The 144,179-nt window shown below is 43.0% G+C and overlaps 1 protein-coding gene across 1 annotated transcript; it reads left to right on the top strand.

The window, feature by feature from the left end:
- The first annotated feature begins 28,294 nt into the window (after positions 1-28,294).
- Positions 28,295-95,359, top strand: LOC122806214 (mitochondrial glutamate carrier 1-like). The gene is made up of 10 exons (XM_044076442.1): positions 28,295-28,643; positions 36,980-37,125; positions 38,131-38,256; positions 39,495-39,550; positions 52,590-52,680; positions 55,551-55,669; positions 63,933-64,122; positions 70,426-70,580; positions 86,040-86,115; positions 93,967-95,359. The coding sequence occupies exons 2-10, from the start codon at positions 37,106-37,108 to the stop codon at positions 94,121-94,123; spliced, it is 990 nt and encodes a 329-aa protein (XP_043932377.1). The 5' UTR covers positions 28,295-28,643; positions 36,980-37,105; the 3' UTR covers positions 94,124-95,359.
- The last annotated feature ends 48,820 nt before the right edge of the window (positions 95,360-144,179 follow it).

The following is a 144,179-nucleotide window of genomic DNA, read 5'->3' on the forward strand; positions in this document are numbered from 1 at the left end:
GTAAAACAATGTATATGTCAGCTTTTGTTTAATATTTGCACTAACCATTCCTATATGTTGAGTCATAAACTTCCCTTAGGTAATGTACATTTTGTTATATCTCACACTATGGGTTACACAGTAGTGTCTCCTTAGAAAGGAATGTTGGGCAGGTTTTTCTTGAATGGAAGTATGACCTTTGTGCATCTTACTGATCCACCCATAATGAACTCCTTTGTGTGCAACACATGGTTCTTATGGGTCATACTATTTACAATGAATAATGTCTGCTGTGCTCACATGGTACTTATGGGTCATGCTACTTAAATGAGTAATGTCCGTTGCACTTAGCGATGATATTATAACCATGTTCCTAGTAACTGCATTCTTTGCAGGATGTGCTTTTATTGCTCAGGTTATTTGGAAGTGGTCTTGCTAATGGTTCCTCTGTGCTAATATTTTTTGTGTTGAGTTGCATGTATGTATAGACATTCTGAGTTACTATCATGCAGCTTTCTCAAATGCTCAGGAAGCACTCTCTAACGGCTCCTCACTTTGGCTTTGTCAGTGAGCCTTGCTCTGCCTTAAACCTTCATTACTCCAAATGGCAGGTTCAGTTCAGGGATCACTTTTGCTGTCCAGTATGTAGCAGCGGTCCACTGACAGACTAATTGCTCAGTGCAACATTTGGACAGGTCATTTAGGGGAAGCTTCTAAATGATGTGTTACAGAGATAAATATCAATAAAACTACCTTGATGTTTTGTTGAAAACTCTGCTTCTATCAATCAGCAGGCTCAGTTTACTGCATCTAGGACAGATATACATTAATAATAAGTAATAAAATAAAAAAATTAAAAATGTGGGAGCGTAGTTCATGAAACAGAAAAAAAGGTTAAAAGGACCCTTCCCTAGCCACCCATTGTGATGAACAGACCAATAAATAATAACCAGTTCATTCCAGTCCTTTTAAGAGGATGACCATACATAGTCTAGCACAGCAAAAGCTGGTCAGTTTTCACTCTCCAGCCCTGCCTTCAGATTACAGTCTCATTTATTTTGTTTGTTTTATTGCAGGTATACACATAACCAAGTAATAAAAATAAAGCTGCACTTTTCTTTAACTATGCAATAGCCTACTTTTTATATTGTATCACAGCCCTTAAGGCAAAATAACATACCCAACACACTAGTAATAGGTGACTCTATAGTCGGGCACACTGATGTCCCACTCACCAGGCTGAACAAGGAGAAGGTTACTGTTAGCTGCCTGTCGGGTGCCAGGGTCATCCACATAACACAAGCACTCAGGTCACTCCAGGACAAGTACAAATACGACTCTGTCATTGTCCATGTTGGTGTGAATGACCTGAGCGGTACCTCCCTGGACTACATGAAAAGAGATATGGAAGAGCTCTCTGATCACGTAGCCCAGGCCGGTTTGTCCCTGACCCTGAGTAGCATCCTGCCCTTACCAAGAATGATACCATGGTATAAAGAAAAAATTAGCAATTTCGGCAATTGGCTAAGTTTCTGGTGTCATTCAAAGGGGATCCAGTGTCTGTCCACCTGGGATGACATGCTCGACAAGCCACGCTGCTTCACTAGAGATGACTTGCACCTGTCACCCTTAGGCTTTCGATTACTGGCCAAGGCTCTTGCCAACCCCACAGTGCCTTTTTAGGCAAGGCTCAAAAGACAAACCCACCGCCGTAAATAGCACAAGTAACAAAAAAATTGAGGGTAATGCTACTCAATGCCAGAAGTCTAAACCTCAAAATGCATGCACTCGAGGCACTCCTCAGTATGGAGAAAATCGATATATGTGCAGTAACAGAAACCTGGTTTAAGGCTCCGGAGAGCCCCCCAGCACTACCAGGCTACAACTCATACCATACATTTCGGCCACAGAACCTCGACCAAAATACAAAAGGCAGGGATGTATCCATATTCATCAAGGATACCCACACCTCCAGGTTAGTGGCACAGCACAATGCTTCAGAGATCATCCACGTGCAATTAACAATGAGCAAAACTGCAATTCAAATTGTAGCTTGCTACAGGTCACCCACCATGTCCCAGGACCCCCATTCTGCGTTTCTGGAAACACTGGGAAAAACAAAGGTCCTACCAAACACCCTAATATTGGGTGATTTCAATTACCCAAATATTAACTGGGAGAATTACTCAAGTACTAACTCCCTTGCCCAACATTTCCTAGAATTTATAAACTCAAACGCTCTGGATCAACTGGTCAACACTCCCACCAGAGGTGACAACATATTGGACCTAGTCATCACCAACATTGGTGACCGGTGCTCCACACTGGAGGTCAACCCCTTGCTGGTTAGATCTGACCATAAACAAATCACTCTGGATATCCACTTTCTGCCCCCACCCCCGATCAAGGAAACCACCATGAAAAACTTTTCAAAAGCAAACTTCACGTTACTTAAGACCGAAGTGGAAAGTATCAAAGTCCCCATGCTAAAGGATAACGCTGTCCAAGCTGCAAAATCCTTTACTAATGCATTCTACGGGCACCTACAAGAATGCATGGATCGTGCTATCCCAAGCAAAACCAAGACTCACTCCTTCAAGAAAAGGAAACCAGTCTGGTGGACCCCTGCCATAAACAAGCTTTACAACAGAAGGAGGAAACTAGTACAGAAAATAGTAAAATCCCAAGAAGGGAAGACATCCCTGATCAGTATCAGCAAAAAACTACGATCCCTCATAAAATCATCCAAGACTAGCTTTGAAAGAAAAATTGCCAAGGACTCCAAAGATAAGCACAAGGCATTCTTTAGCTATGTGAAGAATCTAAATGGCAATGCTCAGATCTGCTCGGAGTTAGTGCAGAATGGCACAAAATACACTGAACCGACCAATAGTGCCAACATCCTGGCAGACAGGTTCAGTGCAATCTTCACCCCCTCTCACCCCCAAAAGGGCCCATAACCATACCAGAAGAATGTAGAGCCCCTGACATCACAGACACTCAGGTTAAAACAGCCCTCTCCAAAGCCAAAAACACAGCATCAATGGGACCGGACAGAGTCCCAGGCTGCGTCCTACATGAGCTCAAAGATGAACTAACCCATCACCTAAACACACTGTTCAAACTCAGCCTCTCCACAGGCTACGTACCCATGGAGTGACGCACAGCAATGGTTATTCCACTCCACAAAGGTGGAGCCACAACAGACCCCAGGAACTATTGCGCTATAAGCCTGACTAGCTTGGTCTGCAAGGCTATGGAGCACATCATCATGGAACTCATTAACAGAGACATTGGGAACCTCCAAACACTGGATCCTACCCAGTTCGGCTTTGTTAAGGGCAGATCATGCCTCCAAAACCTGGTGGAGTTCTTTGAGACAGTTACCAAGGCTATAGACGAGGGAAAGGTGGTACACACAGCCTACCTAGATCTCGCAAAGGCCTTCAACACCATTCCCCATTCTAGTGTTATAGACAAGCTCACCAGCCTGAACATAAACCCCATGTCACAAGATGGGTTGCCAACTGGTTCATGGACAGAAACCACATAGTAAGAGTTGTGGGAGCTAGGTCCGACTTTAAACTAATTACAAGTGCATTCCGCAGGGCTCAGTCCTAGGACCCCTCCTGTTCGGCATATACTTCTCAGAGGTACAGGCAAGCACAGGAGGATTATGGCTGACCAAGTTCACAGACGACTGCAAACTAGGGACTATAACTGACTCTCCGGCTGACACAGACATCCTCCAAAAGAGTCTCACTGAAATGGATACCTGGTGTCAAAATCATGGCCTCAAGCTAAATGCCAAAAAGTGCATAGTCATCCCCTTTGGAAAAAACAAAGTACCCACAAACTACCACATAGGTGGTAGTCCCCAAAATACGGAAGATGTAATAAGGGATCTGGGGACCCAAGTAGATAGTAATCTCTCCTTTGATAATCACATTGCCAAGGTGGTTAGAAAATCCTTCTATGTGGCCCACCTAATCACAAAAGGGTTCGCTTCCAGATCAAAAGAGGTCATTGTGCTCCTCTACTCATCAGACCCATCATAGAGTACAATGCCCCATTTGGGATGTACCTTACAAGATACCTGCAACAGCTGGAAAGACCACAGAAGTACCTCACCAAGAGGACCACTGGCCCCAAACAGATGCCCTATGCAGCTCGACTGAAGAAACTCCAGCTGTACTCAGTTGCATACCGCCTACTCAGAGGTGATCTCTGCCTAACATACAAGGCCATGTCCAACCCAGAATTGATGGACATGCTCCACCTAAAGAAAACCATATCCCCTCGAGCCACATGTTCTAGGGATCTAAACCTCACCACAAGAATAATTAGGATGTGCTGGAGGGATAGATTCCTGTCCCAGAGACTTCCTATGCTTTGGAACAAGATTCCAATCTACATTAGGTAGAGCTCCTCACTAACACTCTTCAAGAGAAACCTTGACGAGTGGATGGGAAATAGAAAGTTTACCCCAGGGATCACTTCAGTGGCTCTGCTGGACAGAGGCACAGGGAACTAATCTAAGGGGGTGGCGAAAGCCAACACATTCTGGCTAGGCTTATAAATGCCTTTGGGCAGATAGCCTAGTACCTACCTATGAACCCATGAACCTATTATATCAGCATTTAAAGGGTGACTCTGGTTAATTTACATATTGCACCTACATCAGAACATGGAGCTGAAACCACTGAATGGAATGAGATGATCGAATTGGATTATTTAGGGTACACCAAGTTTAAAGCTTGCATCTCTCAAATTTGCATTAAGTTATTTGTTTTAATTTATCATTTATTACAGTTTAACTGGGTTAATCCAAATAGTCAAAGCCTATTTATGGAGAGGACCTGCATCAATAAAACAAACAAGATGAAGGAGATGTCATACATAGTACAGGCACTCTTACCAACACATTTTGAAACAAGCAATCCGTAGAAAATGAGTCGGATGCTTAGCACAATCTGTACTACCAATTGGTATTACACATGGAATCTGTAGGGCTGCAAAGTGGTACATCAGTTAGCATTGCTGCTGCATAATGCTTTGTCCTCCAGTTTGGTTCCCGGTTATGGGGTGTTGTCAAAAGATTTTTAATACTCTTAACATATACTGGAAGAATCACGCAGCAAAAAAGGTAGGCCAAAAAAGAGTTTATTTAACATGCATGGAGATCTGCCACAAAAAGTTCTGTTGCTAGCAGTCTAATTTCTACACACTTTACATGGGTTTTTATACCCTCTTTCGTGCATACTCAGCAGCTGGTTACTAGACAAGGAATTTCAGTCAAGGCTATAAATTCACTCAGTGGAGCCTTAGATGGTAAAAAGTCAGACACAAGATAAGTTGGTGCCTACATCAAGGTAACATCTATGCACTCCTCCTTGGTCAGAGGTCAGTCCCAAGATAGGCCTGTGCCTGGACCAAAGTAGCATCTGTGCATTCCTTTCTGGTCAGCAAATTCCTTACACGAAAAACAACTCATTTTAGCTTATTTCTTTGCACGCAATGCAGTTTCACATTTTAACCCTTCCTATACAGGATACAAAGATGTTGAACACAAAGATTCTTACTACATTTCCTCACAACACTTTGTATCCCCAGTAATACATTTTATTCATACAGGTTTTAACACAGTTCATTTCCTGTATATTCAAAATAATAAGCTTTAGTTGCATTGGCAGACAATACACTCAATATTATCATTCGGATGCAAGGAATGCAGCAACAACCCAACAGTAGGAATATAATGGCACCAATACATACAGCAATTAAGACATTCATAAATACTGTTCCTCAATTCCCAAACCAATTTTGGAAAAAGTCAGTCAATGGATTCTGTCCTGGTTTTGTAAGTTCAGAAACTTGCTGTAGGATCTCCAGATGACTGTTAATGTCATATCAGTTGTCTGTAATGAACGGACAACACTTGCAAGTACCTCCTTTCGCTAGGGTGAATTCGCGCCATACGATTCTGCAACACTACAGTCCTTATTGCAGTTAACTCATCCGTCACCAATCCTAGCACAGAAAAGTTGCATTGCTCAGAGTTTCTAACAGTTTTGACAGTTTTCTGAGCTCCCAAATAGATTTTACTGTCCCATAAGCTGGAAGAATACCAGCCCAAGAAATGACATCATCGCCCAAGTCCATGTGTGGCAGTCCCTTGCTGCTACTGTGGGCCAGATCGTGATGATAGATTCAGGATGCATCAATGTTACCTCACGGGATTAACAGGTTTATTCACAGCACGTACATTTATTTTACCTTGGGGAAGAGTAAATGAATGTCTTATAGCTGGTGCCAAATAACCCAAAAAACAAACTGCCTGACCAATTCCTTGGTAACCATTTGTATGCTTTTTACCACAGACAAAATAACAGTCATTCACTTTAAGAGTGATATTTACTGGAATAGAATGATTTCCTTTGTCTTGTATCCCTTTAAACAAAGGATCATACACAGATAACATTTTTTTCAACAAAACTTGTGACATTAATAAGCCCTGTACTATTAATAAGCACTCTTATAGGCTTGAAACTTGTTGCACAGTGCCCATCTAATGTACAGTTATGAATTATGGTTACATTACATTGACTCCATCCAACCTTAATTTTTCCAGATCTCTGGAAACATACAGTTCCATTCTGACGACCCATGAGGGGTAGTGCTATTTTGTCCTTTAAGGCTACGTTTGAAGTTTCAAACAGTAAATTAGTCCATGTATCATTTGCCCCCAAAGGGACTGTACCTAACATCAGGCCACCATGTACAGTAGGGATAGCTGTGCATATCCAACAATTTGAAACATTAAAAGACAAAGCATATGCATATTTAATAGCTTGCGTATTAAAGGGTGGATGCCAAGCTGTATTTTCATCTCTCTTCACTTGGCTAGTTTCGTTTGAAAATAAAAGCGGCCAAAACAGAAAAGTAACAATCACACTTATTAACAACAAAATTAGTTTGGAATGCTTTTGTGGGAAAGACTAAATCCTTCCGGTATTTGCATTGCTACAATAGTCAGATATTCATACAAAACAAGATTACTACTAATTAGTGTTCCTCAGTTTCCTGGTTCCACTTTCAGGATCCTGTTGTTCTTCTGATCTGAAAAATAATAATTCGTTAAAGAAGTGTTAGTTTTTGTCAGCATTTTCCTCATGTAATCTGCTCTCTCTTCACCCCAGGCAAAGACCTTGCCACTGCGGGCGTAATAAAATGCGCATTGACAGGAGTGCCAGAGGTAAGCAGTTTATCCAAGACTGATGTGTCTCGCCATGAGTTTATGTAACTTGCCTTTGAGAATGCCAGTATAGCGTTCAACCAACCCTGCTGACTGTGGGTGGTAGGCTCAATGATATTTTAACTTGATCTGAAAGCGGCCAGCTTTTGAATAACTTGGTTCACGAAATGTGTGCCATTATCAGAATAGATGCATGTAGGTAGCCCAAAATGAGAGATAATGTTATTTGTAAGAGCCTTGGCTACTGACAGTGCATCTGAGTGTGCTACGGAAAAGCTTCTACCCATTTTGTAAAAGCATCAATAATGACTAACACAAATCGCTTTTGTTGAACAGGAGTTAGTTCAATAAAATCCATACAGATTGTGTGAACTGGATACGGAGGCAGCGGAAAAGCTGCTGGGGTGATCCGCACCCCACCACCATGGTATCGTGCACAAAGCAGGCACGACAAACAAAATCGTTTAGCATATGCTATAAAGCCCTTGGTCCAGAAAATTTGCTGGGTCATTTGAACCATAGCAGCAGGGCCCAGATGAGATGGGCCATGCGTCACTAATGAGGCATACCTAAAAAGGTTTGTTGGCAAGACATACTTATCATTTGGACCTACAAAAACTCCTTGCTTCTGAATAGCCCCATATTTAACCCATCGCTGTTTTTCCTGAACTGTACTAAGTTCCTGCATTACTTGCAAAGTTTGTAGATCAAATTTATCTGTAGGATGAAGTTCCTTCTGTGTGGTCTCGAGTGCAAAAGTAGAGGTTAAGGCTACACTTTTGCAGTTTTGTCAGCTAGTGCATTTCCAAGTGATACTGGATCCTTGGCATTTGTGTGTGCTTACAGATGGCCAATCCGTGGCAGTTGGACAGCTTGTAAGAGGTTAAGAATTAAATCCTTGTGGGTTATTTCCTTTCCTGAGGCAGTAACCATTCCCCTATTTTTCCATTGCTGTGCAAAGACATGGACCGTGGAAAAAGCATACTGACTATCTGTGTAGATAGTAACTGCCTTATCCTTGGAAATGGTACATGCTCTGGTCAAAGCAATCAATTCAGCCGCTTGCGGACAGATTCCTGGGGAGAGGTTTTGCCTCTAGTACCTTAGTCTCAGTTGTGACTGCATAACCCACTTGTGTAATACCTGCCTCATTCTTACGTGCTGACCCATCTACGAACAGGGTCCAATCTGAATTTGCCAAAGGCTGATCCTTAAGGTCTGGTCTTGGCAAGACATTAGAGTGTATTAAGTCTAAACATACGTGAGGGGCACCGTCATCAGCTGTAGGTAACAGCGTGGCTGGATTAAGAGTGGTGCATCGCTCAATGGTCATGTGTGGTTGTGATAGTAATGTTGTCATGCAGGACAAGTGTCTGCTAGGAGAGAGAAAGGTAACTTTATCCTGTAGAAGTATTACGCGACAGAGTGCGGTACCCATAAAGTAAGGTCATGAAACAAAACTAGGGTTGCAGGCGCCTGCACGCCAGTGCAGCTGCGACTACTGCTTGTACACAGTGTGGCAATGATCGTGCCACTGTGTCCAGTTTACTGGAATAAAAAGCTAATGGCCTCAACTTATCCCCATAAATTTGTAAAAGAACCGATGTCATAAAACCCTGCTTACAATCTACTGTCTGAACAAAGGTTTTGTATAGTCAGGGAAGCTAAGTGTTGCAGATCCTGCTATCAGTTGCTTTACCCTAGTAAATGCCTGTATTGCCTTATCTGTCCATTTCAGCGCGTCATGTGCTGCCATGGGAAGTGCAAAAATAAGTTCTGAAAGTGGACTCACTTCCTCTGCATAATTGGGAATCCAACTACGACAAAAGTTAGTTATTCCTAAAAGTGACATCATTTCTTTTTTTGTACTGGGCATCGGTGCCTGTAAAATAGCTTCTTTTCTACAGCTATCCAGTTGTCTACCAGCATTTGAAATGGTATAGCCTAGATATCGTACTTCAGCTTTACAAAATTGTAATTTAGATTTGTTTACCTTATGTCCCTCTTAGGCCAAGAAATGCAATAACCGAATAGTTTCGGACTCACAGACAGCCTCCGTGGGTGCAGCCAGTAAGATGTCGTCCACGTATAACAGTAGATGACAGCCATGCTCGGTTGAAACTGTGCCAGGTTTGTTGACATTTCTTGCGAAAAAATTGTAGGGCTTTCACAATATCCCTGCGGCAGCCTTGTGTAGGTGTACCGCTTGCTCATGAGCGTAAGCGAACCAAAACCTACTAGTTTCCTGTAGAGGGATGGAAAAAATGTGTTACTGATATCAATGACAGAAAAATACTTATCTGTGGGAAGGATATCATTTAACAAAACAGATGGATCTGGGACCATAGGAGCCCTTGGTACCACAGCAGCATTCACAGCCTGCAGATCCTGTACCATTCTCCAGGTCCCATCCGGTTTCCTTACTGGGAACAAGGGTGTGTTACACGGTGAATCTGTGCATGGAATTAAAACCCCAGCTTGTAATAGAGCCGTGATCACTGGTAGAATGCCTTCTTCTGCCTTTTTACTTAGCGGATACTGACGCTTGTGAGGTCTAAAGTCGGATTTTGGAGTTATTTTAACCTGTCCTGCTGTTCTTATTAGCCCAATGTCATGTTGCCAGGGACCATAAGGAGTCTGGCACTGATTGTAACTTTAATTCTTCCTGCGGGTTAGGAGATATAGTCAGAATGGCCCTCCCGGTGGCGTTAGCCTGTCTTGTGGAGGTGAAGGCCAAATTAGTTAGCTCATTTACTACATTTTGTGGTCCAGTTTCGACAAGATCATTACTGTACCAGTAGTGTAAATCACCCTGCCCCACCTGCAACATAACATCTTGAATTTCTACGCTTGGCTAGAATCCCTGATGCAGTCGGCACAGCTGCTATGCCAAACACGTGCATTAAATCTCTTCCTAATAAGTTTACAGGGCAAATTTTAGAGACAATGACTGAAACCTGATAGTTTGGTTAGTTTCAGGGTCCGTGAACCATAAGGGTTTAGATAGTGGTTCTTTATAAATGCGGCCATTGGCTGCCTTGACTAATACATAGTCATCAGAAGTTACATCAGATGGCACTGCAGAGGTTTTAGCAGGGTCCTGGAGGCCCTGAATCACACAAAATTCTACATCCTTCCCTACCACTTGAAGTGTGATAATCGCTTGTGCCTCTAGCTGCATAGTTACAGCCAGCTGTTAAATTAATAACCTGATATTAGCCTTCGTCTGAAAAATCAGTCACTTCATTCTCCCATCCTGCACATTCCTTTTACCTTCTTTATTCACATTCTCAAAATCATTCTCATTTTGTATTACTGACTCTTGCCAGTCGACCTCAGCATCTGGGTCCGGTTCGTCCGTGCTGCCATTATATAGTCATGCTAAACTATGATTTGGAGCAGCAGTGGATTTCCGGGATTCAGGCAATCTCTTGAAATGCCCTTCTTACTGCATTTAAAACATTCCCCTCTTTTGTCTGCCTTCGTAATCTTCAAAATGTCCTACATTCCTTCTCCCTCTGCCTCTACCCTGTCCCCTTCCTCTACCTCTGTTGGGCGACTTACATTAACATAAGTGTTTTATCCGCTCACCATAAAGGTTTGAGCCTGTTTTCTTTTCTTTTTCTCAAGATATTTATCTGCATGTAAAGGGATACGAGTGTGTGGACAGGGTATGTACCTTAGCTTCTTTTGTTTTACTCTGATTTGTCTATACTATGGTTACGTAGCTCCAGAGTCTCCTCTGCTTGTTTTTTTGTAAAACTATGGAGGGTATTTTTCCCTGCTTCTCTGCCTCCTGTAAGACTATGAAGGACACCTTTTCTTGATTTTCTGCTTCTTTCTTTTTGATACTGGGGTGGACTAACCCTGTCTTTAGTGACATCAGAATACAAGGGTAGGGCCGTTGGTTTCGACAGACAATAGATGTTTCGTCATCTTCTTTGTGGACAAAAATGCACCTTTGCACTCGAGCCACTACTTCCCTTATTTGAAAATTGTTCCCTATGTCTCTTATTAGCTTCTTCTAACCATTTCTGTGCTTGAGGAAATCCTACCTTTTTTTGTTTCTTAACCTTACTTCCTGTGTCCCTGCGCACGTCTCTCACTAGATTTTGACATTCTGATTTATTCAAGGTACCACTAAACCCATAGTCTTTCTTCCATTTTTTATATATTTCAAGTTGTTTGGATGTAATTTAAACATATATTCCACATCCACAGTCCATTTATTTAAGCTGCGCTTCCTAACACAAGTGCTTCCTATTCCCATTTTCCTTATTTAAAGAAAAACTGTTTCCCATTTTCTTATTTAAAGAAAAACTGTTTCCTTTCCTGAGATCTCTACCGGTCTTTTGTAAAATTTAAACAAAAGAAATTCCTTTATGACTAGTCCCTTAAAAACTTTTACAAAAACAAAAAGCTTACCTTACTGCGGATCTTCCGCCCTCGTTAAATCACCGTCCACGGATCGAATCTAAGAGTGACTGGCCTCTACTTACGACTTTTTGTCGGAGGTCTTTCCATTCAAGGGAGCCGAGATTCGTTCTCCCCTTCCTGTACAGGTTTTCAGTCCCTCTTATGCGATTATTTACCGTGAAGAGGTGGCAGAAATGTCAAAAGATTTTAATACTCTTAACATATACTGGAAGAATCACGCAGCAAAAAGGTAGGCCAAAAAGAGTTTATTTAACATGCATGGAGATCTGCCACAAAAGTTCTGTTGCTAGCAGTCTAATTTCTACACACTTTACATGGGTTTTATACCCTCTTTCGTGCATACTCAGCAGCTGGTTACTAGACAAGGAATTTCAGTCAAGGCTATAAATTCACTCAGTGGAGCCTTAGATGGTAAAAAGTCAGACACAAGATAAGTTGGTGCCTACATCAAGGTAACATCTATGCACTCCTCCTTGGTCAGAGGTCAGTCCCAAGATAGGCCTGTGCCTGGACCAAAGTAGCATCTGTGCATTCCTTTCTGGTCAGCAAATTCCTTACACGAAAAACAACTCATTTTAGCTTATTTCTTTGCACGCAATGCAGTTTCACATTTTAACCCTTCCTATACAGGATACAAAGATGTTGAACACAAAGATTCTTACTACAGGTGTCTTCCTTGCTGAGTGCATGTATTTCATGTGTCTGCATGGGTTTTCACTGGGCATTCCAGTTTCTTCCCACATCTGCTGCTGGTGAACTGGTGATTGTCCAAACCAGTTGTAGGTGTGCATGCAGAGAGTGTGTGTGTGTTGTGTGTGTGTGTGTGTTTGTTTGTGTGTGTGTGTGTGTGTGTGTGTGTGTGTGTGTGTGTGTGTGTGTGTGTGTGTGTGTGTGTGTGTGTGTGTGTGTGTACACGCTTGCATTTGTTCATTCATGTGGATCTTGTAATGAAATGGCAGCCCATGCAGGATTCGGTCTCTTCCTTATTCTCAGTGAGTACCTTTGCAGTACTGAATACCAAGATAGGCTCTGGACCCCTCCAACCCTGAACAGAATAAAGCAGGTATCAGAAAATGGATGAATGAAATACATAAAGCATAATGTCAGCCATTGTATATCAGAGAGAAGATGAAGGTATTAGTTTAAATATTGATATGATTAATTTTGGTGCTTTAGTTAATCCCTTATGATAAAATTAAGATTATTAAGTGATACAACAGTTTAAACACTTTAGACCAGATTTGAAGTACTTAGCAAATGGAGAAAGAGTGCTAGATGGAGTCTCTGCAGCTGTTCATAAGGAAGATGATCCCTAGGCATCATTTATTAGTTTTAATTTGTGTCCACACCTTGGTTCTAATAGAAAATGGACAGTCAATCCATGTAGTTAGGTGGACTCTGGCATTTTTTTTAATGTGGTGTGACCTTAGAAGTGGTTAGATTAGGACCGTTTGCCTACATGTAAAACAGTGTTAGAAACTGTTCACTCAAAAAAAAAACAGGTTTATTTGTCTGGGTTACATGTAAAAGACATTCATGGATATAAACCTTATTCTGATTTGAGTAAATTTTATAGGTTCAAAATAGTTCGTTATAAGACCATCCATATTCCTTATGAAGGATGCTTGAAATGATAGTGTTTTTAAAAATGTCTGCCAGCAATGAAAGAAAATGGACATATAAAACGTGAGACAAGACCAAACTCCTTCTAAAGAGTATCTCATTAGCGAAGTGCCCATCTTTTGGAACCTGGAGGTATTCAGAAATGATCACCTTTGCATGAGGTGCTACTTAACACAATTTCTTTTAATAAACTTTCCTAGCTTCGTGGAATGTTGCTAGATATGTATCGAAACAATTTTTCTGGCCGTATTAGCCTCATTCTGTGAAACAAGAAGTAGTGCATTGCATAGTTATAATGATTGCTGGCTACTCCTTCATGCCTAATCCTTTATTTCTGTATCTCTTTTCTACAAGTATGTAGCCTCTGACGAAGCCTTGTTAATATTATTATTACCCTTTTTTGACATTATAAATGTGAGGGAGGAAAAAAAGAAAGCAGATCATTTCTGAATACCTCTAGGTTTCAAACGATGGGCATAAAACAGGTCTTTGAAAAAAAGCAAAATGATGTTTTAAAGGTCTGCAGTACTAGGAGACATGTTCTAAGAAAATGGGGCTTTAATAACAGTTCTACAAAAAAGTATGATTTTAAAATAGTTCAGCTTAGAGTAGGAATTGAATTTCTCTTCCATATTATTTATTACCAGAGCGATGCTCACTGAAACAAAATCATAATTCTTGATGCGATTCTGTCTCTGAGCTTTCTTTTCTTTTCTTTCTCTGGGGCCATAACATAGGGATTTTGTTACAGCAGTCTCTTTGTAAACAGAACAGGAATGTGACCTCAGGCAAAAATTGATGCAAAACAATGGACCACATTCACATCAGCTACATATCAAGTGCTAGGAACAGTTCTGAATCTTTAAAAAAATGACTTGGTTATTCAGCAAACAGAATTATGATTTACAGAAAAGTTCAGTTGGAAAAAGCTGAAGACAACAAATGAATGAATAAATAAATAAATAAATAAATAAATAAATAAATAAAAGGAAGCATTTTTAAGTGACCCAGTTTCAAGATGCATTTAATTGCATAGGCATAGAAAATAAATTTAATTTATTTAATCATAGTCTAACTTGGACCGTGAAACCAAATTATAAAGATTCAGAAAGAAATCATGTAAATATTTTGTTTTAAATTATGCTAGTACAAGTATTGGATGTTTATTATGTAACTTAGTTTCTTGGGCTGGGCACATTCCATATGATCATCTTACACTAGGAAATGACAAAGAATACAACTTCTGCATGTGTCCATATTTCATAATGTGTAAAGAGTCATTGGAGGAGCTAGCTACATTAAGGCCTCTATAAGGTAGAGAAAGGTGCAAAATTTTGCAGCACTGGCAAAGGGGAGGCATTTGGTCTATAACAATGGGCCATGGTAAGAAAAATGCAGAATAAAACCAATGCATGCATTAATACACTCAAGCTATGTATTACTGTGAATTGAATAGCCACTCTGTGCATCATACATTACTTTACCCACACAGGCTAAAGGAGTGGACAGGTCATGGCCATCATCATTTGCACAGGTATGCTGGGGCAAAGGGACAGCAATGGTACCATAGGTGTAAACAGTAAGGGAGGTGGATGTGGTAGCCACGCATGCAGTAACATGTTGGGGAGAGTCAGAGATCACATTGTGCAGCGACAAGGGCAGAGCTTCCATGTAATGACCATTTGCTAGGTGTACGATTTGGTCTGCAGTGTTGGTGCAGATGTGTCTTTTCATAAGGAATGGAAGAGAGTTTTAAACGTATGCATGGAAATCCCCTGTGACACTCTATGCAATGAAGCAATAGACAGAAAGTATCCATGACCCCAAGGATAGCCATAGCTAACCACTGCACACAGTAGGCCAGTAGGGGTAAAGATGCTGTGGAACTGCAGGACCCAGAGCACCTGGTTCAATGGGGCTTTCCTGCAGTGGAGCTGGATGAGCAACAGTCATGTCTGTGTTAGTGCTTATGGGGGGCAGTCATGGCAAGGGGTGTCCAGAAGACTGTGAACCATTGGCATAAGCCTGACCTGTGACCATACACTGCGCATCCAGACCCTTGCAGGGCCATGGCAAGCATTTGCCGGAACCCTCATGGATAACAGTTGGGCCATTGCTGCTCTCATGTTCCATGTCCCTATATAACATGCTACTCTACATGTGATGCAGGCTGTCCCATAGTCTCGGCAGCAGTTGCACTTCTTCATGCAGGCCATACAATGTGCTCACAATCTCTACCATGCTGTGCATAGCAGCTGTCTCTGCCTAGATTACTGACCTGTACACCTGCTTATTGATGCCAAATATGACACTCAGGTCAGGCAATGACTTAAAGACATGGCGGCAATGGCCACCGACACACAACTCTCCCCTATGGTGGGTACATGTACCTCAGAAGCAGTTTGCCTTACAGATGATGGACATCTGTCCCAGTGACTCCTGAGTAGCTTGAATGGGGGTAACATGAAGATGTTCATCAATAAACACAGGTGATGTTTGAGGTTCAGCCTGCTCATTCACCATCATCTCACATGCGGGGATGTGTGCATGTGATGTTAGAGGCTCAGCCTGCTCATTTGCCATCATCTCACATGCAGGGGATGTGTGCGTGTGATGTTGGAGGTTCAGTCTGCTCATAGGTTCATAGGTAGGTACTAGGCTATCAGTCCGAGGGCCAAAGCAAGCCTAGCCAACAGTGTATTGGCTTTCACCACCCATGTATTGTTAAATTCCTGCCCCTCTAACGGGCAGTGCCCCAGACATGATCCCAGGGGTGAACTTCCTATCACCCATCCACTTATCAAGGTTTCTCTTGAATAGTGCTAATGACGAGCTCTGCTTGACGTGGATGGGAATTTTGTTCCAGAGCATGGGAAGTCTCTGAGACACGAATCTATCCCTCCAGAATATCCTATTTATTGTTGTGGTGAGGTTCAGGTCCCTAGAGCGTGTAGCTTGGTGAGATTGGGATTTCTTCAAGTGGAGCATGCCCAACAATTCCGGGTTTGACATAGCTTTGTATGTCAGAAAGAGGTCTCCCCAGAATAAGTGATATGCAACCGAGTAGAGTTTGACTTTCTTGAGATGGTCAGCATAGGGCAATTGTTTGAGGCCAGCGAGCCTCTTGGTGATGTACTTTTGGGGCCTCTCAAGTTGTTGTAGGTGTCTTGTGAGGTACATCCCAAACAGGGCATTGTATTCAATGAGGGGTCTGATAAGTGATGTGTAGAGGGGAACAATGACTTTCTTATTTCTAGATGCGAACCCTTTTGTGATTAAGTGGGCCACATAGAAAGATTTTCTGACCACTGTGGCAATGTGGTTATCAAAGGAGAGGTTACTATCCACTTGGGTCCCAAGGTCTCTTATCACACTTTCTGTGTTAAGTGTACTTACCCCTGTTTGGTAATTCATGGGTACTGTATTTTTGCCAAAGGGGATAACAATGCACTTTTTGGCATTTAGTATGAGGCCATGATTTTGACACCAGGTGTCAGTCTTGGTGAGGCCCTTTTGCAGGATGTCTACGTCAGCAGGGGAATTGATAATGGCACCCAGTTTGCAGTCATCTGTGAACCTGGTTAGCCATAAACCCTTGGTGTTCTCTTGCACTTCAGAGACGTATATACCAAACAGGAGGGGTCCCAAGACTGAACCCTGGGGTACTCCACTTGTCACTGGTTTTGAGTCGGATCTGGAGTCAGCAACTCTTACAGTGTGGCTTCTGTCCATGAGCCAGTTGGTCGCCCATCCCGTGACATAAGGGTTTATGTTAAGGTTGGTGAGTTTATCAATGATTCCTGAATGTGGAATAGTGTCAAAGGCTTTAGCAAGGTACAGGTAGGCTGAGTGGACCACCATGCCCTCATCTATGGCCTTAGTAACTGTTTCAAAGAAGTCTACCAGGTTTAGGAGACATGACTTGCCTTTTACAAATCCGAATTGGGTAGCATCCAGAGTTTGAAGGTTACCTATATCTTTGCTTATGAGTTCCATGATGATACATTCCATGGCCTTGTAGACCAGGCTTGTCAGGCTAATAGGTCTATAGTTCCTGGGGTCTGTGGTAGTTCCTCCTTTGTGGAGTGGGATAACCATTGCTGTGCACCATTCTGTGGGCACATAGCCTCTGGTGAGGCTGTGGTTGAACATGGATTTTAGGTGGGGGGGGGCTAGTTCATTTTGGAGTTCATGTAAGACGTAGCCTGGGATGTTGTCCGGTCCCATGGATGCTGTGTTTTTGGCTTTAGAGAGTGGCATTTTTACCTGTGTATTTGTGATTGCCGGGTATACCATCTGGTATAGTTATAGGACCTTTGGGGGGTGAGGAGGTGTAAAGTTTGCACTGAACCTATCTGCCAATATGTTGGCAATATCAGTTGGCTCTGTATATTTTGTGCCATTCTATTGTAGCTTGGTAGAGATCTTGGTGTTGCCATGGATATTCCTGACATAGTTAAAGAATGCCTTGTGGATGTCTTTGGAATTCGTTGTAATTTTTCTTTCAAAATTAGCTTTGGAGGATTTTATGAGAGATCTTAGTTTCTTACTGAGGCTCATCAGTGAGTTCCTCCATACCTAGGTTTTTACACTCTTTTGCAAGTTTCTTCCTTCTGTTGTAAAGTTTGTTAATGGCAGGGGACCACCAGATCGGCTTCCTTTTTTTGGAGGATAGTGTCTTGATTTTATTGGGGATAGCATGATCCGTTCACTCATGCAGGTACTTGTAGAGTGCATTTGTGTAGGATTCAGCAGTTGTGACTGTATTGACTATGTTATCTATCTGCAGAGATGTTGCAAAGTTAGTTACCTCATTTTTGAGAAGCGTGAAGTTTGCTTTGGAAAAGGTTTTTACGATAGTTTCCTTATGTGGGGGTGTGGTCGGGATGTGGATATCTAGGGTGATTAGTTTATGGTCTGATCTGACTAGTGAGGAGTTGATCTCAGGCGTTGAGCACCGGTCACCCATGTTGGTGATTACCAAGTCCAAGAATATTGTTGCTCCTGGTGGGATCGTTGGCAAATTGATCCGGAGCATTAGAGATTATTAACTCCAGGAATCATTGAGCAAGGGGGTTAGTACAGTAGTAGTTTTCCCAGTTTATGTTGGGGTAGTTGAAATCACCCATTATTATGGTATTTGGTTGGACCCTCATTTTTTCCAGTGTCCCCAGGAATGAGGAGTGAACGTCCTGGGTCATGGTGGGGGATCTATAACAAGCTACAATTTGGAATGCATTTTTGCCCTGAGTTAATTGCACTTGGATGATTTCAGAGGCATCATATTTTACAACTAGCCTGGAGGTGTGGATGTCCTTGATGAATATGGACAAACCTCCCCCCTTCGTGTTTTGCTCCGGGTTTTATGGCCAAAATGTGTGGTGTGAATTATAGCCTGGTAGTGCTGGGGTGCTCTTGGGAGCCTTGAACTAGGTATCAGTCACTGCACAGATATGATGTTCTCCATTTTGAGGAGTGCCTCAAGTGAGTGCATTTTGAGGTTTAGACTGCTAGCATTGAGTAACATTGCCCTCTGTTTTTTGTTTCCTGTAGTTCTTATAGCGGTGAGTTTGTTTTTTGAGCCTTGCCTAAAAAAGGCACTATAGGGGCGGCAAGAGCCTTGGCCAATACTCTGAATCCCAGGGGTGACAGGTGCAGGCCATCTCTGGCGAAGCATCGTGGTCTGTCAAGCATGTCATCTCAAGTAGACAGATACTGGATTCCCTTTGAATGACACCAGAAGCTTAGCCAATTGTTAAAGTTGATCATCTTTATCCTTGTACTGTGGTATCATTTTTGGTGAAGGCAGGATGCTACTCAGGGCTAGGGTCATACCTGCCTGGGCTACAAGATCGGAGAGCTCTTCCATGTCTTTTTTCATGTAGTCCAGGGAGGTATGTCTCAGGTCATTTACACCGACTTGGACTATGACAGAGTCATATTTGTACTTGCCTTGTAGTGTTCTGAGTGCATGCGTTATGTGGCAGATTCTGGCACCCGACAAGCAGCTGACAGTAACCTTCTCTTTGTCTAGCCTGGTGAGTGGGAAGTCAGTGTGCCTGACTATAGAGTCACCTATCACTAGTGTGTTGGGTATGTTGTTTTGCCTTATGGGCTGTGGTTGTGTGGCATGCCGAGTTTGTGGGCTGTGTTGTTTGGAGTATGTTGGTGGGAGAAGGTTGCTTGTTTGTCTGCTTTGGAGGTCTCTGTTGCCTAGGAAGATTTAGATTTTTAATCAGAGCCTCCGTATATGTCTTGGTGTTTTTATGTGTGGGTTTTGGAGGTGTTGGTTTAGTTGGTCTGTGTGTAGTGAGTGGGGTGTTGTGAGTTGTTAACTTCTCCTCGTGACTGTCTGTTCCAGTCTTGGTTGGAGAGAGCTTTGCCTCTAGATTCGCTGTATAAGTGCATCTCTCACAAGATGATTCACCATCATCTCACATGCAGGGATGTGTGCATGTGATGTTGGAGGTTCAGCCTGTTCATTTGCCATCATCTCACATGCGGGGATGTGTGCATGTGATGTTGGAGGTTCAGCCTCCTCATTTGCCATCACCTCACGTGTAGAGGATGTGTGTGTATTATGTTGGAGGTTCAGCCTGCTCATTAGCCATTAACTCACATGCAGAGGATGTGTGTGTGTGATGTTGGAGGTTCAGCCTGCTCAGTCACCATCATCTCACATGCAGGGGATGTGCACATGCCATCCAATGTTAGCACTACCAACAGTGCCACTGTGTCATCAGTCTATGCAATGTACATGTTACCATCATTGTCAGCACAAGTGATCTACTGACATTAGACATGTACTGACTTGTGCTGGACACTTGGGATTCCATTTATTCACATAGCATATGGGAACATACATACCTTGTGGTACAGACTGTCACAGTTGTAAACATGATGTACCAGGAAAACAGATATGAACACTTGTTCTGCTGAATAACCCTTTCACATGTGTGTCTCAGTGTACAACAGTAGTGGAACATGATAGAATACTCAGGTAGTTGAAAGCAGACCAGCTCTAACATCAAAGCCACCGCCAAGTAGGAGGGTTCTCCCACCTGTACTAGATAGGGTTTCCAGGAACTCTTCCAGCTCTGTCAGACTTTTCTGTGCTGGTGGACCACCTCCTGTGGTGGATCTGTCTCTGGCAATATCCTGAGCCTTGATCATGGCATTCAGTATCATACTGATGACTCTGCAACACACCTGTATTACTGTCTTAATATGTCTTAGCACAGGAATGATACCACACTGCACCCTGCCATACTGCTCTTCAGAAAGCCTTCCAAACACTTTAAAGATCAGAAGCCACCAGGTGAGATAGAAGGAAGGTTTCTTTATTCCATATCACAACGCACGTTCTGGTACCTCGGCAATTCGCCTTCATGGAACAATTATCATCAGGCTGTATCTTCCTTTTAAATGCTTCTCAATTAATCAATTAATTCATTAAGCTTTTGATTATAATTCCTAACATTAAATACAAATATCAAATGTGCATTCCAAATGTTAAACACACACATTTTTTCATATAAATAATTGCTTATTACTACTGAAACCATAAATTAATACTACAAGTAGCAAAATACCAAATGCATTAAATATGTCATATATATATTGCCTATTTTAAATGGACAATCAAATCTTTTTACAACATTAAATACATAAATGTTCAAAATTTCATTATGCAAGCCCACTCTCTAAATTCATTCCCCCTGGGGTGTAAAGTGTGGTAACCCAGAATCATTTTGTGTTCTAATCTACAAAGTGCACTCTTGAAGTTATCTGCATATATATGGGGTCTAGCCAATACACTAAATAGAAAGCCATCCACCTTCCCATTGTGTACATTAATAAAATGAGAGGCCACTGGACTCTTCATATTCCCCCTTCTTATATCCCCTAAATGTTCCAAGATGCGCACTTTGACCTTTCTCGTAATTTGCCCAATATACCATAACGGTGTACTGTAATTACATCCCAAAATATACACTATTCCTACTGACTGACAATTAAATTTTTCAAATGCAAAATATCTTTTGCCATTAATTTTTAGTCCGTGCTTCTGATCTTTAAAGTGTTTGGACTGTTCTTTTTTTCTGTGGCGGTACGTGTTTTTTTCTACTTCAGAAAGCCTTGCCTACTTTATCCTTGTGAAGGAGATGTATGCCTTATGAATGTAGGACCTGCAATAGCACCTCTGTCTCCTGTGAGGTGAACTTTTTTAGCTGTTGCTGTTCTTCTATCATCCCATGACAAGATATGCAAACCTGTAGGCTAAATATGTGGATCAGTAGGGTGTGTGTGTATATATGTGTGACTGTTCTTGGTAGAACCCCTGTGTCTCAGCACTGTCCCTTGCCTTCTAATGGCAGCCATATATCCGTCTGCTAATATGTTGTCACTATTCATGCCCTGTACCATAATGACAGCAGCTGCAGCAATGAGCATATTACCACTGCCTGCCTTCTTGCAGCTCTTTGCAGACAGCATGTGGTGTGACTTATGTACAGGAGGCATAATTTCCCCTGTAGCATTATTGCAGTCTGTGTGTGTATATGCTGCAGTGTTACACCTCCCTCAAGTGCTGGACAGTACCCTGTGCTCTGTTCCCTGTCAGGATGAGGTCTCTTCCACTCCTTCACAGTAGGACAGTCCACTGTCCTGTCCCTGTGCTCTGCTCCCTGTCAAGGTAATTCCCCCTACAGCAGGACAATGACTCTGTCGTGCCCTTGTTTTACTTTACTCCACATGCTCTACTATTCAATATCTGTTCATGTTGCTTCCATATGTCCATGTATACACCATGAAGTCCTGAGGTCTAGTATCAATTGTTTTGTTTGCTGTCAATATGCCTATATGGCAGTATAAACTGTTATCCACCGCAGTCCTATTCCTATCTTGATCATCATATTGTGGACTCCAACTATATGGTGACCCACCTTTTATCATGCCCAAATAGGCCCTGTATCACACTGAATATGCTAATTAGATGATTTAGCATAATTATCTCTGAATCAGTGCCACAGCATAATTCACTATCTGCCACAGACAGTGCTACCCTTTGCCCACCCTCCGTTTGCATCTCTCCTCTGTTGCCCCTGTTTTGTATCCATAGCTCCCTTCTCTTTGCCCTCATCTTATGTTTGTCTGCACCAGCTACATTCCCTGCTCCCTCCTTCTTTCCACACATGCTCTTTAATATCATGCCCCCTACTCCTCTTAGAAAATAGAAAATGGGCATTTGTCCTGAAAATACTATACCCTTCTTTTCTGCCTTCATCCTTCTTCTCTTTAGGTTACACTTGTGTTTATTACTCCTGCATCATTTCTGGCTTTCCTGTCTCCTCATTTTCTTCCCATTTTTATGATGAACTGAATTGGCACTTTGCTGTGCTGGCCATCCCTGGCAGCTAAGAGATGCTTTGTTGCCTGCATAGTTTTTGGTATGTCATCTCATTGTGCCTTTCATATCAGTCACATAGCCATGTGTAATGCAGCCACTTTAGATGTGTGATTGCTGACATCACCAAGGCTGCAATATTTTACTATATAGCTCCTTCCCATGCATGCTGAACTTGATAATCAGCTAATCAACATTGCCTGCATCACACTAAAACATCTATGGCATTTAATGCAGCATTGCAGTATTACAGATCTTTCTGAATACCCCCAGTGATTCTGTGGTGTCAAAACAAGATTAAATTCACCGAGTAAGTAACTTTTCGTGCCCCTCCCAGGCTGCCTGAAATTTCTGTACATTACTAAACTTCATCAGGATTTCTATTTAGTTATTTTCTTATTCAGTTTCCTTTTTTTTATTTGTAACTGGGGTAAAGTGTTCAACATGTTTAACCATTTCGAGACAGCATGGGATTACAGACACGGGGAAACAGAGTATGCACAGAAGTATTTACAACACTGGAAATGTTAACATAAATTGTAAAACAGTGTTATAAAGGACAAAGCATATAAAATGTTAAGCTTATGAAGTCAAGAGAAAGAACTATATTATACTTATTATATTAGCTTGCAATCCCACAAAAAACCCTTTCTGTATTAGATTAGGAAGTGTTATTTATATGAACACTGTAAGGACATGGATCTGAGTGGCTTTTCCTTAAGATGGCATCTGCAAGTGGTGACATGTTGGAGGTGCATTTCAAGGTCTTTCCTAATGGAGGTATAAGAGGAGTTGTCTTTGAGAGATCTTGGGAGGGATTTCCACAGTCTGGGGGCAGATGTGGAAAAGCTATGATCTTTGATCAGCAGAAAATTTTGTGGTGTTTGCAGAAATGGAGTGTTTGAGAATTTGGACCAGAGGCTGTATTTGCATTGTCAGATTATGAGTCCACTTATAAAATAGTTGAAGAGATTATGTTTAATTATCCTACATACCTCTCAACTTACAGATTTTCACAGAATGTCCAGATTTTTGCCTCATATTTTTGGTCCATTTTTCATACAATTGTGGTTTTCTGGCAAATTAGTGGCAAATCATTAAAGACTGAAGTTAGAAAATAACGACAGACATTTCAGTTTAAGACTTAATACCATTCAGAAAATTCATGCTAATGCAAAACCTATTATTCTATCAACTAAGCTTGTAAGATCATTATTGTCCCTGTTTTTAGGCCTTTGTCCCACTCTTATTAATGGCTTTGTCCAGATTCCTTGCTCTAAGAGGTTGAGAGGTATGTTATCCTATAAAAGGTAGATATGTTTCTGCTTTTGTCTCTGAGAAAGGGTAATGAATATTTTTTAAGAAACAACTGCAATTATGGAGGCTCATATTCCATATGTGTTATGAGTATCCCATCTCCAACTGCTCTTTTCCTTCTGTTGCTAAGAAATGTGACACAATTCTCAGATCACTAGCTTGCTTGTCTTTGTTCTAGACATTTCAGTGTGGTAGTAGAAATGTAATCTTTGCCCAAACCAGATTCTAAGCCAGAGGAATATTGTTGTAATCATAACTGAGAGGGACTGGATAATACATATAACAGCTGCTTGGAATTATTGTTAGTTTTTAGTTGGCTAAATAGCATGGCTTTAGATTCGGTGTGTGTGTGTGTGTGGGGGGGGTAATAGGAGTTGGTGCTGAGAGCCAAGTTTTAAGGTTGTGCATTTATTTTTCTAGCTGTGATCTCATTATATCAGAAAAGTGGTCAGATGTATAAATGACCATGCCATCTGCCTAGAGTAGTATTGGTAGATAGTGTAGGATTGAGCAGATATTATTGGCTAATATAGTGAAAAACAAAAACTACAGGATGGAACTTCTGAAGAATCTCTTTTGAAATGGGAGCCAGGTGTGACAGGGAAGATCTAATTTTAACTTGAAAGTGACTCCTTGGAAAAAAATGGCTAATCATCTTGAGAGTTTTCTGGTAGTTCCTGTAGCTGAGGGGCGAGGGCATAGATTTAGAACATTATGCTTTAGTAGGGCAAAGGCTTTGGTAAGGTCACCAAACAACTCCCCATTTAGATTCCCTTAATCTATATTCAGTATAATTTCATTTGTGAGAGTCTACATTTCAGCTGTGATACTGCTTCCTTCCTTCCTAAAATCCATGTCGGTGGCAAGTGAGAAGATTGTATTGTTTTACGTGACAGAAGAGTTGACTGGTTATTAGTTTAACTAGAATTATTCCTAAGGGAGGAGGGATTGACATTGGACTAAATTAAGAGGCTGTGTTAGGGGAGGGCACTTTTGGAAGATGTTTAACGATTGCAAATTTCCAAATTGTTGGCATGATATTTTTGTAATGGCTAGGCTGAATGCATGGTGGAGAGAGCTGAGTAGATGTTCTTTCAATGAGAAATAAAATAAGGGTGGAGGCTGTCTGTGCCTCTGGGGCCATCATCATCCAAGAGTTCTAGTGTCTGTACAATTTCTTTCTTATGTAAACGTTTCTTGAAAGAAGAATGTAGGTACGTATTCTGATGGGAATGGAGTTTTGAATAGGGATAGTTTAACTGGGTAGAGTCACCTGAGAAGGCAGGACTGTGTTACTTTGGGAGACTGGCAAATTCATTCAAGATAACGTCATGAGATAACTTAAAGTTTTAAGACAAGATGAGGTTAGGGGAGGGAGTATTGCATTTGCATTGCTGTGTTATTATAAGATTTATCTGTTTCCAAAACTGTTTTGAGTTTGATTTTAAAGTGATTGTTTGGTACTTACAGAAATGCTTTATGTGGTCTTGCAGCATTTTATTTATTTATTAATTTTTGCAACATTTTTGCAACAGACTGAATCTGTGTAGTTACTGGAGGTAACCTGGTTAATTTCCAGTGGGACCACCAGGCTTCATTTCTTATCTTTAGGAGCACTTTTAGTTTTGTAGTGGTTTAACAGTTTACTGACAAAGGGGAGCTATTTATTTCAGATGATAATATAGAACACTGGTTTGAGTGTAATTTGCAGCTATGAATACAAACATAGTTACATTCAGTTCAGTATTCTCCATTATTGATGATTTTGTTTACAGGGGTAGTACACTGAACACAGCAGACCATTTGCAGTTTCATTCAGATAAAGTTTCTGTATTGTGTTTTGTTATTTGCATTTCTGTCCACTGTTCTCCATTATAGCCTGATTATCATTATTTGGTGGTGGTAACCAACGGCGTTTTCTTATAAAATCTGATTTTTGAAGGAACGGATTAAATGTTTAACCCAGAACTGGCAACATTTGAGAGGTGTGCCCCAATTTCTGTGTTCATAGACTGGTATATTGTAGATTAAATAGATTGCTTGAGACAATTTTCAATCACAGTGTGCAGTCATAATCTGGGCACATTAGAAATTTTTTTTTTTTCATTTATTGCGTATGATGTATTACAAACCACATCTTTCTGAGGAATGATCATATAGGCCCTCTCGCAAGTCTTCAACAAACACCATTAACACACACACACACACACACACACACACACACACACACACACACACTTGTACATTCTTAAGTTGCATCCTCTAAGGAGGGATGACATTATTTTTGGCGATAATGGAGAACACTTGACTGAGAAATTGTGTCTGAGATTGTAATTAAAAATGTCATAGCAGTGCATGAGTACAACTACACTTCTGCCATAACACTTCAACCGTCACACAGAGGCACAATCTCAGTCCAGTGTTCTCCATTACCGCCATCTTTCAAGCATTGAAGGAGGGATGCTAATAAGCTGGCTGCTGTTTCACTGTGTGGAGCAGTGCAGAACTGGGGCCCAGTCTGTGGCTTCCAGTTCACTTTCTTTGTTTAGATTTGGATTTTAGTGGTGAGTAGTCTGAAGTTTGTGTTTTTTAACAGGAAAGTTGATGAGAAAGTGGTCGCTGAGAGGTTGAATATGATGTGGGTATGTTAATTATTAGAAAAGCTGGAATAGTATTACCACCTGTCTCTCTTTATGCAGCACAGTCCCTATATAAGCAATTGTAACCCGAGGAAAAAAACTGCAAATGTCTTGATATTTTTTTTCAAAACAGGTTTATTGTTTTAACATAAAAAATGTCTTGATATTTAAGGACATAAATATTCCTAAAACTCCTCTAACAGTTGCATAACACAATTATTTTGCATCTGTCCTGAGATTCCTCTGACAGTCACATAAAACAGTTTACAATTGAAACAGCGCCACTTCTATAAGGGTGAGCTTTTGTTTTGACAGCAAACTGAAGTCCAGTCATTTGCACTGGCTGCGAACAGGGTATGTCTTTTAGAATTGCAATTACATCATTTTGTGTGTTTTAGTTTTTCATAAATAATGCCTCACTCTGGGTATCTGAAAAGATGGCAACCCTAGTCTATAAGTATGATGACAGTCTGTGAGTATAATGGTGTTTATTATTTGTTTTAGTTAACTAAAACTAAATTTGTGTACAAGGTAATCTGTAGTAAAAAAAAGTTTTTTTTCTGATTTACCCGGGAAAAATGGATATCATGAGCCAGTTTAGGTCGTGGTTACAGTAACATTTGAGTAATTGGTAATGGACTGATATTTGACAAGTTGTTTTATGTACTGCAGTAGTGGTGCTGTGGTAGCGTTGTCGTCTCATGACAAGACGTTGCCCCGTTCGACTGTCAGCTAGAGCGTCTATTGTGCGGAGGAATATGTGAATGGGGTGTGCCTTCATTGAAGGTTGTGCGTCAGGGCTGGTAACCCGGTACGTAAAAATCCACTACCAATCATTAGCGGACCGGAGTTTCGCTGTGGCGACCCCTAACCGGGAAACGCCGAAAGACGCAGACAAGTTGTTTTATACAATGTTAGCTGATCATTTGACTCTTAAAAAAATGTGTAATACTGCTCCTCATTGAAAGGATATGACACACATTCACAGCTCAATTTTTATGAACATCAAATACCACTGCAAAATGATACTGAATCAATTTTTCAAGTATGAAACAAATTCTTATTAACCATGTTGTGAGCTGCATAATTAAAACTGTTGCATATTTTCCCATGTATTCTTCCACAAGTGAGAGGTAGTGTTAACACACTGTGGTTAGGCTAAGAAGCATGTCCAGGGATATGCGTCTGAATTCTTACAAACTGGAAGGACTTTGGAAAGTTTAACGCTCCTCTTTAAACCACACAATACTCACTTCTCTAATTTTTACAACGGTCATTTATACTAACATAACATTTTCTGAATGACATTTAATCTTGACCCTGAAACACCTACTAATATAAGGTGGCACCCAGTTAATAATTTTTTTTTCTTAAATTAGAAGCAAATACGATTCCTTAAAACGATACAATAGTGTAAGCTCCCGGTTACAAACAACTCCACTTGGAGCGTAAGAGAGTCGAACTTAGCCTTGTGCCAAACGAGTGTAATGGAAAATTTTGATCACGCTCTGTATCCGTGGTTTTGCAGAAAGCTCCGCCCAGGTTCTAAAGACAGGAGGGTCCACGTTCTCTTAGATTAGGTCTTCTGTGAAATGAGGATGTGAACGCCTGTAGAGTTAAGGGGGGTGACTTCTGTATCGCAACTTGAAATAGCAATAATAAAACATTATAAAGTCACAATAGTACATAACAGTATGCAGTGTTTCACAATAGAAAGCCAAATGTAACTTAAATTCAAAACTGCTAAAAATGTACATACAAGTTATTCAAAACGTACACTGTGCAACACATCGAGAAGAAGATCAAAGTAGGGAAATCTGCACCAATAGCACGACTACTATTGTGCTACTCCCTTTTTGTAACTCCGCCTACTGTAAATAATAAAGACGAACCTTCCAGAGCTTGTGGTATTCGGACTTTCCTGCGTTGTAAGCAGTTGTCAATTTTGTCTTGTCTGTGACAAGGTAGTGAAGCCTTTGACTTTAAGGTATGTAGTATGGATTTTGATTGCAGATGAGTTATGTATTAAATTGATTTTACTTTTTATCACGCGATCTTGTATTATTTTTATGCTATTTTTGCACTCGATATTTGCATGCGATGTTATATTTGAAGATTATTATGTAGTAAGTATTCGTGCACTATAGAGCTAAGTAGAGTGTTGGGTTTGTATTTGTCCTTATGAGAAACTTGATGTGTATTTTTATACGGTATATTTTTTATCTGCCCCCTCCACGGTCGAGGATTAAAGAGGGCGGGCAAGTCTAGTCATTAATACTGTAATCTGGTAATGAGAACAGATTCAGTTATTAAGTTTTGGTAATGGTCCATATTTTTTTAGATGTAAAGCGCTTTTGTTTATTTTTTCATGGGTAAGTGATGTCTTGGCTTTCTGGGAATTATAATGCAGCGCCTAACGGAAGTAGATATACAACATTGATGACTTCCAGTAACTGTGACTTCTAACGGATGCCACGTACACACGCTTTGGTTATTGACAGCGCGCACTACTGTATGTAGAGTATAATCTCTCGATCTCTTGGTGCGAGAAGTCTGGACAAAGGCCCCCTAAAAGGGTACATTTTAAATATTGCTTTTACAAACTTAGTCGATAGAATAACAGGTTTTGCATGTGCAAGAATTTTTTTTTGAAGGGTATAAAGTCTGAAACTCCCAACGTCTCATTATTTTCTAACTTCAATCTTTGATTTGCTAGCAAATCACTGTTTTATGAAAAACGGCCTAAAAATATGAGGCAGAAATGTGGACAGTCTGCAAAAATCTGTACAGTTGAAAAGTAATTTATTTGCAAGGTGACAGCACCGGAGTAAATGTTATGTAGAGAGGATCGAATTGCCATAACGGCCTTTGCTTAATTGCCCAGGCCGCTGCCAAGTATACCCTTTCACGAAACGCCTGGATTCTGATTCATTCACTTTTTCTTATGTTCAAAGACCTTAATTGTCTGTCACGGAAACCACGCCCCAAAAATGCGTTATGAGTATTGACCTCGATCGTCCGTTACCAAGACTACGCTCTAATTTGCAGGAACAAGTTAATGTATGTTTTTGAGCTGGTCTCAGCTATTTTTGGAGGAGGGGGTTGGAATATTTATGTATATCCCAAAAAGAAAAAAGAGGCCACACAATAGAGACAAGTGTTTTATAAATATCATTCTTAATACATCTCAAGTGTACTTCTTTTACGAGGAATGTGCCTCCTTTGGAGTCTTTACAAAAAGGTCATGTTCTCGCAACATTGAAAGGGTCCGTCACACATCCATTGTTGGGGAAAATGTTCCCTGATTTTCATGGTAAATAGAAATTAATAATTTATTTAAGAGTTTTTTAAAAGTACATTCAATGTATTTTAACCGTCATATGACCTTCGTAGTTGAATTTGTTAGTAAGCGGCTGTTGGTGTGTGTTTCATATTTTGAAGGCTAGTGTTTCCCATTTTGGAGATGGGAAATTGAGAAGTACGATTCACTGTAGATCGACAGGTTTTCCGGCGATGTTGTAGTTAAGGGCCTCACCAGTTCGATTCGCGCAGAAGTGGGCGTGTCGCAAATTGAGTGACAACCCGATCTACATATTTCATTTGCTCGTACATATGAAAATATGAAATGTACACAAACGACCATTTCTTCCCTGCCCCTCATAAAAATATGATGTTGTTGCGTCTTTTGGCTTTTCCTGGTTAGGGATCGGCACAGTGGAACTCTGGTCCGCTTATGATTGGCAGCAGATTTTTACGTGCCGAGTTGCCAGCCCTGACGCACAGCCTTCAACGAAGGTACGCCCATTCACGCATGTCTCCACACAGAAGACGCTCTAGCTGAGAATCAACAGGGCATCGTCTTACTGTGAGGCGATTGTGGGGAAATGGGTGACCATACTTTAGGCTTGCCACCTTTTAGTTGCCCAGACTGGGACATTTTTGTGGTAAAACGAGATTTTGCAGGACAAACCATACCCACAACCACCAAAAAGAACAAACCATACCCACAACCACCAAAAAGAACCTAACTTACTGTTTTGCCAACATAAAAACTGTATTAAAATGGCATCTGCTATTGTTTTATTCCTGTTCGAATAATAAGTGAATATTCATAGTGATGCAAACTAAAGCCGCGGTGGTAGTGTTGCGGTAGCGTTGTCGCCTCATAGTAAGTTGCTGTCCGGTTCGATTCTCAGCTAGAGCGTCTTCTGCGTGGAGACATGCGTGAATGGGCGTACCTTCTTTGAAGGTTGTGCGTCACACAACAACATTCATAGTGATGCAAACTGAAAAAATTTCCAAGACAAGGAAGATGCTCCTCACCTGCAGCAAATGTACATATAATCCCAAAAAACAGAACTGAAAGAGGCAGCCAAAACACGATATATGTACAAAAAATATATATATTATGTCGTCATGTATTTATTTCTTATTAGTTCATATATTTCTTATTAGTTCATATAAAAATTTCTTCATATTTTTGATAAAAGTTATAAGTATTTATTAGTACTGTATGTTTATATATATATATATATATATATATATATATATATATATATATATATACAGTTTCTATCAGATATGGTTGTATATACACAAAGTATGTATTGTTGATGGAGAGATATATAGTCCTATACTCAGTAGTTTATACTCTAAGTAAGGATAAATAAATAGTTACATGCCATTTTTTATGACGCTACCCATAAAAAGATGTTATAAGTCATGACAAAGATATCCAATATTTTTTACATGTATATATAGTTCGTAGTACATATGGTTTTATATTCATCAATACACATGATCATCAGATTTTTATATATGTTTTTTGTTTTTATATATAATATAATATAATATATATATATATATATATATATATATATATATATATATATATATATATATATATATATATATATAATGTGTATAAATGAGAGATTATTATATTTGCTAAAATGCTTTAAAAATGTTTTTAATGAATTATCTATAAGGTTTTTGATGAATTATATTTTTATTCATGAGCCGAATAGCGATTGGCTTGACAATGAAATGTTAAAGCTTTTAAATGGTACCAATTAAGTCAGCAGTTAACCGTCTGATGAAGCATTCTCTTTGAATGTGAAAGCGCTTACTGAATTTTTAGTCTTTGGCCTTGTTTTGAATGTTTGTTCATTAAATAGTCTGCTTCTTATTGTCGTGTTTTGGCTGCCTCTTTCAGTTCTGTTTTTTGGGATTCGTAGTGATGTCTTCACTGGCTTCATGAATATTCACCTGGTATTCGGCATGTTAGCTGAAGGGGACACTACAGCTCAGTAAATACTAATGGTAAAGATATGTGATAGATGTACTGTTTTCCAAAATGCCTAGTAGGAACCCTCAGCAGCCCCCAAAAGGCTGTTCTGTGCAGACATGGGTGGGGTTTAGTGATTGACAGGTAAAGGGGCGTGTTATATGGAAAACATGCACGATTGATAGCCATGTAGATTTAAGCATGACATCATGCATACTTGGACTGTTGATCATGCATACAGTAAATTGAATTTATGCGTCCTTTAAGATTATCAATTCATTTTTTGTAATGAAACTTGATAGTTGCCACTGGAGACACGGCTACGATAAGGCTTGTTCGAGTAAGGAATGCTGCAGAAATAGCACTATAACTGCAAGTATGGTGCCCCTCTGGACCCCCCCCCCCAATAAAATACCCCAACTCCGAGATCACACTACAGTTAGGAAAAGGGTAGACTAAGAATAGACTATGAATATTCGGGTCTGTATCAAATAAACGAATGCTTGAAATAAGTGTTCGAAGGTTGACTTTAACGGTGCCCTAGACCTGAATATTCATGCCACCATTGGTATGAATCAGTGGAGTCTAGTGACTTCAAATCAAAGGGGGGCTGCAGGAGACAGCTGAATGTGTGGAGCCAACTAGAAAAGGGTGGGGCTATCTTACAGTGGGATCAACCCCAACCATGCTTCTAAGATTAAAAGGCGATATTGTAGTTGAGGGCCTCGCAAAACCCACCCTGTGATATGTCATTCATGAATATGCATTCCCTCCTAATGTACAACCGAAGAAAAAGTGTGCTTCGTTGTAATAGGACAGTAAACTGAAGTAAATTACCGGTTTGCATGAACGACATTTGAACAGAAAACACTTTCTCGACCTTAGGGTATTTCAGTTTCTTGGAGGACTGCCAACTGCTAAATTATGGATTTGATCCAGCGTAATAGCTTCTTCTTATTTAAGTGTTTCCGTTGTCACAGTGCTTTTAATAGTCAAAACAGTCCCCAAAATCTCATATTGACACTTTAAATGGTTATGTGCTGTCAGTACAGCACGCGATTGTATGGAAGTGTAACTGCTTCTTTCTTTTACTCGGTTGTGGGGTTAGTCTTCAAGTCTTAAGTATTACAGGATGTTGCAGCATGACTGAACTTTGATATGCACATACTAAGTTTAATCAACCTAAAATGTTAAGAAATGTAGAATTTATTGCCAGTTGCCGAAAACCCCAAGTAATATGCAGACTGGGTTGTCACTCGACACGCCCACTTCTGCGCAAAACGATGTGGTGAGGCCCTCAACTACAATATCGCCAATTAAAATAATAGATTTTATTTTTTAGTTTTTGCTGCACAGAGACAGCTTGTATGCTTACCCCCAATACGTATTAGTCTTGCGAAGCCAAATGACAGAGCCACTTCTGCGCGAAACGAAGTGGTGAGGCCCTCAACTACAATATCGCCAATTTAAAGTAATAGATTTTTTTTTTTTTTTTTTTTTAGTTTTTGCTGCACAGAGACTGTATGCTTACCCCCAATACATATTAGTCTTGCAAAGCCAAATGACAGAGCCAATCATTTCATTCTTACACTGACATAGCCCCCTTCCCAGTTTGAAAACTATGCACCTCTTAAGAGGGGGTAACCTGTCCTGCTGGATATAGTGTGTACACTACATAACCAAGGGCGACAAAAACATTATATCTTTACAAAATCCTCATAACTTTACAGCATCCTTGCATTAATAGAATGCAACATGCACTTTAAAGTGTATCACTGTTACAGCAGTGTATTACTTTGTGCGAGGAGAAAAGGGAGCCCCTTTCCTACCTCCAGTTGTAGAAAACGTTAAGCATGTATACTAAAGTGCTGCAGTGTTTTTCTGTTAGAACTGAACTGTAAATCCTCCGGAGGTTTTAACAGCCATGTCAAACAAGGTGCACTGCTCTGCTGCTGTCACTCACATAGTCACTGTCCGATCGAACTAACTTCGTCCAAACCAAAGTACCGCTGATGACTAGTTCTTGCTCTCTTCCCATGCTTTGCATGCTGGGGAAAAATAAGAGCAAGAGAGAAACCATCAGTAGCCATCCACTTCGCGTACGTGACTGCATACGTGGCAGTCCGATCCCCTTCCACTTTAGTGCGGTTGCACCGCATAGACTGGGCATCTGTATACTGATGCCTTCTCTTCTTAATCTGGGCTGCTTTTTGTCTTAAGCCAGAACTCAAGCATGCACAGTTTGAATTCCGGGACTTAACAGCGAGTAAGTCCAACTTGCAGCTAAGCAGCCAGTTTAGTATAATTATTAGTTAGTAAATAATTTTTAAAATGTTGTTCTTTCTTTTCACAGCTGGGGGACTTCACCGATTCCTGAATGGTGGGCGGGGTTTAGGCAGGACTTGCTTCCACGCATCCTATGAGGTACTATATTAAAACAAAGCCTCAAGGATTCAGTGAGTGCTGCTGGGTTTACAGCTAACTGTAATTGTATGTTCTTCTCAACTTCAAGAATACATGGGAAGAAGTAAAATAGTTCCACAACTTATTGGCAAGCTCTGTTGTATGGGGGGCACATGCTATGCAAAATAGTGTGCTTTCTTGTGGGGCGTATGCACACTCCTGCATTTTTTTCTTTAACTGTGAAATGTCAGGACCATTAGAGCGAGTCCCAAAATGCGAAGACTGGCTGAAAGATCACACATTTGCATAAACAAAGTATAAGATGCCATTTCTCGTTGTTTTGAGGTATGTCCATCTCGGAGTTGGTATAGAGGTGTGTACAAATTTGAGAGTGGGGGGGGGTGCTTGCTACCCCGCATAAAGAAGCTTAAGTAGAAAAGTGCTCCAAACACTGGTGACCAAATTTTGCGTAAGTACTCTTTGGAGTGTTTGGTGATTTTGAGGTTTAAATGTGACTGCCTGTATTGCTCAGTTACCTATGTGCGTACACAATATCTGTACAAATATCATACATAAAATGTATGCACACAAAGGGAAGGCTGTGTGCCTGAATGTAGATCTCTTGGAAAGATGGCACCTGTGTGAAAAATCCATGTGTCATTCCTGGAATGGTCTGCTACAAGATAGTAGTTGAGAGGTGTATTTCACTCTTACTGAGTATTTCTTTTTCCCCAGGTGTGTTGGCTGCTGTGGAGTGTATGTGTGTGCATTATATAACATGTAATCTTGTGAATTTGTGTATTGTTGACTGGTAAAAGAGAGCTCTGTACCCTTTGAACGGACAATTTGTCAAATCCTGCTGTAGATAACTCCTGTATAGTTTAATTCAGGGAATCTTTGTTCACAGTTCTGTGACTGTGGAGGTCTCGCATCCCCGATGAAAGCTGAGTGTATATATCGTTTTCATAAACTTGTGTAGAATTGTATGTGGAAGATTTTGTTTACTGTATGCTGTGTAAATGTCATTAGTGTGTTCGTAGACATTACTTGTCTGTGATGGAAGAAACTGTGTTAGGTATGTTGGGGAATTATAAGAAGGTGTGTGTGTGTGCAACATAGCCATGCAATTCTGTACATACATTTGAATAAGTAAATGTGCGGGTATAGGTTAATTTTTAGCACAACTACTTTCGGATGTCTGAATGTAGAAAAAGCGGTTGCTGTAGTGTGAAATACAATCTGTAAGTGTTAGTGGGCTAGACTATTCTGCAGGATTGGTAAATTAAACATTAAAGACCTGTCCGAAAAAGACTTGGTAGCATATTGCTTTGTTGTATTCTAATATTCTGTTTTATCTTTTAACTTGGTTAGTTCCACTAGGCTAGTAGCCTCTTTTGGGGAGACCCAAGGTGTATTTGTACTACTAAGGGAGATTTGGCCAGGGCAGCGAGGAACTTCCCCTGCTCTTTTCGATAGTTGCTGTGGGGAGACCCAAGGTGTATTTGTACTACTAAGGGAGATTTGGCCAGGGCATCGAGGAACTTCCCCTGCTCTTTTCGATAGGTGCTGTGGGGTTTTGTACAGCCACCTGAGTTACCACTAACTCAGGCAGATAGATGGAGCCTGTATGCAGTGGCAGCACTTTGGACAGTGGATATGGGGTCAGTTTGTAGAACTGCTTTGGTCACAGATAAAAGTTGCTTATCAAAGCCTGCACCCTGTTTGTGTTCACTGTTTTGTTTTTTGCTTGAAGGCAGATTCTCCCCTGCACCCCCTGTGTGGGTGGATCACACCTTTTTGTTTGTATATACTTAGGATAGGGTTTACTCTTCCCCATCTGAAACTGTGAATCCAAAGTGCTGTGCACCCTCATTTAATAAAATAGCCTTGTCATCCTTGAATTTGGGACTGCAATTATGAAGTTGTTGAGTTGTTAGGATCTCTCTTCATAGACTTAAGACTTAAATTTTAACATGGTAATCTGGAATAAGCAGGGACTTTTTTTGTAAGGTAGGTAGTGCAGTTAGGTTTCCGATGTGAATTAAGTCTGCATGTTTCAGAATTATTACTGAACTGAATGTTTCCTGGTAGTCTGTTTCTGGAAATGCTTTGTAAAGAGATCATAGGAAATTACTAGGCTAATGGCCCTTACAAGCCTAGCCAAATTCAACCAGTGTTCCCAAGGGTGTCTGGTTCAAGCAGACACTAAATCAGCACCTATTTCCCCTGCCCGAAAGAGACGCAGGTGGAACCCCCGGTTACATAATGTAGACCAAAATATATATAATTTCTACATACATATGCACAAAAGCTGACATTTTAGGAAATGCAATAACCAGTGTAAGCCAGAAATCATTTTTATTGTACTACTGCTGTAGGAAATGCACGTATTTTGAAAAGTATGACCTTTATTTCCAGAATAGTTAATGCACGTACAACAGAGCAGACAAGAGTTGGTCACTACACCCAAGGCAGAGTGGGAGTGTGAGACAAACTAGCGACTGAATGAATGACCTATAAAAAAGTTCTTACAGGAGATGGCTTTTTCATTTTGCATTCTATCTGAGTGTGACCGTTATCTTTATATTCTTTGAAAAATTTGTCTAATAACTTTAACTTTTTTAATTTTGCAGATATCGGCTGGAGTTTTTCACGTTGAAGAGTTATTCCGGCTTATTCCATCCACTTGTTAACTCGAGACCAGAGTATTCTAAGACTGCTTTCTCTTCCTGTTCAGTACTTCATTTCATCTGCAAACAATGGCCGAGAAACAGATTAGGTATGTTTTAGTGCACTGCTTTTTTCGTCCAGATAGAAGTCAGAAATTTGTTTGAGAATTGTGTTTATTTACAGTGTTGGCGTTCTCTGTCAGGAAGCGTAAGTGGTTTCACGTTAATGTAGTGAAGTATCACATTTCTTATCAGTGTATAATGAAAGTGTAGGTACTGTAGTATGTAGAAACCAGTGTACTAGCCAGCATTGCTGAATTTGAGTTGACTGTCTTTAAATGTTGTAAAGAGTTAGAAGGGTGCTTTTTTATTCAAATTTCTGGTTGGTCGTTCCCAATTTTACAGTGGTGTATGTTTAGTGTAGTGGAGAACTACAGATAAGATGTTTTATGTAAGGTGAAGTATAATTTCACTGAGGGAAAACGAAAGGCTGGCTAACCTCAGTTCAGTTGGTATGATCTTGGAAAGATTAATTACTGACAAATTTAGCGTACAAATTTCTAGTGATAATACCGAGTAGATTGGAGATGGTATGCTATACTGTACTTGTAAGAAGGGGTATCAGGGTTGATCAGGTCTTAACATTTCTGGGGAAAGTGTGTTGCAGGTTATGAATAATGATTACAAAAAGAAACTTTACATACAGGTACTAATGGCAAGTGAGTTAAGTCATCGAAATGAGGTCTAGGTTGGCCCTGTCCATCCATGGGAACAAATGGACTGATAGTCAAAGGCAAATACTTCCATGACAACAGTGAGAGCTCTGACTAGCTCAGTCTCCTCCCGTCTCTCATGCATTGTTGTGAAGCAACTTGCTGCCATTAAGTGCTTCAGTGATTCTCCACTAGCTCTAAGCTTTATTCAGTCATTTTGATCAGATAAATACCCTTTTTTCTTTCAATAACTTCAAATATTCTATTGGTGTTACGTTGTGCATTTTATTTTTGTTAGAATGATTAAATGTTATGCCAAAGTTAAAAGGCAGTTTTAGTTCATTACACAAGTTGTTTGTAGTTTATTACTCTTGAATTTAAATGTGTTCTAATCTTTTTCAGTCTGCCTTCAAAGCTCATCAATGGAGGAGTTGCAGGCATCATTGGAGTAACCTGTGTTTTCCCCATAGACTTAGCCAAGACTCGGTTACAGAACCAAAGGACCGGACAACAGGTTTACAAAAACATGTACGTATTTGTTCTGTAGAAGTAAATGTATTGGTAGACAAACTGGCTACCTTGTGTGGTATGTTATTTACTGCTCCTTCCTTTGGTACCATTGTGTGTTTCATCTCCTCATTTGGCACCAGTAGTCTTGGCAGCAACCCCATCAGAGCTGAAATCTACTAACCATAATGTCGTGTTAGTGGGTTTAATCTTGCTGTTTATAAGAGACCTTTGGACTGACCACATCATTTGTGTTGGGCTTGGTATCAGTCTGGGGTTTCTGTACCACTGTTTTGGCTTCAACATTTTTGTGGCAAATGGTGGTGTGGCAGCTTCAATATACAAATAGTATAGGCCCCTTTTTTTTATAATGGAGATTTTTGGAACATTCCGGTTGTTTTATTCCACTTCACCGTGTGGGATCTTAATTGGGATCTTGTATGCTTATTCTCAACTATTCTCCACTCACCAGCACACCGAACTGAGAAGCCAAGGTAGCTTTTTGGCTCCTGGAGAGGTATTTGGCTCCACCCTGTAGCACCTCCAGCTGAGAGACTTTGGCCTGAAATTCTTGTCCCAGCAGGACACAGTACAAAAAAGCCAATGTAGATCTTCACTATCTGGTGAAAGATTACTCTTCTGACCATTAAAGTGAAACTACTTCCAACTTTCTGACCATTAAAGTGAAACTACTTCCAACTGTCCCGAGAGAGAGTGCACACAAAGGGTGGTGCTGGTAGAGCTGTGATGTTGATAGTTTAGGTTTTGGTCCAACCAGATCCCAGAAGAAAATTAAGAATTGGTAGAAGAACCCACTAGAGGTTATTTGGGGGAAATTTCTGTTTTAGTAATGGCAGAGAAAATTAAAAGGTTTACAAAAAGTACTGACGCTGACTTAGGAATGTAATTAAAGAAATTTTACATTGAGTATTCTTTTTCTGTCTTCTGCCCTCCTCTTGAATTATAACTGCTTTGGATTCTGTCCAGGTATTGGCCCAAGAAGCACTCTGCAGTTGGCGTGGATTACACACCATTTCCTTTGAAGTGTGTATTTGCTTTGGTGCATTTTCTCTTAAGTTGTGCATGGTTAATTAGTGCACCCACATCTTGTAATGAATATGTATTTGTAGTACTGTTGGGTGTAAAGTTGTTTATCTTTAGCTTCAAAAGTCTCCATAGCTTGTTTGGTGTATACATACTTAAAACAGTTGATAGGAGTACTAAGCTGTATTCTTGATTTAAATGTATACATTTTACAGGCTGGATTGTTTGATCAAGACCCTGCGTTCTGAGGGATATTTTGGAATGTACAGAGGTAAGCTCTTGAATGTAATGCTTTGCTGCAAATGCATGCACGTTAGTGATTACTTGTGCTCAGTTGCTACTTTTGTTCTGAAATTTCAACTTTGCAGTATAGTTGGCTGTCAAGATAGCAGCAGTAATGCTTCAGTTTTAAGTGAGAATGTTGTCTGACTTGTAATATTTAGGTCGGGCTGCTTATTTTTAGGTCAGGAAGAAATGTGATAGTTTGGTGGGAGGTCTGCTAATTGTGTGGCTGCTTTCTCCATTTTGCAAGATCTGAAGCTGGTATGTAAGCATTTGTTTGCTTTCAGGCATTATTATTTATTTTTTTTTTTTTATTTTCCTCCAGAATTCAAATGCCTAAAACGATTGACATTCAACTTTGAACATCTAGTTTGTTAAAGGCAAATTGCAACAAATTGAATGAAAATTAAGAGTCTGCAAAAAAATAAATACATTAAAATACAAAATTGGCTGTTGAAGCAGTATGTTGCCTCTCTGTTGGCTTTCGGCTGTCCTCCCCCATGTTTGTCCTAATGAATAGGAGGAAGCTGTCCAATCTCCTGAGGTGAGACTGACAGGGAGACCATCCTCCCTTCCTTCAGCCACTTGCATTCTTACTGCTTGCATTTGTGATTCTTTTGTTTTAATGCCAGAGTTGCATTAAGGCCCACCAGTGTTCTTTGTTTGGATCATAGAGCCATCTTAATGGGACACTGCCTGTACCTCCTGTGGCTGGAGTGCATCCCTAACACTGTGCCTTCAACTCAGCAAGGTGTAAAGCTGTCTTTGAGGGCCCTTTCAGTTAGTGCTGAAGTGGAGGGCTAAGGCCCTGCCTTCCCATCTTGAATGCTCAATGTATCCAGACTGCGATGATATCTGAAATGGGCAAGTTGTGGACCACCAAGTGGTAGTATTGTAAAACTTGACTGCCTGCCGCTCGTATTGGGGGAGAGAGGTAATTTAATACAATTAGTCTGTCTTGTCGTTTTTTAGTTAAATCAGATTGGGTCTCCCAGTGCTGTGCATTGCTTTCACTATACTAGTGCTACACAGAATTTAGTGACAGACGCCTATGGAATAGCATACTGTGGTTCTGCTGCTTAATTCCTTCCACAACAAATTTGAAGCCAACTCACTATTTCTTATGCAAAGCTTCTTGAAGGTTTCCCCACAACCCTTGTGCAAGGATTTTTTTTTTTTTTATGCAGTTCCTTAAGTAATAACCAGTCTTGAGATTGCAAAACCCTTCAAGGTAAATTAAGTTTGCATATTGCCATTCATCTTGTGTAAATAAGATTTTTTGAAAGTGCCTCCTTGGTACAGATGAACACCCAAAGAGAGCTGATTGGGTCCCCTTTGCCGCTTAGCTCAGACCTGTATTTCATATACGGTGCCTTTAGGCTGCTTGCATGTGAATATTTTGTTTTGGAATATCTGCTTTGAATGTAACAGAGCTGTGCTGTCTGTCTGGACTTACTGTAATGGATTTCACCACACTGTTTGTTATTGGAATTTCATCTTTCCTCATGTGCCACCTTTAAAATTTTCGAGCGTTGCCATTTTGTAAGCATACACGTTGTTCAGGGGGTTAAGAGCGCATTACAGAAGCTTAGCTGAGTCCTTAAGTCGTGACATACCTGTTGGAGCCTCTGCTGATAAGAGCAGGCAGAAGTAGTGCACCTGAGACTGAGATATGAAATAGGTTCATTCAAGTCTGGGAGTGGTCCACTACTGCTGCGACCTAAAGGGGAATATCTGTCTGTTGGTAGGTTTGTTTTCCAGATATGGTTGAAACTCCAGAATTCACCTGTTAAGACACTAGACGATTGCTTGCAAAGGGCACAGTTTTTCTGCGTTATGCTTCCTCCTTCGGAAGTGCTGAGGAAGAGGAGGCTTTTGCCCATCCCTCCCACCACTTAATCTTTTGTCACTGAAGATTTTGAAAGAAAACTAACCTTCATCTCTCCCCATGGTGGTGGTGTCTGACTCTTGGCAGGCTTTGACCTTATTCAGACTGAGCCTTGGGTGCTCCAATGCAGTGGAAGAACTTCAGAAATTTGCCCAAGGTTGTGATTTCTGTGGTAGTGACAGTCCTTGTCCAACACCATAGATTTTGGTGGCTCCTGAGGTTCCTGTAAGCCTTTGTGAGACTGCCCTGTAAAATGAAGGGGGCTGTGTGACCTTTGCAATCCTAGCTGAAAAGGCAGTCTTGTCTCCTGTTTTTAGCCACACAGGTTTGTTGCTTTGTCTTTCATTATCTGCAGAAGTTCATCTTCAGTCTAGGTGTTCCTGTGGAGGACTCCTGATCCGATACCCTGTCTTGTATGTTGAGGGAGATTCCTCCTTGAACCCGTGCCTTGCATTCTTGAGATGCATTTTGTTGGATGTAACCTGATTCTCCTTAAGTCATTATTTCCGATTATATTTCATAGAGCTCAGAATACAGTAACATGGTTTGCCTCAACCTGGATGTTCATTGCTAGTTTTGGTCTCTGCAGGGTGCATGAGTGCATGAAAGCTAGTTGACACTTTGCATCATTTTCCTGCCACTAAAAAGGTCCGCTCATTCTAAGAGCGAGCTGAAAAGGCACTGCAGTAAACAAATTGGCTGCTTGTGGTATTTGTGTCAGGGGTGTCTTTGCTGTGAATATGTGTATTTAACGCCTCCCGAAAATAGATGCTTTCCTTCCAGGGACATAATAGGTCAAACCTGTGTAGACAACCTTTGGGTTAGCTTTTTATATCAAACTCCTTTTTACATGTTTTGTTGTGCTGCTTTGGATTCTACCCACCTAGCTGACATGGTTGAGTGCCCTTATGTTGTTTACATTTGTATAGAAAACATGTTTTCATGTTTAAGTTTAATTCTAAATCCTGTTGAGGAAATATTCTTTATATGAAAATTTACTGAAGCAATTAAGTCGTAATCCATATTTGATTACAACGTGAGACATTTTTATTGAGGTGGTGTTCTCATGATGACTTTTTCTCCAGTCAGCAAGAATCTCATCAAGTAAAGCCAGCCTGCTGGTGAAAGGTAAGGTGACCACTTGTACTGTTTGTAAGCCAGGTTAGTTTATTATTACTGCAGTTATGGGGTTAACTGAGGAGCTCAGATTAATTCAACTCTTAAAAGTGGTAGGAGTTCCCCAACAGTTAGTCTTCGAGCAGGGGTTGTGCAGGATGGCTTTGTACATTGAACACTTGGGGGGGGTCCATCCTCACCCATAGGATATTGGTCCACTGTATACAACTAGATCACATTCGTTGCAGGACATGGCACCTGGACCTCCCTAGTTTAGTGGCAGCATTAGACCAGAAGATGGACAAGGATGCAAGCTGTTTGGGTGGGGGCCATCTGTTTCTGACAAAAATGATTTGTTTGTGTTTGTTCACTATTCTGCATCTCTAGTAGTAGCATACATAAAATCCATAAGTTGAATTCTCAAACCATTTAAATAAGATTCCGCTTTTAAGTAGAACTTTAAAAGTAGAATGTGTAATGCCATTGGCTGCTTCCATACACCCCTCCAAGTTCTAAATAGACTGATTATACTAATTCCAAATTCAGTATATTTTATAGTGATATAATAGGATCTTTGATCATAAACAAAAATGACTTGTGTTGAGAACACTTAGTGTTAGTGTTGTTTCATTGTAGAACATAGAGCTTTAGCTGCTGTGATATACTGATACAGAAAATGTATGGAATGCAAAGTGTTTCAGCTTTGAAAGCTGTTAAACTGTGATTGTGTCTGTACACTTGGAAGTTCTGCCCTTCAGCATTAATTTATTGCTTTGGATATTTTTACAATTTTTACCACAGTGTGCTCTAAATTTAATTTCGTCAGAATTCATCATTTTTGGATTCAGTTTTATGTCTGTACTGCTGAAGGGGCAGTATTTTTAAAGCTTGTCAGAGGAATTATTGTGGTTCTAGCCACATTCTTAACGCATATGTTTGAAGCGAAAAGGTTAATGCCAGGCTTGCTTGCTCTGCTTTTTTATGAGCAGAAACCCACTCCTTATTGGCTGACACCAAGGTTTACTTTTTTAGGCTACAGTAATTGACCTGAATGTGTGGGTAGGTTGTGGCCTAGTTCTTGATCCTTTTAGCTTTGAGAAGTTGCAAACTCTTTCAAGTGTATTATGTTACATTCAAACTCTGGTTTGATATTGGCATATTGTGGGGAAGTGGTGGTTTAGGTTCGTGTTTTGAAAAGGTGTTACCAGGAGCTCATATTAGAAAAGTTTTGATTTAATAGTGCATAATGTACTTGACAAAACACTTTTATGGTATTTCTGGGTATTTCAGTGTGTTCATATTCCAGTGCCAGATCTCTTTCAACTGGTAGTGATTTTTTTTTTCTTTGTAACCACACACACTCACGTGTGTGTGTGTGTGTGTGTGTGTGTGTGTGTGTGTGTGTGTGTGTGTGTGTGTGTGTGTGTGTGTGAGACATTTGGAAGGGAATGATAATGACACTTGACATTTTACAAAGGTTTTCTGATCAGCTTTAAAACACTTAAAACATTGATATAAAAAATTTTAGTTAGATTTGGCCCAGAACAGTTTACTTCTAAGGGAAGATCCTGCCTAATGAATTTGGTTGACTTCAAATGGGTTACACAAGCTGGTGATTGTGGCCATGCTCTTCACAGGGTACATTATGACCTGGCCAAGGCATTTGTCACCACACCACATGCTGGTATTGCAAGTAAGCTTAATATTTATGTGGTAAGATTGATAGCAAACTAGCTAAAATGCAGAATCTCTATGGTGCGAGTTGCTGGTGTCTCATCAGAAAGTATGAAGGCAGCCAGTTATGCCCCCTGGGGCTGTGTGTTGATACCCCTTCTTTTCAACATATACTTTTTTAGTCTCCTGGCTAGAAACCAAGACTACTGGCTAGCTAGGTTTGCAGTTAATGTTAAGTCTCCTGTTACCTCATCTTTCAGTCTCCTGTTACCTCATCCTTCAGCAAAAGCATAAAAACATTTGGTAGATAACCCCCTCCTATAAGCATACAGCACAGACGGTGCCCCTCTTCAAATAAAAGTCGTTGTTTGGTACGTTGGATCATGGATTGATGAATCCTCTTTTTCATTAGTCACATAACAGTAATCGGAAAATCTTTTTGCTTGATGCATATGATTGCTAAGGGAATATTCTCAAGATCTAGAGGTTATTCTCTTTCATCCAAAGTGTTCAGTACTCCCTTTGGAATGTACCTTACTGCATCAAACAACTAGAAGGCCTTGGGGCGGTCTTGAGGTTCCTATCCAAGGAGATTATGAACCTAAAGCTACTGAAAGGGACTGGAAGCACTGCCCCTTTTATAGACTCTTCAGGGGAAAACTACACCTTACTTTAATATGCCATTAGAGACCCATTTTTCTTTTTATTTCTTGCATCTCCGCATGTCTCTTCATTCCACAAATAGCAGAGCCAAGAACCTGAATCTTCTCCAGCAAATAACTAAAATGAGATGGAGAGACCTTTTATCCAGCAGTGCCTCCCGCGCTTCAGGAACCGACTGCTTGGTAAGATTAAGCAGTGATATCCCCATCATCCTTCAGATGGGACAAATGGACCTAGGTAATTGGATGGTCACCTACAAATTCACCCAGCCTTAACTGGCCCACCTGCCCTCGAGAAAGAGTTTATGGTCTAAGGGGTAGGTGCTGCCAATCATACGTGGTAACAAGACTCGATTGCCTTGAAATTCCATGAATCCTCAAAGAAAGTAATTTTTCTGCAGATTAATATTTTACAATTAATAACTGAACATGTTCAGATAAGTGCTGCAGAGTATGAAGACTGTGCCCCTTATTTATATGGGGTACATATGTTATATGGGGCACATTATTTATTTATTTATTTATTTATTTATTTATATATATATATATATATATATATATATATATATATATATATATATATATATATATATATATAAAATTATAATTTGTTTATCCATCTACAGGGGGTGGGGGTGTGTGTGTGTGTGTGTGTGTGTGCGTGTGTGTAACACGCACATGCAATGCCTAGCTAAACAAAACTGAATGAAGGAAATGCACATTTTGGTTGTTGTCTGATTAAACAGGTTGTCTTCTCGTGTGGGGGGGGGGGTGTCATCTACATGGTCAAAGCTACACCCTTGCGTTAAACAGGGAGAAATTGTGCTCTTGGAGATTTCTCAGATGAATGCTAACAGTGAAACTATGAGTGGGTCAAAAAAGGGGTAACCACGTTCAGTGGATGTTCTGTATACCTGGTGTTAACTGCAGGCAATTTTTATGACTGTTTACAGCATCTGTTTTTAAAATTACAGTGCAATGTCAGGTTTTTCTAGTACAAGTAGGTAGCTTAGAAAGTATTGGTGAGGTTGAAAGCAATCTCACCTGTCCGGTGCAGAATTTTCTGACATGAATAATTCCATTTCTAAACAGTTGCATTTTTAAAACAGTAAAGCAGCAATACTGGTTTCTTTTACTGAAGTTTTACAGTCAGCATTATTTGTTAGAAGAACTTAATTGACTGTTTTACATCTTGAAATCAATGCTACAGTGCTAAAAAAAATCAGTCCGACTAGTTGTCTTCATTGTATCTAAATCGGGTATGATACTGGGATGTACATAGTTACTATGACAGCAAATTGGTAGAAGAGGTGAAAATTCAGTTGCTTTTGAATTTTCTTTTTTTCCAAATTCATAGAAAATGTTACAATTGCCTCATGTAGACAACCCTCTCCTCCTACTACAAAACACTAACATATGCGAGCGATGCAGTTATGCAGCCATACTGGAAGCTAAGCTGCCTCTACCCGGGATTGGAACAGACAGTCAAGAGGAGAAGGTTAACACTTGCACCACACCTCCAGCCGCACATAGACCTACTAAAACAGCACCGACAAAAAATGCACATAAAAACACAAAATCATACTCTGAGGCTCTAAATAAAAACCTGCAAAAGCATCAGAGGGGGTGTATCCATATTTATCGAGGATACCCACACCTCCAGGTTAGTGGTGCAGCAGACCACCTCTGAGATCATCCATGTGCAACTAACATCGGGCAAATCTGCAATGCAAATTGTGGCCTGCTACAGATCACCCTCCATGACCCAGGACCACCACTCCACCTTTCTGGCGACATGAAGGTCCTACTGAACACCCTGATATTAGGCGATTTTAAATTACCCTACCATTCACTGGGATACTAGTGCAAATTCCCAGGCCCAGTGCTTCCTGGAATTCCACTCAAACGTCCTGGATCAGCTGGTAAACTTCCCTATCTGAGGTGAAAACCTATTGGACCTGGTCATCACCAACATGGGTGACAGGTGTTCCACACCGGAGGTCAACCCGTCACTGGTTAGATCAGACCATAAACTAATCACTCTGGATGTCTACACCCCACCACCATCCCCAACTAAGGAAACCACAGTAAAAAACTTTTCTAAAGCAAACTTCACCTTACTTAAGATAGAGGTGTTAAGTTTCACAGCCCCCATGCTAAAGGATAACACTGCCCAAGATGCAGAAACTTGGATCGTGCCATCCCTATGTTAAGAATTTTGTGGCAACTCGCAAATATGCACTGAGCTAGTGCAAAATAGCACAAAATATACTAAATCTACTGATATTGCCAACATCCTGGCAGATAGATTTGGTACAAACTCACCCCCCCTCTCACCTCCAAACGGGCCCACAACAGTAGCGGAAAAGTGTAGTGTCCCAAAAAATCACAGATGCACAGGTGAAAACGGCCCTTTCAAAAGCCAAAAAAACAGCGTCCGTGGGAACAGATGGTGTCCCAGGCTGCGTCCTGCACAAACTACAGAACCAACTAACCCCCCCACCTAAACATGCTGTTAAACCACAGCCTCTCCACAGGCTACGTGCCCATAGAATGGCACACAGCAACGGTTATTCCCCTCCACAAAGGAGGGGCCACAACTGACCCTGGTAACTATCGCCCCATAAGCCTGACTAGCCTGGTCTGCAAGGCTGTGGAGCACATCTTCATGGAACTTATTAACAACGACATTGGGAACCTCCAAACACTTGACCCGACCCAGTTAGGCTTTGTGAAGGGCAGATCATGCCTACTAAACCTGGTTGACAGTCACCAAGGCCATAGACGAGGGAAAGGGGAGAAAGGTGGTTCACACAGCCTGCCTTGACCTCGCCACGACTTTCGACATCATTCCCCACTCGGGTATTGAAGAAAAACTCACCAGCCGAACATAAGCCGCTACGTCACGAGATGGGTTGGCTTACAGACAGAACTCCCATGGTAAGAATAGTGGGCTCCAGGTCCAGCTCTAAACCAGTCACAAGTGGTGTCCCGCAAGGCTCTGTCCTGGGACCCCTACTGTTCAGCATATACTTCTCAGAAGTACAAGCACACAGGAGAACTATGGCTAACCAAGTTCGCCGATGACTGCAAACTGGGAGCCATAATTGACTCTCTGGCTGACACGGACATCCTCCAAAAGGCTTTACTGAGACTGACACCTGGTGTCAGTCATGGCCTCAAGCTAAATGCCAAAATGCCAAAAATGCATAGTCATCCCGTTTGGGAAAAACAAAACACCCATGAATTACCACATAGGTGGCAGCCCCCTTAATACAGAAGAGGTAATAAGAGATCTGGGGACCCAGGTAGATAGTAATCTCTCCTTTGACAATCATATTGCCAAAGTAGTTGGGAACTCCTCCTATGTGGCCCATCTAATTACTAAAGGGTTTGCATCTAGAAATAAAGAGGTTATAGTGCCCCTGTACTCGACATTCATTAGACCCATCCTAGAGTAAAATGCTCCATTTGAGATGTACCTCACAAGACACTTCCAAGAGGATTACTGGTCTCAAACATATGTCCTATGCAGCCCGACTGAAAGTGGCATATCGCTTACTCAGAGGTGATCTCTGTCTGCCTGGCTTACAAAGCCATGTCCAACTCAGAATTGATGGATTTGTCCAAGTCACTGCGAGCCACGCGCTCTAGTGAGCTAAACCTCGCCACAACAATAAATAGAACATGCTGGAGGGATAGATTCCTGTCACACAGACTCCCCATGCTTTAGAACAAAATTCCAAATTACATCAGGCAGAGTCCCTCACTAATACTCTTCAAGAGAAACCTATGGGTAACAGAAAATACACCCCTGGGGGTCACTTCATTGGCTCTGCTTGACAGAGGGATCAGTTAATTAATCAATGGGGCGGCGAAAGCTGACACACTCTGGCTAGGCTTATAAATGCCATCGGGCAGATAGCCTAGTACCTAATATGTTACATTCAGGAATTTTATGCCACAAAAAGATAGTTTGTATAAGTAGTAGTCCCATTTCCCACCATTGGGGGGGTCTGTCTGTTTTCTCTATCTCTCAATGTGTTGGAATGATTTGGGGGACATGCATCAGACTAAAATGCATTATTTCTGTTAGAGTATTTTTAGGAAGTCGAAACTCCTGTATGCAGTACATAAAACTGATTATCTTTTTTTGTAGTACATAACTTAATTTAGCTAGTATTTAATTGATTCACTAGTATTTAATTGATTCCATTTTGTAGCTTTTTCATTATAGAAAACATTTGTAACATTTCAGTAAGTATTGTACCTGGAAATCAAGAGCATATGAAACTTTTCAAAATCCCTTTGTAGCCAACAGTGCTAAAAAGGAGAGTCTCATTTTTGGTTTTGAGCTTATTTTTATGTAACAGGAAAAAAACTTTAATCCTATGGAAGGTTCATAACTTTTCACGTGGGCACATGGGGAAACCCCACAAAACTTGTTTTATATGGCTGACGAGCTTCTACTAATGAAAATGTAGTAGCCAAATGTACAGATTTCCAGCATTGACAAGTTTTACTAGTATTGCTGCTTTAACTAGCTGTTAGCATTTAGTCACTCAGACTCCTAACTTAATTGTCTTAGTGTCTAAAAAGGTGAGGTATAACAAGTGTATGACTTGCATATTTTAAAATTTTAAGTCTTGATTTATATGTAACTGTTAGAGCACTTGTTGAGTTTTCCAGTTTAAAAAAAAATGTAGAATGTTGTTTGCTGCATCTGTGTTTTTCATATTGCAGACATTGGTCGCCGTGGATTTTGAGGGCTAGCCGATCTGGCGAAGCCACGTTGGATCAAATCATAAAATGGTTTTTAAAGTACTGCTTACCATTGTAATCAGGCTTAATTTTATGTTTTCCCTTTTTTGTAGAACCTGCTTTATTACACTTTCATCTTTAAAGTAAAGGGTCATATCATTTCTTTCTCCCTGTCACAGACTTCTGTATTCATATCTGCTCTTTCTGCTAACCATCTGTGTGTTTGTCTCTGTGCACGATATCGAAATCAAAAGCTGTGCATCAAACAACTGTAATTTTCCACCTTTTCTTAAATTTTAGGTTAAATGTTTTTAGGTGTCCTAATAAGATAGACAAAAGTATTTTATTTCAGAACAGTTTAGAAAATAGTTGCAACTTTAAATTCTGTTGATGCTAACCATGCGAATGCATAAAAATTGCTTGTTGCTGCTTTGTTTGTTATTTTGCTTTGAATTTACTTAGAACATATGAAGAAGGCAACCTTATTTAGCTATAGTCCTTTAGAATAAAGTATACGAAATTGTAAATAAGGAGTTTTCTGATCACCAGCTGTGTTCTTATAACATGTGATCTGATTTGGTTCTTACATACATACTTAATGCATGCAGTTTCATTTAAAAAAAAAAAAAAGGTAAAGCCTCAATGGAATAATTTTTTTTTCATACTCCTTAACATTTTTCTTGGTGATCTCTTGTTAAAGTTTGATACCTGCAACCTCTGTGTGGTTGTCAAATCCAGTTTGGATACATATACCTGCCAAAAAGAGCTAACTAAACTTAAGTGCTTAGAAAAAGGGCTCAAATGAAGTGCCAGGAAATGTAGTAGCATCATCCCCCTTCATGAAGCAGAAGTGCTGTCTGCATTGCACTGTATTGAAAACCTGCCATTACCATACTAATTGATGATCTGCAGTCTGGAAAGGGGGTTGATGGCCTGTGGTTATCATACTTGGTAACAGTGGTTATGAAATGTACTTTTTGCCACAAATTGCCAAAGTCCTCTCTTCCAAAACCAAATAAGTTCTTGATATCCTTTCTGCTATAGCTTGACCTGTTCTAGATTTAATTGCATCTATCTAGCCAGGAATGTTTAAAAAAAAAATTCCTAACATTATCTCTGGTCTCAAAACCTCAGCTGCTAGGAGAAACTGGATCCCTTGTTCATGTGGTCACTGTCGTGGCTTCTGAATGATTTAGGCTTGGGATTTCTATTTGGGCTTCTGAAACAATTTGAAACTGGATCTCTTGTTCATGTGGTCACTGTCGTGGCTTCTGAATGATTTAGGCTTGGGATTTCTATAATTTGGGCTTCTGAAACAAATTTATATCCCATTTTTGTTCTATCGAAGTACTTCAAAATTGTTTGCTAATGTGTGCAGCCTTAAAAAAAAAAAAAAAAAAAAAAAAAGGCCATGAGCCCTTTAGACATGTTTTGAGTAGTGACTCCAGAGTAGTGTCTGGAGAAGCTGGACTAGTACAATTCCAAATCGCAGAGCATGGCACCAGCAGACAGTGTTCAGGCTTGCCAATGTGTAATGTAAGGATAAGGTTAATGGTTTAAGATCCAATAACACACAAAACTAATGCTAAAATGGTGAGAGAAAGTATGTAAACATTCTGGCAGGTTGCCCAGAGCTGGTATTTGTTCTTGCTGCTGATAATAGTCCGCTACAGTGATCTTTTCTGGACAAAAAAGATGCTAACATTTCAGAACAGCACCATCATAAATGCAGTGTGTGTCGGGCAAATTCAGCATTGTCCACTGTATGCTAGTTGTTGCATTTTCTTTCTTTTTCTCCTTCCCCCTTTCTGTAACTAATTCCTGTTTTCTCACTTTTCTCATTTTGAGCGAGTAACATGCATGGCTTTACAAGGCTCTCCTTGTCATTTAATTCCATTTTTTTTCTTTTACAATCTCTTCTACTTACTTTTTAGTGTATTGGTTATATGTACTTTTCTTATTGTACATGCTGCGTTATGTTATATACAGACTATAAAATAATTTTTTGCATGTCAAGTGTTCTCTTAGTTTTGGGAATTTTCCCCACTTAAAATTTGTTAAATGGATATATTTTTTTTCTTGCGGAGTCTTAAATTCTGTTAATTTCTTCTTTAAGCTGATAATGTAAATGTGGTTTTCCTTGTCCCTACTGGGAAGGTTAAAAATTGAGAACACTGTTTGAAATAAAATGTTAAAACTGCAGCCCTTTGGTATAATATGCTGTTTGATTTAAAGGAGTACAGTATAACACTACATGGCATAGCTGTTAAGGCAGAAGTGTTTTAAACATTTCTAGTACTTTTCAATATTTCAGCAGTGCAGGAATCTCAGTAAAAGTTTTTTTTTTTTTTATTACCCTTATTAGTAGTGACATTAATAGGGTGGCCGCGGTGGTGCAGCGGTTAGCGTTGCCGCCTCACAGCAAGAGGTTCTCTGGTTCAATTCTTGGCTTGGGTGCCTTATGTGCGAAGTCTGCATGTCCTCTGGTCGCGTGGGTGTCCTCCGGGTGCTCCGGTTTCCTCCCACATCCCAGAGACATACTGTAGGTGGATTGGATACTCTAAATTGGCCCCACGCATGAGTGCGTGAATTTGTGTGCCTTCTGTGGAAGGTTGGGCGCCGGGCTGGCAACTCGACACTGTAAATCTCCACTGCCAATCATGAAGCGGACAGGTGATCTGCTGTGGCGACCCCTAACTGGGAAAAGCTGAAAAAAGATGATTAGCAGTGACATTAATACTGGCATTTTGATTTGTAACTGTAGTCCTAGACCAAAAACTTCTTGAAATAGTTTATTCAGTATATTATACTTAAGGGATGCTGCTTACATATAAAAAATAAATTAGAAAACACAAATTTGTTTTGCGTTCTGTTTGGTTTAAATCTGATTAAAACTGCATTTGTAACCATTTTACTTTTACTTCCAGGTGCTGCTGTTAACCTGACCCTTGTAACCCCAGAAAAAGCAATTAAACTTGCTGCAAATGACTTTTTCAGGCATCATTTTTCGAAGAGTGGGTAAGCTGTACCTTTTTTCTTTTTTTTTTTTTTTCTTTTTCTCCCTTTTCCTTATCTGTATTATTGGAAGAGCCTGTTATTATATGTAACGGTATCGTAAGTTGTCTGCTTTGTGAATTATATGCTTGACCCATAAAACTACTGTCAGCATGTCTTGTTTGCCTTTCAGTCAGGCACCTTTCTCCACGTGCGCGCGCACACACAACACCACACAAGTTTTATCATGATAGAGCACCACCTTTGATTGGGATCACCCAGGTATTGACTGCAGCCCACCCCCATGTCTCGGAGGAGGGTTGTGTGTTCTTACCCCACCAAAGAGCCCCTTGTCGATGCTGTCTCTTCTGAAGCCTTGATGGGGAACTTTGCTAAAACCTGATTTTTATATCTGCAGTATGCGGGGCATAGACCATTCCTAAAGATGGGGAAACCTTTGACCATCTTGGAAATGATGTAAGCTGGTACGAGTCAGCAGGATTGTATTGGGAAGTGTCTGGGAAGCTGTGTATGGGATTTTACGTTGGAACATCAGATGGGATCTTTGATTCTTAAAGAGGAGAGGTTAGACACAGTTCTTTTGCTTTATAAACCCAAGAGGAAGGGTTAGGAAGGGGTGGGGTGAGGGGTAGTACAAGAGTGAAGGAGTAATAATTACTAAAAGTATAGGGCATAGTTTAATACATTTAATGACAATGGTAGGTGGTGCATCATAGGGTTAGTTATTGGCAATCTGTATGCATAAGTGGGCAAAATGGACTCTGGCTGCTCCTTCGGGTACTACGTTTTATAGTATGGGGAAAAGTCCAAGGGGCAGAACAAGAGTTAAAGAGCTTAATGTGATGACTGAGCTGGTTCCCTATTAGAAGACCGAAGACTCATTCTTTTGAATGCGTCTTGGTCGAACTCAAAAGCCTGAAACGGCAAAATATCGAAGCGGCTTTTAAGCGCATTCTTTCCCTGGGAAGGAATTTGCTTGGTTACTTTGCAGTTTGTGACACTAGTGCAGTCTCGGAGTAGGTATATAAATAGGGGGGTGGGGGTGCGAAGCCCTCCACTTAATGTAATTTTTTTTTCCCTAGGAAAAAAATTGCTGTTCTAACAGTAATTTTTCGCTTATATAGGGGCGATTAATAACCATTCGCTTAAGCGTTCAGTGATCTAATATAGACCCAACCTGAGCCAAGGGAAGAATGAACAATAGGAAGCAATGGCATTGTTCAAATGAAAATGATTTTATGTGGCGCAGAGAGGGAGGGGGTAGGTTTCTGGAAGGATATGCAAAAAGTAGTAAACCTTCACTAATGGCTTTATGAAGGGAGGCAGTAATGTCTGTGGAGCTGTGCACTGGAGGGCATCTTCCTGAGAAGCCGCAAACACTTATTTGGAGATCTTAGAAATAATGACTCGTTTGTTTGGTCATTTGTTATCTGGGCTGATGAAATGGTCCAGGGGCTTTTTTCTGCCAGGAAACTGGGCTAAAAGTAATTACCAGGGCTTCCCATAGAGAAATTTAATTTAATTTTCTGCTCTATACATGTTATGTGATCTTTGCATGTATCATTTTTGTAGCTCAGTTTGTCAGGCTTTGTTACATGCTCCTGGAGTTTTGGTGGTTAACAGAGGCAGGTTTTGTATATCCCTAATATGTTTGAAGACCAGCCTTCAATTTGAGGGTATTGCCATTGTTGACTGCAGTATGCGGGCATTATTCAAAGTGAGTTTGAAGGCTAAAGGGTAGTGTCTAGTTAAATGGGAGGACATTTTTGTGCATTGGAGCAATGACTTGCATTCATGACTCTTGAGACAACAGTGTCTTTATCCTTAATTATGATAGCAATGTGGAAAAATGTAGAACTGCAACTGGAAACGTTTCCTAACTTTGGCATTGGTACATGCAATCCTTTCCTTTCTTGACACAAATGTGAGCAAGTTTGAAATTCTGTAACAGGCTCATAAAATTTAGGAGAAGGTGTAGCCATACCCCCCTAAACATTTGCAATGCTTTTGCTAATGAAGTGTGGTTCTTTTGTGAGTCAGTTATACTGATGGTCTTCCTCATTTAATTCTTGAGTACCAAAATAACTACTTTTACAGCATAATCAGTTGAGTCTTTGTAAAGGTTTTTCTCTTTCCTTTACCCGATCGTCCAAAATTTGATACTTGGGGATGGGGCGCTTTTTTATTCTCTGCATGTAAAATAGGCATTTGGTGAAAAGGAAGATTTTTTTTTTTTTTTTTTTTGCATTTTAGAAATTGTCATCATAGTGAACAAAAAAAAAAATCTGATTCATGACACCTGTTCTATTATTTCCATATTTTAATATTCAAACGCTAACAGGTAAGTTAAGTGCTGAGAATGTGTAGTAGTCCTTATGTGTTTAATTTAAAATATGATCGGCTTGCAGATAAATGCATGAAACAAGCCGTTAACAGCAGACCAAAATTGTTGCTGACATTTCTGAGCATTGTGTACTATTTTGGATATTAATGGTCATTTATTTAAAATGACTGTCTGGTTTTACAAAGGAACTATCTGTAATGTTAGAATTTTTGATAAAATGACCAAATACTTGGTTCGTTCATAAGATAACAGTTTGAGCTAAGGAAATTGTCCATACGTTTGTGTTTAAATGGTGTATTTATTTCAACTTGAGTTTTACAATGTGAATAGGATTTACAGTTCAGGAAGTGTTCTCATCTGTTCCTGTATCATAGAGCCTCAAAGTAGTGGATGCACAAGGAATTTCTCCTACAGATGCAGTGGAGAACAAGTTAATAGTGGAAAAACACTCTTGTGTCCTGACCTTTTTTTGCCTAGGCATGTACACGTATTAAGTGATTTACCATTTTATTATGTTTCTTTCTTTTAGGAAGGGCCTGACTGTAATCAAAGAAATGCTCTCTGGTTGTGCTGCTGGGACGTGCCAGGTCATTATTACTACACCAATGGAGATGTTGAAAATCCAATTACAAGATGCAGGCAGACTTGGTAACCAGCTTTACCTGTAAATATATTTATTGGTGTTGTCTGTGATGTGATGAGCCGTTAATGCAGGAGGGTCTTCACATTTACTTTAACAAAGAAGGCCCTGATTCACCATTCCACACCATTACAGCATGTTTGCAGGGAAAGAATGCAGTGTAGAGAATGCATCAGCCACTTGCATCATTGACCGCTTTGGCTGTAGTTTTTGGCTTCTGTACACTTCCAAACCCACACTCTTCGAGAATCTATTCCCCTGTATCAACTCCCCAGATTAACTTGTAAGTCAGAAGCGGGTTGTTGTTGATGTGGGTTCTAAAGAGTCCACTATCAGTGATTCCTTAGTTCTGAGAGATTTCTCCTGTGTGTGTGTGTGCCTGTGTGTGTGTGCCTGTATGTCATTTAATGACTTGCATTTTAAAATATTGTCATCCAGTGTTAAGCATGACAATCTAATGAACTGACCTTTTTACCACATTATATTTAGTTGTAAATATTTCCACTTGTGTAGTGGATGTAAGAATTAAGACACATCAATTTTGGAAGCATATTCTTTACTTCTAAAATCTTTGTAGATACGATTATCCAAAAAAATAATACCTTGTGTGAAACTTAAAAATTGTGTAGTATTCTCCAAACAGAGAAATTCCCTTAATTTGGAAATGTCCCCTTCCGTAATACAAATGTATCATCTAAAAGCACTTGTTTGTCTGAATGTTCTCTTAGATTCAGCCATCCAATCACGTTCCATTTCACTAAGCCATATTTGCAAATGTAGGTGCTATAGCTGCTCCAATGGCCATACTTAATTTCTGTTTGAAAGTACTCTCCTTCAAAAATAGTAATCAATTCCATGAATTTATATAACCTATTTCCTTTGCTGAGACAAACTGTGTCCAAAAGAATGTCTAAATCTTGTGGAGTTATTGTGAAAAGGTTTTTGATATTAGTTGTTACTAAATAACCCATAAAAAAAAAAAAGTAGAATCCACAAGTATTTTATTGTAAGCGCTTTCGTGCACTACAAATGAGTGCACTTCCTTAGATGGCAAACCTTATTTATAGTGTTAATAAACACCAATTTACAAATTTAATTAATTAGTTTAAATTATTAAAGCTACCCTTACATTTAAAAACACATAGCATAATTAAATGCACTCGTGAAAAAACAAATATAAAAACCTTATTGTATTAAACCATGTAACAGGCTTTCAAAATAGTTTTTCGTTATTGGTATATATTAATTTTGTTTAACACAACATTTAAAAGTAAAATATAAAAAATATTTTTTTATAAAGAGACATTGTTTAACATTAGTAATATATACCAATAACGAAAAACTATTTTGAAAGTCTGGTACATGGTTTAATACAATAATTGTTTTTTTCACGAGTGCATTTAATTATGCTATGTGTTTTTAAATGTAAGGGTAGCTGTAATAATTAATTGATTAAATTTGTAAATTGGTGTTTGTTAACACTGTAAGGTTTGCCATTGTGTGTAAATTTGTCTGAGGAAGTGCACTCATTTGTAGTGCACAAAAGCGTACAATGAAATATTTGTGGATTCTATTTTCTTTTTCGTTTTATCAGTTTTGTTTTGTGCATTTTTTTCAAGGTTTATGACTGAAAGTAGTGGTAATCCACAGTCTCAAACTTTAAGTCCCAAAAACCACTCCGGTAGTGGTTCTATTGTTTCTACTTCAGAGGCGAATGCCATTGGTACCCTTACAGCTTTGGTCCAGCAGCTATTGCAAAAAGTAGATGACCTGACGAGGAGAATGTCTGATCAGGGAATGCATCCATCTGTTAGACCAAGACCAGGCGTAATTTTTAATTCTGGTCATAATATTCCACAAACTTCTTGTTTATCTACACCAATTCCAGTCCAGTGAGCTGAAGAGAGTCTGCAAACACACCGACGGATGGTAGTTGTGTTAACAATAATCCTGCCGTAGCAGGCAATGGGTTCAACAACAATTTGAATCATGCAGGTGAGACTCCTACGTTAAACGATTTCATTAAAGTACCCAGTATGTTCCACGTATGAGACTCTGGTAACCTTTCTCAATACCATGGACATCAAGAGCAGACTAATGACATTGTTTTTCAAATTTAAAGAATTTGATCCTAAACTCTTGAAATACAAAAAGCTACAAATTGAAATTTTGTATTTCAGAGAGTGTATTAGGCTCCAAATAATACCTAAAGGTTTGCGACAATGGAAATATCCATCTGTGGTTATTAAAAATTCCATTTACAACTTATCCAATTGTTCGACAAACAAGGTTTGGAATTTTTAGAAATGCTTGTCAATAACTATGATAAACAAATGCTTGATCTTAAACAACAACTAGAAATACTTGACAATGCAAAGAGAATAGATTCTGATCTCAGTCGCTACGAGCATGATTATAAAAGAATTTTTTCAAGTATTGATTAGTTATTGTCCAAAGTCATGGATACTAAAACCCGTAAAATTAACAGGGACAAGCTCGCATATGAACAGCATCGAGCTTATCCTGATCCACCGCTCATGCAGAATTCTGATTCTATTGGTTCCTTTGTTACCTTTGAGACTAACAACATGGGTTTGTCCCATTTGGATGACACCATTCGCCTCGAGCAGATAATGCTGCTAGTGTCGAGCAGATAATGCTGCTAGTGGTGTGGAAGTCTGTCGAAGTGAGGATTAAAAACCAAAACCAACAATAGACAGTACAAACACATTATTCCAATAAGAGGAATAATAATCAGGATTTTCACAGGGGCAATTTCAAGACTACATCGAATGCAGGCAATTTCAATCGAGGCCAACGTCAACACCGCAAAAAGAACAACCGTCGCAGGAGGTAACCATAGTAGACCAACAAGGACATTTTAACAGTTCTTAGTAGCTAATGTGTACAATTTTAGTTCCACGGTAATTCCATAAGATATGGTTGAATTTTTGACCAAAAGTTTCAGTTTTGTGCCAAACACTAAGCCTAATTTAGCTTGGTCGTTGTGTGATCTAAAAGTTTTTGTTCACAAAATTAATTTAATCAAAATAGTGTTTTAACAAATGAGTATGTGGCAAGCATTTTTAACTCTCTGTTACAAAATTAGCACTATTTGAAAGAATGTCAGAAATTCATTTCAGGGCTTTAATAGCTGATTACTATCGCAATTTGGGCATACAAAATAATAACCTTTCAATAGAGGAAAGGGAATTCATTAAATATGTCAAAGATACCCGTGTCATGCAACCAGATAAAGGTGGTGGAGCTGTGTTTTATGGTGGAGCTGTGTTTTATGGATGAAGTAGTATGAGAACAGGATGTATAAGATGCTTTTGACTACTAATTATGTTAAGGTGTCATTAAATTAACTTAATCAAGCATATCAGCGTATTAAAACATTTTTAAGTAAATTTATTCATTGATGCATCTATTTCCATTCATACCTATCATTTATTTAACAATGCAAGCTCCTTTAACACCCATCATGGGGTTCCTAAACTTCATAAGAGTATTCATGACCCTCTCTTGCGTCCTATTATAGACGGTCGCAAATCTATTACCTATGCTTGTGCTAAATGGGTAGATCTTAGGCTTAAAGAAGCATTGAAATCAGAAGCTCAAATTTGTCGTGACTCCTGGCATGTTTTACAGCATCTCAATAAAATACCCTTTGATTCATCTTTCCTTACAGTGGATATAAGGGACCTTTACACTGTAATTCCGCAGGATGTGGGTATCGAATGGGTAAGGGGTTTTTTGCTTTTGAAACAATTCCCAGGTAAAGACATTGACCTGATTGTATCCCTTAGTATTAAGTAATAACGTTTTTATGTTTAAGGGTGAATTCTCTTTACAAAAATCAGGTGTTGCCATGGGCTCTATTAAGTAATAACGTTTTTATGTTTAAGGGTGAATTCTCTTTACAAAAATCAGGTGTTGCCATGGGCTCTCCATACGGAGGTAGCTTTGCCAACTCAGTCATGGCCTTCTGGGAATGTACTTATTTATTTTCCCATTTCCTTTTCAAAAACATGGCCGTCTGGTACACTCGTTACCAGGACGACATGTTTTTTATTATGAAAGGTAATATTGATGATGCTCAAAACTTAGTGGAAACCATGGCTACTTTCACGCCTTTTTTGGAATTTACATTCCAATTTCATGAGGATAGAATTAATTTTTTGGATATCCTTTTAAGTAAGGATGTGCCTAATAATAGATTTAGGACAACTATATATAGGAAACCTCTTTATAGTAATTCTTTTTTACATTTTACAAGCAATCATCCGTTTTTTTTCAAAAAAGAGGCGTTGTAAAGGGCCAGTTGGTTAGAGCGTCTATGATGTCCTCTAATGATGACTTTGTACAGAATGTAACCGTTTGTGAAACATGTTTATTAATTGTAGCTGCCCTTTATTAACACCTTGATTAAAGAAATTGGGTCCAAGAGAGGAGTTCAATATCTAGTTAATGATAAATATACTTGTGAAAGTCAAGGGGTTGTTTATCTAGCCACCTGCAAATTATGCCCAGCATTTTATCTGGGCAAAACAGAACGTCAACTTAAACAACGCATTTATGAACATATATAGGATCTCTAGAGGCATCCAAACTAATGCATTAGCAAGGCATATAGGTGAATTTAGCACACATAGTTTTGAATTTATAGTAGTGCAGAGTGTTTCAAGGAACCCAAGAGGAGGACCATGGCACCTCAAATTAGAAGAGCAGGAGCTTTTGTGGCAGTTACAATCTAATGCACATGTTTATCCTGGACTCGACAATGCCTGTTCCATAAAATGTTTACTTAGAGAGCTTTAGAACGTTAAACAATGTCTCTCTCTAAAAATATAAAAAAAATTATATTTTACTTTTAAATGTTATGTACAATAAGGTATTTATATTTGTTTTTTTTCACGAGTGCATTTAATTATGCTATGTGTTTGTAAGGGTAGCTTTAATAATTTAATTGATTAATTAAATTTGTAAATTGGTGTTAATTAACACTAAGGTTTGCCATCTAAGGAAGTGCACTCCTTTGTAGTGCACGGAAGCGCTTACAGTAAAATACTTGTGGATTCTACTATTTTCTTTTTCTTTTTTTTATCGGTCTGTTTTGTGCATTTTTACTAAATTAATCCACACATTATTGTAGGGTCCCAACAAATGCCAAGAATCCCTTAAGAACTGTGGAAACTTATCTTGATATTCCATTTGTTATCCACATATGTTTCTGTATAAGTTCTGACTTCCCTCCCCTCCCAGAAGTAATTGGTTTTGGGGCGGGGTGTCTCCAAGACCCCCGTCTATCATTCATGTAACAGAAATGTTTGGCATAATTTGTTTTGGAACTGTTGTCGTATGTGGCTTTTGTTGCGTATTGATAAATGGGTCATTTATTATATGTCTTCCTGTATGCTATTTGACACCTTTGGATACTATTTTGTATTTGTCCTCTTGCAACATACTAAGCATTTTTGAAGTGTAGGCTCTAGAATCCATAATTACACCCCCCCCCCCCCATATTCTGATTTCATTATTATTATATCCATATATTCCAAAGGTAATTATGGGGTATAGAGGTGGGTTGTACATACTTGTGTCTGTACAAGTGGGGGGGCACGGTATACCTATTGAAACAACTAACCATGCAAAGTTCAGCTTCCTAATAACTATTTATTTTAAAACATTACTGGCCCAAAGGGTGACCATTAGTAAACTAGTAAAAACCTGGTTCTGTATGTGTGCCCATAAAACAGTGTTACTGTAATTGTAATTTAAAGTTCTGTTCGTTCTCCTTTTCGTATGTTACAATTTTGTCAATACGAAAATTGCCCACCACAGTTACCAGTGACTTAATAATCGGACACGTCCGTCCTTGTTACCACTGATTCCACATCCGTCCTTGCACTATCCTTCTGCGAGTCTTTTCTGCTGATCTGTCTCCACCCCTATTCTGTAGTATCCTGTCTAATATTGACTTGGACAGTTGCCCTTCTGGGATAAACCTTCTCTGTGTCATAGGCTTCAACATTAAGAGAGTATCAAGGAGTTCTTTGTTTTTGTTTGTCACGTTGCTGAATACAAATCTTCTTGGTTGCCTCGTTTTGTTGACACACTCTGTCTTGCTGCTGACAAACTAGTCGTTCCCTTATGAAGTGGGCAAGCAGTCTACTTTGCATATTGTTCCCAGTCTCTCTCTAGTTTCTCGACCTTCCACATCTTAATGAAATAAACATGATCTTCAAATTTATTAAAAACTGTATTGTAGTCCAGTTTGTTAGATATAAAAACAGTTCCTCTGATATCTTGTTCATATTTTCCAACTCTTGCCATAATTTTTAGGATCTCCAAATATACCCACCTAGTTCTACTGAACAATGTATTTGTCTCCTCACATGGGGATTGTTGCCATCATTCGTAACAATGGTAGAAGTAGGTAGACATGTTGTAGATGCTGAATCATGTGTGTGTATACTTGGTTACATAAAAAAAAAAAAAGCTGTTAGAAATATACTTTTGTGAGCAACAAGGACATTATTAGACCTTATATGTTGGTATGTTAAATTAAGAACTATAGTTTTGTTTAAACATAATACAATCAGATAGGGTTTATAACATGCAAAACTGAGTTGAGATTAAAATTACATTTTTAGCATTTACTAGGGTACATTTAACCTCTGTAGTTCAGTACTTTGGTGTGGACATTGCAGTGAATGTTTCTCTCTCACTTTTTTTTTTTAAATTATACACATACCAGAAGAGAGACTGCAGGTATGTGCAGAAAATGGTTGCACGTGATTTAAGTTATGAATGTTTTTATAGGAGTTGCAAGGAAACTGAACCACTGGTCCATTTCCACCTTACCCCTGTTTTAATGGAGAGCCAGGCCTGTTGTCCAAATCTTTGTTTTTTAAGACGGCCAGTGTGCGTAACACTGCTTAATTTGTAGATGGAGTTTGTGCCAGAGAACAGGTAGTTGCTGCGTTACAGATTCATCCCTTTTTCTAGTCTTTGTCTGAGTAGATTTAGATCTCTAGTTGTAGTCTTTGCTTTGCTTTACATTTATTAGTAGTCTAATGACTTGGATCAAAGTCATTGTCTGTAAAATACATTGTTTCCATTTCTAGTGTCTCTTAGTGTAATTTTATTTTTGCCACTGTATCTTTCCATCCGTGGATGTAATCACTTTCTCTCTGTCCCTCTCAGCCTTATTTCAGTATGTGGTGGTTGAGGCCATTATCCAGACTGCACAGAAGAATCAACTGTGTGTGTTCATGTGCCCATCTCCATTTTATAACAGTTTTCTTTGAACCCCTTCAAACTTTTGGCTCCCACCACAATTTAACCAGAGTTGAAGCTACAAGTTAATTGTTCTGTAGTAAATGGTATGTAGCATGCAATTTTCATTTGTCAAGTCTTTTTTTATTTTCTGAACCAAGTGGCTCCTCTGACTCTTCCAGTTAGCCTCTTTGACCCTACTTAAGGATGTCTGCATGGGGACCCTACTTAAGGGTGTCTGCATGGGGCAAACTGTAGGGTGTCTGCATGGGGCAAACTTATCAATCTCCCACTTCATTCCTAGATGGCACCAGATCTCTGGCTGGGTGGGATCTTGCAACTCTCATTCCCCACATACGAGTTCACTGACTATCCCTATCAGGGTGAAAATTGGGCACATCCCCCTCCTGAGGCTCAGAGCCTAATTGCCATTTCCATGGAGTTAGCTTACCAGACACCTCTTTAAGAGGTAAGGGTAGGAGCAGAATAGTCAGGAGGACAAACCTAGCCTCTGTAAAAGTTCTGTCGATCAGCCTTATAATTTTAGCAATTAATAGATAAAAACAAAAGCGCCCTGCACACCAACCATAAAGAATGTTGCTCACTTACCCCATATGTACCAGTTTGGGCCAGAAAGCATGACGCAGTGCTTGTTTTACGTAGACCGTGATATCTAGGTTTTTTCATTGGTGATTCTCTGCAGGAATGCTTCTTACTGTTCTGTGTGTGTACCTCTGAATTTCTAATGCAGGGGACTTGACTGCTGCAGTTCAGCCCTTCTTCAGCCCTTCCTCCATAATGTACTGTGATGTGTTTCTGCATATAGTCTCAGTTGTGGTGGGTGACCTGGCATCCAGTACTTTTTTCCTGTCCTGACTTTGTGCTTTTATATTCTACTACTTTTTCTGGATTTATTGTAAGCAAATTAGCCTCTATGCGACAGGAGTACAATAATTTCTAATGGTTACTTGTTTCTTTCTGTTGCAGCTGCACAAAGGATTATCGCAACAGTCCCTTCAGCCAAACATGCAACTGCCAGCCCAGTTTTAACAAGAGCATATAATGTAACACCTGTACCTGTTATGAGGAAAATATCTGCCACACAGATAGCTGCAGAGCTCTTCCGTGCACATGGTATTAGTGGGCTCTACAAAGGATTAGGAGCTACTTTGTTAAGGTAAGGAATAGTCTCTTGATAATCCTTCCCTGCCATTTTTTTTCCTTTTGCTGCCATCTGGAGAGTTTTAATCTGGCTGAGTGTACACCTGTGTGGAAATTGTATGAAAGCAGTAAAGCTTGAGAGGATGCACATAGTATATTTTCTCCACGGACATATTAATCACAAGTTTAAAGGATGAGTGCATTCTACTGCATTTATAAAATTTGTGTATGTAAATAAAGAAAGGATGCATTTATTTGTTGGTGCTTCTATCTCAGTGTATTTTCACTAAAGTAATCCGTTGCTTCTGAGTTACAAACATAAATTTCTGGGTGGGCTGTAGAAGAACGTTGTACTGAGGATTAGTGCAGCATTGGTTTTGTAACTTCTATGTATTGCTTAAACTTGTGTTTTGATGCTTTATTATTGTGTTCGTCAAAACAGCATTACACTTTAGCCTAGCTGAAGTAAATTAGAGCAAAAATAACATCTGTCACTGCGAGCCACACGCTCTAGTGAACTAAACTTCGCCACAACAATAAATGGAACATGCTGGACTATGACTTAAAACAAGCCTTCCTCACTGAGTAACTGATGGCATATTCTCGCTCAGCAGTTTTTTTTGCCACATTTGTTCACTCAGTGTGTATACTAATGCATTTGCACACACCATGGTTGAGCACGAATGAACTTGGCCATTGCACTGTATCAGTGAGTTCATTTCTTTGTAAGCCTTCATGTGTTCTCACAGCTGACTGCATGTTGATGGTTTGTCTAGCTCCCAGTATTCATAAAACATTAACATTTACTTCAGACCTACAGAAGATAGTTGTTGAAGTTGACTAGTGCAGGGATTGGTGGGGTGTGTGTTTAGTGGGGAGGTTTGTGCAGTCTCCAGGCCAGTAGAGGAGCAGCTTAAGATCTTAGAAGTTGGCTTTCTAGGCTTTTGTCAGCTCCAGCCCCGACACATGAGAGAGAGGCTTTTACTCGAGTCAACAAAATTAAAGGAAAAGACAATCATCCAGTTTTACAACAGTACCACAGCTGGAGCAACAAGTTAAAAAAAATAAAAATCTGATTCCAAGGCTTATAAATCAGGAAATCACTCCTCTGAAGTAGGAGATTCATTTGTCTGCAACCTGTGGGTTATGGATCCGATATCGGATCCGAACCGGCATGGTTTACCAGCTATGGATCCAAGCTCTCAGCTCCTCCCCTCACCCATAATGCCCTGCTCTCCCCTCATGACCTCAGATCTCGTTTGCCGCGCTGGTGACCAGATTTGTGTTCCCAAGCTCTTCAGCTAAGTGCAGTTTTTTCAGTATTTAAAGTGCTAAATTTTGTTTTTTTGTGTGAAAGTTGTGTTTTTCACCGGGACCTGAGGAGGAGGAGACCCGATCTCCGTCGAGGCTATCGAGGAGGCACTCGGCCTACCTCGGTAGCCTCGTCGAGATCAACTTATAGCCTGTCAGACGCTGATCTGGATCGGATGATGAGAAGGTTCATCCAGGCCCAGATGCAGATGGGAGTGCTCTTGCCCCCCCCCCCCCTCTGGGGGGGAGCTCGACCCCTTTTTTCAAGCCAGTTGCTCCTTCTCCGACCCGCTACCCGGGTTCGGAGCAGTTGGAGCAGAGCAGCTTCGGAGCCGGGGGTGGGTCGGCTCCGATAGTACTTGGTGTACTTCGGATCCGACCTCTCGGAGCCTGGATCCGAGCTTCGGATCCGGGGGGGGTCAGTGCTCCTTCGGCGCCGTCTGTCGGAGCGCACTGCCCTTTCGGATCCGAGCGCTTCGGCTCCGATCCACTCCTCGGATCAGAGGGGGAGCCGATTGTCGGATCCTTTGGTCGAGGTTGGCTCCCCTTCGGCTTTTGATGTAGTGGAGAGGGCCCTGTTTAAGATCTCCGGACCCCCGGCACTTGCTTCGGCTCCGTCCCGCGCTCCCTCTGCACTGGGTCAGGCTTCCACCATCCGGCCCTTGGGACAGCCCGCTCCTTTGCCCCAAGCTGTTCCCCTGGAACAGGTTACTGTTTGCGAGGAGTCCTCTGACAGCCCCCCGGAGGATGTTCTCCGCAAACATGTGCAAAATGAGGCACATTGACTCCCCCGAGTCTCTCACAGAAGACACTGATTTGGAGGAAGGGGAAAGGCTCCCCACGGTCACCCCCCGAGGATGTCTCATTTGGAGACATCATGGAAGTGTTCCGCATAAGGGGGGGTGGTCTGCCCCCAAGTCTTCCTCGGACGAGTCCGTGTTCTTGGAGGCATTTGAAGTGGGCCCGTCTACCTCTTGGGTGTCCCCTCCTGCCGACCCCCTGGTGGACTTCATTACCACCAGGGCGTGGAAGGAACCGGACACCGTGGAGCCAATCCCTAAAAGGCCCGACCGTATTCTCAGTCCCCCGGCTGACCGTGCCCATTGGAGTAAGGGGCCTCCGGTAGATGCCATGTTGATGGGCGGCCACCAAGAGGGAACTTGCTCAGGAGAGTCCCTCAGTCCATCCCCCGACAAGGAGTCTCGGATGATGGACCGCTTGGGGAAGCGGATGTTTAGTTCAGCGACCTTCTCAGTGAGGGCGCTGAACTATTTGGCACACGTGATTAGGATGCAGCGCGATCTTATTAAAGAATACGCTGCATCCCCCCCAGAGTCCATGTCGGAGGAGGACAAAGTGCTGCACTCCACCCACATGGCCACTCTCAGGTCCATCACCAATACCTCTATGCGGCTACTGTCCCATGCTACGGAAGGTGCCGCTAGAGCAGCAGGGGCAGGCCTAGTTACTAGACGTCAGGCCTGGCTCCGTCATTGCGATTTCTCAGAGCCCTTCAAGGCGTCATTTGCGAACGCCCCCTTCGATGGTTTTGCCCTCTTTGGCAAAACTGTTCGCGACACTTTGACCCAGAGCGAGAAGGACGGGAAGACGCTGTCTGCCGTCGGAATCTGCTTCTCTGCTCCCCAGAGGCCCTATTCTAGGAACCAAAAGGGACAGAAGAAGATGTGGTTCCGAAAGTCGCAGCAATCTCGGTCTGCGTCCTTCCGTGGCAGAGGAGGACAGGGAGGGCGCCGCCCTAGGGGCAGAGGGGCTCCCACGGCCTGCGCAGCAGCCCTGAGGGGTTGCCCGGCTGCTCCACTCTGGAGGCAGTCGGGGAACGTTTTTCGGAGCACCTAGCGGCATGGGAGTCAATAACATCAGACCGCTGGGTCCTCCAGATCATATCCAGAAGATACCGTATACCCTTTCTTCATTTGCCAAAATTGAAGTCCCTCCCCGACGTTCCACTCGGTCAGTGGGAGGCCACTTTGGCAGAGATTGGCCATCTGCTAAAGAAAAGAGCCATCCAGCCCGTCCCCCCAGACCAGATCGGATCAGGGTTCTACTCCAGGTTCTTTTTAGTGCCAAAAAAGACGGGGGATCTAAGACCAATTTTAGACCTTTCACTCTTGAACCTGGCAGTTTCCAAGGAGAAGTTCCGAATGGTCACATTGCAGTCTATTCTCCCCCTTCTGGGAGAAAATCACTGGATGTGCTCCATAGACCTCAAGGATGCGTACTACCACATACTAATGGACAGGCGCTCCAGGAGGTTTCTCCGCTTCCGGCTGGGAGCCAGTCACTACCAATTCCGGGTCCTTCCCTTTGGTCTCACCACAGCCCCCAGGGTGTTCACCAAAGTATTAGCAGTGGTAGCGGCCCACCTGAGGCTTCAGGTCTTGGTAGCGGCCCACCTGAGGCTTCAGGTCTTTCCCTACCTGGACGACTGGCTTCTCACCGCCCCAACAAGGCATCTACTACTATTGGCGCGAGACTCCTTTCTCCAGCTTGCTCCCCGTCTGGGCATCACAATAAACACAAAAAAATCCAACCTAGCACCCACGCAGTTCATAGATTTTATAGGTGCCAGGTTAGACACAAGGAGATTAAAAGCCTTCCTCACTGCGGACAGAGTTCAAAATCTGCAATTCCAGGTGCGGGCCATTCTCCACTCAAGCTCAGTTCCAGCGGAGTTGGTCCTAAGGGCCCTAGGGTCCATGGCGGCAGCAATAGCGCTTCTTCCTCTCGCCAGGTTCAATATGCGCATCCTTCAATGGACACTCCTAGTTCAGTGGTCGTATCTTGCTCTTCCTATGCATCATCCCATTGCGATCAGCAAGGCTTGCAAGCGGTCCCTCCTGTGGTGGCTACACTCTCCAGATCTCCATGGAGGCCGCCCGTTTTGTGCTTCTCCCCCTCTCGCCACGGTGACCACGGACGCCTCACGCCTCGGGTGGGGGGGGCATTTTGTAGGCCGGACGGTACAGGGCACGTGGAACGAGACCTTACTGCATATCAACGTTCTAGAGATGAGAGCAGTGCTCTTAGCGTTGCTAGCACTTCAGGCCTTTCTTCCCTTGGGAACAATTGCGATTCAATCGGACAACATGTCGGTTGTCTGGTATATCAACAAGCAAGGAGGAACCAGGTCTTACCCTCTTTGTCGAGAAGCCATGAGAGTGTGGGAATCTCCAACCGCTTTCTCATAGCAACGCATATTCCGGGTCGGTCCAACATCCTGGCGGACAAACTCAGTCGCACCATTCTCACCCCTTACGAGTGGTCTCTCAATACTCGGGTAGCGGAACACATCTTCGCACGGTGGGGAACTCCTTGTTGCGATCTTTTTGCCTCTCCCTCAAACACCAAGTGCGACAGTTTTTTCGCTCTGATACCTCCTCCCGGAGGTTCCCCAAGAGATGCTCTGGTGCATGCTTGGCCACCCGGTCTTCTTTATGCTTATCCCCCCTTGCCTCTGATGCTCCAAGTTCTTCAGAAAGCCTCTCGGTTGGGGTGCAGAATGATTCTCATTGCTCCATTTTGGCCTCGACAGATCTGGTTCCCCTTCATAAGGTCTCACTCAGTGAATCCTCCTTGGATTCTAGATCCCATTCCGGATCTGATATCTCATCCATCCCACTTATCTCCTCCGAACCTGGACAACCTGAAGCTGACCGCTTGGCTGCAACAGTTCCACTCTTGATCAGGACTCCCGGTATTTCGTCCCCTGTTAAGGCCATCCTGGTGGCAGCTCATAAGCCATCCACTAGGAAAGTCTACCGCAGCAAGTGGAAACGGTTCTCTTTGTGGGCGGAGCGGCAAGGCCTAAACCCCTTCACAGTTCCTCTCCCTTTGGTGCTTGATTTTTTAACCACTCTTTTTAATGATGGTGCCAGCAGTTCCACAGTCAAAAGTACAACTTGCGGCAATTTCTCATTATCACATTAGTCATGACTCCAATCCACTGATGTCGGCCAAGTTATTTAAGATTTTCCTTAAAGGTACTTTTCTTCTCAGGCCCCCGGTAAAGCAAGCGGTTCCTCCTTGGGACCTTTCCTTAGTTCTCCAGGCCTTGACCACCCCCCCCCCTTCGAACCGGCGGCTACGGTAGATTTGAAATTCTTATCTTTCAAGACCGCCTTCTTAGTAGCCATTACTTCGGCTACAGTGTGTGTATGTGGTTTCACTTCATAATACTGAAATATCACAACACTGAAAATGAGAAATCTTCATAATATGGAAGCTCAAAATCCTGAAAATAGATACGATACATATACTGACTGTAAGCAACAAAAACCTAATTACATTCCTTCAAATTTAAGCAGGGGGCAAGCACCCCTGCACCCCCCCATGGTGGGCTGTGCCCCCACACCCCCCGCTACTTAAATATATCCACTCCAAGATTGCACTTGGTGTAGTGAAGTGCAATCTTGAAGTTGATATATAATCTTGAAGTTGATATATTAAGTAGCAGGGGTTGTGGGGGGTGCTTATACATGTGGAAAGTAATGTGATTTATCTTGTTTAAACTCACTATATGTATGCTGTGTGTTTTCAGGATTTTGGTTTCAGTGTTCTGAATTTCAGTATTATGATATTTCAGTATTATGAAGTGAAACTGTGTGTGTGTATATACACACACCAAATATCTTAAGCCCTACAACAATGATCTGTTTGAACATGTACAGTTACATTAAGTTTGCTTGGACAACTGCACTTTCCCTATTATCTGCGCGAGACATTTTGTATTCGTAGGTGCTTATTGTGTGTGTGTGTGTGTGTGTGTGTGTGTGTGTGTGTGTGTGTGTGTGTGTGTGTGTGTGTGTGTATACACACCAAGCCCTACAACAATGATCTGTTTGAACATGTACAGTTACAGTAAGTTTGCGTAGACATCTGCACTTTCCTTAACTATTATCTGTGTGAGACATTTTGTATTAGTAGGTGCTTGTTTTAAATAGTAGTGGTTTATTTGCCTTGTTTACCTGACATTATGTTTGTTTTGTAGGGATGTGCCTTTCTCCGTTATCTACTTCCCATTATTTGCGAATCTTAACAAACTTGGGCAAAGATCTGCTAGTGAGAAGGCTCCATTTTACGTCTCCTTTTTAGCAGGATGTGTAGCGGGCTGCACAGCAGCAGTGGCAGTAAATCCTTGTGATGGTATGTTTACACATCTTGTAGCTAGACAGCATAAATGAAGGTAACTGTGTAGTAAGAACAGAATGAAAAAGATTATTCTACAGTTGTACGATGTTGCAGGCATATTAACATTTTATTTTATTTTTTTTTTTTTTAGCTTTTGAAATGTTAAAGGTATTTGGGCCTTTTCCCATAAAGAAAGGTCTTCAGTGCAGTTATTGCATGCTTAGCAAGTGTCAATACAAATATGGGGACCATGTTGCACACTGCTTCTTTAATGTACTTTACATTTGTTGCCAACTAATGGTACAGTTTTTTAATTATGCATTAGTTATTTTTATTGTATATTGAATAAAACACTGCTTGACATAGAATAGTGTACAAAGACACAACTAGCTGTGTGAATCATTACTAGGAGAGTGCTTGCTTTATAGCCTCTAGTTGCCCACATGCCGAAGTATTTCCATAATTGCATAGTTTGCTCAGCAGTTTGGTCCCGTTTTTAGTCAAACTGTTGAAGTACCTGCATTTCCTTGCTGTTTTTGAAAGTTTTCTGTAATGGTAGTTCCCAAGTATTTCTGTGATTGTAGAACCTGGAAAAAAAAAGCCTCTATATTGATTCGGGGGGGGGGGCTGCATCTTGAAGGAAAAGCCCAGTTTTAATGTGGGGATGCGCTTACATGGCCGATCTAATGACAGTGTTGAAATCTGTGTACTGTTTTGTGCATTGAGCAGTAGTACACAAATATTCTCTTCATATTGATAAAACTTTAGGGACTCAGGGAGGAATGCTGACTGTAGTTCTGTAATAAGAAGTTATTATGTTTTCTTGGGCAATAATAGCTTCTCTGCAACCCATAAATCTGAAGTAGGGACTTCATTTGTCAGCAACCTTTTGGGTCTTGGATCCAACTTCGGATTCAAGCCGGCAACTTATTTTACAGCTTGTGGATCTGCACTCCTAGCTCCTCCCCTTACCCGTAATCCCCTGCCAACCCCATCTATTTTGCCGCTCTTAAGACAGCAGGATTTTAGAGCTCCTGGCGACTTACCAGATAAGTCTTCAAAACTTGTCAAATTAGAAATCTTTTTTGGTTTAATTAAACAGTGTGCGTGGTTTAGGATCCCTTTTTGTTCATTTCATTAATTTTTAGTGTAATTCCTCCCCTTGCTAGTTCGTGTGTGTGTGTGTTTTTGGGGCCTGGTGTGTTTGTGTAGTTTACTTTATTTTTCTAATGTCGGAGGCCCCAAAACCCATGTTTTTCCAAGTGCACCGAGTGTGGCCATAAGCTTTCACCGGCGGATGGCCACACTCTGTGTGTTCGGTGCCTTGGGGTTGAACACCTGTCCTCCGGGTGTTCCATTTGTGCAGCGTTCAACCCCAGGGCACTGAAAGAGCGGAGGTCGAAGCTGATCCTGGCGGGACTTTTGCCCCCGAATTCGGCTTCGGCCTCCGGTACTCCCGTGGCTCCTCCTCAGCGGTAGCCACTCCTGCCCCCCTTCCCCCAGCCGGGACTCTAACTCCCACTAAGACGCCAGAGGAAAGGAAGGCCAGGAGGGAGAAAAGGAGGGAGAAGCACCACAAGCGGCGGGCCGAGGCCTCCGCTTCGGCCCTCCCAGCTAAGCGGGCTTCTCCCTCCACGGCTTCCAGGTCCCCTCCTCCTCGGATCCGATCCCCTTGCTTTTCCCTGGGACCCGAGGAGGAGGAGACCCGATCTCCGTCGAGGTCATCGAGGTGGCATTCCCGGCCCACCTCGGTGGCCTCGTCGAGATCTACTTAGTCTTTCTAATGCAGACTTGGACCGGATGATGAGAAGGTTCATCCAGGCCCAGCTGCAGATGGAAATGCTCTTGCCCCCCCCCCCCCCTTTCGGGTGGAGCTCGACACTTTTTTTTTTTTTGCCCTGATAGCTCCTTCTCGGAGTGCTCCGAGCTGGGCAGCGTTGGAGCCAGGGGTGGGTCGGTGCTGACAGTACTGCGTACTTAGGATCCGACCCTGCCCTCGAGTCTGTCGGGTCCTTTGGATCTGGCCTCTTGGAGCTGTGGGCCGAGCTTCAGATCAGAGGGATTCAGTGTGCCTTCGGCTCCGTCCAGGTCTGAGCACACGGGTCCTTCGGATCCGATGGCCTCTGCGCCGGTTCCGATCCCTTCATCGGATCTGAGTGGGAGTCTGCTTTCGGACCCCAGGAAGAGTGGCTCCCCCTCTGCCTTCGATGCAGTGGAGAGGGCTCTGTTGAGAGCATCCGGACCCCCGGTCCTTGCATCGGCTCCACCCTGCACTCCCTCTCTGCTGGGTCAGGCTTCCATCACCCGGCCATAGGGACAGCCTGCTTTGATGTCCTAGGTTGTTCCACTGGAACAGGATATTGCTGGTGAGACCTCCTCGGACAGTCCCTCCCGAGGAAGCGCCTCACAAGCATAAGTGTAAGAGGAGACGCGTGGACTCTCCCCGAGTCCTTAATGGAGGACACGGACTTGGATGAAGGGGATGGCTCCCCAAGGTCCCCCCCCCCCCCCCGAGGATGTCTCCTTTGGAGACATCATGGAAATGCTCAGGATCGGGGGGGGGGGTCTGCCCCCATGGCTTCCTCCAAGTCCACGTTCCTGGAGGCATTCGAAGCAGGCCCGTCTACCTCTTGGGTGTCCCCTCCGGCCGACCCTCTGGTGGACTTTATCAACACCAGGGCGTGGAAGAAGCCGGACACTGGAGCCAGTCCCCAAACGCCGGATATAATTCTGAGTCCCCATGCAGACCGGTCCTATTGGAGCAAGGGACCCCTGTAGATGCCATGTTGATGGCAGCCACTAAGAGGGAATTAGCTCAGGAGAGCCCCTCGGTCCATCCACCGAGCAAGGAGTCCCGCTCGATGGATCGCCTCGGGAAGCGGGTATTTAGTTCAGCGACCTTCTCAGTAAGGTCCCTGAACTACATGGCACATCATCAGGATGTAGCGAGATCTTATCAAAGAATATGCTGCTTCTCCCCCAGAGTCCATGTCAGCGGAGGACAAGCAGTTGTACTCCACTCGTATGGCCACTCTTAAGATCCATTTCAAATATCTTTATGCGGCTTTTGTCCCACGCCACAGAGGGAGCCGCTAGAGCCAGCAGAGCGGGTCTTAGTCATAAGAAGTCAGGCTTGGCTCCGACATTGTGACTTTGCGGAGCCCTTTAAGGCGTCCTTAGCGAATACCCCCTTTGATGGTTCTGCCTTGTTTGGCAAGACCATTCGCGAGACTTGTCCAGAGCGAAAAGGACGGGAAGACGTTGTCTGCCGTCGGAGTCTGCTTCTCTGCTCCCCAGAGGTCCTTCTCTAAGAACCAAAAGAGACAGAAGAAGATGTGGTTCCGGAAATCGCAACATTCCCAGCCTGCTCCGGACAACTGGTCCTTCCGTGGCAGAGGAGGACAGGGAGGACGCCGCCCTAGAGGCAGAGGGGCCCCGAAAAATTTTGGGTCCAGAGAAACCTTCTCTGATCGGCCCACGCAGCAGCCCTAAGGGGTTGCCCGACTGCTCCACTCTGGAGGCAGTCGAGGGGCGCTTCTCGAAGCACCTGGTGGCTTGGGAGTCCATTACGTCAGATCGCTGGGTGCTTCGTATCATATCCAGAGGTTACAAAATTCCACTACACCATGTCCCCAGACTCAAAAACCTCCCCGATGTACCCCCCGATCAGTGGGAGGTGGCAGCTGCAGAAATTCAGCAGCTGCTAGAAAAAAGAGCCATCCAGCCCGTCTCCCCAGATCAGCTCGGATTAGGGTTCTACTCCAGGTTCTTTCTGGTGCCAAAAAAGACTGGGGACTTGAGACCGATTCTCGACCTTTCACTCTTGAACCTGTCCGTAACCAAAGAAAAATTCCGGATGGTCACCCATCTATCCATTCTCCCCCTCCTTGCGGGAGAGCGACTGGATGTGCTCAATAGACCTCAAGGATGCGTACTACCACATTTTAATGGACAGACTATCCAGGAGGTTTCTCCGCTTCCGGCTGGGAGCCTGTCACTATCAGTTCAGGGGTCCTTCCCTTTGGTCTCACCACAGCCCCCAGAGTGTTTACCAAAGTGTTAGCGGCCCACCTGAGACTCTTCCCGTACCTGGACGACTGGCTCCTGTCCGCCCCAACAAGGCATCTACTCTGTGCAGCCAGAAGTTACTTTCTCCGGCTAGCTCCCCAACTAGGCATTACGGTCAACATGGACAAATCCTCTCTTGCTCCGACGCAAGTGATAGAGTTCATAGGGGCCAAACTAAATACGAGAAGTCTGCGAGCATTCCTCACTTCGGAGCGACTTCAAAAGCTGAGGCTTCATGTGCGGGCCATCCTCCAATCAAAAGCCCCACCGGCGGAATTGGTTCTGAGGGCGCTAGGCTCCATGGCGGCAGCAATAACTCTTCCATGCGCTCGTCTGAATATGAGGGTGCTACAGTGGACCCTTTTAGTCCAATGGTCCTTTCAGTTTCTTCCCCTCAGTCACCCTATCTCACTCAGCAGGGCTTGCAGGAGGGCCCTCTTATGGTGGCTCCATTCCCTGGACCTCCATACAGGACGACCCTTCTGCACGCCGCCTCCCCTCGCCACGGTGACCACGGATGCCTCTTGCCTTGGACCGTTCTGCCTGAGCAATGCCCCCCCACCCAAGGCATGTGGAACGACAGATCTCCTTGCATATCAATGTTCTGGAGATGTGGGCGGTGCTGTTGGCATTCAGAACCTTCTCCCCGTAGGAACTGTTGCGATACAGACGGACAACGTGTCAGTTGTCTGGTACATCAACAAACAGGGGGGAACCAGGTCCTACTCTGTCGAGAGGCCATGAGGGTGTGGGAATGGGCGATCTCCACCAACCGCTTCCTTATCGCAACGCACATTCCGAGACTGTCCAACATTCTGGCGGACAAGCTCAGCTGCACTATTCTTTCCCCTTATGAGTGGTCTCTCAATTCTCAGGTAGCGAAGTGGATTTTTGCCGAATGGGGGCAACCCTGCTGCGATCTATTTACCACTCCCTCAAATACAAAATGCTCCAGCTTCTTCGCTCTGACCCCCCCCCCCCTTGGAAACCCCGAGAGATGCTCTAGTGCATGCTTGGCCTCCCGGTCTACTTTATGCCTATCCTCCTCTACCCCTGATGCTGAAACTTATACAGAAAGCCTCTCAGTTGGGGAGCAGAGTGATCCTCATTGCCCCATTCTAGCCTCGTCAAACTTGGTTCCCTTACCTGTGGTCTCCTCTGGTGAATCCTCCCTGGATTCTGGATCCCATTCCGGATCTAATATCCCATCTCTTAGATCTACCGACCCCGAATCTGGACAACCTGAAGCTGACCGCTTGGCTGCTCCAGTTCCACTCTTAGTCAGGACTCCCGGCATCTCTTCACCAGTTAAAGCCATCTTGGTGGCAGCACATAAACCTTCCACTAGTAAATGGAAGCGTTTTTCCATCTGGGCGGAAGCGTTTTTCCATCTGGGCGGAACACCATAACGTAGATCCCTTCACGGCTTCATTACCATCCGTATTGGATTTCCTCACTGGACTTTTTCAACGGGGGGCTAGCTGTTCTACGGTCAAGGTTCAATTGGCAGCCATTTCTCATTACCATGTCAGGCATGAGACAGGTCCTTTGACTGCGAAATTATGTAAAACCTTCCTCAAGGGTACTTTCTTGCTCAGGCCTCCCGTCAAGGAAGCTGTACCTCCTTGGGATCTATCACTAGTCCTACAAGCCTTGACTGCCCCTCCCTTTGAACCAGCTGCCTCGGCCGAACTTAAATATCTTTCCTGGAAAACGGCGTTCCTTGTCGCCATCACTTCAGCTAAAAGAGTTTCCGAACTTCAGGCTCTTTGTGCGAAACCTCCCTACTTGATTTTTCATCCGGATAGAGTGTACCTCCGGACAAATCCCTCCTTTCTTCCTAAGGTGGCCTCAGAAACCAATATCAATCAGTCCATTAACCTGCCAGTTTTCTTCCCTAAGTACCAGAATAAAGGAGAATACAAGCTGCATTCCTTAGACGTGCACAGACAACTGTGCTTCTACATTCATAGGACTGCTGGTCACAGACAATCCGATCAGTTGTTCATTTCCTTTGCCAAATTCAATTTGGGTAAAGCTATTTCTAAGGTCACCTTATCACGATGGATTTCAGTGTATTCTTCTGGCCTATGAAACTTCTGGAAGGCCCGCACCTCAGGGAGTACGGGCGCATTCTACTCACTCCATATCTACTTCTGCCACCTTTAAATCTAGAGTATCTTTAGATGATATTTGCTCTGCAGCCACTTGGGCCTCATCTCATACCTTTATCAACCATTAGAGGGAGAGCATAAGCTGGACGTTATTTCCAGAGGGAGAGCATCCTTTGGCTCCGCAGTGCTCCGGAACATCCTTCCATGATGGCCGCCCAAGATTCAGGTAGCTGGGGACTCTGTCCCAAAGGTAGATATGTACTCACCATAACGTTCCGTCGGAGTAGGTGACTTCATTTGTCTGCAACCACCCCCCCCCCTTCCCCCTGGCCTTCAGAAGTTAATTCTTGAATGTCCTTTCTTGGTCCCTTTCGGGATGCTTTTGGTCTGAATTTTGGTATAAGGGCAAACTTGATCTGAGGTCAGTCGGGGATTATGGGTAAGGGGAGGAGCTAGGACCTCGGATCCATAAGCTGTAAAATAAGTTGCCGGCTCGGATCCGAAGTTGGATCCAAGACCCAAAGGTTGCAGACAAATGAAGTCACCTACTCAGATGGAATGTTGTGGTGAGTACATAACTTCTTCTTATTGTGAATTCTGGGGGGGGCGATGAATGTCAACAGCTGCTGTTCTGGTTTTTAATTTTTAGGGCAAGCACCTCTGCACTCCCTCATTCCCTGTACGTGGTTGTTTTACCTCAGAAAAATGAGTACTGTGATTTCTTAGTATGTTTGTCCTCTTTTGCTTATCTAGTCTAACTATTCAGGAACCTGCTCTTGTGTATCATGAGTCTGTATTTCAGACTGTTGTAGAAAAAAATATGTTCTTATTGAGAATTACTGCTGTAGTGTGGATAATTGACTGAAGGTGGATGTCTGCCCTTCTGGTCTGTCCACAGCAAGCTGATTCCCTTATAGCAAAGCTATAGAGAACCCACCAGCAGGTGACCAAAGACAGTTTACCAAAGAATTAGAGGCAAAGAAAAAAAAAAACTTATAGGCTGGAAAATAACACATGAGCAAGAAATGTGAGTCTTTTGTGGCCCTATGAGGATGGGTTACCCAGTGAGGTTTTGTTTCCTTTTTACTGTACATTGTTTGCTTTTGCTTGGCTCTTGACTTGTCCTGACCCCTTCGGAATAAACCCTTTGGAATAAAACAGCAAAACCTCAGTTTGTGCTGCTGCATGGACATTCACACAAGAGCATGAGGTATCCGGGACAGGCACTGTAGTACATAGGTGCCTATGTCAGAAGTCTGTCCGTGAATTTAGGTTTCCCATTCCCCCATACAAAGACTTGCCTATGACCCCAAGCCATAGGGACTTGTCTTCCTTTGAGCTAGGCTTGCTGACAGAGAGCCAGATAATCAATGTCGTCCATCTTTGATTTATAAAAGATGTACTGAAGATCATGCCTTGCCCAGGTGACCACATAATCTTCGTCCCCAACTTGAAAAGGAGGAATCTAGCATGTTCCGTCCGTTTCTTTACAACAGTGATAATGAGATGATATTGTCTGTCTCACTTCTAGACTATATCCCCTTTGGGGTGAAATTAATACTTTGGATTCTAATTTGAAATGCTATAAGTTTTGGAGTGTATTAAAATGTACTTTAAAGCTGGTGGACATAGAAGAAACGAGGCTGTAGTTTCAGGCCTTTGGAGATGCATTTCTAGAGCTTGATTCTCCACTACCTCTGCTCCAAAGAAAGAGGAACTTTTTGATTCTGCAGTAGTGTCATCTGGGTCTGCAACATGTTGTATGCTAGCTTTGTACCCCATTAGGGTAAGGAGAGCAGAATCTTAAAATTGTTTTTAACAAGCAGTTATATAATGTAAGCGTTGTTAGTTAACGGATTTAAAATAGTATGGCAGGATCCTTTGGGAAAAGGAAGATAAGAAATGGAGAGAAAGTCCTGAAGGAGCCAAGCAATGCCCATAGTGTGGAAGCCATGCCCTAAAATGATTAGTGTGGCTTTACTGTAATCAAAGCTTGGAAAGCGGCAAGAGGAAAGCGGAGAGGGAAAGGCCTCTAAGGCAGCATCCGTCGGAAAGGCCTCGAAGGCAGCATCTGTCACAAAGGCCCAGGCAAGTGGTCCTCTGGTAACCCCCAGGCAGGGGAGTTCTAGTCCCTAGGGCACTGGCAGAAAGCAGCAGTGACTTCCTTTCCCCCACCCTCTCCAGGAAAAAAATAGGAGGAATGCTATCCCTGTTCAGAGAAAATTGGTCCCTCGTTACGTCAGACAAGTGGGTTCTGAAAGTTGTATCGGACTGCTACAGGCTCACTTTCAAAGATCAATTAAGATACAGTAAACTCCGAGTTGATCAGAACTCAAGCAACCAACACTTCCAAGCAACTGGCAAAACAAATCGAAGAAATACAGTACAACTTTCATGTGTTGCACTTTCTTTCCCTGTGCAGAAGCATACCTTACGTTTTTAGAGGTTTTGAGTAAACAGGAAGATAGGAATAAATTCCCTCTTTTTCAACCTGAGAACAAGTCAAATTGAACAAATAGTATAGGGTAAAGTATTAGTCAGGCCTATAGTATCATGCAACCAGAAACCGTTATCCGGCATCCACCAATCTCCATGGGTGCCGGTTAACAGAGTTTAGTGTACTCCGGTTACCCAGATGTCCCACAAAATCAAAGAGCAGAGGCCCTTTCTCCAATTCATGGCCTATGTTCAGAGGGCTTAGTGGAACCAGTACTAGAACATCAAATATGTAAGGTGTGCTATTCCTGGTTCCCAGAAAGGCAGGCTCTTGGCGCCCTATTCTAGACCTGTCCACCCTCCGTCATTCTCTGCTGGTACCATAGTTCCAAATGTTGATTTAAAAACTTCCATGATGGCTCCTCCTGCCTTAATGGTCACCTTAGACCTAAAAGATGCTTACTTGCACATTTCTATAGAGGAATCCCTTTGTTTCAGAAACTTGCACATTTCTATAGAGGAATCCCTTTGTTTCAGAACAGGTACCAGTCACTTTCAGTTCTCTGCACTGCCCTTTGTGAAGACCCTGGGAGCATAGAAAAGCCAAAGTGTTTAGCTCCTGTGATCGCTTTCTGCAGAAGAGGGATCCAAATGTACCCCTATCTAGAAGACTGCCTTACGAGTCATCAAGAATCTGGCCTTAATGAATCTCACCTCCTTGGGGTTTACCATAAATCTTCACAAATCCAACACAGAAGACCCATCAACTAGGGTAGTTTTCCTGGGGGCTTTCCTGGATTCTTCCATCAGAAAAAGTCTCCTTCCTGACTCAATACTTCCAAAACATTGTGCAGAGACAATGCCTCTCAGCCAGGGAGTTCCTCAGAGTGTTAGGCTGCATGGCATCTTGTATCCTCATAATCCCTCTGCCCAGGCTACACGTGAGAACTCCAGTAGTAGCTCAATCTGTGGTCCCAGCACTCACAATTCCTGGCTGATGCCTTGCCTTAAGGAGGAATTTGCTTGGCGGGCATGGTCATGTGCCCAGAACCTGGGTCTCCCCTTCAGGTTCATCCCTCAGGGCCAAACTTTAACCACAGATGCTTCAGAGACAGCTCATATCCAACACTTTCTACTCGAGCAGATGGGAAAATCGGTTCAGACACAAACGCACATAAATTGAAAAAAAAATGGAAGTGCAAAACGGCCTACTAGGTTTCAAAGATCAGTGGAAACCAGGGATCCTGTTTGTCAAAACAGACAACACCACAGTTGCGTAGTATATAAACAAGGGGCACCTACTCTTATCTTTGTCAATTTAGTGATGCATGTCTAGGAGACAGCTCACTCTCTCTGGGATTAAACTTCCTGGCACAGTACCTCCCAGGGGCTCAAAACACTCCAGCAGATCATCTCCGTAGGAATGTGATGGATCCCCAGGAGTGGCATCTGCATGGGGAAACTTTTCCCACCATCCAGAAATGGGGTTTCCACTGATGCACCTCTTTGCCACTAAAGAAAATGCTGAACTGAAAAGATTCTGTTCCAGGAACAAACTACCCACAGTCTGGAGAACAGGTGCTTTCTCCTTCCTTTGGAGCCACATGTTCTCTTATGCGTTTCCTCCCTTGCCTCTTTTTCCACGGGTATTCCTAAAATCAGGGAAGAAGGCCAAGGGTCATTCTGATAGCCCCAGACTGGCCCAGGCAGCACTGGTATCCTCGGCTACTAAGTTTAGCCAGTGAAAATCCATGGCAGTTACCTCAGAGTGGACCTTGTGACTCAGGACAGTGGTAGGTTTGTGCATCCCAAACTACAGAGTCTCAAACTCTCAGCCTGGATAATTCCCCAAAGTACTCTTCTGAGCACAACCTAAGCAGATGAGTTCAAATATTCTCAAAAAGAGACTAGGACTCATAGGGAATCGTACTCGGCCAAGTGGAAAAGATTCTCCATTTGGTGTCAGCAGCAAGGCTTCAATCCTAACTCGGACAATATCTAGAATAATCCCCCTGCAGCAATCTGGCACTGTGGTGTTTCACTAGGAGTCCTGGACACCCCATTTCTGAGCCCTAAATCTCACATACTCTCCAAGAACACCTGCCATGTCAATCACAGATCAAGAGCAATAGAGTGTGATGCTTTTCCCACCAATTCTAGTTATCGTGTTTACTGGAAGTGTGGGCACTGTTTGAAATTGAGCATGGTGCACCATCTCACAAAGATGGTGCAGGATGGTAAGTGGTGCATAACAGTGGCAAGCAATGCAATTTCCAGGTTATTTCATGTACAGACAGTGAATGTGAAGGTGATGGCAGTCCAGATAACAGAAATACACTTACAGGAATGTAGTACAAAGTATACCCACAGTCTTACATTTGATAATAAATGTGATTATACATAGATAAAAAAATAAATAACTGACACTTAGTACATTTACAGAAACCACTAGGTCAGAAATGAAAAACCGAGATAAAGCCTGGGAACACTGGCACAAAACCAAAACCCCCTCAGCTAGACAGAAATTCCTAGAACTACACAATAGAGTCAAAAAGCTAATAAAGGAGGACAAAATCCAATACTACCAGTCTGCCCTCAACTCCTCCTAACACAACTCCATACAATTCTGGACCTCCATAAACTCCATTCTCCACCCAGGTAAAATCAATACCCCTACACCTAACATTCCTCACTCCTCAGAAAATATTGCTACCTCATTCAACACACACTAGACACAGACCATACTAGCACTAGCTAGACGACACAACCCCCCTCCCCTACACCCCACACCTTCCCCCAGTAATCTCCCCGCACTCTTCACATTTTCTCCCATTCCGACCTCCAACACTCTTAACTAAACTTAATTAGCAGTAGACAACCTCCCAAGTGAATTCCTACAAATTGCAGCTGACGCCCTAGCCTACCAGTATAAAGCTTGATTAACAGAATGCTACGTCCCTACACTATGGAAAGTATCACACATAATTCCCCTTCAGAAAGGCGGCCCCTCCACAGAACTAACAAACTACCACCCCACGTAGCGATTATTTTATCTCCACTCTCCAAAATACTAGAGAAATGCATTCACTCTCAAATTTCAGACTACCTCCTTTCTAATACTCAACATGGTTTCTGACCAAACCATAGCACCACCACTGCCTTACTCTCTTTTACTAACACTGTCCTTCACCAATGGCCATCTCTCCTCTGCTTCTTTCCTAGACCTATCTGAAGCATTTGACATGGTCCCACACAAACAACTCTTCTCTGTACTCAATTGTTCCCCAAGGATCCTTGGACCCCTACTCTTCTGTATTTTCACCAATAATCTAGCCTCTGCCACCAAACATGGCACACTCACACAATATGCAGATGACTCAACCATCATCTGCTCAGCCCAGTCCCTACCCAAACTGCAGAAGGTCACACAGGACAGCAAAAGACAACACCACTATCCACCCAACAGATCACACCAAATTGCTAGGAGTTGAAATAGACAACCATCTCAAATCTGACGTTCATATATCCATGACCATAAAACTCTCTCTCTCTCTCTCTCTCTCTCTCTCTCTCTCTCTCTCTGTCTCTCTCTCTCTCTCTCTCTCTCTCTCTCGCTCTCTCTCTCTCTGTCTCTCTCTCGCTCTCTCTCTCTCTCTCTCTCTCTCTCTCTCTCTCTCTCTCTCTCTCTCTCTCTCTCTCTCTCTCTCCTCTCTCTGGTCTCTCTCTCTCTCTCTCTCTGGTAATCCATCCTCTAAAGGTCCCTCTCTCTCCAGTATCTCTCTCTCTCTCTCTCTCTCTCTCTCTCTCTCTCTCTCTCTCTCTCTCTCTCTCTCTCTCTCTCTCTCTCTCTCTCTCTCTCTCTCTCTCTCTCTCTGTACCATCATGCACCCACTTCAAAGTTTTACTTAAAGCGCACCTAAAAACATGCTGGCTATGCCCGTGTAACTCTCCCCTCTAACTTCTCCCACTCCATCTACCCTCTACCTCTCTTCCACCCCACAAACTACCTTTGATTACAGCAATCTCTGATGCTTCCATGCCTATTTACTTATTGTATGGCAGTAACTTCTTATTGTAACAATTGTTAATATCTGCTATGACTTCGTGGATGGAACAGATGCTAGTTATCTACTGAATGTACTAGGATTCTTCATCTGTAACTATGTCTGTAATATTGTAATTTGTGGAGCTTTTTTCCCTGGGCATTTGTGGAGCTTTTTTCCCTGGGCCTCCGTTGAAAATGGACCTGCGTCCAGTTGGACATTACCGGTCAACAAATGTAAATAAATAATTTCTGCTATTTTAGATTACTTGACTACTTTGGTTGACGAGGCCTATCTTTTTCTTCCATCAGAATTCACACCTCTTCCACTTCATCCCACATCCCTACTCTTCCTCCTATAGTTTACCCACTCCCTAATGAAACAATTTTTTAGTGGAGTGGTTCACATCAGACCTCCCAGGAGACAACCCACACCTCCATGGGTCCTCAATTTTGTTTTAGAAAAATTGACCCCCCCCCCCCCCCCCTGCCCTTGAACCAGCAGCTTCTACTGAATTAACATTCTTAGCCAGTAAAAGGGCAGTCTGAGTTGCAAGCTGTCAATGGCAGTGGAAACATTTTCTCATATTCCTCCCAGACAGAGTATCCCTCATGACTAATCCATCCTTTATGCCCAAGGTGGGAGTCAAGATATACACTTTCCCACCTTCTTCCTTCCGCAAGCCTCAGAACTGGGGGGGGGGGGTCCTTCACTCCTTGGATGTGCGCAGACAGCTCCACTACTACCTTGTCAGAACTAAATCTTTCAGAAAATCAGACCAACTCTTTTGTGTCCTTTACCATTGGCTCTGAAGGGAAACCAGTCTCCAAACAGACCATCTCCAAGTGGATCTCTCGCCATGGTAAAAAGCCTCCCAAAACTTAAGGACTTGCTCTACTAGGGCCACTGCTACCTCTGCTCCGATATTTAGTGTACACTAGTGTACTTTCTCCATATTGTACTGTGAATTATTTCTCTCTCTGAGGGTCTCCATAACTTTTTAGTATTTTTTTATATGGATAATTACTCGTAGTGCAGCTGTGATTACCATAATGACTGTATATTACAGTTCAGTGGGAAACTTGACTTTAGTAGTGGATAGTTTTCCCTCTTCCTTGCACTATTTGTGCTGGAATGTGTTTTTTTTTTTTCAGGGTTTTATGGAGTGATGACTAGGGGAACATGGGCAGACTGTCGTGTGCAGGCTGTTTCTCCTTTTAGCTTTCCATCAGGCTGACATACTGGCCTGAAGGAGGAGCTCAACTTACCAGGCACCTAAATGCTTGGTAATTAAAGACTGGAAGGAAGGTGTCTGCCTTCAGTTAGTTCCTGTTATTACTACACCAGTGACACTTGGCATTATCTTTTGGGATGAGTTGCTTGCCCATTTCTTCTTTGCCTGTCTGGAAAGGTGACTTTTTTTTATTAGAGCTGCATCCCTGCCCCCCCCCCCCCTCCCAAATCTGAAGATGTGAAAGTTCAACTTTAGAACGGCAATTTTTTTACAATGTGCCATGACTGCTTGTAGCTTTATTTATTTATTTAGAGGATTTTGATGTGACATTCCCATAATGCTGCTGTGCTCATGGGTCTGCTTCGACAGTTTGGACTACAGTTTGGACTACAAGTATAGACTCACTTTGCTCCATTTATTGTTTTGAGCATAGTTTGTTGGGTCTGTTTCACATCTGCTTTAGAATCTAGTATCTTTAGATTCACTGTACAGCTTTTTGAGGATGATTCTTTAAAAAAAAAAAAAAAAAAAAAAAAAATGTATTCCTGGTTGCCATCACTTCAGCCAGGAGGCTGCTTTCTTACTTGATTTATTGTAAGGGTAATGCATATTATACAAATGGCAGTTACTAGAGTACCTACAGAAAATAACTTGAATAAATATGCCAGAACAAGTAAGAATACTTGGTGCATCACAAATTTCCAGGATCTTAAGGATCTATGTAAACAAAATGAGACTTCAGAGAATTGCACAATTTAAAAGGGAGGTCTGCCTGTGGGATTTTTAATTCTTTGTCTTGTCACAGTTTGGTCAGGATGGACTGTTTTGGAAATGTAGGTTAGGCCCAGCTTCCAGAATTTGTGTCCAAGTACTGTTTAGGAAGGCAAATTTTAACCGTTTGCACCTTGTGTTTGATGTATAATAAAAGCTTTTGAGAATCAACGGATAAATGTCTGGTACTGAGCGCATAAATATATGGAGAAAGCAGACCCCCCCCCCCCAAAAAAAAAATATATATATATGTATGTATGAAAAGATTCCCAAGTAGAGGGCAAACTCTTTCCAGGGCTTCAAGTAACACCTTGTGTAAGTGATTGTGTTCATCAGACTCAGTGTTTGTAAGTGAATTCATAGAATGTAATTTTTGTCATAAGCAAGTCTTTTTATTCATTTTTCCATGGCTGCCCTGTAAGGCTAAACAATTCTGTGTTGCTTTGTTTGTGACCTATTTAAGAGTAGTGTGACAAATGCAAATTAAGCGAAAAAAAAAACTGTTATGGTCTCTATTTAGTACAGCTGAAAATTTTTTCATTGTTGCTGTGTTCTTCATGTAAGCCTTGAGGCACATTTTCAATATTTTGTCTATAGTATGGTATTGTACTTCAGGTAGGAGAGAGTATTATAGATGTCTAGAGGCATCACTAGGGCTTAGTGTTCTCTGAGATGTGTTAAAATGTGTACCTCTGAGATGTGTTAAAATGTGTACCTCGTACGCTCAGCTCAAGTGTAAGAGTTTTATTTTAGAGCTGTTCTAATTTTAGATGGACTGTGTAAAGTTTTTTTTTTTTCCTTCCCCCAGTAATAAAAACTCGCCTCCAGTCACTAAATAGAGGAGCGCATGAAGAAAGCTACAGAGGGATTGTAGACTGTGCAAGGTATGAATCTGTTTTTTGGATCCTTTTTTTGCTTTTGAACAAACTTTAATAACTATTTGGTATGTATTTCTAATCCTGTTTAAATCATTCACCTAAACACTGAGGTGGTATTTCCAAAACGCTGTAGCTCGGCAACACATTTGAATTATTATGCATAGCACAAAGCTGATTACTGTGACAGTCATCATACCTAATGATAATGACGTGAGAGACACAAGGTGATAACCTTAAAGTTGACATATGTATGGCAGGCAGCAAAGCAATCGACAGCTTCCAAGATGGACCTTGTGAGCCAGCTGCAATGTTGGCCCTGTCCCTCAGTGAAGCGCCAACTCAGTCTGTTATGTAAGTGTGAAGGAAAGGGGGAGATAAAACAGCCAGAAGTGGCTCCTGTTCAAGCAGAACACACAGGTGTACATGAAGGGGGAAATAATTTCCCTGTAGAGGTAGAAGGAGGGTGGTGGTGGCAGGGTGCATATGTGGGGATAAAGGAGGGCATAGGGAATGGTAACAGTGGCAGACCAATGTAAAACTGACTGCCAGATGGGCAGTATGAACACAGAGTGGGGGGGTGACCATAGAGAGATGCAGGCAGAAAGTGGACAAGTGGTGATGGTGGCAATTGGATGAGTGGCACTGACTTGACAATAAAGGCCCACTGTGATGTGGGGATGGGAAGTCCAGAGAAGACGCCTAGATTGGTTGAGATTGTGTATTGGTTCTGTCTGTGGACTGATGGATGGGGGCCAGCTGGCAATAAGACTGTCCTACAAGAAAATGCTTTGTGGTCTCAATGTGGATGTTCAGCTTCTGGCACATCTTAGCTGTAAAATGGCCACTGAATGATCCAGGGGGAACCCTCAAGGCAGTTCTTACAGGAAGGAGCCTGTGCCCCTCCCCTGAGAGGTTTGCAAAGACTCCATCGGTGATCCTGCAAGGCCACCTTTTGCAAAGAGGAATGCTTGAGGAGCAGAAGTCACCCAGCAGTGGCCACTTTGGCATGGTCTAAGCTCAAGTTGCCCTATAGACAGTAAAAAAGGGAAAAATGCAACACATTATACCCCCCCCCCCATATATGTCATTAAGTTTACCTTGCAACCTTGAAAAAAAATAAAATGAAAGGACTGTGGCAATAATTCCCCCAAGATTTCAACTGGTCTGTCTTGGGGATGGGCCATCTAGACAGTGACTGTAATATATGTAAAAACTTCAGTTCCTGGAGTTTGCCAGATATGAACAAATTAGTGTTGAAGGGGCTCCTTTAATCACACTCTGTGGACAAAGGTAAAGCTAGATCTTCAGATAAAGATTAAACCAGCCACAAAACCTCCTATCCCAAAAAAAGAAAGGACAGAAGATTTAAGCATTTCCATTTTTTGAAAAAAATGTCTGCTGCTAAGGTCCTCTAGGATCTCCATCTTCCTCCCCTCCTAGGATGCCACTGATCACTTTTGCAAGGGTTTTTTTCTCTCATTTGCAAGTGTGCAGGCATCATGGACTCTGGTCCAAGGAGGAGAGTATGTAGTTTAGATAGAGCACAAGGTCCAAGGAGGAGAGTAGGTAGTTTAGATAGAGCACAAGGTCCAGGGAGGAGGAGAGTAGGTAGTTTAGAGCACAAGCTCTCTAAATTCACACTTGCCTCATCATTTGGGTAAATAATGGAGAGCAAAAAACTATTGCAGTGTGAGCAAGAGGGCAAAATGCTCAGTCATTGAGATGAAGTTTTCTGGACCTCTGAACCTTTTCATAGGAATTAGAGGGGTGCCAAAACATACTTTCACAATTCCTGGCAACCCAACAGATAGCAGTATGACAAGTGTTCCCTGTAAAGAGGAGTTCAGTCTAGCTGCCACCTTGTGCCCCAGCATTCTTTTAGGCCCCTGCACCCTTGGATTGAGAACATATGATGTCGGCCTTTACGAAAACCAGGCTTCAATATTACGTCATCTCAGCCCCCCTCTGTTTATAGGGAGTCTGAATGAGACCCTTTACCACCTGTTCTGTGACTCCTCTTCCTTTGAGCATTGTTTTGCCACCATTAGCATTGGAATATGACCATGTCTGCGTTCATCCCCTCAACCTAGGAATATATGTACATAACCTATGTATGTACATGCATATTTTGCATGCCCTTGGTGTCAGTGGTTGCTTAAGTGCAATGTGGTGCTCTGCCTCGATGCTGTTGGCACTGACTAGCTTTGATATTTGACTTGTCTGCATTAAATCCACTGTTGGACACTGATTCTTTGTCAGTGCTGGAGGCTTAAGGCCTGAATACTTCAGTGGACTTGACACAGAAGGGAACTGGGGGAACTGGGTCATGTTGCCTGCAAGTTGAGATGCAGGCTCCACCGATTGCCATGTCATAATGAATGTTGGCTTAAAGATTTCCTTTGGGCAGAGGACCTTGTAGGCTTGCATTGCTAAGATTTGGGGCACCTTCCTCCCAGGTGACTCTCCTCCCAGTTACCCAAGGAGAATGGTGGTGTAAAAGGAATACCTTGGGATTTGCCGTCAGAATTGCCCTCCCTGTGTACAGATCTTGATGGTTAAAAAGTAGTTCTGCCACCATACCCTCCTACAGAAGACTCCACATTTAAGATCCTAAAGATAAGGCAGAGAAGATCTTTGCAAAGAGACCCCAAATCCCCAGGGGAACTGATTTTGCAGGAGGTCTTAAGTACTCCCGCACAGTGGCCAGGGAAGTGCCATTCCCCCAGATAAGCCTTTGGATGTGGCGTGCTCTATATAGTGGGAACTAGATATGGTTAAGCCTACACAATATTTACAGAATACAGTGCTGTGAACCTCAAAGATGGGCAGCACTGGTACATAAGAGCTGTTTTGGATTCCATAGTGTTACCAGCTGACAGAGAGAGAGAGACATTTCCTGAAGATGCTTAGGCTGTCCACTTTCAGAGCAGAGAATATAGGACACCTTCTTGGTCAGAGCCTTTAATGTTATGGAGCACATTGTCAAGTTTCAGAGGGAGTTGACAGAACTTCTGACATTCTTGACGGTTGCTTACAAGTGGTCTGAGGACTCGTTTGGAGACTCTGGCACTTGCCTCTTAACTGTCCCTGATTTGTTGACCCACTTTTTAGCACCTCACTGGTTTCTGCAGTTCATTTCATGGACAGTATTTGTTATTACTTCCTTTGTTGGAACCTCATCATTTGGGCAAATGATGAAGAAAAAAAACTATATTGCAGTGTGAGCAGGAGGGCAAAATGCTCCCCTCCATCTAGATGATTTTTGCACCACTGAACCTTTAGTTTCATGGCAGCCTCAGAACAGATAACAGTATGACAGGGGTTCCCATAGAGAGAAATTCAGTCTAGCTTGAACCCAAAAAGCAAGAAATCATCCAGAATAACCAAGGCCTTGAGGATCAAGTAACCCAGCCCATGCATCTAAACTTTCAAGGGCCTGCATCACAAGCTTGTTGCATTGGTCAAACCCACAGAATCTTGTTAGGGTCATCCATCATTTGAACAACCCTAACTACCAGTTAGTGTGTCGCCCTTTTCAAGTAGCTCTCCGATTGTATTGCTTATTGTTGCACTTTATGTGGCAGACCCCTTGTCGCTAGAGCAAAAGCACACACTATCAGAGCCGTGACTTTCTAAGGAACTTAACTGTGGAGGAGATTAGAGCAGCTGCTACATGGTCAACATTGCATACCTTTACTAAGCATTATACTGCAAGTACCTTTTCTAAGGCAAGGGTCTCGCTTGTAGCTACCATTCTGGAAAGTTTACTGGTATAGGCTATTTGAAGTCGACTGGAAGTTTTATCTGTTCTTGTTAGGACTGGACAAGAATAAATATGTAAGCTATGTACTTAAAATAGATTTCCCTAGTCTCTGCAAGGACACTGGAATAACCTACCCACCTTTCCCTCTCCTAATAGTGATCCAACAAAGAGACCTGTAGGAATCGTGGAGATTTAATCTTCTTTTTTTCCTCTGGTTGATCATGTTATGGATTTTTGCACTGTTCTTCAATCAGGATATGTAACTGTCAGTTCTACCTTACTCTTTCAGGAATTCTCGGAGCAGGGGTTTATGGGACAGGGGAGGAGCTTGAGTTTGCAAGGAGAGCCATTGATGAAGAAAATAGACCAAAGTGAACAGTCTGACAGTTCAGTGGCCAGACGGAGACCAGATAAATCTGTTTGGAAGCTTCATAATTTATATTTATAGTAGCAATTCAGAAATGACTATGCTAAAATTCACCTCGTTGACATAATCACCCTGTTGCAAGGCCCAGGGTGTGCATGGTGACAGCATGATTAGTAGACTGATCTGTGGTCAGTGGACACACCTGATCGCTGGCAAGAGTGTTTATATCTGTGCACACACACTGACCTGCTTGTAACCCATGGGTGTATACAACATGTTATAAACCGAAGAGTAACATCAGGAAAAGTTACTTATACCAATGACAGACATACTACTGCAGGCCCTACACACTTGAATATGGCATACTTATCCTTGAATGGTGGGGGCAGATGTGGCCTTCAGAGCCAGATGTGGTGGGGAGCATTGCTTGGTATCAGTGCTGTGGATATCCGTAATAAAATAGTAGTTCAGATGTATTGCAGGGTCACTGATACTGTACACCAAGCTCGAGGCACAGGATATTGCCAGGGACGTGCTCGCCACAGGAAGTGAGACATTCTACAGAGGTGGAGGAATTCCTGGGGCAAATGAGAGAACCCTTGTACTTGGAAGTGGCTTGGGTATGGGATCTAAAAGGACAACTGCATGGATGCCTGTAGGGGATGCATAGGTTATGAACCGGTTCTATTAATGTTGTACAGCCACGCACTAGTATGAATGGGATCGTCAACAATACACGTGTATGACTTCTTAATTACATCAAGGCAGCAACCACCACAACCTGCCCCACAGGGTATGTTTGTGCCTATAGGCTATGTAGTAATTGACCTGTAGTAGTATGTATGCTATTAGCAGAAGTGGCATCCATGTTCAGTATTACCATTGTTGTGTAATCTTTATACTTCGAGGTTCCAGTGGTGGAGAATCCATCACAGCAGGTAGGCGCATGCCTGAAGTCAGCAGGTCACCTGTGGGTAATTTAGCATCATGCACATGGCACGCTCCAAGGAAATGGTGGCATTGTCTGCGGCACTAGCACATGATGGCACACCCACATCTCCCACAGATGAAATAGTGGAGAGGCAAGGTGAGCCTTCAGCATCTCCAGTGTTTAGCACAGGGCATCTTGTCCATGTCATCCATCACTAATGAGTTACACTGCCTCTGAAGTACACACAGCCACCGTAGAAGACTACTTTGAGGTAGTTGTGGACACCTTGATTCCATGACTTGGTGTATGTGCCAGACAGTGAACCAAGAGCAGGCAGCCACTAATTACACCATGACAGCTGTTTGGCCTGCATGAGGAGATGCAACCACTGTATGGATAGTAGGCTTTGCATATAGGGACTGGAGCAGACATGTCAGCTGTAGGCAGCTGTTGCTTCTGAGGAAATGTCATGTGTCCACCGTGGCCATGTTAAGAGGCAAGTTGCATGATCACTAGCCAGTGGTGTGTAGTTGCCATACACACTGTTTCAGAGATTGCATCATTGTCACCTCTGGCTATGTCTATCTCCATAGGAGTGCCCACACCAAGGAATGATCATATCTTCACTGTGGGAACACCTCACAGGGCAAGCAAGCTGCCTCTTGGGGGGGGGGGGGGGGCAGAATTTCCACGCGTTCCTGAACTGCAGTGCCACATATAAGACAGGATGCCTCCATTACCTGTGGTCCAGAGGCACCTAGTACTACATCTGGCTAGCATTCACACCATGGAAGCTCTACCTGAGCACAAGAGGATATTGTCTCTACTGGCAGTAGATGTTACTGCATCTGCCTCACAACTCCTAAACTGTGTTCAGCATTGTTGTCCCCTGTCAGGTCTGCCCCACCAGGTGAAATGACTGACCTCGCCATCCTGTTATAGTATGGTGACACTTGGGTATGGTAATATGTGTTGTGTAACTTGGGTGTGTTAATGCATGCCTCATTTTCTATGTTGTCCATGTTTTGGATCATATTTGCTAGTTTTGCTACTTATTGTTGCCCATTAATGCCTCTCATCAGGTACTATTGTTGCTGATTCATAAGTTCAAACCATGTCTAACAATGCAGTGCTGAAAGTCATCTTCACCATGTTTGGGGGTGCTCCACTTGGGTGATCATTGGCCATGGCTCCAAGGAACGGTTCCATGGCCTGTCTTGAATTGCCAGCTACACACAGCAGTGAACACTTGGCGTGCAGGAGCATGTCCTTGGGAACAGCGTTTCTGGGACTGTGTAGCTGACCCATGTGTGCATCTACCCAACTAGATGACCCTGAGGAAGTCACCCTGCATGAAACTAGGTCACACATGTGCCAGCTGTGGGAATCAACAGGTTGGTGCATCAACGGATCTGCTTCTAATAATCGAAAGTCCACTTACCTGAAGATAACTTTCCCGAGATGACAACAAAGAACCGTTGCTTTACCGAACGATCACAGTACTGAATTTTTTTCACAGGGTAATTATGCACTGGGCCAACATGGAACTAGAAAACACAGCGGCAGTATGTCAAACCCACCCAGGTGGGGGGCTATGCCCCCCACCCCCCTAACTAAATATCCAAACCCCGGGATCGCACTACAGTGGGGAAAAGGGCAAATTCCCCCATGTTGGCCCAAGTGCATAGTTATCCTTTGAAAAAAAATTGGTAGTGTGATCGTTTGGTGGTGTCATCTCAGTAAAGACGTTTTCGGGTAAGTGAGCTACTAGAAGTAGACCCGCATGAACATGTATATAATACGTTGTGCATTCCACACTACTTGGCAGTTCTGTGGAAGCTGTCCATGTTTATATATTGGATGTTAGAGAAGGTAGGGTCTTGATGGTAGTATGGGTATAGTCAAGTGAAAATAACTGAACTTTGGGTGTGGGGATGGGTAAATTGCTGTGTACTCCATGCTTCTCCTAAAGATTGGGAACTGTTTTGATGCCAGATTTATATGTGGAGCTTCTTTTATTTAAGTGGTGATTCCTTCTAACACTCTTAAGCAACCATCTGTAAAGGCTTCTTTGATTTATGCTAAATTTTTGTTGGAGATTTTCTCCCAGGACCTTCACTGAAAATAGGATCTACTCAGATGGATTTTCAACACTGTATAAATAAATCTAATAAATGGGACCTGCTGGAGAGACCAGTATGTGTACCAGAGCCTCCTTCCCTGGAATAGCCCATCCACGTGAAGCAGAGTTCCTCTCTAACCCCAATTCTCATGTAACTTGGACAGTTGGATGAGGAACAGGAAATTCATTCCTGGTTTGGCATCTGTGTCTCTAATGGACACAGGCAGCCAGCAAATGCAGTCCTCATCCCCTGATTGCACTTATCAGTGGTACCAGAACATATCAGATTTGGGATGCATGGCTAGGGTTAAAACAACCATAATGGTTGTTTGCCTAGTACATACCTATTATGAATCTGTGAATTAAATATAGTTTCAGTCTGATGTCAGTAACAGATTTTTTTTATCCTTCTGCACTAAGTAAATGTAGTTCATTAGTTTGTATTCATTATTAGTTTGTTCTTTCTGTATTAATCTGCACTTTTTCACCGTATCTGTTATGATCATTTTAATTGTTTCTGCCTAGAGTACTTAAAATGACATTATTCTTAAACTGGGAAGCCAATTACTGCAATGTTTGACATGATGCTGCATCATGATCAAGATTTATGTGTGTTTGGTGTATATTTTGTCTTTAGTGTGCATAAACATACTCTCTTTTTTTTCTTAACCTAGGAAATTATGGATAAAGGAGGGTCCTGCAGCTTTCTTTAAAGGTGCTTCGTGCAGAGCATTGGTTATAGCCCCACTCTTTGGTATAGCACAAGTAATGTACTTTGTTGGAGTTGGAGAATATATCTTGGGCATTCCACAGTACAGTCTAAAACCTTGAGTTATCATTCCACAGTACAATAGAACAGTTGAAAGAAACAACTAAAATGTGAACATAGCTGAAGGACTCAAATCCAGAGGCTAAGCAGCACTTCTGCTTGTTTTGACATGACTGATGGAGTAGGTATTATTTTTGTGGAGAAGTTAATCTTATTTATTAAAAAGGGGGTTGTACATCTTTTTCCATTAAGTGTCTATGCAGATGTTGCTAGCACTAAATGGACTTGAAATGGAAGCAGAGATTCTGTGATTCACTTATTTGCAGTGCAGATAAAGTTAAACAGTGACAACTTGATGAAGTTTTAACAGCATACTTGGATGTGCTGAGATCAGTGCTGCCATCGTCTACTTTGTTGGCTGTAAATTAAAGGCTTTTTGGTCCTTTAAAGGTTTTCCTTTTTCATGCAATACTAATTATTGTACAGCAGAAATCTTGAGAAGATGATGAGCTGACTTTTGTGAAGTCACGTGGATGATGAATGAAGTCAAGGACCAAATCCTACAGTGTTTGTTTGCTTATTCTTGTATTTGTGTGTAGTTATATTCTTGTATTTGTGTGTAGTAAGTTTTTGTACATGTAATGCCTCTGGCCCCATTTTAGCGAGTATAAAACATAAGAATGTTATTGTCATAGACAACAGTTTTCTCAGAAATACCTTTTTCTTGGTCACACCTTCTCCCGTCCCACTTTGCACTTAATTGTAAAAATTTTAATACTGTTCTGTGTACATTGTTGGAATACTAAATCGTGTGCATACCTTTATTTTTTTAGTATTTCTAACCTAGAATTGACATATTTGATGGGGTATCAGCTGCCCTTATTTTGTCCTTTTTAATTAACTGCAGACAGAAAATACAAGCTGCAACCAGATAGTGATCTTTTAATATGCTCCTACCACCAACACCTAATCTAGCTTTATGTATTTGATGTGTAGTCAAGTTTCTTTTATATGTTACTTTGTTAATGTACTGTACTGGGCTGCCTTAAAGATGGCCTCTTCTTTAGCAGTATTCCTTCTGCTAACAAAAAAAAAATCCACATGGTGCATTTTGTAATCACTGTTGGATATTCTTCCTCCTTGCTGTGCTTTTTACATGGTATTTTTGAGTGTGTAGTAAACATTTTCTGAACATATTACATGACTTGTGAATTGTTTCATTTCAATGTAGTATATTAACTTGTCTGTCATTAACTTGTCTTTTTTAATAAAACTGTCATTAAAATTTTTGCTATGAAGTTGTGTGTGCCTTTTTGTTCATCTGGCTTCTTCCATTTTAAAGCCTTGATGGTAATAATATAAAAAATCTAAAATAGCTGACTCTCCTTAATTATCTTTGAGGGGTTCAGTTTCTCCACCTATCCAAATTTAAGCACTTTTTTGCAGCTTCCATGCTTTGCAGACCCTGACCAGTGTTTGACTAATGCTATTGTGTTGCAGTTTGGAAGTACACAATACTTGCGCCCCTGAGGCCACAGGTTATTTCTGTTAACATGGTTGATGTCCTGAAATTGATCTGTGTGGTGTCTGGGTGTTTGTCAGAATGCTGTGTATGCAGTACAGAGAGTAGTAATGAGCTTCAGGCCCCCGTGAAGTCTTCACAGTGAATGCCATAGCAGGTTACTTTGTGATATGCCCCTTCTTCGTGACAAGGTATTGGTACACCTGTGATCCCTTTTTTCTGTTTGAGGTACTGTGCTTTACATTACACTACTCATTTAAAAGTAAACTTTACAATGAGCTCATTGTGGACTTTTGCATGAAAGTAAAATAATTTCTCCATATTCAAAGATGTACGTCTCTGGACTATATGAAGTGAGACATAATTGAGATCACTGAATATGACCCAGGTAGGTATGTCCCTACCTTTTAAGCAGCATCCTACTGCCACCCAGAATGATGTCTCAGTACAAACCGAAAATGATTGACTTTTAACAATTAGCTAAGTTTCTGGTGTCATTCCAGGGGGGTCCAGTACCTGACAACCTGGGAGGACATGATTGACAAACCATGATGCTTTGCCAGAGATGGTCTTCATCGCTCTTCCCTGGGCTTCAGGCTACTAGCAGAGGGTCTTGCCTTGCCGTAGTGCTTTTTTGGGCAAAGTCATGAGGGCAAAACTACCAATGTGACAAATTCTTCTTCTAAACAAAATTTAAAGGCAATGCTGCAAAACGCTAGGAGTCTTAACATAAAACTGCACTTATTGTAAGCATTCCTCGCCCTGGAAGATGCTGACATTTTGTGCAGTCACTGAAACCTGGTTCAAAGCTGCAGAGAGCATCCCAGCCTTACCAGGATGTCCTTCAAGAATGCAACTGCAGTCCTAACATGTGGGTTGTCCTGCCTCAGGCAGCCCTCGGTCGGCTGGATTCCAAAGTCTGGGTCCGACATCGGCTGATGTCGCATTTCTCTCCGTCAGAGCGGCTGGAGTACATAAGCATCAGCCGACGCCATTTTCTTCAGTCTTTCTTGCCACGCGGTGCCCGAAGCAGAAGCAGTTCGCAAGTGCCGGTCGGTCAGCTCCTGTATTCTTCGATACCGAAGTCCTCAAAAAAGCTAAGTACCCCGTTGGGGACCTTTCCTTGCCTCAGCCGATGTCAGAAATTACTGAAAGTTAACAATCGTCTTTCTTGTGGTAAACAAATACCTCATAAGGATTTCCACTCTTACTGTCTCCCTTGCCTGGGCCCAGACCACGACGTCTCGGCCTGTGTAGCCTGTGCTCGCTTCAACAAGCGCACTCTCAGGCGCCGGGCGGAGTTCGCTGAAGATTTTTTCGGCGATAAATTTGCTTACACCATGCCGTCGGATCTTCCGACATCGCAAACTCCCAAAAAGCGCAAAGACAGGGACCGACATCCTCGGCCCGCGTCTACCTCCGACTTCACGCCAAAACCTAGCGCGAGTGCTCCGGTTCCCTCTGAGACGGTCTCTCCACCGCTCCGAACCAAAGACACCGCATTACCGACTATTCCGATTCCAGACATTACCCCGACGCCAGTTATCGATTTTCCTCTCGATACCGAAACCGAGGAAATGCCCGAGACCATTGCTGTAGACAAGGTCACTCCTGCACGTGGAGCTGCCAGGCCCCCCTATGGCCATGTCTATTAAGGCCTACACTAGGGCTAAGGCAGCCAGCAAATCAAAGCATATTACTTCTAAATCCTTACCTCAGCCTACTCCAGAGACACAAATTATGTCCATGGCTGCTGATTTAATTTCCATGATTAGAGGTTCACAGGCCCATCCTGAGAGAGGATCCCAGCCTCCTTCTGATAAAAGGCTCCGGATTGAACCCTCTGACCCTATTCCTTCAGATGAAGATTCTGAGGGCTCTGTCCACTCTGATAGCCAGGAAGAGCTCTTCCAGACCTATGAGGACTCAGATGCAGAAGATTCCATCCCCTCTGCCTCCCCACCTGAGGATATTTCTTTTGGGGAAGTGCTGCACACCATGAGGGAACATTTCAAGTGGCAAGGTCAGGAATATTCTGATTCTAGGAAACTCCTTAGGACTTTCCTTAAGAAGCCTCAGCACAGGCCCTTAGCTATTCCTCCTGTACTTGATGTTCTGGATGATTTGTATTCTGATTCTAGTGCTACCCCTGATTTTCTTCCTCCTGCTCCAGCCAAGCCAGACAGGTATTAGAGTCCCAGAAACTCATTCCCATTTATTCAGGGCCCATACTGCTGATTTGGAAACTTTCACAGGGGCCTAAAGGAGTTTCAGCCTCCACCTCTAAAAATCCTTTGCCCTCCAACAGGGAAGCTAGGTCATTAGAGAGATGGGGCAAAAAGGTTTACACATCCACTACCTTATCTATGAGAGCTTTAAATTGCCTTTTTCATATGTTACAATATCAGGATTATCTGTTAGAAGATTTACAAAAAACATTAGCCACTCCTGATCCTTTAGACAGGAAGACTTTGCAGGAAGCTGTACATAACACTCAGCAAGTAAGCAATCACTTCCTGCAGTGTGGATATGATGCACTGGAAGCTTCATGTAGGGCAGCTATGACAGGGGCAGTCATCCGTAGACATGCTTGGTTAAAGGATCAACCTCTACCAGATCATGTAAAAGCAAAACTTCTGGATGCACCTTTGGAAAAGAACAAGCTTTTTGGTGCAAATGCTAAGGATGTGTTAAAGACCATCGAAGAAAAAGCAAAACCAGTTCAGACGGTGAAAGATTTCCTTCAGGTTCAACCCCCCCCAGATTCAGTAGGAATTGGCCTTCAAAAAACTGGTCCTTTTTCCTAACCCAGAAAAGTTTCAAAGGGGTAAGAACAGACGTGGCCGAGGAAGAGGCCAATACAGAGGCCCTTACAGGGGACAACAATGGCAGCCAGGAAACCAAAGAAGTGACGCAGGGGTTTCACCTGCCCCACAACCACAATCTCAATGACTTTCCTCTACTACCGCCTACCAGGGAACAAATAGAAGCTCCCTTGGGCGGGAAATTATCTCTGTTTGCAGAAAATTGGCACAGACTGACAAAGGACAAATGGATTTTGGACATTATAGACCGAGGGTACAGGTTTCATTTTCATACCTTACCAAGAAAACAAGGCATGCCAAACCTACCACAAAACCAGAGGGCAGAGGCTATCAAGCAAATCACTCTGCTGACTTGGATGAAAGCAATAGAAAGAGTTCCACAACAAGAACAAGACCAGGGGTTTTACTCAAGACTGTTCCTTGTTCCAAGAAAAGAATCTCAATGGAGACCAATACTGGACTTGTCCGCATTAAACACCTTTCTCATAGTACCAAAGTTCAAAATGCTGACTTTACAGCAACTCCTTCCCATGCTGGGCAAGGGGTCTTGGCTGATTACTCTGGACCTCAAGGAGGCACACCTGCATGTCCCTATCAGACACAGCTGCAGAAGATACCTCAGATTTCTTGCAGGGCCAGAGCATTATCAATTCTCAGCATTGACATTTGTCTTATCTACTGCGCCCAGAATATTCACAAAATGCCTGGCTTCAGTAATTGCTCATTGCAGGCTCCAGGGGATACAAATTTACCCGTACCTGGACGACTGCCTCATACAAGCAGACGACAAATTGATGTTGACAAAAAATCTGGATTATGTCATACGATTACTTCAAGCTCTGGGATACACAGTCAACTTCCAAAAGTCAAGACTGCAGCCATCCCAGCAAATAATCTTCTTAGGAGCCAAACTAGACACATCCTCTCAGATGGCTTACCTGACAGAAGACAAGCAAGAGAAGTTAACTCATTACTTCAAAGGTTTAGCAAAACTCACCCAGATGACTGCAAGGAGATTCCTACAGGCCCTGGGTTACATGGCATCCTGCATTCTCCTGGTTCCATTAGCAAGACTACACATGAGAAAGCTTCAATGGTACCTAAAAAGCATTTGGTCTCAACACAGAAACAACTTGGAGACAATCATACCGCTCATTCCATGCCTACAAAAGGAATTCCTATGGTGGGCCTCGGTAAGCCAGGCAAACACAGGTATGTCATTCAAAAAACCACAGATAACACAGACCATGACCACAGACTCCTCAGACCTTGGATGGGGGGCGCACATGGAAGGCAGGTGTATACAAGGACAATGGACTCCAAAGGAAACACATCTGCATATAAACCAAAAGGAAATGCTGGCAGTAATGCATGCCATCGAGGCCTTTCAACACCAACTCCAGCAAGGCCATTTACTGATACGGACAGACAACACCACTGTGATGTGGTACATAAACAAGCAAGGGGGCACCCACTCTTACCCCTTTGCAGACTGACAATGCATCTTTGGGAGAAATCACTGAGCCTAAACATCCAGTTACAATCCCAGTTTGTTCCAGGAAAAGACAATGTGTTGGCGGACAGCCTAAGCAGGAATTTCACAGATCCACACGAGTGGAGGTTACATCCGAAGGCCTTCAGACAACTCACTTCGACATGGGGCAAGCCAGAAGTGGACCTATTTGCCTCTCACCTCAACCATCTTCTACCAAAATTCTGCACAAGGACATATCATCCAAAAGCTTGGAAAATAGGCGAACTTCCTAACAATCTATGTATTCCCACCTCTGCCACTGATGACCTCAGTATTACTAAAGATCAAAGCAGAGAGACCCAAGGGAATCATAATAGCTCCGGACTGGCCAAGACAACACTGGTACCCACTACTACGGAGCTTATGTCACACCAGGAGGTGGGCCCTTCCCCAATGGCCTCTACTTTTGACTCAACACAATTTCGAAACAGTGCATCCAAATCTTCAGACACTGCAGCTAACAGCCTGGGAGATCCCATGAATAACTTCAGCCTATCTCTCTCCAAGGAAGTTCAGCGGATACTGACAGAGGCCCGAAGACCATCCACCAGAAAGGTTTACTTGGCAAAGTGGAAAAGATTCAGCAATTGGAATATCAGCAAGGGACATGATGCATCTTTGTTGAACATCCCACTCATCTTGGGATGTTTGGCAGATATGTTAAAGAACGGCCTCTCATATTCTTCCATAAAGATACATGCATCTGCTATTTCAGCTAGATACAACACTGATCCTCCTGTTTTTTCACACCCTTTAAGGCAATTCCTCAGGGGAATCAAGAACATTAAGCCACCAAGAAAGGCCCCAGTGCCAGCCTGGGACCTCAATTTTGTCCTAGAAAAACTGACTACCTCAATTTGAGCCAGCAGCTACAGTTGACTTGCAATTTCTCTCCTGGAAGACAGCTTTCCTGTTGGCAATTACCTCAGCAAGAAGGGTTTCGGAGCTACAGGCCCTAATGGCAATACCACCCTTCATTATTTTTCACAGAGACAGGGTTTCATTAAGGACCAACCCTACTTTTATGCCAAAGGTGGTATCTAGGGATCTGAAGTAGGAGATTCATTTGTCTGCAACCTGTGGGTTATGGATCCGATATCGGATCTGAACCGGCATGGTTTTCCAGCTATGGATCCGAGCTCTCAGCTCCTCCACTCACCCATAATGCCCTGCTCTCCCTACATGACCTCAGATCTAGTTTGCCGCGCTGGTGACCAGATTGGTTTCTGAGAGCTCTACAGCTAAGTGTTTATTACTGATAATTTCAGTGTTAAATTTAAGGTTTTTCAGTCAGTTTTTTGTGAAAGTTATAGGTTTCCCTTATTATAGCTTAAAGTTGTTTAGTTTTATTAACTTTTATAATTTTTAGTTTCCCTCCCCTCGCTGGTGCGTAGTGTGTGTTTGGGCCTGTGTTTGTTTGGCTAGTTAGCCTTTACTTTTTTTAGACTAATTAAAGTAAAAACTAGTGTCCTTAGGATGTCTGAACCACCTAAGGCTGTTTTTTCGAAGTGCTCCGAGTGTGGCCATAAGCTTTCCCCTGCTGATGGCCACACTCGGTGCGTTCGATGCCTTGGGGTTGAACACCTCACTTCTGGATGTTCCATTTGTGCAGGGTTCAACCCCAGGGCATTGAAGGAGCGGAGGTCGAAGCTGGTCCTGGCGGGACTTTTGCCCCCGGACTCTGCTCCGGCTACTGCTCCTTCGGGGGGTACCGTGTCTACGGTTCCCTCCTCTCCGGCTCCCCCTCCTCCACCTGGGACTCAACCTCCCTCTAGTGGTTTGGAGGAGAGGGAAGCAAGAAAGAAGGACCGGAGGGAGAAGCACCATAAGCGGCGGGCCGAGACCTCTGTTTCAGCCCCGCCTGCCAAGCGGGCTTCTCCTCCGGCCTCCTTGTCTGCTGGTTCTCCCCCTCCTCGGCTCCGGTCTCCTGTGTGCTTGTCACCGGGACCTGAGGAGGAGGAGACCCGATCTCCGTCGAGGCTATCGGGGAGGCACTCTAGGCCTACCTCGGTAGCCTCGTCGAGATCTACGTACAGTTTATCTGATGCTGATCTGGACCGGATGATGAGAAGGTTCATCCAGGCCCAGATGCAGATGGGAGTGCTCTTGCCTCCCCCCCCCCCTCTGGGGGGGAGCTCGACCCCCTTTCTTTAAACCTATAGCTCCTTCTCCGACCCGCTACCCGGGTTCGGAGCAGTTGGAGCCGAGCAGCTTCGGAGCCGGGGGTGGGTCGGCGCCGATAGTACTGGGTACTTCGGATCCGACCCTGCCCTCGAGTGCTTCGGATCCGGGGGGATCAGTGCTCCTTCGGCGCCGTCCATGTCGGAGCACACTGTCCCCTCGGATCCGAGTGCTTCGGTGCCGGCTCCGATCCACTGTTCGGATCCTAGGGGAAGCCGATTATCGGATCCTTTGGTCGAGGTTGGCTCCCCCTCGGCTTTTGATGTAGTGGAGAGGGCCCTGTTGAGGGTTTCCGGACCCCCGGCACTTGCTTCAGCTCCGTCCCGCGCTCCATCTGCACTGGGCCAGGCTTCCACCATCCGGCCACTGGGACAGCCCACTCCTTTGCCCCAAGTTGTTCCTTTGGAACATGACACTGCTTGCGAGGGGTCTTCTGACAGCCCCCCGGAGGATGCCCCTTGCAAGCATACGTGCAAAAGGAGGCACATAGACTCCCCCGAGTCTCTCACAGAAGACATGGATTTGGAGGAAGGGGAAGGCTCCCCAAGATCACCCCCCGAGGATGTCTCCTTTGGAGACATCATGGAAATGCTTCGCATGGGGGGGGGTGGTCTGCCCCCAAGTCTTCCTCGGACGAGTCTGTGTTCTTGGAGGCATTTGAAGTGGGCCCGTCTACCTCTTGGGTGTCACCTCCTGCCGACCCCCTGGTGGACCTGATTACCACCAGGGCGTGGAAGTATCCAGACACCGTGGAGCCAATCCCAAAAAGGCCTGACCGTATACTTAGTCCCCCGGCTGACCGTGCCCACTGGAGTAAAGGGCCTCCGGTAGATGCCATGTTGACGGCAGCAGCCACCAAGAGGGAACTTGCTCAGGAGATCCCCTCAGTCCACCCCCTGAGCAAGGAGTCTCTGATGATGGACCACTTGGAGAAGCGGATGTTTAGTTCAGCGACCTTTTCAGTGAGGGCGCTGAACTACCTGGCACATGTGATTAGGATGCAGCGCGATCTTATCAAGGAATACGCTGCATCCCCCCCAGAGTCCATGTCGGAGGAGGACAAATTGTTGCACTCCACCCATATGGCCACTCTCAGGTCCGTGACTAATACCTCTATGCGGCTACTGTCCCATGCTACGGAGGGAGCCGCTAGAGCCGCAGGGACAGGCCTAGTTACTAGACGTCAGGCCTGGCTCCGTCATTGCGATTTCACGGAGCCCTTCAAGGCGTCATTTGCGAACGCTCCCTTCGATGGTTCTGCCCTTTTTGGCAAAACTGTTTGCGATACTTTGACCCAGAGCGAAAAGGCCGGGAAGACTCTGTCTGCCGTCGGAATCCGCTACTCTGTGCCCCAGAGGCCCTATTCTAGGAACCAAAAGGGCCAGAAGAAGATGTGGTTCCGGAAGTCGCAGCAGTCCCAACCCGCTCCGGACAACCAGTCCTTCCGTGGCAGAGGAGGACAGGGAGGACGCCGCCCCAAGGGCAGAGCCCTAAGGGCAAAGGGGCTCCCAGGAACTTTGGGTCCAGAGAACCCTTCTATGAACGGCCCGCGCAGCAGCCCTGAAGGGTTGCCCGGCTGCTCCACTCTGGAGGCAGTCTGGGGACGTTTTTCGGAGCACCTAGCGGCATGGGAGTCCATAACATCAGACCGCTGGGTCCTCCGCATCATATCCAGAGGATACCGCATCCCATTTCATCACCTTTCAAAATTGAAGTCCCTTCCCGACGTTCCACCCGGTCAGAGGGAGGCCGCTTTAGCAGAAATTGGCTATCTGCTAAAGAAAAGAGCCATCCAGCCCGTCCCCCCAGACCAGATCGGATCAGGGTTCTACTCCAGGTTCTTTTTAGTGCCAAAAAAGACTGGGGATCTAAGACCAATACTAGACCTTTCACTCTTGAACCTGGCAGTTCCCAAGGAGAAGTTCCGAATGGTTACCTTACAGTCTGTTCTCCCCCTTCTGGGAGAAAATCACTGGATGTGCTTTATAGACCTCAAGGACGCGTACTACCATATTCTAATGGACAGGCGCTCCAGGAGGTTTCTCCGCTTCCGGCTGGGAGCCAGTCACTACCAATTCTGGGTCCTTCCCTTTGGTCTCACCGCAGCCCCCAGGGTGTTCACCAAGGTATTAGCAGTGGTAGCGGCCCACCTGAGGCTTCAGGGGGTGCAGGTCTTCCCTTACCTGGACGACTGGCTTCTCACCGCTCCAACAAGGCATCTACTGTTATTGGTGCGAGATTCTTTTCTCCATCTAGCCCCCCGTCTGGGCATCACAATAAATGCAGAAAAGTCCAACCTTGCCCCTACACAGTTCATAGATTTTATAGGTGCCAGGCTAGACACGAGACGGTTAAGAGCCTTCCTCACTGCGGACAGAATTCAGAATCTGCAACTCCAGGTGCGGGCCATCCTCCACTCAAGCTCAGTTCCGGCGGAGTTGGTCCTGAGGGCTCTAGGGTCCATGGCAGCAGCGATAGCCCTTCTTCCCCTCGCCAGGTTCAACATGCGGGTCCTTCAGTGGACACTCCTAGTTCAGTGGTCTTATCTTGCTCTTCCTTTGCATCATCCCATTGCGATCAGCAAGGCTTGCAAGCGGTCCCTCCTGTGGTGGCTCCACTCACAAGATCTCCACGGAGGCCGCCCCTTTTGTGCTTCCCCTCTCGCTACGGTGACCACGGACGCCTCCTGCCTCGGGTGGGGGGGGGGCATTTTGCAGGCCGGATGGTCCAAGGCACATGGAACGATTCAGAGACCTTACCGCATATCAGTGTTCTAGAGATGAGAGCAGTGCGCTTAGCGTTGCAAGCACTACAGGCCTTTCTTCCCTTGGGAACTATTGCGATTCAATCGGACAACATGTCTGTCGTCTGGTATATCAACAAACAGGGGGGAACCAGGTCTTATCCTCTTTGTCGAAAAGCCATGAGAGTATGGGAATGGGCAATCTCCACAAACCGCTTTCTCATCGCAACGCATATTCCGGGTCGGTCCAACATCCTTGCGGACAAACTCAGTCGCACCATTCTCTCCCCTTACGAGTGGTCTCTCAATTCTCAGGTAGCGAAACACATCTTCGCACGGTGGGGAACTCCTTGTTGCGATCTTTTTGCGTCTCCCTCAAACACCAAGTGCGACAGTTTTTTTGCTCTAATCCCCTTCTTTATGCTTACCCCCCTTTGCCTCTGATGCTCCAAGTTCTTCAGAAAGCCTCTCGGTTGGGGTGCAGAATGATTCTCATTGCCCCATTCTGGCCTCGACAGATCTGGTTCCCCTTCCTAAGGTCTCACTCAGTGAATCCTCCTTAGATTCTAGATCCCATTCCGGATCTGATATCTCACCCGTCCCATCTATCAACCCCGAATCTGGACAACCTGAAGCTGACTGCTTGGCTGCTCCAGTTCCACTCCTGATCAGGACTCCCGGTATTTCGTCTCCAGTTAAGGCCATCCTGGTAGCGGCTCATAAACCATCTACCAGGAAAGTTTACCGCAGCAAGTGGAAATGGTTCTCCATTTGGGCGGAGCGGCAAGGTCTAGACCCCTTCACGGTTCCCCTTCCTCTGGTGCTTGACTTCTTAACCACTCTTTTTAATGATGGTGCCAGCAGTTCCACAGTCAAAGTGCAACTTGCGGCAATTTCTCATTATCATATTGGTCAAGACTCCAGTCCACTGATGTCTGCCAAGTTGTGTAAGATTTTCCTAAAAGGTACTTTTCTCCTCAGACCCCCTGTAAAGCAAGTGGTTCCTCCTTGGGACCTTTCATTGGTCCTTCAGGCCTTGACCGCTCCCCCCTTCGAACCTGCGGCTACGGTAGATCTGAAATTTTTATCTTTCAAGACGCCCTTTTTAGTAGCCATTACCTCGGCCAAGAGAGTTTCAGAACTTCAAGCCTTATCCGTCAAGCCTCCTTACTTGGTCTTTCATCCGGACCGTGTATACCTCAGGACCAACCCGTCCTTTCTTCCTAAGGTAGCTTCTGAAGCAAATATTAATCAATCCATTAACCTCCCTGTTTTCTTTCCTAAATATCAAAACAAAGGTGAATACAAGCTACATTCCTTAGATGTTCACAGGCAACTTAGATTTTATCTGAACAGGACAGCTGGTCATAGGCAATCCGACCAGTTGTTTATTTCCTTTGCTAAATTCAATTTGGGAAGACCAATTTCCAAAGTCTCCTTATCACGCTGGATTTCGCAGTGCATCTTATTGGCTTATCAAGCTTCTGGAAGGCCTGCACCTGAGGGAGTACATGCCCATTCAACCCGGTCAGTTTCTACTTCAGCGGCCTTTAAAGCTAGGATTCCTCTGGATGATATTTGTTCAGCAGCCACTTGGGCTTCATCTCATACCTTTATTTCCCACTACAAGTTGGATATTACATCTAGAGGTAGAGCATCCTTTGGCTCCGCGGTGCTCCGGAATATCCTTCCATGATGGCCGCCCAAGATTCTGGTAGCTGGGGACTCTGTCCCACAGGTTGCAGACAAATGAATCTCCTACTTCAGATTTAGAAGTTATGTACTCACCATAACGTCCCATCTGAGTAGGTGTATTCATTTGTCTGCAACCATCCCGCCCTCCTATCCCCCTGGCCTTGTCAGTTTCCTGCATATTATGTGTTACCCTTATTAGGGTATTTCTTGTTGGCAAACTCGATCTGAGGTCATGTAGGGAGAGCAGGGCATTATGGGTGAGGGGAGGAGCTGAGAGCTCGGATCCATAGCTGGAAAACCATGCCGGTTCGGATCCGATATCGGATCCATAACCCACAGGTTGCAGACAAATGAATACACCTACTCAGATGGAACGCTATGGTGAGTACATAACTTCTAATTTCTTTAAATCAAGCAATTCATCTGCCTGCTTTCTTCCCCAATCCTGAGAATAAAGGGGAAAGACTGTTGCATACCTTGGACATTCACAGACAACTTCGATACTACCTGGACAGAACCAAAGCCAGTAGGAAGTCTGAACAACTTTTTGTAGCTTACGCCCCTGCAGTCCAAGGAAAAACATTTTCAAAACAGACCATTTCTAAATGGATTGGACATTGCATCAGATTCTGTTATTCCTTTCATGGAAAGACTGTTCCAGCCAATGTCAGACCACATTCCACCAGAGCTACAGCCACCTCTACAGCATTCTTAAGAGGGGTGCCTACCAAGGACATTCTAGAAGCTGCTACATGGAGCTCCGTGCATACATTCTCCAAACACTACAATCTCCCTCTATACTCCAGATCCAGAGCAGGCTTTGCTTCGGCAGTCCTGCAGGGTTTGATTGCCACACCATCTTTTTCCTAGAGCATTCCTCCTGCCCCAGCTAAGCTATGGTATTCTACCCACATGTTATGACTGCAGTTGCATTCTTGAAGGACATAGTACAGTTTTGTACCTACCATAAATGTAGATGTCCGATAGACATGCAACTGCAGTCGGATTTTCCCTCCCTCCATACCCCTCTATTCCTAGGGTCCACTCCTATCCCTGTTACTCTTAGCTGGGGATATCTGTTATGGTGTATTTGTTTTATTGCTCATTTTTTTTGTTTGGAATCCTGTTTTTGTCTTCCAATTTGATTACAGCCTTCCTTGGAGGGCACCTGGCATCTGGGGCAAGAAACACTGAAGAAACGTCGGCTGATGCTTATGTACTCCAGCCGATCTGACGTTGGAGAGAAATGCGACATCAGCCGACATCGGACCCAGACTTTGGAATCCGGCCGACCGAGGGCTGCCTGAGGCAGGACAACCCACATGTTATGACTGCAGTTGCATGTCTATCGGACATCTACATTTATGGTAGGTACAAAACTGTACTTTACTCACCCTACCATACTTTCAGACCCTAAACAGAGAGCTACAAAGCCAGAGGAAATGGAGTTTGACATACACACCTGCAGGCTGGCCAAACAGTATGAAGCATAGATATCACTCTAGGTGCAGTTAACTGTTGACAAAACACCTATTTAAATCATAAATGGCTACAGACCCCCAGTCATGACTCTGGACCCCCACTCCACCTATATGGACTTGCTTGAATCCATCAAGATTCAACCCTCTACCCTGATCATGAGTGACTCAACTACCCAACCAAAGAGAGGAAGACCTGTTTTAACCCAAACATGAAGGTTGACACCCCCACAAGAGGTGAACATATCCTGGACCTGGTACTAACCAGCGTGAGTCGCCACTGTAACACCCCTACAATGTTATCATCCTTGGTAAGATCTGACTGTAAAGCAATCGCTTTCAAAGTCACCATCTCCCCTGACATTGACAACCTCCAAACACATGACCCCACACAGTTTGGTTTTGTCAAAGGGAGATCATGCCTGTTAAACGGGCCTACTTTACATGGTCGACTTTTCAGAAAATTGACAGTCATATGGCCGAGACCATATGATCGACTTTTGAAAAGCTGACCATGGGGAACTATCTCCGTACAGTGCAGAATGGGAAAATTTCCCTTTTCCGCACTGTAGTGCGATCTCTGAGCTGGTATATTTAAGTTATGAGAGGTAGGGGGGCTTGCCCCGCTGCTAACAGTTTTAAGGTAAGTGTTCGTTGTGTTTTTTGTGTTTATTTTCCGAAAGTCGATCATATGGTCTCGGTCATATGAAAGTAGACTTTCTGAAAAGTCAACCATGTAAAGTAGACCCCTGTTAAACTTGGTTGACTTCAAAATAGTAACCATAGCCATGGATGAGGGGAAGACTGTGCAACACCGCCAACCTTGATGTAGCCAAAGCCTTCAATATTGCCCACTTGGGCATAATAGATAAATTCACCCAGCTAGCCATCAACCCATATGTTACCAGATGGGTAGCTAACTGGCTCACTGATGAAACCCACTCAGTCAACCTCTAGCAGTAGACCTGTAATGAGTGGCATACCCCAAGGATCAGTCTTTGGGCCTGTACTGTTTGGGATATACTTTTCTGAGTTGCAAGCCAAAACCAGTGATCTGTGGCTGACCAAGTTTGCAGATGACTGCAACGTGGGCGCTGTCTTAAATTCCCTCTAGTGATGTGTGAATATCATCCAAGACGGCTTTACCCAAACTAATTACTGGTGCCAGAAACATGACCTCAAACTGAATGCAGAGAAATGCGTCAGTGTCCCCTTTAGGGAAAATGGCATCCCCACTAATTATCACATTAATAAACAATGTGCTAAACATGTAATCAGTCGTGAGGGACTTGGCACCCAGGTTGATAGCAACCTAACTTTTGACCACTACATTGCCTCCGTTGTATGAAAGGCTCACTCCTGATGACTATATGGGAGGTCCGCCTCATAAGTAAAGGTATTTCATCTAAGAACAAGTAGGTCATAACATCCTTGTACTCTTCCCTTATCGGACCCATTATTGAGTACAGTGCCCCCTTCAACGTGTACCTTGCCAGGCACATGCAGCAACTGGAGAGACCACAGATTTTCCTGACCAGGAAAATCCAGGATTTTGACACCTATCCTGTACAGATAGGCTAAAAGCCCTGATCTTCTACTCAGTCTCGTACAGACTGCTCAGAGTTGACCTGTGTCTGGCATACAAGGCCGTCTCAGACCCAGCCTTGATGGAGTTGCTGCATATCTTTGTCAAACTCCACTTGGGCAACCCACATGCAAGGTCTCCACCTGATCTATGACCGTAGAACTTGTTGACTGGATAAATTTGTGCCCCAAAGACTCCTCCAGCTGTGGAATAGACTCCCTCTCCAGCTGTGGAATAGACTCCCTCTCCATTTCAAGCAGAGAACCTCACTAGCCTTCTTTAAGAGGAACCTGGACAACTGGCTGGGAAACAGAAAATACACCCCTGGGACCCCACCTGTGTCCCTGCTGGACAAGGAAAACAGATGCTGACTTTGTTGGAACATGAGCACAATTATTGGCTAGGCTTAGAAGGGCCTCCAGGCCAGTAGTCTAGTATTGTAGTATGAACCTTGAACTCGTATAGTCTAGGTCATTCAATAGTTTTCCTGATACATTGCAACCTCAGTAGGACTGTTTAAGCATCTATATTCTTTCTTGGGGCATTGCTATTACTGTTGAAGCTTGAGAAGTCTTCAACTTTTAACTCTCTGGCTTGTGAAACTGGTTGTCTACTTCATTATCATTTGTCTGCTGGTTTTTAGCATTTCCCTTAGTTTGTGTAATTTTTCGTTCATCTGCAATATGTCATTTGCTTTTCTTCCTTCTGCTCATTGTTTAGGCAGATGATGAACTGGTATCACTGCTGCTTTGATTTTAATTGTAGATTGGGAATTATCTGCAGGCTGACATCTGGCCACACTTTCTTGCATCAGAGAGAAAATGGAGACTTAATTCACACTGTCTACAGTTTTTGCTGCATCACTGTATTTATTAGTCAGTCATCCTTTTCCAGCAACTTTCAGAGAACACATTTAGGAATTGTGCTGGGCATTGTATTGTACTTGATGTTTGCTGTGGCATTTTATTGAAAGAAGTCTGAAGTCCCTGGGGGGTAAAAAGCAACAAGTGGTCTTCTAAGATTGACAGATTGAAATGAAGGACATTAACTTTGCTGCTAATTCTGTCTAGGTGGTGATTCTTGTTGAGCATTGGACTACATTTTTTTTTTCTTTCTGGAGCCATAAATCACCAAGACTTTTAATACTACCAGAAGTTTCTGGTCTTGAACTAAGTGATGTCCGTCCCTTCCAAATCTTTGCAGCCACTGTAAGAACATCCTCCTGAACAAAAGGCATAAAATGAAATGCCAGTGAAAAATGGAGATGCCTATAAAACTAGATCTGATATTGTTAATCCTCGTTCAGTCATTACGCCTGGGTTATCGGTTCCGACCTCCGAGCCGGCCATCTTCCAAGCTCGCAACAGCCACAAACTCTCGAGCTAAACTCTTACCCACAATTCCCCTCTCCCTGTTACCTCAGATTTCGTTTGCCGCATTACCATTCAGTCGTGTCAAGCCACTTCTCTTGAGCCAAGTAAACTTCTTTGATAATACGTTATCGTATTGCAGTTATTCGCTGTTCTAATTTTGTTAGTTATCTCTTACCCTATCGCATTTAGCAACTTTGTTTTTTTCTAACCCTTCTTACTGTGAGGTAACTCCTTTACCATTGTTGGTAAAATCTTCTGCTTTACCTTTGGGTATTTCTTGTACCATTGTTGGTATGTTCTTCCTTTTCTTTCTTCCTCCTATCATGGCAGAGAAAAAAGGTGGTCCGGGATTTAAAGGATGTGTGGATTGCATGCATACCTTGCCCATTTCAGATACACATGCGTTATGTGTTTACTGTTTGGGTGTGCCTCACTTTGCCTGTTGACCCGCCTTGTGGGATTTGTGCTAATTTTTCTAACCGGACTTGATGGAAAGGAAAAATAAACTGATTTTAAATGGACTACTTAAATCTTCCTTTTCAGAGGCTACTTCTGGGTCAGAGGCTTCAACCCCTCCTAGTTCCCATAAGAAAAGAGACGAACACAAGAAGGCCAAGTCTCTCCTGTTGTCTCCTGCTGGGGACATCCTGGAACAGAGACCTAAGAAGGCCAAATTTTCTAGTTCGGATTTGACTTCCTCAGCCCCGAGGCTTTCGGGGCCTAGATCTTTGGCACCACCCGGTACTTCGGCACAGAGTTTTCTGACCTATACCTCATCGGAAGCGAGGGGCCCCTCTGTTGGACTTCCTGACTGGCACAGATGTTTTCCTCGATTCAGACTTTCCGGCGTCGATGACTGTTCGGACACCCGCTCCTGCTTCGACTCGGACTATTTTCACGTCGCCGACTATTTTCTCAGTACCGACTACCTCGTTTTCCGCACAGACTCTTTCGGCACCTACCGTAGTGCCAACTACCACTTCGGCACTGACCTCGTCGGTGCAGACCTTGCCTTCGGCACCGATGATCTCCTCGGTGCAGACACCAGTAGTACAAGCCTTAATGGCTCCGTTGGTTTTCTTTGCAGACGCCTATTTTAGCAGTCTAAAGACCCCTTTGTGGGCACTGAGTTTTCTGCATCCTTGGATAGACCTGACTCCCCTTCAGCTATGTCTGAGATCCACTAGAAGCCTCTTTAAACATGATGTGTGTCTTGTGGATCAATTGCTTTTGGCCATTGGTATCCAACCCTCCAAGAACTACTCTTCCTTTGGAGGTGATCACCATTCTCCAAGGACTCCTACTTATTCTCCTCCTTCATTGCCTTTGAAGCTCCCTGCTGTAGCACAGACTTCCGTCATTTTGGCTCCTTTCATGGACCTCACTAAGGAGTCGCAGTTGACGTTGTGGCAGGAGAGACTTGTCACTCCAGTCACTGCTCTGGATGCTAGCTGTGATGTACATAGTCCTGTTTTTCACAGCTATCTAGGGACTCAGAGTCGGCTGGCTGATTTGCTTGAGCGGGATGTGACCTCCTAGGGTAGACCAGCCTTCCAACTCATGGAGGAGGCTCTTGCATCTGTTGGCAATCCTGTGCTATCAGTGCCCCCGTCCTCCTATGGACCGCAATTTGCACAAGACACCTCTGGCGGACACCGGGTACAAGGGCCTCAGGACACAGTCCCACTGGAGGTCCCTTTTGTGCTGTCTTCTCCAGATTCTCCCCCTGAGGAAGTCCATTGCAAGAGTTCTTGTAAGAGAAACACGTGGACTCCCCCAGAAGAGTCCCTCACGGAAGACACAGACTTTGATGGGGAAGGGGTCCCCTCGGTCACCCTCTGAGGTATCCTTTGGAGATATCCTTGAAATACTTAAGCAGAGAGGTGATTGGCGGCCCTCTAACCTGACCTCTGAAGAGTCTGTGTTCCTGCAGGCCTTTTGTGCCCAGCCCCCTACCTCTTGGGTTACTCCACCTGCGATGACCTTGTCCGGCTCATTGTGCAGTATGCATGGAAGGCTCCTGACTCCATTCCCCGCAAGCCTGATAAAATCCTGTCCCCTTCAGATAGTGAGCCTCACTGGTCCAAAGGTCTTCCTGCAGATTCCTTGGTGGTGGTGGCCGCAACAAAGAAGGATCTGGCGGAAGAAAGCCAGACTGTCCACCCGCCCAACAAAGAGTCCTGGGCGCTGGACAGATTAGGAAGCATACCTTTGCATCAGCGACCTTTGCAGTCAGGTCCCTGAATTATATGGCACATTTTACCAGGCTTAAGATGTAATTTCTGAGCACTCTGAAACCTTGGCCGGAGCTGTGTCTGATGAGGTCTGGGACAAAATGGCCTCACAGTTAGCCACCCTTGAAACAATTTCCGACTCCTCCATGCGTCTGATTTCTCACACATCAGAAGGTGCAGCGGGTGCAGGCATAGTCATGAGACAGCATGCCTGGATGCACTTCTGTTATTTCGCAAAACCTTTCAAGGCTTCCTTTCTGAACACTCCCATTGAAGCCTCTTCGTTGTTTGGACCCAAGGTTAAAGACAGACTGGCTAGATGTGAACAGAACGGTAAGACCCTTTCTGCCGTGGGTGTCCGCTATTCTTCCTGTCAACGGGCTTTCTCCAGAAACCAGAAGAGTGGGAAGATGTGGCACAAAAGTCTCCGGGTACTTTCTGTGACAGACTAGCAGAGTTGTCCCCTAGAGGCAGAGGGGGGAAACTCCTATGGAAGACTCCCCTTTCGGGGCAGAGGAGGTCCGCGTAACCAGGGTTCCAGAGTTTCTTTCTCTGGCCAGTCCTACCAGCGCTCCTGAAGAGTGGCCCAACTGCTTTCCTCTGGAAGCAGTTGCGTGTTGTTTCTTTGTACCCTTCTTCCTGGCTAACCATTACCAGCGATTCTTGGGTACGAGAGATAGTAACCAGAGGTTATCGTATTCCCTTCGATCTTTGTCCCACCCCACTAAGGAGCTTACCCGACATTCTACCCAGTTAAATGGTAGATTTCAAACCTGCTAAGAAAATGTCATCCAAATAGTCTCACCAGACCAGATAGGATCCGGATTCTACTCAAGATTATTTTTAGTGCCAAAAAAGACCGGGGACTGGAGAACAATTTTAGATCTCGGTGTGCTAAACAAATTTGTAGAAGTACAGAAATTCCAGCTGGTCACAATACAGTCTATCCTCCCACCCTCCCACTCCTGGAGGCAGGCGATTGGATGTGCTCTATAGATCTTCAAGATGTGTACTACCACATAAAGGTGGACAGACCATCGAGAAAATTCCTTTGCTTCCGTGCGGGAGCCAGTCATTACCAGTTTCGAGTACTGCCCTTCGGACTCTCTACAGCTCCCAGAGTGTTCAAGTGCATGGCAGTCGTCAGCTCATCTGCGACTGCAAGGATTACGGGTGTTTCCATACCTAGACTGGCTCATCACTGCGCCCACCAGACATCTATTGGAAAAAGCCTTGGCATACTCTCTTCATACCGCAGAAAGGTTAGGTATAACTGTAAACTCGCAAAAATCTAGCTTATCCCCATCCCAATTCATAGAATTCATTGGGGTCCTGTTGGATACAAAGAACTGCATGGCATCGATTCCAGAGCACAGAATCTTAAGGATAAAACAACTCATACCCATCCTCTCAAGGGAAAGATCGACAGCGCATTCTGTTCTCCAGCTGTTGGGTTCCATGGCAGCTTCCATCACCATTGTCCCCCTCACGAGGTTTCACATAAGGCTTTTACAATAGTTACTACTCGCCCAGTGGTACCCTTTTCAGTTTCCTCTCTCATCCCAGATTCGGGTGACTCAGAGATGCAAACAAGACTTGATTTGGTGGATGTCGCAGAACCCGTCACAATGGTCTCGCCCCTTCACACCTCAACAGCCCAAAGTCACAGTGACCACAGACACTTCCCCAGTGGGGTGGGGGGCTTTTTCAGGGGAAGACAGTCCAAGGCAAGTGGTCGGACCTAGAGGCTCATCTGCATATAAATGTCCTAGAACTGAGGGCAGTGCTTCTAGCATTGCAAGCATTTCATCTCTTCTTTCCATCAGGGAATATTGCAATACAATTGGACAAACAAATCTGGTACATCAACAAACAAGGCGGAACCAAATCCTACCCAGTTTGTCAGGAGGCCATTAGGATATGGCAATGGGCGATGGCTACCAACCGCTTTCTTTTAGCAACGCATATTCCCGGGAGATCCAACGTGATTGAGCAGGTGCATTCTGCAACCACATGAGTGGTATCTGAATCCTCTTATAGTGGTGGAGATTTTCAGCCGCTGGGATTTCCCTTGCAACCTTTTTGCATCCCCAACCAACTTACTAGTGCAGCAATTACTTCACCCCAATTCCCCCTCAGGGACAGTCACCCAGGGACGCTCTAGTCCACGATTCGCCCTCTGGTCTGCTTTATGCCTTTTCCCCCTCTCCCTCTCATTTCCCAGTTCTTGAAGAAAGCCTGCCAGTTGAAAAAGCAAGATAATCCTCATTGCGCCATATTGGTCTCTGCAAATTTGGCTCCCCTTCTTATGGCCTCACCTGCTAGATCAACCATGGATTCTCAATCCAACTCCGGATTTGATCTCCCATCCGCAGAACCTGATTCACCCCAACCTGAACAGCCTGAATCTCACTGCTTGGCTCCTCCCACTTCCAGTGATTGCCAGGCAGACTGATATTTCTTCACCAGTACGTGACATTCTTTCATAAGTCTTCCACCAGAACTACTTAAGTGGAAAAGGTTTCCCATTTAGCTGAAGGAAAAAGAGATGGACCCTTTTTCAGCACCAGTGCCAGTAGTACTGGAGTACCTGTCCAGTTTATTCCAATCTGGCCTATCTGCTTCTACCGTTTGAGTTCATTTGGCCACGATATCTAATTTTCACAATGGTGTCCATGACTCCTCTTATGTCACACAAATTATGCAAGACCTTTCTAAAAGGCGTAAATCATTTGAAACCCCCTTTTAGAGAACCTAGCCAGCCATGGGATCTTTCTTTAGTCCTACAAGCGTTGACTGTGGCTCCTTTTGAACCAGCTTTTTCATGCGACCTCAAGTTTCTTGGAAAACTTTGTTCTTGGTCGCCATTACTTCTGCTAGACGTATCTCTGAACTTCAAGCGCTGTTCATTAAACAGCCTTACTTGATCTTTCATAAAGATAGCGTCATTGAGAACTAATCCTGCCTTCCTGCCAAAAGTGATCTCTGAAATGTCCATTAACCAATCCATTGAATTGCCAGTTTTCTGTCCCAATCATTCTAACAGAGGAGAGTATTGTCTACATACCCTTGACATTCACAGGCAAATTTGTTTCTGTCTGGAGAGAACTAAGGCTTCTCGCAAATCAGATCAGCTGTTCCTGGCCTATTCTAGTCCTAGACTTGGATGTGCTGTTCCTAAGGTCACATTGGCTAAATGGTTAAAAGATTGTGTAACATTTATGTGCAAAACTCACGATATTCCTCTGACTACAGCAGTTAGGGCTCATTCTACTAGTTCGGTTGCAACTTCTGCTGCCTTACATGCTAGAGCTTCTTTACCTGATATTTGTGCAGCTGCAACTTGGGCTAGACCCCATACCTTCATCAGTCATTACAAATTGGACTTGGCCACCAGAGGATGAGTGTCCTTTGGTTCAATGGTGCTCAGGAATGTCCTTCCATGAGAGAAAGGTAGCTGGGGACTCTGTCCCCGGCGTAAGGAATGAACGAGGATTAACAATATGCGATAAAGAAGTTATGTCTTACCATAACGTTCCATCTGTATTGTTGATCCTTGTTCAGTCATTACGACCCTCCCTCCTTCGGCTTATAGTGGACCTCATCATCCATTTCCATTAGGTTCTTTGACCAGAGGTAGCCGCTACTTCCTTTGACTTGCAAACTCAATCTGAGGTAACAGGGAGAGGGGAATTGTGGGTAAGAGTTTAGCTCAAGAGTTTGTGGCTGTCACCAGCTTGGAAGATGGCCAGCTCGGTTCCGAGGTCGGAACCGGTAACCCAGGTGTAATGACTGAATGAGGATAAACAATACAGATAGAATGTTATGATAAGACGTAACTTCTTTTTATAAGGGACTATGGGGTGCACGAGGTCTTCAAGACCACAGCAGGCTGTGTGCTGGTCCAAGGGTACTGGCATTTGGGGCACAGCTTTGCTTGAGTTTAGGAGCCTCTCGGTAATGTGGCAGCTTTGGTTCTGTCATGGGTCTGTTAAGAAAATCTGGTAACTCGCTTGTTGACAGTGGTCTGCAGGTGCTTGCAGTTGCACCCCCCCATGGTGCAGGATATAAAAGAATGCCTTTTGGGGCTGGAATTGCCTATGCTTTTTTGTGTATGTTTTCTGGTTAGCAAGCAATATTCCCACGTGCAACTGCATTGCCATGTGGCATTATCACTTTCAGTACATCTGAATTCTCCACATAACCTTGCTTCCCGCAAAAATAAAATAACTGCTCCTATGGCTGATGATTTTTTTTTTTTTTTTATCTAGTGTGGATGTTATAAGTTTTTCATCTTCAGATTTCCTGGATGTTCCCCCTAGGAAGACCTTCATTTTAACAAGAGGGCACATTTTTAATCAGTCTTGCATAAAATGGCTACTGCAGTCCCTCTTGATTTAATGCCCTCAACACATATCCTTATAGAGCTGGATTTTCGTCTACCAGTACCATGAAAAATTTTGCTGAATGAAGGAGAAGGCAAAATAGCTACACAAAAAATGTAATTGGGTTCAGAGATCATTTCTTCAGCTGTTTTTATTTTGGGGGGCGGGGAGCTGTCGGCAATTAGAGCTTGCCAGTAATGCTCTAAAAATTATAAACTTGTTGACATTAAGATAATTAGCAGCTGAATTCAAATGGAAGTGCCAGGTTGATTTCCTGCCTTAAAAAGGGAACAGTATGGTATAAAACTACAACTGGTCGATCTTAAAATGTTTGAAGCGTAATTCTCAAAAACCAAAACATTGATCCACAAAGGATTGGGCAATTTTTGCAAGGAGGCAATCCCTGTTGCCTCCTACCCTCATGTCCCTGCTATATATACACACACACACACACACCACTTAACTCCTTGATTGCAGTATGAGGAAAAGAGCATATTCCCTGATTCTCAATGAACCATGATCTTGTACTGGCGAAGTTTGTAAATTTTGATTGGCTGTACCAGAAGTTGATGACTTCCCATTTCAACAGAAAGTTCTACTCCCAGTAGAGGATATATCAGAAGTAGCCCTAAAACAGAGGATTCAGAAACTAATTCAGACTTCCTCAGAGGTACTCAGGAATGCTAGTAAGTGTGGATCCATCCAATCCAACTGTTCAGTACCAAGATGGTTATCTGATCAGGCCATTGACCAATGCTACTGTGAGGTGAGCTTCAAAAAACTCTCATAATGCTTTATAGCCGTCTTCTTTCCTATCTCATTTGTTGCCATTGTGAACAAAATAAATAAATGTATATATACATATATTTACACACACAGATATAGATGTATATAAAAAAAATATATAATGGAAAGTGTCTTACAAGTTTCTGTCTAGTAATAGTGCATCTGATGATGTTGTTTTCATTCATTCTTCCACTGTTGGGTTCAGATCCGACTCTGCCGCTTTTTTACAGCTCATGGAACACAAACTCTTGAGCTCCTTCTTTACTCATAATGCCCTAGTCACCTAACATGCCTCAAATCTCATTTGCCATATTAGCGTACGGATGTGAACACTGCAAACTCTTCCTTTTTTGTAAATTTCCTATTCTTTATAACAATAGCCTCCCTTTTAATGTATATCTTATTACCATAGTTGGTATTCTCCTTCCTTGTATTTGATTAGTACATTGCTTACCGACTTTGATGAGGGGGAATAGTCCCCAAGGACCCGATGACATCTCTTTTAGACACATTCTAGAACTTCTAAAGCAAACTGGTCTACTGACAATCCTTCCCAAGAGAAGTCTGCATTCGTGGAGGCTTTTATAGCTGGCTCGTTTACCTCCTAGTTGACTCCACCAATTGACAACCTCATTGATTTGGTCTCCCAATGGATGAGGAAGGAACTTGACACCGTTGAGCCACTCCTCAAGAGACCAGATTGGATCCTGCCACCACAGAAGGACAGAGTCCTAGAGTGAGGGAGTACCAATTGATGCCATGGCCATAGCGGCAGAAGGAATTAGCAGTTTCTCTGTCCACCCCCCCCCCAACAGGGAGTCTAGTGTGTCGGACAGATTCGGGAAGTGTGTCTATGCTTCAGCAACCTCTGCCTTTTGGCCGCTGAATTGTTTAGCACACTTCACAAGACTCCAGAGGGATTTGATTAAGGAACTTAACAAATCTCTCTCTGGCCCCATTTCTTCCAAGGTAGAGAACACTACTGCCTCACAGTCAGCTACCCTCCAATCAATTTCAAACTCATCCATGAGACTTATCTCCCACACAGCTAAGGGCACCTCATGGGCAGTGGGTTGAAGCATTTGCATCAGAGGTCATGCATGGATGTGCTTGTGTGATTTTTGCGGAGAAGTTCAAGTCTTACTTCATCAGTGCTCCCTTTGACAGATGTTCTTTATTTGGCCTCAAAATAAAAGAGAGACTCTCTAGGTGTGAACAGGAAGGTAAAACCCTGTCTGCTGTAAGTATACATTTTTCAACCCGTCAAAGGACCTTTTCTAGGAACCAATGAGGCAGATGAAAAATGTGGTTCAGAAAGTCCCAGCACCCCTTCCAAGATCCACGTGGAGATTGCTCCCCCCAGGAGAAGAGGGGGATTTTTAATGGAAGATGCCATTCATGTGGTAGAGATGGTCAACAGAACCAGGGATCTAGAGATACCTACTTTGACCGATCCTACCAGCACTCCTGATAGGAGGCCCTGCTGTCCATCTCTGGAGGCATTTGGGGGTCATTTATCCCTGCACCAATGAGCCTGGCTAGAGATTACAAAAGATGCATGGGTGTAGAAGATTATTTCCAAATATTATATAAAAACCTTTTTCCTACTACCCCCTTTGAAAATAAACAAAATCCCAGATGTTCCACCCAATCAGGGGGAAGCAGCAGAATTAGAAATAAAACTTCTGGAAAAAGAGTCATTCAAGAAATTCCCCAGACCAGAAAGAGTCTGTAACTTAAGATTCTTTTTAGTGCCAAACAGGGAGCCTGAGACAAATTTTGGATGCCGGCAATCTAAACAAGCCAGTTCAGTACACCAAGTTCTGAATGGTGACGGTTCAACCCATTCTGCCTTTTCTGCACAAGGATGGCTGGATATGTGCAACAGATCTTCAGGATGCATGCTATCATATCAAAATAAACAGCCAAGGAGATACCTATGCTTCCGGGCTGGGAGCCACTTATCATTTCAGAACTCTGCCCTTCGGTTTCACCACAGCCCTCAGGGTATTCACCAAATGTATGGCAGTAGTAACAGCTTACTTCTACAGAGATTCCAGGACTGGCTGATAACTGCTCTGACTAAGTATCATCTGATCAAAGCTTGATACTCCAGTTATGCTGTCACCTGGGAATTACTATCAATCACAAGAAATCTCAACTCTAACCAACTCAAATATTGGAGTTCTTCAGAGCCTTGTTCAATACGGTATCCATGACAGCCTCTCTTCCTCTATTAAGGATTCAAACCATTCAATTCCATGCCACTTCCAGGCCAAAAAAGATCATTCAAAGTTCTCTCAGCTTGACTTATCCTTCAAGCATTGGTACCATTAGCAAGGTACCACATGAGAATACTTCAGCGGAACCTAGCGACTCAATGGTCCATTCTTCACCAACCTTTATCCAGCCAGATCAAGATCACATGGGCTTGCAAAAATTACTTTCTATGGTGGATATATTCATCAGGTAATAGAAGGTTGTTTCTTTGGTGTCCCTCAGCCCAAAGCCATAATGGTAATAGAAGGTTGTTTCTTTGTTGTCCCTCAGCCCAAAGCCATAATGATCACCGACACTTCCCAGATTGAGTCGGGTTGGCATTTCTTGGGAAAGACAGTCTAAGGCACATGGTCCTTCAAAGAGGCCAATACACAAATCAATGTTCTGGAAATGAAAGCTGTCCTAGCATTGTAGGCCTTCCAAGACAATCTCCTCTCCAGGACTACTGCAATTCAGATGGACAATATGTTAGTGATGCATCAAACAAGAGGAAACCAGGTCTTACCTCCTGTGTTGGGTGGCTATGAGAGTGTGTCAATGGGCAATCTCATTCAGTCAGTTTCTGATAGCAATGCACATTCCAGGGAAATCCAGTGTGATTGCAGACAAGTTAAGCAGGTTCATTCTAATGCTTCACAAGTGGTCCCTCAATATGATGGCTGTAGAGAGGATTTTCTGCCGATGGGTATAACCGTGCTGCCATCCCTTTGCATCTCCAATCAACAAGTGCTGTAGGTTTGTTGCTGAGATTCCCCTGCTGGGAGAGTCACCAAGGGATAATGTACTTTGGCCTCCCCTCCCCTAGTCTTATCCCCCATTACCTCTAACCCCTATAGTTCTTCAGAAAGCATCTCCATTGAAGACCACAGTTACCCTCATTACCCCATACTGGCTTCATCAGATTTGGTTTCCCTTTCTTTGGTCTCATCTACTTCATCCACCATGGATTCTGGATCCAATTCCAGACCTTCTGTCTCACCCAGCAGACATGACATATTTGGGCCTTCCAGGCCTAAACTTGACCGCATGGCTTCTCCACTTCCATTGATTGCTACATGGCCCAGGCTGTCCTACCCTCTGCCTGCCACTTTTTTTTATCCTCCCACAGAGCTTCTGTTAGAAAACTGTACAGACGTAAGTAGAAAAGATTTGTATTTTGGGCGCGACAAAAAGACATTGATTTAATTTCAGCACCAGTTCCTAAAGTTCTTGAATTTGTTGCTGCAATTTACAGTGAAGATGCTAGCTCTTAAGTATAGTTAGCTCCCATTTTCATTTCAGCACCAGTTCCTAAAGTTCTTGAATTTGTTGCTGCAATTTACAGTGAAGATGCTAGCTCTTAAGTACAGTTAGCTCCCATTTTCATTTCAGCACCAGTTCCTAAAGTTCTTGAATTTGTTGCTGCAATTTACAGTGAAGATGCTAGCTCTTAAGTACAGTTAGCTCCCATTTCCAATTTTCATATAGTAGTAAATAATTCATCTTTAGATTCCTCCAAATTCTGTAAAGCCTTTCTAAGGGGAACTTTTTTCGTAGACCCCCATTAAAAGATCCCACACCTCTGTGGGATTTAAATATTGTTTTACAATCATTGACATGATCTCTGTTTGAACCATCAGCTAAGTGTGAACAAAATTTTTGACCTGGAAAAGTCTTTTTAGTGGCTATTACCTCTGCTAGAAGAATTTCAGAACTACAGGCCTCCTCATTTGATTTTTCATAGGGATAGGGTAGCCTTACAAACCAACCTCTCCTTTCTTCCTAAGGTGGTGTCAGAAATTCAACATTAATCAGGTTATCAAACTTCCAGTTTTCTTTCTAGGTTTCTCTAATAAAGGAGATTATATTCACAGATAATGATGGTTTTATCCACATAGAACCAAGAATTTGAGGAAATTTGAAGTTTTTTCTTTTTCAGAATCAAAATTAGGCAAACCAATTTCTAAAGTGAATTTAGCTAAATGATTTACTGATTGTATTACCTTGGTTTTAAAATTAGGGTTGTCTTCACCAAAACCTCATTCCACCAAGTCTATGGCAACTTCTTCAGCCTTTTTATCTCAATCTTCATTGGATGATATTTCATATTTGTGCAGCCACAACTTGGGCTAATCCTCATACCTTTATTGCTCATTACAAAATGGATCTGGTCTCTAGGGGAAGAGCAGCCTTTAGTTCAGTGGTGCACAGGAATATCTTTCCTTAGAATCCTCCCAGGATGTAGGTAACTGGGGCCTCCATCCCAACAGTTGGGGAATAAATGAAAATGACATCTTCAGATAAAAATAGTTATGTACTTACCATAATGTTCCATCTGTTTTGTCCATTTTCATTTTTCTTCAACTTCCCTCCCTCCAACCCCTTTTCGTATTTGACTTTTGGAAGGATTGAAAGATGCTGAAGGAACCAGTGTTCCTTTATTTGAGTTCCAGATGCTGCTATTTCATCACTGCATAATGCTTATAGGCTTAAGGGGTAGCAGACAAGATCTGAGGTATGTTGGGTAAGGAAGGAGCTTTTGAGTTTCACTGTTCCATGACCTAGAAAAAGTGGCTGAGTTGGATCTGAGGGTGAGATCCAAACCCAATAGTTGAGGAAGAATGAAAATCAACAACACAGATGGAATGTTATGGTAAGTACACTATTTTTATTCTCAGCTTCTTTGTGACACATAGGCAGTTGGCTTGGAGTCTCCTTGACATAAAGATTTGTCTTAATATTTTCCTTAAAATGTTATTAATTTATAATAAATTAAACCCATTAAGAAGTAAACTAAAAGAGGCTATATCCGATTCAGCCCTAAAGCAGAGGCTGCCGAAACTGATTCTGACTTCCTTAAAGGTATTCAGAAATGCCAGTAAGTGCAGTTATGATGCCATTGCTGCTTGTGCTAGGGCAGCTGCTGTCAGTGCAGTGATTAGGAGGTGGTGGTGTCTGAGAATCAATCTAACCTAAGCCAAAGGAAACAGATTTTGAACACACTCTGATAAATTCCTGTTATTTAATAATCCTTTATAGAAACTTCAAAAAGCTAGAAGGGGGAAGTTTGTAGATACTGAAATGGTTGCATTTTAAGATTATTCAGTCCGCCCTCTTCAAGGATAGGCCTGGTCAATGCCACACCCCAGTATTGCAAACTCTGCTCTTCCACTTAGTTTGAGCCTCTTGCCGATCTCCCTCAATGCTGAAATCCTTTGTTTTTCCCAGATGTTGTTTGACGTACTAAGTGTCTGGCTTGCTGTTCTAAGTGAATTGTGAGGGCCCAAATTCAGTAAAACTTTTCTCAATCAAGCAGTGACCTTTTTATATAAGCAGTTATGTTCTGAAGTTTGATTGAAAAAAGGCTCATAAAGAGAGGGCTGAGATAAGCAGGAGGAGAGAGGAGAGGGTGGTAGTAATGGTCCTCCATCAAAAGATAATGCCTCCCAGTATTTTAAACATTGTACCCCTAATTCAACTCCCTCTTCTCATCTCTATGATAGAAGAGTATTTTCATGGACCAGTCATTCATTTATGATCAGACATTTCATTGAGTAAATGGGGACAGTTTTAGGGTATACAATTAAGTTCAGGACCCTCTACCCTTTATGGGAGCGTGTCATCTACTTTGCAAACCAGCTATCTTTGGCATGACCAGTTTCCTTTGCTGTAAGAACAGCAACCCCCACCAAGAAAGAAAGTGAATAAGTAAGGCTGTATTTGAACATGTCATTGGCTCAAGGAAAGGTAGAGGTTGGAAACTAATTTCTGATATGAGTAAAATTCATGGTTAAAGGAAGAGATTCTCCACTAGCAAGTCCTACTCTTCTATCACCTGGTGCTCTTGTAGCCTGTCTTAGACATGGACAAATTATTTTATATTCTCCATACATGAAAGAGAAAGGAGTTACTCCACCATTTGATCACTGTTGCAGTAGTCTAAGCTATTTGGGTTTTATCTCGTCTGGGATATGACCACCGGCCAGCTTTCAAAACTTTAAGGCCCCTTCCACATGCTGTGACTGCTAGGTTTCTTAAGGAGAGGCACTTAAATATAGCAGAGTGAAAAAAAGCTTCAAAAATGTCTTGTCACTGAAGTGCACTACTGTGGGCTTCATGGAACTGATGGCTGGCTAGCAAGTGTTCAAGGTTGGGCAGGTAAGTCCCCTACTGGGGTTCCCCCTCCCCATGAGTTTTATACTAGGAAAATTATTCTTATGGTCTTTCATGGCTTGGGGAGTCATGTGAATGCATATCTGAAAAAAAATTAAGTAGGTACCTTAGACTTGCAAATATCTTGTTTTCTAATCCTAAAGCAGACCCTTTATATATTTTCTTATTTAAAAGTTCTACTGTTAAACAGACTGCTAATGCTAACCCATTCCCCTTGGATAAGGATGGGGAAAGTAAGTATCTAATATTTTATGTGTCTGATCTCAGTCTGTGGGTTATCAGATGTAACTCTGTTTTGAAGCCAGTCATGCTTCAGAATCTTCAGACTAAGGGCTCCTGCTCATCTACCCATAAGCCCCTACTTTAGCCCCCTGTCCTCGGAGCTCTTCTGATGTCATTGTGTTCGGGTTGTTGACTGAGCTATGCCTAGGTGTATCCTTTGGATATTACTAGAAATAATTTTTTTCATCCACTCGTTTCCCCTATACCCTGTTTCCTTCAGATGCTGAATAGTAGTGTTAGTTTTATTAGAGGTAGTGGTAGCTTTAGTGTTATCTAGTACTAGTTTTTTTGCTGTGTGGTATGTCTTGGCATTCCCAACTTTGGTTCCCTAACCTTTCAGATTTTCATGGTTAAGGTTGTTTGACCCCCTTTTGCTTGTGTGGAGTTCTTCCAGTTAACATTTCTTCGATATAGATAGTATGTTTGCTGTATTACTGTGTTGTGCAACCCCTAGTGTGGTCAGCTGTAAGGCTTTGTGGTGCCCATGAAAAATGTGTGTGCTCTGTTTGGGTGCTGTCCACTTAGCTAACCAGTTGTGAGACATGCACTGCTTTCAGAGCTTGAGCCATGAATAAGATGTGCTAAGCTTGTTGTAAATGATCTTCTCAAGCCTGTTGTCTCTCTCAGCCTCATCTCTCTCAAAAGTTAGAAGTCTGATAGTTGGGAGAAGGAGCTTTTCAAACAGAAAGATTCCATGATCCATAAAAGGGATAGAGGGTCTCAAACTACTCTCATCATCTTTAGAGAGCTTACCAGAGCCAAAGATTCACCGACCTTTGACCCTTTCTGCTCTTACCCCAATCCCCAGTTCTTATTTCATAGTTTTCAAACTCTCTGACCCTCAAGCATTCGTGCCCCTTTCTGATTAAAATGCTGATGGCCTTATTAGGCAGACTGCCACATAACTTCTGAATTTGTTTGGGGACATCCCCTTCTCAGATCTGTGCTAAAGATCTGACAATAGTAAGAGGTTATCCAAGCCAACCTCTGTGACTTTTCCCTTTATATCTACCAGTTTGGTCAGGAGCATCAAACCCTCAAATCAGGAACAACTGCTGAGGTCCTTGCAGGCTCAGATTCACCTGTTATACTAGTCTCCATGACCTGAGGTTGTAGCTTCCACCTTTATTGTTCCTCCCTCTGAGGTTAAGTCCAACTGTACTGCCTTCCCATCTGTTAGCACTGACAGCTTTTCTGCTTTAGGAGTAGACATTCTCCATGGTGTCCTCAACTCTGGTATTGCTGGAGCGAATCTTTGGGAACCTGTATTCCAGAGTCTAGGTTGACCTTCCAGATCATGGAGTCATCTTAGCCCTTGGATGCTGTGGCTCTTGATAGTTCGTGTCTGGTCTCAGCATCACAGTCTTTTGAGTCAGCGCCTAACTACAGTGTTTCTTTTGGGTCCTGGGGTCTGAGGAGCACTTGTTCTGGTCATCTGGCTTCTGTGTGAGTCTTTGACATCATGAAGAGCATTCTCTTCCTTTTGGAGATGGCAGCCTGCTTTGGTTTTTGCCTTTGACGTCATACAGACGATCTCCCACCAGGAGGAGTGGTCTGGTTCATCCAGTGTCCCATCTTCTCGATGTTTGTGCCTGTGTACGTGTCAGCCTGCTTTGGTACAGCTCAACCCAGTTGATCTCCAGTAGGCCCTTCCTTTAGAGCCTCCTCCCTCTTCCGTTCCCAACTGTCCAGGGTGGGAGGTTTTGGGCAAGAGGAACCATCTGGACTCTCCTGAAGAGTCCCTCACTGAGGATACTGACCTTGCAAGAGAGGGGTCCCCCAAAATCCCCAGCAAGGGTTCCTCCTTTGGTGAACTTTTGCAGCTGCTTCACTAAAGTAGTGACTGGACTGCTGAACCCCTGTCTCTGGAGGAGTCTGTATTTTTGGAGACCTTTGGGGTGGGCCCTTCCACTGCACGGGTGTCTCCCCTCTGGATGCTGTTATTGATCTGGTGTTCTAGAGGGTATGGAAGGAGCCCAGTACAGTGGAACTGATCCCGAAGAAGCCAGACAAGATTTTTGTCCCTTCCAAGGACTGGGAACACTGGAATAAGGACCCAGCCATAGATGCAACTGTGGTGAAGTCAGCCATTAAAAAGGGCATCTTGGGCAAGAGTTTCTTGGTTCATCCCCTAATTAGGGAATCTCGGGCATTGGACCAATTGGGGAAGCAATCCTATGCCTCAGCCACATTCAGACTGAGGGCATTGAACCATCTTGCTCACTTGGCCAGAATTCAGTGTGACATTGTGTTGGAAATAATTAAGGCTTAGCAAACTCTGGAGTCTCAGAAGATTCTGGAGACAAATGTCCACTTTGTAGTCTGCTGCTAACACATCCATGTGGCTGATGACACATTCAGAGCCACTGGCACCAGCATTTGCATCTATTGTCATGCATGCATGAGGCTGTATAATTTTGAGGACTGCTTCAAGGCATCCTTTATTAACTCCTCCTTTGACTGCTCTTCTGTTTTGTGCACCTAAGGTTAAGAACATTGACTAGAATTGAGCAGGATGGGAAGACTCCATCTTCCATGGGAGTACATTTTGTTTGCTACCCCTTCAGTGGATCTTCTATCAGAACTAGAAGGGGGAAGTCTCTTTTTTTTTTAGGAAAGTGCAGCAGCCTTTCCAGGAATCTCCTGAGGGTTTCCCCTATGGCAGAGGGGGGTAAGCAACAATAGGCATTGCACTCGAGGCAGAGTTGGTCCGCAGAATTTGGGTTTCATTTAACCTTCTCCAAGAGTCCCTTTCAGCGACCCTGATGGATTTCCTGACTGTACTTCCGGTGTGGAAGAAATTGGGAATAATTTGTCTTCACACCCAAAAGCTTGGGAGGCCATCACTTTAGTTGCATGGGTGCTAAGTTGTATCCAGCAACTATATAATTCTATTTTTGGAAACTTCAAATTTAAATACCAAACATTTCCCAGACATGCTGCCCTATCAGAGAAAGGATGCAGCCATTGAGATATAAAAGGTATTAGAAAAACGAGTCATTCATGAGGTCCCACCAGATCAATGCAGATCTGAAGTCTATTCAAGGTTCTTTCTGGTTACAAAGAATAACAAGAACCTCAGGCCATTCCTGGATTTGAGCAAATTGAATTGTTTTATAACGCAGACCAAATTCCGATGGTCACAGTGCAATCCATTCCAACTCTCTTAAGGAAGGATGGCAGTATGTCCTCGATCAACCTCAAGATGCCTATCATCATATGAACATTGTAAGATGTTCCACAAGGTTTCTATGCTTCCAGCTGAGAGCTAGTCATCACCAGTTCTGAGTGCTGCCCTTTGGTCTAACCACCACCCGCGGGAGTTCAGCAAGTGCATGGCAGTCATAGCAGCCTGGGTCAGGCTGCAGGGGTTCCAGATCTTTCCATACCTGGATGATTGTCTCCTTACCACCTCCACGAGAGTACTGTGTGAGCCAGGGACACCTAACTCCAGCTGGACAGCTGCTTGGGAATTGCAATCAACTACAGAAGTCCAGCCTCCTCCCTGTGCAGTAAGAGTTCACAGGTTGCCAATTGGACACAGTTTTTCAGATTGCAAGGCTTCAAATCTCAAGAGTGTTGGCCGTGCTTAGTCTAGCTCATTTGTTGCTCTTCTACCCAAAACCTGCAGCGTATCTTGTTCTCAAAACACTTGGCAGCCACCATTTGTATGGTTCCCCTAGTGATGTACTACATGAGGGTTCTGCAGTGGACATTGATGGTGCAGTGGTCTTATCTGACACATCTGATGGAGTTCCCTGTTGCATTGACAGAGGTCTGTTGGAGTCATAGCAGGTGGTGGTTGGCTCCTCCCTTAATGTTCATTGGGAGACCATTCTTTCCCCTCCGCTGGGCATGGTCATGACGGATACCTATATTGGGGGGGCATATCAAAGGGAATACTGCCCTGGGGACCTGGTCTGACACAGAGGCTGGTCTTCACATCAGTGACTTGGAGATGCGGGTGATCCTCCTTGCATTGCAGTCTTTTCAAGACATTCTTCCTAAGGATATGATTTAAGTTCAGACCAAGAGCATGTTTGTGGTATCATATCTGAGCAGACAGAGGATCCCATTCCTATCCTCTTGATCGAGAGGTCATGAGAGTCTGGCAATGGGAACTTTCATTTCAATGGTTTCTGATTGCAGTGCACACATCCCAAAGAGATCTAACATATTAGTAGACCATTTGAGCAGGAACATTCTCTTTTCACACGAGTGGTTTCTGAATCAAAGTCATCTCTCAGATTTTTCCAGGCTGGGGCTCTCCATGTTACGATCTGTTCCCATCCCTGTCAAACACCAAGTGCAGAGCTATTATGCTTTAGTCCTTCCTCAGGGGTAGTCACCCAGGGGTGATATTCTGTGTGTTTGACCCCTGGGTCTCCTGTACACCCATCCCCTAACCCCACTGATAATTAATTGTTTCTTCAGAAGGCATCCCATTCCAGTGTAACAGTAATCCTCATTGCCCTCTTCTGGTCCCATCAGGTGTGGTTCCCCTTCCTTTGATCTCTTCTGAGGTACTCAGTTTAGGTCATGGATCCCATACTGGATATGATCTCTGACCCAGCAGGTCCAGACCCACCCAGCTGTCAGATTCATGTTAATTGCATGTTTTTTGTAATTCTCCTGATGGCCCAGAATCCCAAGCGTTTGGATAGACTAGTGCATATTTTGTCTTGTTCTTATCAGAAATTGTCTATGCTTAGGGTATAAGCCAACAGTTTGCTTGTTGGGTTACCTGTAAGGGTTTGGATCCTTTTTTAGCCCCTTTGGTGGTTGTTGCAAACCTTCGTCAGTACTTCTGCATTTGTTCTGCATAAAGACAAGGCTTTCCTCCACACACACCTTTCTTTTCTTTCTAAGGGGGCTACAGAGAACAATGTAAACCACTTATATTTTCCTGAATTTTCCAGCAATGGGGAGTACTTGCTGCATTGCCTTGATGTTCATTAGGTTTTATGTGGACAGAACAAAATCTTTCAGAAAGTGCAAACAGTTGTTTTCTTTTTAAAACTTGAACTTTCCAAGTGGCTATTGTGATTGTATTTCTTTTGGCATAGTTTGAAAGAAAGGCCCTTGCAAGGTAAACCAAAAGGTCATTCTTCTACAGCTGTGGCTGCTTCCACAGCATTTATTCTGTAGAGTATTGTATGAGGTTTGTGCAGCTGCTACCTGGGTGACCCCTCACATTTTTGTGTCCCACTCTAAATTGAGCATTCAGTCAAGGTCCAGAGCTTCCTTTGGTTCCACCATACTGTGCAGTATCCTTCTGTGGTATCGGGGAGGGCTTGGATAGAGAGCCTGACATGTTGGAACCAATCCCCAAGAAACCCGACAATATTTTGGCCCCTCCCAAAGACAGATCCCATTGGAGTAAGGGTCTGACTATGGTTGCCATTGTGATTGCAGCAGTCACTAAAACAAAAATCTCCAACAGAGTTCCTCAGTCCATCCAACAAACAGGTTGGCTACGGTCTGGACTGTTTGGAAATGCCCATCTACGCATCGGCCACCTTTGCCCTGCATGCACTGAATTACCTTGCCCATTTGATGAGACCTTAATGGGACTTTGTAGTCAAAGTGTCAAAGGTTTTTAAGACTTAGCAGCCTCCAGAAGCTCAGAAGACAATGAGGGCTAAACTGTCTACTGTGCAGTCCATATCCAATGTTTCCATGATACTGCTATATGGAACAGATGTCACGAGCAGCAGGTACAGGCATTGCTATGCATCATCTTGCTTGAATGCACTTGTGCAATTCTGCACACAGTTTTAAAGTATTCTTTGTTAATGCACCCCTTTTTTGTTCCTCCCTTTTTGGCCCAAAGGTGAAGAACTTGCTTACTAGGAGTGAACAGGATGGAAAGATGCTGTCTGCTGTTGGAATTCATTTCTCAACCCGTCAGTTGTCCTCCTTCAAGAACCAGAAGGGTGAGAAGCATCTCTTTTTTTACAAAGACCAGCAACCTTTCTAGGATGCTCTTAGTAAACATTCCCTCTGCGGAAGAAGACATAACCATAACTGATGCCGCCCACAGGGAGAGGTGTCTGCAGAACCAGGGTTTTCTCCAGGAGGCCCTTCCTATGCCCCTGAAGGGTTACCTAACTGCCATTCCCTAGAGGCTGTTTGGGGTCGCTTTGCTCTCCACCAAAAGCTTGGGATGCCATCACCTCAGTTGCATGGGTGTTGAGAGTCACATCCAGAGGTTATACCACTTCAATTTTATGCCAGTGCTTCTACTGGGCATTTGTTGCTGTCACATTTGTTGGTGTTTGGACTTCCCACTGGTCATGGCGGGGCAACCCTTCTGTCCTGAGGTGGGGGGAGCATTTTGAGCCGGCGAAGACTATCCAAGGTATCTGGTGGAGGAACAAAGCCAATCTCCATATCAGTGTTTTGGAAATGAGAACAGTTCTCCTAGCATTACAGGCATATCAGGACTTCCTCGCCATGGTGTGATCACCATAGAGAACAACAAAACTTCAGTAGAATAAGCAAATGGAAACTCTATCCTATTCCCGATGTCAACAGGCCATGAGAGTTTGACAATTGGTGATGTCCTCTTAATGGTTACTGATCACATTACATATCCCAGGGAGATTCAGCATTCTGGTGGATAGCTTGAGCATGAACATTGTGCCTTATGAGTGGTCCTTAAATTCCAAGGTAGCGGAGGAGATTTTCAGCCACTGGGATACCCCCTGCTGTGATCTTAATGTTTCCTTGTCGAACACAAAATGCAGCAGTTTTTTATGCCCTAATTCCTCAGGGCTTACCAAGGGACACTCTTCTGCATGCTTGCCCTTGGTTCTCCTCTATGCCTGTCCCCCCAAAGCTCTTGATAATCAAGTTTCTGCAGAAAGCAGCCCATTGAGGAGTGCAACTTAACCTCATTGCACTTTTCTGGCTCAGACAGGTTTGGTTCCCCTTTCTTTGACCTCATTTTATGCATCCCCCCTTTGCATGCTGGATCCAGTTCCAGATCTAATTTCTCATTTTTTAGAATTACTGCTTCTCAGTCTTTGCTCCCTCAATTTGTCCTTATGGTTTCTCCAGTTCCGATGTTGGACAAGAATCCCAAGCCCTCCCAAATAGTTATTCACTTACTTTCTTCATTCCAGAAACTTGTCATGAAGGTTTATTCTAGTAAATGGAAGCATTTTTCTATCTGGGTCTCTGCTAAGGGAGTGTATCTCTTGTCAGCACCTGTAGATGCCACTCTGGTTATTTTGGCTGATTTTATTTTCATTCTGGCATTATTTGACTATTGAGGTACAGCTGGCCACTATTTCTAATTTTTTTATTGGTAGGGATAATACCCCCATGGCAGATCTCAAGTTTCTTACGAGTACCTTTTTGCTACATCCTCTGGTCAGCAGAATCTTTAAAGTTTTCATGATGGAAAACTCTCTTACTGGTGGCCCTCACACCAGTCAAGAGGATCTTGGAACTACAAGCATTATTTTCAGTACATATTTAAATTTTCATAAAGACAGAGTCAACTTAAGAGCTAACCTATCTTTTCTGCCCAAAGTTGCTTCAGAATCTAATTTTGGCAAGCCCATTTATTTACTAGTTTTCTTTCCAAATTTCAATATCAAAAGAGAATATTTGCTTCATTATTTAGATGTTCATAGACCGCTTAGATTTTATTTGGACAGGCCAAAAGTTTCAGGAAGTCTGATCAACCTTTTCTAAAGCAAGCCTGTTAACAAAGTGACCCTATCTAAATGGCTTTTAGATTGTATTTCTTTTACACATTTCCTTTACCTGCAAAGCCTAAAGGTTATTCAACAAGGACAGTAGCCACCTCAACTGCCTTTTTCTCACCAGGTATAAGGCTGGAATAATTGACACTTTATCGTTTAACCCTGGGGTGATGTGGGTACCAAGATTTAATTGCCGCAATCATTTCTTGTACTCTAATAAAACTTCCCATATCCCAGCTCTTGAGTCCCTCATTACTCTCTCCAAAATAATAAACTTACAATCTGATGTTGTTAATCTTCCCATTCATCACTGGTGGGTTTGGTTCCGAGCCCTCGGAACCGAGTCGGCCTAATACCAAGCTCGTGTACACCAAAAACACTTGAGCTAAGCTGCTACCCACAATGCCCTTCTCACAGTTACTTCAGATCTCATTTGCCATGCAGCCATATAGCAGCATTTCACCGAGCTCTCCAGCTGTCATATTTTTACAAGTTTTGCTGTATTTTGAAACTTTTTTTTTCTAATCTAACTCATTTTTTTACCCTATTTCTCTAGTTAGCATTACCCATCGGGTATTCCTTATACCATCATTGGTAATGCCTTCTCCTACCCTTGTGGTATCATTTGATACCATCATTGGCATCTTCCTTTTCTGATTCTTTTTCTATACTTTCTAGCAGTAATTTGTTTGTTTTCTTTTGGTGTGTTGGATATGTCTGAGAAAAGAGGGACTTCGGGGTTCAAATATTGCACTTCCTGCAATGACAAACTCCCCAACAGTGACTTATACGATTATTGTGTCTATTGTCTGGGGGGGTTTCTCACCTCTCTGTGAAACCTCCTTGCCATATTTGCCTGAGTTTTAGTCAACGGATGCTGAATGAGAGAAAAAACAAGCTTATCTTGAAAGGCCTGTTAACCTCACCTTTCTCAGAGGCCCTTTCTGTGTCAGAGGGCTCAACCCCTCCAGTGAAGGACAGAAAATGTCCACATTCCGATCCCTCTTCACTGACTGGTGATAAGGGCAAGTCCCACAAACACAAGGCCCACAAATCTACTGAACACAAGATTGCTTCCTTGACTCCGAATATTCCTGTTGCTTCTGTTCCGAGCTGAGCTCCAGTTGCTTCTTTGGACATTACAATAACTTCGACGTTGGCGCCACCTTCGGCACCATCTACAGCACCAGTCATAACTACAGTAATGACTACGGCTCCGACCTTATTGTCTTTAGTCTCTGCACTAACTTCACCTTTCACCACACCAAAGAATGTTCCAACGATCCCCTTGGAGCCGATAATAACCTCAACTCTGAGTGCCTCCTCTGTACCGGGTCCTTTCTCGACACTGTTAGTTCCTCTATTGCCTGTTTCCAAGTTAGAGTCTTCGGTGCCGACAATGCAAACACCACAGACCCAATACGCCCCCTCATTGGATCCATTCTTAGGCCAGGCTTATAGTCCTTTTCTGGACCGGCCTGACTCCCCTTCAGGAGTGTCTGTAAGGTCCACCAGGAGTCTGTCTGAATTCAATGTGGTGCACCTTCTGGACCAGCTGTTGACAGCCAGAGGGATAACAAACATTCCTAAGACTTATCCCACTTCGGGGTTTGGGTCTACTGCTCCCAGGACTCCCACTTATACTCCTCCCTTGGATCCATCAGTTCCAAGGCCCATAACTCTGACATCCCTGGTGGGAAACCTTTCCTCGGCACCAACAGTGACCCTCACTGAGGCTCCGAGGACTCCCCTTTGGATTTCAGTTCCATTGGAACCGTTCCTTCCACAGTTTCATGGTTTGGGGGGTTGAACCCTCGGTTCTGAGCACAGTTCCAAGTTTTTTTATCAGTTCCGTCCTCAGATCCAGGAGAAATGCCTGCCCTGATCTTGCTTGAGGCTCTATCCCCGGGAGCGGGTCTGATCAAGCAGGGTGTGACCCTGGTTCCGAGATTGTCTTACTTAGTTTCAGGCTCCCATTCCTCTTAGGGCAGGCCTGCTTTCCAGGTGATGGTGAGGGTGCTTGCTTCTGGAAGCGCTCCTCCTACATCAGATCTTCCCCCTGCTCCCTCTGAGCTACAGCTACCATGGGCCACCTCCCCAGGACAGTGAGAGCACAAGCCTCAGAAAACCCCAGTTCAGAGTAATTTTCCTTCCGAGTCTTCTTCAGACATTCCCACTGAAGAACCCCACTGGAAGAAGGCATGTAAGAGGAAACACCTTGACTCTCTGCAGGAGTCTCTCACAGAGGATACAGACCATGATGATGGGGAAGGGTCCCCATGGTCACCCCCTGACGATGTCTCCTTCGGAGACATCCTGGAAATATTTAAATAGAGGGGTGGCTTGAAGCCCTCCAACCCTTCCTCGGAGTCGTCCATCTTCCTGCAGGCTTTCTGCTCTCAGCCTTCTACTTCTTGGGTAACCCCACCTGCCAACAAGTTAGTCCAGCTCGTCGTGCAGTGTGCATGGAAGAACCCTGATTCTATTGAGGCCATTCCCCAGAGACCAGACAAGATTCGTTCCCCACCAGAGGAGCATCCCCACTGGTCTAGAGGCTTGCCAGTAGAAGCTATGGTGGTGGCTGCGGCCACTAAAAACAACCTTGTGAAGGAAATTCCTACTGTCCACCTGCCTAACAGAGAGTCCCAGGTTCTGGACAGACTAGGGAAGTGAGGTTTTTACTTCAGCGACCTTTGCAGTCAGGTCTCTGAATTACTTGGCACATTTCACGAGGCTCCAAAGGGATCTGATCTTCGAACTTTCTGGAGCCCTTGTGGATCAAGTTTCTGACGGGGCATGAGACAAGGTTGCCTCTCAGCTTGCCACCCTTGAGTCTATCTCCAACTCATCCATGAGGTTGCTCTCCCATGCAACCAAAGGGGCGGTTAGAGCTGCGGGTGCAGGTGTAGTCATGAGACGTCATGCCTGTATGCACATCTGTGACCTCACAGACTCCTTCAAGTCCTCCTTTTTGAATGCCCCTATTGAACCATAATCTTTGTTTGGTTCTAAAGTAAAGAACACACTGGCCAGCTGCAAGCAGGATGGAAAGAACTTGTCTGCCATTGACCTACATTTTTCCAAGCCTCAACGTTCTTTTTCAAGGAAGAAGAGGAGTGGAAAAATATGGCACAAAAAATCTCAAGGTCTCTTCCGCAACGCACGTGGTGAGGATTCCCCTAGAGGCAGAGGGAGTTCCAGTGGTGGAAGATGCCCCTTTAGGGGCACAGGAGGTCCTCGAAATCAAGACTCCAGGGATTCTTTCTCCAGGTGGTCTTATCAACGGTCCTGAAGCGTTGCCCGATTGCATTCCTCTGGAAGCAGTCGGGGCTCATTTTTCTCTGCACTAAACTGCCTGGCACTGTATTACAAATGATCGCTGGGTGCAGAGAATAATTTCCAGAGGCTATTACATCCCTTTAACATCACGCCCAAAACCTACAAAGAACCTTCCCAATGTTCCACCAGACAAAGGGAAGAAGCGGCTTCAGAGATAAGAAAGCTATGTCAAAAAAGAGTGATTCAACCAGTCTCCCCAGACCAATGCGGATCCGGTTTTTACTCAAGATTCTTTTTGGTGCCAAAAAAGACCAGGGACTGGAGACCCATTTTCGATCTCAGTCATCTAAACAAGTCAGTGGTTCAAACCAAATTCCACATGGTTACTATACAATCCATTCTCCCTTTTTTACGGGAGGATGTTTGGATGTGCTCAATAGACCTCTGGGATGCGTATTACCACATCAAAATGGATAAATGCTCCAGGAGTCTCCTTCGCTTCGGACTAAGAGCCAATCATTACCAATTCAGAGCCCTGCTATTCGGTCTCTCAACAGCCCCCAGAGTGTTCATGAAATGCCTAGCAATGGTGACAGCTCATCTGAGACTTCAGTGATTCCAGGTTTCCATATTTAGATGACTGGCTCCTCTCCTCCCCCACCAAGCATCTCCTGACCATAGCCCTCCACTACACTCTCTCACTGGCGGAGTCTCTAGGCATCACAGTCCATAGGGGAAAAAAATCCAATCTACAACCTACCCAACAACTGGAATTTATAGGGGCAGATTTCAATACTCGAACAAGCCTGGTATCTCTTTCAGTTCACAGGCTTCAGAGGTTAAGATTACAAGTACAAGTGATACTCTGTCAAAGAAAGGTGTCCGCAAGAGAAGTTCCTCAGGCTCTGGGGTCTATGGCTGTGGCCATTCCAATTGTTCCTCTGGCAAGATTACATATGAGACTGTTACAATAGCTCCTTTGTCCCAATGGTTGGCAAATCTTCACCCCCTAAACTCACAGATCCTTATCACCAATTCCTGCAAGCAAGATCTTCTTTGCTGGATGAGGCCAGATGAAAATCTTTGGTGTTGTTCCTTCCAGATCCGTCAACCCAACGCCACGGTGACCATGGACTCTTCCCTGATAAGATGGGGGGGGGCCATTTTCAGGGAAAGACAGTCCAAGGCACGTGGTCCAGCTTAGAGGCCAACTTGCATATCAATTTTTTTGGAGTTGAGAGCCATGCTGTTGGCGTTGCAGGCACTACATCCACTCCTTCCCTCGGGAATGATTGTGATTCAATCAGACAATATGTCAGTAGGCTGGTATATAAACAAACAAGGAGGAACCAAATCCTACCCCCTGTGTCGAGAGGCCATGAGAATTTGGCACTGGACAATAGCTTCAAACCGCTTTCTTATAGCAATGCATTTCCCTGGGAGCTTCAACGTGATTGCGGACAGGCTGAGCAGATGCATCCTCCTTCCACACGAGTGGTCTCTCAATCCGAATGTGACGGCAGAAATTTTCAGCCGTTGGGGCCAGCCTTGCTGCGATCTGTTTGCTTCCCCTTCAAACAACAAATGCAGCAGCTTCTTTGCCGTTTTTCCTCCAGAAGGGGAGTCACCGAGAGACACTTTGACTCATGATTGGCCCACGGGTCTCCTCTATGCTTATCCTCCAATTCCCTTGATAACCCTATTTTTGAAGAAAGCAATGTGGTTGAGATGCAAGGTGATCCTCATTGCCCCATTCTGGCCTCGACAAGTGTGGTTCCTCTTCCTCCAGCCTCACCTATTACAACCTCCATGGATCCTGGACACTCATCAAGACCTAATCTCTCACCCCCAAGGGTTGACTCCCCAAATCTGTCCACTCTCAAGCTGACAGCTTGGTTTCTCCACTTCTGTTAGTCACCAGGCAGGAAATCCTCTCCTCACCTGTTCACGATATTATTCTGGTCTCCCATACGCCATCCACCAGAAAACTCTACAGAGATAAGTGGAAAAGGTTTGCTCTCTGGTCTAAAGAACAGATGTTAGACCCCTTCTCAGCTCCTGTATCTGTTATACTTCAGTACCTTTTTGAGTTTTTTGAGAATGGAGCATCAACTTCTACTATTCGAGTCCACTTGGCAGCTATCTCCAATTTTCATAATGGTCTAGAAGGTGTTCCACTATATCTTCACCCACATTTGCAAGACCTTTCTCAAAGGAGTTTTTCATAGCAGACCCCCAATAAGGCACCCTGTAGAGACATGGAATCTCTCTCTGGTATTACAGTCTCTCTCTTTACCCCCTTTTGAGCCTGCTGCAAAATGTGACCTTAAATTTCTGTCATGGAAATCTCTATTTTTGGTGGCAGTCACATCAGCTAGACGGATATTGGAATTACAAGCCTTATGCAGCAAGAGTCCGTATTTAATCTTTCATAAAGACAGAGTATTTCTTCGTACTAATCCATCTTTTCTCCCCAAAGTGATTTTTGATTTCTCTGTCAACCAGTCCATTGAGCTCCCAGTGTTTTTCCCAAATTATTCCAATAAATGAGAATACTGTCTACACTTATTGGATGTACATAGACAATTGCGTTTTTACTTGGATAGGACTAAATCTTTCCGCAAGTTGGATCAACTTTTCATCTTCTTCTCCGGACCAAAAATGGGATGTGCCTTATCAAAAGTCACTTTATCAAAATGGCTCCGAGATTGTATTACTTTTTCATACTCACAAGCGAATTAACCTAAACCTGTCAATATCAAAGCTCATTCAATGAGAGCCATAGCAACTTCTGTTGCTTTTCACTCCAGAGCTTCTATGAACGACATTTGCGCAGCAGCCATTTGGGCTAAACCCCATACTTTCATCAAACATTACAAATTGGACATGGTCTCCAGGGGAAGAGCGACCTTTGGCTCAGTGGTACTTAGGAATGTTCTTCCATAAGGGCCACCCAGGTTTTCAAGTATCTTGGGATTCTGTCCCATCAGTGATGAATACGAAGAAGATTAACACCAGATAAAGAAGTTATGTCTTACCATAACATTCCATCTGTGTTGTTGATCTTCTTCCATTCATCACATTCCACCCTCTGTCCCCCACCAAAGGCTCCTGGTGGATCTTATGGGTCCTTGTGGTGTTTCAGGGTTTCTGTGCAGAAATGACCTCTGCTTTTACTTCTATATGTTGAGTGCAAACTCGGTCTGAGGTAACTGGGAGAAGAGCATTGTGGGTAGCAGCTTAGCTCGAGAGTTTTTGATGTATGTGAGCTTGGTATTAGGCCAACTTGGTTCCGAGGGCTCGGAACCAAACCCGTCAGTGATGAATGGAAGAAGATCAGCAACACAGATGGAACGTTATGGTAAGACATAACTTCTTTTTTTTTTTAAATCATTGCATTTTTTTACATGCTTAAGGAATGCAATATTTCCATTACAGCTTTTTACTTCATAAACATGTTTATATATTCTGTCAAAGCCCTTTCAGTCTTTCTGACAGACAAACTAGTGCATGTTTTGCAAATAGCTAAGTACATAATTGATCCCTGTAGTTCTACAATTCCCAGCATTAGGGAATATTACGTATTTTGAGATCATTGTTTAAAACTAATTGATCGACTTCTAAAATAAATGTGCATTGACTACAACTACCACACTTCCCGGTCCCATTTCCTTTCCTACCAATTTCCGAATTCGGGTATTTCACCATTTCTAACATAGCCTTTATATTGTTTCCCGTCTTGAAAACATATTGTGGATATTCACCCAGAAGTTGCATGTAAGTGTATTTTATAGACTTTCATGTGACTTTTAATGTTTAAACAGGAGCATTGCACTTTACTTTTGTGGAAAAAAGTTGCTAAAATTATTTTTTCTTGGGTAAAAGTTGTGTTTGCTTTTCATTATATTTTTGATGGAAAAAGTGACTTTTTATGCCTATGTGTTTAACTGATGACTGCTGCCAGGTATTCAACAGAACCTGGCATCTTTTTTGGAACAACCTGCTCTACTCGGTCCTTATGTTTATCATTCCCACTGCCCAATTTGCATTTTGGTTTATCTTCCAAGGTAACTCACTACTGTCCAACTTTCAAAAGCTCATACTCCCCTCCATTTTTTCTTTCTTTGACAGCTGATTGGCTGAGCATATCCTGAGATAGAAGCCTTTCGCTGTCACAGGAAGTGAGTCTTCAGTCTTTTTCTGTCATCCAAAGAAGAAAGCCATCTGACTCTTCACTGGATCCAGTGCTGATTTTTCAAGCTTACTGCTTAGAAAAGACCAATTTTGGGATCCCACTTGGCTCGCTTTATTATTAAATTTGTTATTCTTTATTTTATGTTTATTTTAAAATATTTAAATTTTTAAACATTTTATTTATGCCAGTATTTACATTAATTTCTGTGGAAATTTCTGCTTGTAGCAGTGTTTATTTGGCTTCTTTGTCAAATGCTTGTTTTTACTATTTCTTAAGAAACTTTCAATATTTCTCTCAAAAGTGCAATGTATATGTGTGCTGCTAAACGCTAAGGGGTATCTTATGCAGCCAGAACCACAAATTAGTTTTACCTGTTGTTACTGCTATTAGTTTGGTTTATTTTCATCTTTTGACAGAAAAATATTGCAGAACTTGGATTTTTCAGCATTTACACATTATCTACTCTATGTATGATTATGCCGTGTGCATCTAAAACATTCGGTCTATATCAGAACATCGAAGTATTAAATCTTCAAATGTTCTGATATCAAACACTATTCAGCGAACGCTAAGAATAGCGAAGCTGCAGATCAGCGAATTCTTTCCTCGGGAAAGAATTCAGTTGGCCTTTTCTGTGGCTTCGCTATTCTTAGCGCTGTGGTGGAAAGTTACAGGTTGGGTTCAGGTAAGTGTGTGATTGTTTGTACATTAGGGTTAGGGGCGGGTTAAGTGAGTTAGGGTTAGGGCACGGGTTAGGTGCGTGTGCGATAGTGACAAACTTTAGGGTAAGGGGTAGTTTAAGTGAGTTAGGGTTAGGGCATGGGTTAGGTGAGTGTGTGATAGTGACTGACCTTAGGGTTAGGGTTTAGGTTAAGGTAAGTGGGTAGATAGTAGTGTATGTTTAGTTTAGTGTAGCATTAGATGTAGGAATTTAAGTGTATGTGTGTGGTTGCTGTTTGTTTGATGTGCTTGTGTTGTGTGTATGTGTTTCGAGGCAGCAAATTTTTTTCCATGGGAAAAAAATTGCTGTTCTGAATGTTCGATATTTTCATGTTTAGATGTTTTGGGGCCGATGAAATAGCATTCGCTATTTTCATCTTTCGATAACGTGATATAAACACAAAACATTGGATGGCAATTTTAATGCAAATGAAGTTATTTGAATGTACTATGGAGATTTTATTCCCTCTGACAAAAATATAGTTTAAATTGCTATTAAACATTATTTTATGGCAGTTTAATGTGGTTAAAGTGAGTGGAGCTACTTTTTAAAACTGGTTCAGCACATTGGTTGCTTTTGTGTAAGGACTTTGTGCATTGGAAATTCTTTAACTTCTGTCAGTTGTAAAAGTATTTTGAATACATTCCACTCACTTTTTGTGATAATAGCACAGTTTGGCAGAATTTAGTTTTGTGGGGACATTCTTATTAATAGAAAGTTTAAGTACCTGTTGTGATACTTTATCCAATACTGTCAGTTTATAAATCTGGCTGTTGTTCTCTTATGTGACTTGATGGATCCTAACTCTGGTACCCCTTATCAAATCCTGTTGCACCAGAAAAGGAAAACAAAAATACATACCTCACTCTACAGTTGAGGATTATGTCAGGGCCACTACTCAGCCCAAAAACTACTCACCTTTTGCCCCATCTCCCTGTAGTGTAGCTCTGCTGGCCATTATGGAATAAAGTTTAGACACATTGTCAGAGGCTGTTCCAGTACCTAGTGCAAGTATGGAAGAGCCAAACACTTCAGGTGCAGGAGTAGTCCGAGGTGAGAGACCTCTTGCCAGAAATAATATTAAGTCCCAGATGTTTTATTTTTTTTATCTAGTAGTAAAGTTCACAAGAAAAAGAAACAGAAGTGTCATCATATTGCTGCTAATCATATTATAGCCATTTATAAGGCTGATGTGGTTTCCTTGGCTAAGAGTGTTCTGCAGACTGCTAATACTGGTGGCTGTGTTCCCATACATGGATCTGATGCTAGTTTGGCTAGAGACCTATCTGTTTTAGAGAATGACAAGGAATCTGATAAAGACAATGTTGATTTCCTAGTTGACAAAAAAAAAAACAAGTGTTCACTTTTCTTTAGATGATTTCTAGATTTAGTAATTGGTTGGAAGCAGTCTGGAACTACCCATAGCTAGGCAGGGTATATGGTCTTATAGAGGATGAGATGCCCAGTTTGGTTACTATTCCCATTCTCTTACAATCCTTGGAAGGTGTTTATAAAGCTGCCTACAGGACACCAATATTTATTCCAGCAGTCCCTAAAAAGACTCAAATATGGGGTTTCCCCAGATATTATAGGTCTCTTCTCCTCATTTGATTCCTGACCCAGTTGCATTCTCTTCAACTGCCTGCTCAGATAAGACATATTTGGCTTCATCTAATTCAACCCCCCATGATAAACAGGGGAAAATGGTTAGATCTTCAGGGCAATGTCTTTTTCTAGTAACCTATTTTTTTTTAGAAATTATCAAGGCTATATGTAGAAATTTATTTTATAGTGTGTGTATAGTTTGGATGATTTTGCTGCATTTTTACCTGCAGAGCAAAACTGATATGTAAATGAAATTGTTTCTTATTTGACTCATATTTAGAAACATGCTTTGAGAGGTGTGCTTGAATGTGGAGATACAGTATTGAGAAATGCTGCTGCTTCTATTATAGTGAGATGGTGTGCTTTATTAAGTAATCAGAACTTCTCCGATTATTTAAATGTCAACATTTTGAATGCACCTTTGAGTTCTGCATTGGTGTTTGCAACTCTCTCTTACACAGATTCTCAAAACAGTAGATGATAGAGACAAATTGCATGCAGTATCTCCCCAAACAAGGTGTCTTCCTTCAAGCAGCTGAACGGACCAAAACTCAGCCAAAGAAAAGTCAGTGACCCAAAGAAAATGGCAGGAGGACAATTCTTTGAAAACCAAGAAGAGACCCTTTCCAAACATGGATCACTCCACCCATGTAAAGGAATGACTATGTTAAGTTATACAGCACCTCTAACTACCCCCGCCTCCTCTTCCTCCATCCTCCAGTCTCTATCTCTCTTCCCTGCAGCCTGGCCACAAATAGTATCAGACTAATGGTTCCAGAGAATATTTTAAGAGGATACAATTGGCAGTGGATAGAAAATCCTCTCCTTTTCAAGGGAATTCACCACACCCACCAGACCAGACAGAGCAGTTTCCTCCAGTGTTTCATCAAATGGTAGAAGAAGGAGTCATAGAACCAGTGCCTGTGATAAACAAATGCAAAGATTTTTTTCCCCAGAATCTTTTTGGTAACCAAAATAGAAGCACTCCTGGAGAAGCATCCTAGAATTGTCCTTTCTAAATGACTTTACATCATGGACATTTATCATCATGTTCCCATTGCTCCCAATTTTAGGAAAGTTTGAGATTTTGCTGTGTCTGGCTTATATTATCAGTTTTCTGAATTACCCTTTTGGCTATCTACTGCACCTTGAGCGTTTACAAAGTGTCTGGCTCCATTGGTTGCTTATTGCAGAACCTTAGGCATCCATCCACACTTGTTCTTATTTGGGTGACTTGATGATTTGTGAAGATTCTATATATAGGTGCTTGGAGTCCTTAAGACAAGGTTGCATCCCTGCTTTCCCAACTGGGCTTCAAATTTAACATTCAAAAGTCCTTCCTCACACCCTCTCAACGGACTGTTTTCCTGGTGTGTTGGATAGACATAGTAAAGTTCTGACTTACCAAGACATGTTCTTGGATTTCTCTCTTCTAGATGTGCCCTAAGCAAGAGAGTTCCTTAAAATTCTAGACTTCATGGCATCAATGATTCTCATGGTACCACTAGCCAGACTAAACCTGAAAACAATTCAGTGGTACCTGAAGAA

Source organism: Protopterus annectens, chromosome 7.part0 (genome assembly GCF_019279795.1).
Source record: "Protopterus annectens isolate FY-2018-M chromosome 7.part0, PAN1.0, whole genome shotgun sequence".
NCBI classification, from domain to species: domain Eukaryota; kingdom Metazoa; phylum Chordata; order Ceratodontiformes; family Protopteridae; genus Protopterus; species Protopterus annectens.

Excerpts from the sequence above, each read along its gene's own strand:
- LOC122806214 (XM_044076442.1), top strand. The coding sequence starts at position 37,106 with ATGGCCGAGAAACAGATTAG. Across the intron at positions 38,257-39,494 it reads CAACAGGTTTACAAAAACAT|GCTGGATTGTTTGATCAAGA; the intron begins GTACGTATTTGT and ends TACATTTTACAG. Across the intron at positions 86,116-93,966 it reads GGGATTGTAGACTGTGCAAG|GAAATTATGGATAAAGGAGG; the intron begins GTATGAATCTGT and ends TTCTTAACCTAG.